This window comes from Suillus paluster, assembly GCF_016628075.1.
Source record: "Suillus paluster strain FC165 chromosome Unknown EDB91scaffold_48, whole genome shotgun sequence".
Taxonomy (NCBI): domain Eukaryota; kingdom Fungi; phylum Basidiomycota; class Agaricomycetes; order Boletales; family Suillaceae; genus Suillus; species Suillus paluster.
Window position 1 is genome coordinate 1,267 of NW_024537608.1, and position 117,903 is coordinate 119,169.

At 46.3% G+C, this 117,903-nt stretch overlaps 38 protein-coding genes across 38 annotated transcripts; 22 read left to right on the plus strand and 16 right to left on the minus strand.

Moving 5' to 3' along the window:
• The first annotated feature begins 3,371 nt into the window (after positions 1-3,371).
• EDB91DRAFT_1146790 (uncharacterized protein) lies at positions 3,372-6,461 on the plus strand. The gene is made up of 5 exons (XM_041319258.1): positions 3,372-3,798; positions 3,855-3,932; positions 5,534-5,728; positions 5,896-5,949; positions 6,011-6,461. The coding sequence occupies exons 1-5, from the start codon at positions 3,394-3,396 to the stop codon at positions 6,389-6,391; spliced, it is 1,113 nt and encodes a 370-aa protein (XP_041174707.1). The 5' UTR covers positions 3,372-3,393; the 3' UTR covers positions 6,392-6,461.
• A 3,372-nt stretch (positions 6,462-9,833) lies between these two features.
• EDB91DRAFT_1084038 (uncharacterized protein) lies at positions 9,834-11,282 on the minus strand (the record flags this gene model as incomplete). Its single annotated transcript, XM_041315698.1, has 8 exons — positions 9,834-9,954; positions 10,011-10,165; positions 10,218-10,409; positions 10,458-10,596; positions 10,647-10,837; positions 10,901-11,009; positions 11,062-11,190; positions 11,236-11,282. The coding sequence occupies 8 exons, from the start codon at positions 11,280-11,282 to the stop codon at positions 9,834-9,836; spliced, it is 1,083 nt and encodes a 360-aa protein (XP_041174708.1).
• A 464-nt stretch (positions 11,283-11,746) lies between these two features.
• On the plus strand, positions 11,747-12,982 carry EDB91DRAFT_1084039 (uncharacterized protein; the record flags this gene model as incomplete). Its single annotated transcript, XM_041315699.1, has 5 exons — positions 11,747-11,801; positions 11,826-11,975; positions 12,236-12,437; positions 12,497-12,613; positions 12,805-12,982. 5 exons carry the CDS (start codon positions 11,747-11,749, stop codon positions 12,980-12,982), a joined length of 702 nt encoding a protein of 233 aa, XP_041174709.1.
• Positions 12,983-19,729: 6,747 nt separating this feature from the next.
• EDB91DRAFT_1056968 (uncharacterized protein) lies at positions 19,730-20,512 on the plus strand (the record flags this gene model as incomplete). The annotated part of the gene is made up of 2 exons (XM_041314042.1): positions 19,730-20,094; positions 20,143-20,512. Coding segments are annotated over 2 exons (735 nt in total), but the record flags the coding sequence as incomplete, so codon positions are not given.
• Positions 20,513-20,627: 115 nt separating this feature from the next.
• Positions 20,628-20,786, plus strand: EDB91DRAFT_1037205 (uncharacterized protein; the record flags this gene model as incomplete). Its single annotated transcript, XM_041312828.1, has 1 exon — positions 20,628-20,786. A coding segment is annotated over one exon (159 nt), but the record flags the coding sequence as incomplete, so codon positions are not given.
• A 470-nt stretch (positions 20,787-21,256) lies between these two features.
• Positions 21,257-21,747, plus strand: EDB91DRAFT_1040477 (uncharacterized protein; the record flags this gene model as incomplete). The annotated part of the gene is made up of 3 exons (XM_041312875.1): positions 21,257-21,388; positions 21,438-21,654; positions 21,701-21,747. Coding segments are annotated over 3 exons (396 nt in total), but the record flags the coding sequence as incomplete, so codon positions are not given.
• A 2,503-nt stretch (positions 21,748-24,250) lies between these two features.
• Positions 24,251-24,871, minus strand: EDB91DRAFT_1250891 (uncharacterized protein; the record flags this gene model as incomplete). Its single annotated transcript, XM_041323279.1, has 2 exons — positions 24,251-24,619; positions 24,716-24,871. The coding sequence occupies 2 exons, from the start codon at positions 24,869-24,871 to the stop codon at positions 24,251-24,253; spliced, it is 525 nt and encodes a 174-aa protein (XP_041174713.1).
• A 1,919-nt stretch (positions 24,872-26,790) lies between these two features.
• Positions 26,791-28,139, plus strand: EDB91DRAFT_1250892 (uncharacterized protein; the record flags this gene model as incomplete). Its single annotated transcript, XM_041323280.1, has 4 exons — positions 26,791-26,931; positions 26,991-27,510; positions 27,560-27,962; positions 28,016-28,139. 4 exons carry the CDS (start codon positions 26,791-26,793, stop codon positions 28,137-28,139), a joined length of 1,188 nt encoding a protein of 395 aa, XP_041174714.1.
• A 1,070-nt stretch (positions 28,140-29,209) lies between these two features.
• On the minus strand, positions 29,210-30,675 carry EDB91DRAFT_1084043 (uncharacterized protein; the record flags this gene model as incomplete). Its single annotated transcript, XM_041315700.1, has 8 exons — positions 29,210-29,330; positions 29,487-29,554; positions 29,689-29,748; positions 29,814-29,861; positions 29,940-30,158; positions 30,230-30,308; positions 30,511-30,579; positions 30,629-30,675. The coding sequence occupies 8 exons, from the start codon at positions 30,673-30,675 to the stop codon at positions 29,210-29,212; spliced, it is 711 nt and encodes a 236-aa protein (XP_041174715.1).
• A 1,214-nt stretch (positions 30,676-31,889) lies between these two features.
• EDB91DRAFT_1250893 (uncharacterized protein) lies at positions 31,890-33,094 on the plus strand (the record flags this gene model as incomplete). Its single annotated transcript, XM_041323281.1, has 5 exons — positions 31,890-32,201; positions 32,259-32,366; positions 32,416-32,723; positions 32,763-33,000; positions 33,056-33,094. 5 exons carry the CDS (start codon positions 31,890-31,892, stop codon positions 33,092-33,094), a joined length of 1,005 nt encoding a protein of 334 aa, XP_041174716.1.
• A 1,409-nt stretch (positions 33,095-34,503) lies between these two features.
• On the minus strand, positions 34,504-35,504 carry EDB91DRAFT_1250894 (uncharacterized protein; the record flags this gene model as incomplete). The annotated part of the gene is made up of 4 exons (XM_041323282.1): positions 34,504-35,020; positions 35,051-35,058; positions 35,118-35,330; positions 35,385-35,504. 4 exons carry the CDS (start codon positions 35,502-35,504, stop codon positions 34,504-34,506), a joined length of 858 nt encoding a protein of 285 aa, XP_041174717.1.
• A 2,004-nt stretch (positions 35,505-37,508) lies between these two features.
• Positions 37,509-39,844, minus strand: EDB91DRAFT_1084046 (uncharacterized protein; the record flags this gene model as incomplete). The annotated part of the gene is made up of 8 exons (XM_041315701.1): positions 37,509-37,718; positions 37,798-38,390; positions 38,439-38,607; positions 38,676-38,773; positions 38,885-39,104; positions 39,156-39,236; positions 39,297-39,442; positions 39,487-39,844. 8 exons carry the CDS (start codon positions 39,842-39,844, stop codon positions 37,509-37,511), a joined length of 1,875 nt encoding a protein of 624 aa, XP_041174718.1.
• Positions 39,845-40,227: 383 nt separating this feature from the next.
• EDB91DRAFT_1084047 (uncharacterized protein) lies at positions 40,228-41,124 on the plus strand (the record flags this gene model as incomplete). Its single annotated transcript, XM_041315702.1, has 5 exons — positions 40,228-40,324; positions 40,378-40,461; positions 40,512-40,667; positions 40,718-40,828; positions 40,880-41,124. The coding sequence occupies 5 exons, from the start codon at positions 40,228-40,230 to the stop codon at positions 41,122-41,124; spliced, it is 693 nt and encodes a 230-aa protein (XP_041174719.1).
• A 743-nt stretch (positions 41,125-41,867) lies between these two features.
• EDB91DRAFT_1084048 (uncharacterized protein) lies at positions 41,868-43,507 on the minus strand (the record flags this gene model as incomplete). The annotated part of the gene is made up of 5 exons (XM_041315703.1): positions 41,868-42,355; positions 42,408-42,581; positions 42,637-42,740; positions 42,796-43,214; positions 43,280-43,507. The coding sequence occupies 5 exons, from the start codon at positions 43,505-43,507 to the stop codon at positions 41,868-41,870; spliced, it is 1,413 nt and encodes a 470-aa protein (XP_041174720.1).
• Positions 43,508-44,176: 669 nt separating this feature from the next.
• Positions 44,177-44,353, plus strand: EDB91DRAFT_1012526 (uncharacterized protein; the record flags this gene model as incomplete). Its single annotated transcript, XM_041312440.1, has 1 exon — positions 44,177-44,353. A coding segment is annotated over one exon (177 nt), but the record flags the coding sequence as incomplete, so codon positions are not given.
• A 159-nt stretch (positions 44,354-44,512) lies between these two features.
• Positions 44,513-45,138, plus strand: EDB91DRAFT_1031141 (uncharacterized protein; the record flags this gene model as incomplete). The annotated part of the gene is made up of 3 exons (XM_041312721.1): positions 44,513-44,719; positions 44,776-44,954; positions 45,006-45,138. Coding segments are annotated over 3 exons (519 nt in total), but the record flags the coding sequence as incomplete, so codon positions are not given.
• A 308-nt stretch (positions 45,139-45,446) lies between these two features.
• EDB91DRAFT_1084050 (uncharacterized protein) lies at positions 45,447-47,914 on the minus strand (the record flags this gene model as incomplete). Its single annotated transcript, XM_041315704.1, has 10 exons — positions 45,447-45,659; positions 45,710-46,022; positions 46,115-46,183; positions 46,272-46,468; positions 46,530-46,859; positions 46,926-47,280; positions 47,325-47,365; positions 47,439-47,554; positions 47,612-47,717; positions 47,747-47,914. 10 exons carry the CDS (start codon positions 47,912-47,914, stop codon positions 45,447-45,449), a joined length of 1,908 nt encoding a protein of 635 aa, XP_041174723.1.
• Positions 47,915-54,397: 6,483 nt separating this feature from the next.
• EDB91DRAFT_1250903 (uncharacterized protein) lies at positions 54,398-54,958 on the plus strand (the record flags this gene model as incomplete). The annotated part of the gene is made up of 4 exons (XM_041323283.1): positions 54,398-54,457; positions 54,511-54,599; positions 54,652-54,721; positions 54,788-54,958. 4 exons carry the CDS (start codon positions 54,398-54,400, stop codon positions 54,956-54,958), a joined length of 390 nt encoding a protein of 129 aa, XP_041174724.1.
• Positions 54,959-56,325: 1,367 nt separating this feature from the next.
• Positions 56,326-56,652, plus strand: EDB91DRAFT_1056971 (uncharacterized protein; the record flags this gene model as incomplete). Its single annotated transcript, XM_041314043.1, has 2 exons — positions 56,326-56,454; positions 56,503-56,652. The coding sequence occupies 2 exons, from the start codon at positions 56,326-56,328 to the stop codon at positions 56,650-56,652; spliced, it is 279 nt and encodes a 92-aa protein (XP_041174725.1).
• A 159-nt stretch (positions 56,653-56,811) lies between these two features.
• Positions 56,812-61,275, plus strand: EDB91DRAFT_1238421 (uncharacterized protein; the record flags this gene model as incomplete). Its single annotated transcript, XM_041321707.1, has 13 exons — positions 56,812-57,083; positions 57,778-57,782; positions 58,195-58,639; positions 58,672-58,714; positions 58,764-58,965; positions 59,012-59,067; positions 59,099-59,244; positions 59,295-59,424; positions 59,476-59,651; positions 59,699-59,795; positions 59,845-59,937; positions 59,973-60,305; positions 60,601-61,275. 13 exons carry the CDS (start codon positions 56,812-56,814, stop codon positions 61,273-61,275), a joined length of 2,673 nt encoding a protein of 890 aa, XP_041174726.1.
• Positions 61,276-61,631: 356 nt separating this feature from the next.
• On the minus strand, positions 61,632-62,414 carry EDB91DRAFT_1296928 (uncharacterized protein; the record flags this gene model as incomplete). Its single annotated transcript, XM_041324930.1, has 2 exons — positions 61,632-62,355; positions 62,402-62,414. The coding sequence occupies 2 exons, from the start codon at positions 62,412-62,414 to the stop codon at positions 61,823-61,825; spliced, it is 546 nt and encodes a 181-aa protein (XP_041174727.1). The 3' UTR covers positions 61,632-61,822.
• Positions 62,415-62,586: 172 nt separating this feature from the next.
• Positions 62,587-63,927, plus strand: EDB91DRAFT_1084053 (uncharacterized protein; the record flags this gene model as incomplete). Its single annotated transcript, XM_041315705.1, has 7 exons — positions 62,587-62,765; positions 62,810-63,000; positions 63,127-63,138; positions 63,195-63,242; positions 63,300-63,451; positions 63,496-63,754; positions 63,800-63,927. 7 exons carry the CDS (start codon positions 62,587-62,589, stop codon positions 63,925-63,927), a joined length of 969 nt encoding a protein of 322 aa, XP_041174728.1.
• A 708-nt stretch (positions 63,928-64,635) lies between these two features.
• Positions 64,636-65,121, minus strand: EDB91DRAFT_1056897 (uncharacterized protein; the record flags this gene model as incomplete). Its single annotated transcript, XM_041314037.1, has 1 exon — positions 64,636-65,121. A coding segment is annotated over one exon (486 nt), but the record flags the coding sequence as incomplete, so codon positions are not given.
• Positions 65,122-73,168: 8,047 nt separating this feature from the next.
• EDB91DRAFT_1084055 (uncharacterized protein) lies at positions 73,169-76,294 on the plus strand (the record flags this gene model as incomplete). The annotated part of the gene is made up of 14 exons (XM_041315706.1): positions 73,169-73,245; positions 73,858-73,947; positions 74,065-74,088; positions 74,299-74,314; positions 74,348-74,430; positions 74,483-74,533; positions 74,596-74,685; positions 74,769-74,786; positions 74,853-74,976; positions 75,024-75,193; positions 75,285-75,429; positions 75,474-75,608; positions 75,657-75,802; positions 75,853-76,294. The coding sequence occupies 14 exons, from the start codon at positions 73,169-73,171 to the stop codon at positions 76,292-76,294; spliced, it is 1,611 nt and encodes a 536-aa protein (XP_041174730.1).
• A 2,764-nt stretch (positions 76,295-79,058) lies between these two features.
• On the plus strand, positions 79,059-79,840 carry EDB91DRAFT_1084056 (uncharacterized protein; the record flags this gene model as incomplete). Its single annotated transcript, XM_041315707.1, has 4 exons — positions 79,059-79,121; positions 79,351-79,489; positions 79,606-79,681; positions 79,732-79,840. 4 exons carry the CDS (start codon positions 79,059-79,061, stop codon positions 79,838-79,840), a joined length of 387 nt encoding a protein of 128 aa, XP_041174731.1.
• A 470-nt stretch (positions 79,841-80,310) lies between these two features.
• Positions 80,311-80,984, minus strand: EDB91DRAFT_1084057 (uncharacterized protein; the record flags this gene model as incomplete). The annotated part of the gene is made up of 3 exons (XM_041315708.1): positions 80,311-80,383; positions 80,491-80,666; positions 80,778-80,984. 3 exons carry the CDS (start codon positions 80,982-80,984, stop codon positions 80,311-80,313), a joined length of 456 nt encoding a protein of 151 aa, XP_041174732.1.
• Positions 80,985-81,262: 278 nt separating this feature from the next.
• EDB91DRAFT_1084058 (uncharacterized protein) lies at positions 81,263-82,818 on the minus strand (the record flags this gene model as incomplete). The annotated part of the gene is made up of 7 exons (XM_041315709.1): positions 81,263-81,394; positions 81,455-81,607; positions 81,655-82,148; positions 82,217-82,331; positions 82,380-82,472; positions 82,525-82,694; positions 82,752-82,818. 7 exons carry the CDS (start codon positions 82,816-82,818, stop codon positions 81,263-81,265), a joined length of 1,224 nt encoding a protein of 407 aa, XP_041174733.1.
• Positions 82,819-83,160: 342 nt separating this feature from the next.
• Positions 83,161-86,092, plus strand: EDB91DRAFT_1238423 (uncharacterized protein; the record flags this gene model as incomplete). Its single annotated transcript, XM_041321708.1, has 6 exons — positions 83,161-83,183; positions 83,289-83,598; positions 83,786-83,971; positions 84,022-85,351; positions 85,412-85,699; positions 85,752-86,092. 6 exons carry the CDS (start codon positions 83,161-83,163, stop codon positions 86,090-86,092), a joined length of 2,478 nt encoding a protein of 825 aa, XP_041174734.1.
• A 2,572-nt stretch (positions 86,093-88,664) lies between these two features.
• On the plus strand, positions 88,665-89,615 carry EDB91DRAFT_1146803 (uncharacterized protein). Its single transcript, XM_041319259.1, has one exon. It carries the CDS (start codon positions 88,909-88,911, stop codon positions 89,383-89,385), a length of 477 nt encoding a protein of 158 aa, XP_041174735.1. The 5' UTR covers positions 88,665-88,908; the 3' UTR covers positions 89,386-89,615.
• A 147-nt stretch (positions 89,616-89,762) lies between these two features.
• Positions 89,763-90,240, plus strand: EDB91DRAFT_1146805 (uncharacterized protein). The gene has a single exon (XM_041319260.1). The coding sequence runs from the start codon at positions 89,889-89,891 to the stop codon at positions 90,207-90,209; it is 321 nt and encodes a 106-aa protein (XP_041174736.1). The 5' UTR covers positions 89,763-89,888; the 3' UTR covers positions 90,210-90,240.
• A 315-nt stretch (positions 90,241-90,555) lies between these two features.
• Positions 90,556-91,744, minus strand: EDB91DRAFT_1250915 (serine carboxypeptidase S28-domain-containing protein; the record flags this gene model as incomplete). The annotated part of the gene is made up of 5 exons (XM_041323284.1): positions 90,556-90,817; positions 90,935-90,991; positions 91,043-91,337; positions 91,394-91,438; positions 91,495-91,744. The coding sequence occupies 5 exons, from the start codon at positions 91,742-91,744 to the stop codon at positions 90,556-90,558; spliced, it is 909 nt and encodes a 302-aa protein (XP_041174737.1).
• Positions 91,745-92,134: 390 nt separating this feature from the next.
• Positions 92,135-93,127, minus strand: EDB91DRAFT_1084062 (uncharacterized protein; the record flags this gene model as incomplete). Its single annotated transcript, XM_041315710.1, has 6 exons — positions 92,135-92,386; positions 92,563-92,636; positions 92,701-92,783; positions 92,912-93,001; positions 93,024-93,091; positions 93,122-93,127. The coding sequence occupies 6 exons, from the start codon at positions 93,125-93,127 to the stop codon at positions 92,135-92,137; spliced, it is 573 nt and encodes a 190-aa protein (XP_041174738.1).
• Positions 93,128-97,885: 4,758 nt separating this feature from the next.
• On the minus strand, positions 97,886-99,013 carry EDB91DRAFT_588800 (uncharacterized protein). Its single transcript, XM_041327797.1, has one exon. The coding sequence runs from the start codon at positions 98,665-98,667 to the stop codon at positions 97,993-97,995; it is 675 nt and encodes a 224-aa protein (XP_041174739.1). The 5' UTR covers positions 98,668-99,013; the 3' UTR covers positions 97,886-97,992.
• An 895-nt stretch (positions 99,014-99,908) lies between these two features.
• On the minus strand, positions 99,909-100,826 carry EDB91DRAFT_1146844 (uncharacterized protein). The gene is made up of 4 exons (XM_041319261.1): positions 100,584-100,826; positions 100,323-100,533; positions 100,224-100,266; positions 99,909-100,149 (listed from the first exon to the last, which is right to left on the minus strand). Exons 2-4 carry the CDS (start codon positions 100,431-100,433, stop codon positions 99,995-99,997), a joined length of 309 nt encoding a protein of 102 aa, XP_041174740.1. The 5' UTR covers positions 100,434-100,533; positions 100,584-100,826; the 3' UTR covers positions 99,909-99,994.
• Positions 100,805-101,285, plus strand: EDB91DRAFT_1084065 (uncharacterized protein; the record flags this gene model as incomplete). Its single annotated transcript, XM_041315711.1, has 3 exons — positions 100,805-100,954; positions 101,067-101,084; positions 101,118-101,285. The coding sequence occupies 3 exons, from the start codon at positions 100,805-100,807 to the stop codon at positions 101,283-101,285; spliced, it is 336 nt and encodes a 111-aa protein (XP_041174741.1).
• Positions 101,286-103,156: 1,871 nt separating this feature from the next.
• Positions 103,157-105,709, plus strand: EDB91DRAFT_1056903 (Endonuclease/exonuclease/phosphatase; the record flags this gene model as incomplete). Its single annotated transcript, XM_041314038.1, has 4 exons — positions 103,157-104,360; positions 104,420-104,901; positions 104,954-105,172; positions 105,227-105,709. The coding sequence occupies 4 exons, from the start codon at positions 103,157-103,159 to the stop codon at positions 105,707-105,709; spliced, it is 2,388 nt and encodes a 795-aa protein (XP_041174742.1).
• Positions 105,710-107,099: 1,390 nt separating this feature from the next.
• On the plus strand, positions 107,100-107,548 carry EDB91DRAFT_1146849 (uncharacterized protein; the record flags this gene model as incomplete). Its single annotated transcript, XM_041319262.1, has 3 exons — positions 107,100-107,194; positions 107,251-107,434; positions 107,489-107,548. Coding segments are annotated over 2 exons (279 nt in total), but the record flags the coding sequence as incomplete, so codon positions are not given.
• Positions 107,549-110,968: 3,420 nt separating this feature from the next.
• On the minus strand, positions 110,969-111,902 carry EDB91DRAFT_1250918 (uncharacterized protein; the record flags this gene model as incomplete). Its single annotated transcript, XM_041323285.1, has 3 exons — positions 110,969-111,573; positions 111,622-111,640; positions 111,693-111,902. The coding sequence occupies 3 exons, from the start codon at positions 111,900-111,902 to the stop codon at positions 110,969-110,971; spliced, it is 834 nt and encodes a 277-aa protein (XP_041174744.1).
• Between the last annotated feature and the right edge of the window lie 6,001 nt (positions 111,903-117,903).

Below are 117,903 nucleotides of genomic sequence, written 5' to 3' on the forward strand. Positions count from 1 at the left end.
GTGGGATGCAGCCACGGGGAAGCCATTGGGTGAGCCCTTGCGGGGACACACAGATTCGGTTTTGTCAGTCTCGTTCTCGCCGGATGGCACTCGCATTCTGTCTGGTTCAAGGGATCAGACTGTCCGGCTGTGGGATGCAGCCACGGGGCAGCCATTGGGTGAGCCCTTGCGGGGACACACAGATTCGGTTTCGTCAGTCTCGTTCTCGCCGGATGGCACTCGCATCCTGTCTGGTTCTTGGGATCAGACTGTCCGGCTGTGGGATGCAGCCACGGGGAAGCCATTGGGTGAGCCCTTGCGGGGACACACAGATTCGGTTTTTTCAGTCTCGTTCTCGCCGGATGGCACTCGCATCCTCTCTGGTTCTTCGGATCACACTGTCCGGCTGTGGGATGCAGCCACGGGGCAGCCATTGGGTGAGCCCTTGTGGGGACACACAGATTCGGTTTTGTCAGTCTCGTTCTCGCCGGATGGCACTCGCATCCTCTCTGGTTCTTCGGATCACACTGTCCGGCTGTGGGATGCAGCCACGGGGCAGCCATTGGGTGAGCCTTTGCGGGGATACACATATTCGGTTTCGTCGGTCTCGTTCTCGCCGGATGGCACTCGCATCCTGTCTGGTTCGGACGATCACACTGTCCGGCTGTGGCATGCTGTGGCTGGGCAGCCATTGCAGGAGTACCCTGAGACCACCTTATTCCCTCTGGATAGCAGTTTTACCATGCCTCGTGCACCCAATATGTGGAACAATCACTCCATTTGCTTCTCATCCAGTTTGAACCATGCACTACACAACCCTGCTGAGCTACTCGAGGGCACCTTCCATCATTATTCTAATTCAACCCCTTTCTTGCTGGGTGTTGATGGATGGGTGGTCGGGCCTGATCATCGGCTTCTTTTCTGGGCACCTCCCGCTTCCCGAGAGCCATTTTATAATCCTTGGACTTCATTGGTAATTCCGCGAGGAAGTGTAGAGCTTGATTTGAGCCGCATGACACATGGGAGACACTGGTCTACTTGCTACAACGCGTGAGTGCCTAGCCTTTCTTCTGTCCCTCGCAGTTGCTAAATCAAGATGTCTAGCCGTACTTGACGCAATGATTTTATTGTAGCAGTTGGTTCATGGAGATGTCAGATAGTCGTGCATGAAGCACGTCATTGAGTTTATTTTATGGCGATCTTAGCCACTAAAAGCTGTCACTGAGATGTATTAATGTAGGCGATCAGGCTAGGTTACAAATAGCTACAGGTGTACAGGTGCTTCGTTGTTCTTAATCCTGTGATTGAAACCATCAGCATCAAGATTCAAGATCATGCGAGTATCTTGTAGCCCTCGTCTTTCGTGTGATGAAGTCGCATCATTAATTGTCTAGCATTGATACTAGTACGAGACTATGACACTCCAACACAAACTTTATGTGATAAATTGCACGATACTTGGTTTTTTGACTTACAGAAACGAGAAGGGGGGGATGTAGTAGTCACTGTCATCATTGATGTCCGTCTTAGCAGAGCTGCCTCGACGAGCTTCTTGACATCGTAGGTCTTTTTCACGTGGTGTGGAAGCAGCCATCGACACTATGGTGGATGGATATGAAGCAGGGGTGCGGCTGCTGAGAATAGGCCGTAGGGATTTGTGAGAGTAGGCACATGTTCTGTAGCTATTGGTCGAGTGTCTGTTGCATGCGACAATGTGTCCGTAGGGGTTCCAAGCAGACATGGGGTGTGAAGTTTGATGTGAAGTATAGCTTGTGCCCCATCATTGGACTTCGAGACATGCTAGGCGAGATCTTGTCGAAGCTGGGAGGATGATGAAGCTGTATCGTAAGTTCTCGAAAAGGTTGAACACTGCCGGCTCGAGGCCGGGCGAGTCGAGCAGTAGCATCAAAGTCTTCAACGAGTAAGGAATAAAGAAGTATGGATGAAGCGCGGACCTCTGTTTCCACCATGCCGCTTTCAAGTGATAGTTGAACCAGCGGCGTAAATTTGGTCTGGTGTCAGCTGTAGGCAATTGTCGATAGTCTCGCCATCCTCGCATAACCGGTACAGCTCAGGGTGGATTTGATATTGACCTGGATGAGCAGACCCCGTCTGATTATCTGCCAAATAAGCACCAGGATCGAATGCTCTCGTCCCTCCGCGATATCAGGCGAATCAGTATTGACCGGAGCATCCGATACCCTTGGCAGATACGATGACAATATTGTTGTTCTAGAACGCGTTCAATGGTTTTCATATGTTTGATTTGTTCATCAGACACGTATCGAGATCAGACCGTCCCTGCCTTCATCGAAGAGCTGCATCATTGAGGTAAAAATTGGAAAAAGGTTGCTGATGTCAGGGTCGTTTTTGATGACCTGTAACGAGTCAAGAAGACGTAGAGAGGTATGAAAGGAACTCACCGAGTTGATAAAGTTTGCATTGCTCAATTCACGGATCGTTGATACGTTACGGTCCCGGACCAGGCGCTGTGTAAGGAAATCAATCGAACCGTTTTCCTCTAAAATGTCTACCCGAACCTCGCCGGTACCAAAAGGGACTGGCCGTTGAAAGTAGTACTTTGGAGCTAGGCGTTGCAACTGTACTTATCTCACATCAGTAAATCACGAGTTGTCTTTTAAACCACTTATATCCCACTTTTTGCGCTACATATTGAAGGAAGCAGCACGAAGTCAAAAAAGTAGAACCTACTTTTTTCCGTAGATCTCGTTACTCATATCCCGCTCATTCTCGGCTTTTTCGCACTTATTTTTTTGGGATGCGTTGAAAAAAGAACAATAGTGGGCATTAACATCAGAGAACCGGTGAGCAGATGATAAGGTTATTTAAAGCAATATATTGTAGAGCATCGCAACAATCTTCGTATATCTGTTGACCGCTCAGACATGCATCAGCAAAACCTTCGATTCCCTTTATGTACTTAAATGACTTAATAAGCACAAATAAGCAGGAGCGCTGGATAAGTAAACAGCGACTTATTCAGACCAGTCGATCTCTGATTTTCTTCTTAATCTCACTTATCCCTCTGGCAGTAAGTAGAAAAAGTGATTATTGCATCCAAACAGTAGGATAAGCAAAGTAATGAAATGCCACAAAATAATCAATTCATAGGATCCAGAAAACACGTGAATATCAAATATTGTTAGATGAAGCGGTAGAAATTACGAATGAGCAATAGGGTACGGTTGAAAAGTCACTTTTTTTCAACAGCTGTTGAAAATACCTGTTAATAACTGTTAATAACGCTGTTGAAAAGTCATCGTGTCCGAAGGCCTGTTGAAAATTGTGAATAAGTCCAGGGCATGTGGGAACATTTTGAATGAACTTCTGAGGCTCGAAAAAGTTCAACCGGACCACCCTCTCACCGCCAACCTTATTTTTGACGCCCTAGCTATGTCATTCCCTGCACCCGAATCTCTCACCCCTGCCGAGTTTCAGGGTATACTTGAATACTTGCGGATATTGCTACAAAATCTGCCAACTGCCTTGCCCGTTGGTTCTGCTTTCACATCAAAATACCTCGCATTCCTGTCATTCACGATTGACGCTGAGCTGCTAGATCGTACCGGAAGCGAAATAGGGGCCTTAAATGAACAATTCAAACAGATTTTCGGATGGCAAACACGAACAACGGGATCTGGAATTGTGGCAATCGAGGAGCGAGGAGAACCTATTTGTGCAGTGGTTGATGTGCTTGAAAACTTTCATGTCAGATACCCTACAGATAATGTTATTAAGAAGTGGGCAGTTGACATTGGTATTGGAGTACAAGAAGTCTACAGTCAACACAACATCGAGGTACAGTTGCGGTGGTAATTGAACGAAATGAATGCCGTCACCTGACATTTTCACAGCTCCCACCACAGAGCACGGCTACAAAGCAACAAAAGCAGACATTGTTAGACTCTGTGTTGAGCATATCCAACACTGCAGTCAATAATCCCCAGACTGTTGTTGAATCATCCACAAGTTCGAGAGGCCGTCCTGTCCATGCTCTAATGCAAAAGCTCATCATCAAGACCACCATCATGTCCGAAGATGGCAAACCAAAGGTTTCCTGGAAGTGCATTTCATGTGACCATTCACGAAAAGGGTCACCACAGGAGAGTCGTGTCCTGAAGCATTCTGCAACCTGTAAGCAGCTTCCTGTACACCTTCAGAATGAAGCTATCACTGCTTCGAAGGACACATCACTCGGGGCACAAATTATCGAACTCAAAGACTGCAACACAACACCTAACAATGGGGACGACTCAGTACAGCCCCATATGGATGAGCCACCTGCAAAACGGCCCAAAAACCAGGTGACCCTGAATGTTTTACCATATCGTGATGTGGGGCGAAAGAAGCGAGAGGAGGAACGCAAACTTTTCCAACACAAGGCTGATCATATCATCTTGCATCTCATTTGTGCATGTGGTTTGGTTCCGACAATTGTTGATTCCGACGAGTGGAAGGAATTGATGGTGCATCTGAACCCACATTATCACGCTACATCCTGCAACACATTCACTGATAATTATATACCAAAAGAGGCCGTCTTCGTTCGCCAACAGCAGCTCAAGGAGTTGAGAAAGCATGACAACCTGACACTCACCTTTGATGGCACGAGCACACGGAAACCACAGTCCCTCTATACCGTGCATGCAACCACCCCAGACCGGACAACACATTTCTTGGATGGTCACAAGGACTCTACTACCAGTCATACTTCTGCATGGGTGAAAGAGAAGATGCTCGAGGCCAGTATCTTCACTACTACATGTACACTTGAACTAATGCTCCAGTTTTTCTACAGACTATCTATGAGGTCGGAGAGGACAAGTGGGCTGCTATTTGCTCAGATAGCACCGCAGTTACCAAAAATGCTCGACGTGACATCGTTGGCACAATTCCGACGATGTTAGACTTATGTGATGCCTGTCATCACTTGCATAATACCATCAAGAACGTTACCCAATTACCAGAGTTCGAAGAGGTGCGTGAAAACTTCGAGTCGTTTGAACTTTGATTAAGATCCATGAATTTTCTAGATGTTATCACTTCTGAAACCTATCATCAAACATTTTAGTAAATCCACGATATCTGCCGCACACCTCCGAAAGGAGCGTCGGGCTGATGACAATGACGAGACAGTGAATGCCCTTCAAAAGATTGGAAAAACAAGGTTTGGAACTCACTGGTCAGCTGCGGCATCACTCGAGCAGTGCCTCCCGAATATACGAACCCTTGTAGAGAAGAAGGTTGTGAAATTCACGGTAAGTACTTTCAGTGCAATCTCATGCGTGGCCTGATTCAGCAGAGTCTAGAACCGTAAAGTGAAGGACATGTTCCTGAACCGTCGTGCATTCTGGACTTTGGAGCAAGATCTGGGTATTTATGTCACGCTCGTGGGACCATTCATCCGCTCGCTGTGGTCCCTTGAGGCATCCCATGCGAATGCATCAGACGTCTTCATTTTTTGGCTTACCTTCATGTGAAAGAGTTTCTCAAGCCCATGCTGCATGCAATGGTGGAGCGCAGCGAAGCTCAGTCTGATCACGAACTCAACGACCCAATCTCGCTGCTTGTGCAGGAGATTGGAGCAGCTGGTGTTGTTGACGAGTTCAGATGTCAACTTCAAGCTTATTTTCACAACGAGTGGCCATTCAATGCCCCCCTTCAAGACGGAAACACTCTCGCATGGTGGAATACACTTCTAACTCATCCCCATGCTCGTGTCCTTGCTGTAAGTCCGAGTTTGTGTACTTCCGAAGTTGTGCTGTTGGGCTAACTTGCTCGTTGTTTGATAGGCTTCTCGCAGTCAAAAATTTTTCAGTACTTATTAACTCCATGCCGGATGAACGGACAGGCTCGAATTTGACATGGCTCAACTCGGCAATACGTGCTAACTAGAATGCTCAAACTCTCGTTGACATGATTCAGATCGGACAGTGGTATGGTAACAAGGTGCATAATAATTAGCATGCACAGCATCATGATGGGTAATTAATACATGACTGTGCTATAGGCTGAAAAATCGAGACCACGAAAGGAACCCTACCGGCCAACAGTCAAGTTCCGCGACATCGACAAAGACCTCCTTCGTGCTGTTACCACAGGAGTCAAGCCAGCGACTAACGACGTGACACCACCTGCTGTGGACACTGGACATGACAGTGACGACTCAGAAGACCTGCTGGATGATGTCGAGGATGGCCTTGTAGGCACTTGCAGAGATGACGAGGTACCAGAGGATGATTTTCTGCAGGTGGATGAAGATATTCACCTCGGCTCTCCTTTACTGCGTGATTTGATCTCTACGGTACCTGTCGTTGGCTCGCAGAATGTTCGGGTGGCTCAGGACAGGGTGCCGGTGTCGAACAAGAGGGCAGCCAACTGGAATTTCTAATTTTTCACAATTTTTCACTGCGAAAACTTTATTCACGCTGTTGATAAATCATTTTCAACTAGTTAATAACTGAAAGTTGAAAAGTGTTTTAAACACCTGTTGATAAATGGTCCGAGGCGGTCTGTTTATAAACAGCTGTTGAAAAGTCGTGACGATTTTTCAACCGTACCCTAATGAGCAAATACTTCAAGATGATGGCGGCGAGGACCAATATGAAGGCAGGGGTAAAAATGGAATAAATGTGTTGACATAGTATGGGCGGGTCATGATACAGCATTCTGTCGAGATATAAAAAAAAGGAAGTCAGTGATATTGCCAAAAGTGGGGGGAGAAAAAATGTTACAAATGAGGTCGTGTATTGTAGGTGTACTGCATAGTAAGCGCGACGCGTGGTAGGGTAAGCGTGGTATCGAAATGACGAGGCGAACGAGGGCGTTCCAACGCATCCGGAATCGAGGGAAACGGTGCAGATACGGGTGAGATATGAGCAAAGCATGGTACTGAGCTCCAAAAGGGGGAACTGACTTGGGGGACTGAAGGAGGCCCACTGGGCCAAATGCGATGCGTGAGGGTTTGAATTAAATTCTACTGATGAGGGGAGTATGGTCGAGCGACATCCTAAGGTGTAGCATGCAGCACCCTTGCTATTGACTGGGTTCTGGCGACCTGTGGGGACTGGAATGGTGGTGAGTGACACAAACGGCACCAAGTGAAAACACGCGGGGGAAGGTACAGACATGCAGACACATTACATTCACATATGACTTTCTTGTCGAGGCCATAAGCGATGGCGACAGCAGTGGGTCCCGCCCTTGTTGAAAACAGTAAACAGTATAAGGGCGAGAGTTAGAAGTTGGGACTTAGCTGAAAATTTGCTCGAACTAGAGAGCGTGTGAAAAATGCGAGGTCACCGTGGCCCAGATTGTGTTCGTCTGGGACACTGTGGGCCATTGGGGAGAACTGTCACAGTTGGTGTTCACGCTGTGAGTGCTGGAAACAAAATTGTAGTTTACTGATTTATATCACTACCTGCCACAAGTCAATTGGGTCAATCATCGAACATACACTCATGTCAAGCAGGACATGAAATCGCTTGGACAATACATCTGCAACAAGATGGGCAGAATGCATCTATTGGATTTATGCTCGCAGATACTCACTGCTCAGCGCCGATGGTCGAAAGTATACTCGTTAAATATTATACTACAAAAATATCTTATCACACTTAAATTCACTTTTGCATCTTATACTACACCATTTGTTTGAATCGTTTTTGTAACAAGTGGTATCAGTAGGATAAGTAACATCAGAGGTTTCCTTGTTTTACTTAGCGACTTTTTTCAGACGAATAATACAAACAAGACCGAAAAGGAAATGTGAGATTTTGCTGATGTGGGAATATTTGGCATTGTCGAGGTAAGACAAATTTAACAACACACTAGCCTAGTAGAATTATTTGATTGGTGACCTTTTTCATTTAGATGGATCCAAGAAAAAATGAGCGGGCACATGTTCATTAAATTAAATATGGACCGACGCTGCGAGGGTCAAGGAAGGAGGTTGCAATGGGCCAAAGTGAAAGACGTTTTAGCGACGTCCCCAGTGATGCAGATACATATTATTTAGTCTTCGCACAATATATTTTTGCTAGCTCAGGATGAATAGGACATGCATGTCACTTGATCGAGGGTAAAAGGTATGAGTTTGTGTTGCAACAAGGCCGTAACAGCAGAGTTGTACATATTGCACGCATATTGGTCGACCGTCACTCAAATAAATATATTTCACGCAGCACCAACAATGTTCCAATAGCTATTAGAGCAGGTATTACTTCTCAATGAACAGATTGACCGTCTTGATTGATTATTGGTTGCCCATCACTTGGAGTAGTACATTCCATGGAGGATAAACAGAGTTCCAAAATGCATTAGATCACATATTACTACTTGATGGAGGTCGGGTTGCAAAGAAACAGTAATAGCAGAGTTGTATATATCAAATTTTTATTGAACACAGGCCTACATTGGATCATTTCTTCGGGAAAAATCCAAAGCATACAATTTTGATGGAGTTCAAAGAGTTCACAATCGTAACAATATTTCTAAAGGATCTGAAACTTGGTGTGGCGCTGCAAGCATACATATTACTAGTGCTAAATTGTAATCTCACGCAATTATTGCCATCTTCACAATTTAAACCCTTCTGGCCTCCCAAGCCCGAAAATTCTGAAGATCTTGTAGACTACTTAGCTACCTCATGGGTGCCTCAAAGCACGCGGGCACCAATTTATACCTTGCTTCAAATCTTCGTGCAACCTTCAGTGAATATCCCATAACTTGACATTTGTATTTACTTGCAACACGTTCCAAATAGGTCATAGCGTTGGGCAGATGCTGTGCCTTTATGATGTAGTGCCTTGGCTCGAGAGTTCATATCATTGAGTCATGCTTCACCTTGGTACCTTACTTACCATTCAACGAGCATTATGTCCTGCTTGGATTTTTCATGCCAAAGTTCCTGTTTGGTGCCATTGAGTATTTGTGACGGCTTACCAGTGTGAAACTAATAAAACACAGAGATCATGAAGATCGTGATCTCCTTCCTGGATTAAGCCTATCAATAACAAAAAGAGGTATTTAAATTTTCATGCCAAAGGTACCTTTTGACACCATTGAGTATGTGTGACTGCTTACCAGCGCGAAATAAAAAAAACACAGAGAACACGAAGGTCGTGATCTCATTCCTGGATTAAACCTATCAAAAACAAAAAGAGGCATTTACATACTAGAGCTTGAATGGCGCTCTGGAGGTCAGTCATGATTATAGCAGCCTATCAGCGCGCAACTGGAAAGCGTCCTGCATGAAATTTTCACGCCAAAGTTACTGTTTGGTACCATTGAGTATTTGTGACAGCTTACCAGCGCAAAACAAAAAAATGCAGAGATCACGAAGGTCATGATCTCATTCCTGGATTAAGCCTATCAAAAACAAGCAGAGGGATTTACATACTAGAGCTTGAATGGTGCTCTGGAGGTCAGTCATGATTATAACAGCCTATCAGCGCGTAACTGGAAAACACAACCATTTTGCTCTAGCATCACAGGACCTGTTCACTTGTAATTCTCATCAATCAGTGAACCGGTGAACAGATTCTTCACACATATACAAAATTATCAAAGAAGGCCTTGGGTGAAGTGAGAAGCATTGGCGGACATTTCTTGTTATATAACAGTCGTCTGCAAAATAAATGGTGTTCCGAAATTTGTCAATCACGAGTAGCGTTGTTCTTGGTCTGAATTACATATACAGAGTTATTTAAAGCAATATATTGTAGAGCGTCACAACAATATCTCATGCACGAAATCCAGGCAAAAGGATTAAAGAAAAGGTTAATATTATAATACGGAGAGTGAGACAAATAAGCAACATTATCAAACAACTACTAGTCGGAATCTAATTCGGTGTCTTCCATCTGCTGTCTCTGGGTAGTGAGAGTATTGACAGACATGTGAGATGTAACCTCTGGCGTCAAGTCCTGCCAATGATTTCTTCCGAAAAATTTTCTGCACAGGGAGTTAGCGATCAGAGTGAGTCAATGACGTTGATGACTTTGACTTACCTGGTCCACCACTCAAGAAGTGTGTTAACCCGGGCTCGCGCAGCTGGACCTGGGGTGTCTTCAAAGAAATCTACGATGTTGTTCCAGAAGATATGATAGTCGAAGTCTCCGTCCACTGTGTGCCAGGAGGTGAGGTTGGAAAGTGCAAATAGAATCTGTAGAGTTCATTTAACTACACAAGTAATAGAGACAAGGGTTGATGCTTACTTGGCAAGCTGCATACATGATTGCGCGAGGAGTCACCTTCCTCATACCTATGATAGAGGCAACACATGTCTTCACTTTAGCCTGATCGGATCGTCTCCGGGCGCGCCGGTTGTTCTCAATAATGTCGGCACCCTCACCCTCACCATCCACTTCATTGGCAGATGAGGGAGATGTAAAGATGGCTTTTAACCCCTGCAATGCGATGAGCTATGGATCAGTTAGAAAATTCAGGCCACTCACCATAACCAGCAGCCTCGACTTGAAAAGACCGCGCTCCAGATGCTTGGCGTCAGCTTCATAGTTCTCATACATGAATGACAGCCATGAATTCTCGGAAATGATAAAAGCGATCGTACGGTCATGAATGCCAGCCTTAACGCTGGAAGAAATATCAACATCAAGTAAGTGACGACTCGGATCATGACATACACTGGGTCCTCCCAGCGCCATTCTGCTGGGCAGAGCAGTTTACCACATGCATCGCTCGCGAAACCTCGATGGTGCTTGTCGTCGGTCCTTATGAGCGGAGTTGGACAGTACTCAATATTTACCCAAGAAGCAATGAGGTCTTTGAGAGTTCCCATGTCGTCGCCACAAGCTGAGTCCGCACCTTGCTTGAGCTACATTGAAATGAGCGAAATGAGTGAAATGAGTGAGACGTGTGACAAAATGTTTTCAAGAACCTGTCTTAGCATGTCCTCTGTATCTTCGTGGTCGAGACATGCCAGCTTGTCGTGAACCCAAGGCAGTGCCTTGGTGAGTTCAATGTAGCCATGTTGAAGGTGGTCTTGTCTGTTCACTTTGTTAAACAAGCATAGCAACTCGTACGACCATAGACACTTACTCTGGAGTGGCGTCGCTGCCACTTTCTTCACAATGTCGGTCATTTTTGGCAATAAGATCCTCTATGGGAGTGTAAAGGTCAACCATATGATGGATTGCCCGTCCCTGTGACACATAATAAATTGTCTTCCTACAATGAATCATTAGTTCTGGCTAACATCAAACACATGCACACCTTTTCTTTGTTGCCTTGTCCTGCTTCAACATTTCAACCTCCGACATGAGGGAGGTGATCTGTCGTTTCGCCCTGGCACAAGGGGAAGTCGGGACACGCAAGGAGACATTCGGAGGCTGGGGACTGCCCAGGGTGTGCACAGATTCCGAAATACCGGATAAGCTTGACAAATGAGCAAAGATTTTGGGAGGAGAGGTGCAGAGAGGGTGTAGAAAAGTGAATGTGAGGGTGAAAGAGCCTACGAAGATGTCTTATATGCCTGTGGTCTACGTCATTGACTCATCTGAAAGTAACCTAGCCTAGTCTACGTCAATCACTCGTCTGAAAGCAGCCTAGCAGCAATTAGCTCACATTCTAAAGTCTCTTTTTGGGTAGTCCTGGGAACTGCTGTTTGCTAATTACAAAAGGGTTCTTTCCACTGAGCATTTCTGGGCCGTTCCCTGAGGATAGTCACACGCCCGCTAGGGTGACCAAGCCTGAAGGATCCTGGAGTGGATTCCATTGGGCAACAATGTTTCTGGCCATCGGCATGATTGCTGCGACAACAATGACTACATACACTGTGCGTGAGTGATGATGGAATTGAAAAGCGGGAGTAGACATATGTTCCAAGCTGAATGTTTTCTTGAGCAATGAATCTTTTACGTTCCTCGAGAGCCTTGGCTTCATGTGCAAGCCCGTCAAGATCGTTCATGCGTCCGTGGTGTCATTGGAACCTGAGACGATGCAAGTCCCATCTGGTGAGAACAAATTTCACCTGTAAATGTATGAATAAGTGTCAAGTCAGAAGTGCGCATGAATCTTTACCCATATGGTGAACGAAGATGGTTACGTCCCAAAGGGTTTGGTCCTGGAAGTTTTGCATGAGCCTATCCAACACGTTGTTGTACCATTGAATTGTGTCATTTGTTTCTGAAAGGACGTTTTTTGCGAGTCTTTCCCCCTATGATGATGCAGGAATCAGAATGAGCAAAATGAATAACTTGTTGATGACTCACAGAAGTTCTTCTTGTCCGAATAATCCCTGATAAAATGGGCACATTCAAGGGTTTGCTGAGAGATCTGTCCCTGAATAGGGCTCATCGATGGAATCTGACTGAGGATCTCGTCTTGAATCATGAAGCTGTAAACTTGACCCAGTTTCTGGAGAAGGTCAAGTACTGCTTTGTCACGATCCGCTTGAGCAAGCACAATCTACAAAGGTAACCCCTGAGCAGGACACTGGAATGGCAGCGAAACCAAACATACCTTTGCTGCACAGGACAACATGCCAAGTGCCATTGATGTACCTGCGGAACAGGATTAATTCAGTCCGGAACGAGAGGAGGAACCCATACCTCCGCGATCTTGCCAATAACATCGTCGAATATCTTGAGGGGTAACATGTTCAGGCAGCTGCAAAGTCAATTGAGAAGGCTCGCCCAACGAACCATGCTAGCATCATGGTTGGCTGTCAGAATCATGCCCAAGGAACATCTCCCACATGCCCACCAGTGTTTGTGAGATGCCACCTGTAGCTGGAAATGGTGACTAGGTCAAAATCAGGATCATTTGTGAAATAAGTCGCAGGTTATGCCGTACCTCCGGTACTATGCGAGTAGGATCAGAAGTGATGCAATTTCACGAGGCTGAAGAGATGCGCGAGAAAGGTAAGACAGGAAGATATGAGCAGTATTCACCGTCACGGTTCTGCCAGTCACATCATCAGCCTCAACAGAATTTGTCAGCTAGAAAGCTCAGGCTGTGAGAGGATCAGTCGAGAGTGACTGTGACATCTACTGTTTAACTGGTAAGATAGGATGTATTGGATTCTAGCAAGGAGAGATAGGTAAGAAGTAAGGACAGAATAAATGAGAGTCAGGGGATAATATAATCTCAAAAAGAGAGGTCATCAGACACTTCCTCAATCATTTCCACGTCAAACTCATCATCAAGATCATCATCATCTTCCGTGTCAAGTTCATCTTCCCCAATTCCATCACGTTCGTTGTCTGAAACCTCCTCACCAACTTGGTCGACATCAATCTGTTCATCATCGTCATCTTCTTTGTGGCCCTCGCCATCGGTCTTGCCTTGGTCAACGTCCATACCTTCCAAGTTCACTGGTGCTGTTGACTGGAGGCCAGAACAGTCTCTAACCATCCTCCGCAAAGCTACTGGGTGGCCTACACCTAAGTGCGTATAACGCAAGAACATGTTGCGATCAACAAAACTAGCTCGAACATATCAGAATCATTAAGCCACAAGAAGACATGCTGCACTTACATACCGACATAAAACACTTCCCAGTTGTCTAGTTTGCCCTTGGCACATCCTAACGATTTTCCATGGCGAAGTGAAGTTACACCGCGCTCAGAAGTGAATGCGGGGATCAAATGGGCTCCTTGAATCACTTGCCCAGGATCAAGAAATCCGAATGCGTTGTGATCCGACTCCTCCACAAACACCACTTTGGGAAGGCTGAGCGCGCTGTATGCCTGACCGATAGCCCGACAATATTAATGGCGCGAACCACCTGACGTGGAGGACCTCGAGGCGTTGTTTATGGACTGGACCATCACCTTGGAGCCATGTGTCCATGTGATAAATACCCAGTACACGAGCGTACCAGTATGGGTGGGAAGGTGAGGTTTCTCCTGAAAGCACCATAACATCAGCATGTGTTCTGGGGCTGATGGTGTCGTATTCGCGCCTCATATCGTAAGCAGTATAGTGTACCTGCATCGTCTGGACTGAGTAAACCGTATTGTTGAGAATTATGACTGAGTTATGTTCCTCATGTGTGAATATATGGTCACAATGACTAACATCCAACTTCTTCAACCTATACAAAATGTGGTCCTTAAGTCTCAGGATGAAGTTCTGAAAACCGTCATGAGCAAACTGGCAGCCAACTGGACCAAAGTACTAGCGTTACCTTAATAGCAGCATCACCATCGTGTTCCCGGAGTAATGCAAACAAAGAGACTGGATCATTTTGACTGATTGCTGATAAAATGATGATCATTGGATATCGATGGAGCAGGAGAGTCAGCCGGTGATGGGATATTTGAGTAGATACCTGCTGCTTCTGCGACTCGCCAGTAGTACATGGCGCTTCCATTCGTGCTTCGCTAGCTGTGCAGGAGTGTCCACCTTGCTAGTGAGTGGTTAAAATGCTTTCAAGGCTCTGTGCACCAGCTCCCCCTAGCCAATGACATATCTTCAGAATTATCCTTGAGGGAAGAGACAATGCTTACAATCTGAGTGGTAAAAGAATCCGTCAGTACCAAAGAGCTTGATGGTTCGCACATAATCTCCCATGGCGTGAAACTTGTATGTGCTCAAATTGAACTTTTTCACCCTTGGTCCGCTTGGTTCTGAAGAAACGCCATTAGGTCCATGCTGCGCAAACCTTTGTTGGCGAGCTGCCTTCTCCTTCGGTAATTCCACTGTGTCAAAAGCAGCGCAGGTAAAGTTGCGGAACTTCCGTAACTGCTTAGAGAGCGTTTTGAATGTTTCCTCAAGGAAACCCAGGGTCATCTCTGAATGAATTCTTAACTTGGTGAGTGCGTGCCACTGAGCGAACCTGTATAAAAGAGACTGTATGATCTGATCATGACTAGCGGGAAACAGCCCTTCGAACACAGGTATCGCACACTGAAGTGAGGCCAGTCAGCAAACTAGATAAAGAATAGTCAATGAAAGTGCGAAAAAACCTGCAAGATGTCTTCGAGGTCTCGTGCCGCCAGTCTCTTCATCTCGGATGTGTTGTTTGCAAACATCCGAATTACCCCATTACCAAAAGTTGGAACCAGACAAAATCTATGATTGGATAAAGTTTGTTAGTGACTTGTCACGGTTGCTATGTAAACTCTGCCCACCTTGCGTCTAGAGTTGCAATCACCTGGTTTCCCCCTGGAAGCACAAATAGGATCCTGACGAGGTGAGTGAATAGCGCCTTCCAGGTACCCAGCTTGCACTCATGCATAAAGTCCACTACCAGCATACAAAATGGGTCAAGGCCCAATGCTCCCAGCTTCTCGACAAATGTGTTCTGCGAATCACTTGTCTGAGCTGGTATGTGAGAGCAACAGACAATTCACGCTTACCAGAATAGGCACCCATGAGCCTTCTCCCAGCGTCTCATCGACCTTCACACCATCCATGGTGTTACCCCCATTGTAGATATATCCTTGTGCCTTAACAATGTTAGCTGAGACATAGATTCAAAGATTGGTTATATGGTTCTTCATGTCTATCAGGAGATTGAGAGAAGAAAACATATTTTTCGGTGTGAGACAACGGGGACATGGGCATGAGCCCATGTCCTTGATAGTGGCAATTAAAACCCTAAAAGTCGTTGAGTAATTTGCCCATCTTTACGGACAAAATGCACTTTTCAGGGTAATCGGCTGAGTACGTGAATATACGCGGAAATATTCTCCACAACACACCATCGGCACATTTCAACACGATACCATGGCGGTATGTGCGAATAAATTCTTGATCTAGTAAGATATCCCAGCATGCATGAAACAATTCATGTCGACAGTGTGTCTGTAGGGCAGCCATGCTGCTTTTGGACATGCAAGGCGAGCTGATCAGCACATCTTTGATCCTATCAGGCAGCTGATGGGCAATTGTGGGACAGATCCTTACAGGTATGGTAGGAGAACTCACCGACGGTAAAAATCCCACAAGGTGACATGCGCCGGACTTTGGCGCCGAGCGAGCGTACTTTGTTAGATTACCGAAGTACATATACAGGGGCCACACCTTTGCCGTTCCGAAGTTTGCCATATGCGTGGCATCCGAGAAAAACATGAGACCAGCGACCACATGTTCCAGTTTACATCCAGGTTCCCTCGGGAGCTTTTGCAGGTCGTCTTGGGCATCCAGCCAAGAGTCAGAAGTATATAACTCATTGAACACTCACTCTTGATGGTTGTCCAACGGATCCTTCCACATGACGCCTGAAAGGCGACAGGTGAAATGCACTCGCTTGGATGCCTGTGAAAGCTGACTGAATTACCTCAACCAGGGGGCAGAAATGGAATCCAGGAACGGAAAAGGGTCTCGCCTCATCCTCCTTTGATTTCATAGGAATCTTGATAGTGACACTGGCCTCAATCCAGTCATCTGGAAACTCGATCTTGCTCTTGCTAGGGTCATTGTCCAATTCTCGCAAACTGCTCCTCACTGAAAAGCCCTCCAAGTGCTTTAAGTCAAAATCATCCGCCAGCATCACTTCTTTGACGAGACGGGCAACTTCAGTCTCGGATTTCTTGTTGCTGCCGGAATTCATCCAAGCCATGAGCCGATAGACTGTCATATTAGGGAAAGGATATGGAGGTGGGAGAATGCCTGAATCAGCCTCTTGCGGAGCTGTGGGACACGTAGTTGAAAGTAGCGAGGACAGGATAGATCTATCTGGCTCGAAGGATGGGCGACGAGGGTATAGTTGGCAAAGTCCAAGAGAGTTGAAGGTGGTCTGAAATGTATCTCGTAATGTCAATAGAACTCTCCAGAGTCTAGATTGAGGTGGGTCTGGGTTTCGAGAAGGCGAAACATCGGTATTTTCCAAGTTATTAGTATCCTTGTCAGAAAGAGGAATGTCCTCTAAATATCTAGGTATTTGTCCCAGAGGGTGCAAAGGTTCTTCTGATGAGCGAAAAGCAGAACAAGTAAGTTATCAGTCGACTTGAGTGACTGAGGGGCATGTGACATACCTAAAACATTATCGAGTGCGTTGTCAGTCAGTATCAAATTGCTGCTGCTCCGAGTCTGACTTGGGTTGCTGGCTGTGCTCAGGACCTGCTGAGCCAATATTAGGCATGCTAGTCTCAATCCCGTACCTGCTTGACTGGTCTGCCAGGGCACTGAGCGATGGGTTTTAAGCGGACGCTCCCCACATGAGGCTGAATGGGCAATATGTTCTAGAAACACAATTGAGTTATCATCATGATAGCTTTGACTTGCCGTCCGAATCATATGCAAAAAGACTGCTCACTAAAGATCTGCCTGAGCCTCGCTTTGTTGCTGCTGGCAACTGGTCGTGCCAGAGTTATAGCTGCCTCTTTTGCCCTCTCGCGTCTTTTATGGCTGCTCATGATGCTGGACACCTGGTAGGATTTGCATGTTGCACGGTGCCTACTAAGTCCTCGACTGTCACTAGCTGCGTTCTCCCACATGCAGCCTGGAGCAGTGCAAGATATCATCATATAATAAATGAAGAGCAAAAGAAGAACAACTTGAAGCCATGGAAGTTTTTTGCACATTCGTCGGACCAGTGCCACCAGCTCAGTGCTCAGTCAGTGACCCGGGTGTGCAGCAGGCTGACTGAATGATTGGCCCAGAGTGGGTACCCACGTGACTGGTAGTAGCTCTTAACTTGGAAGCAAGGACTTGAGTCAAAGTTGTAAAGCACCCGGGATTGGTTGCACTGTGGGAAGTAAAAACAAGTGTATAGAATACTGAAAGTCAATGTTGAGAATACTGACTTTCAGGGTTTTGGATCTTATGACCGCAGTCCATGTCGGAACTAGAAGATAGGCTGTGCAAGAATTCAGTACCTAGAACCCTGAAAGTGACATTTTCCAGTGTCAAAGACACTGAGATGGGATTGACAGCACACTGAATAGCACCGAGTAAAACACTGACATTGTGATGTTCGCGGTACTGAAGATAACTGGCTCAAAATACTGAGCATTCCACTCTGAGACACTGCTTTTCGTTGATGTGCAAAACCATGAATTTGACAGAGGCGAGACACAATTGTATTTATATGTACTAAGAGAATTCCACTAAGAACACAGAAGACAATAACAGAGTTTGTACGCAGAATCAGTGTGGCATATGTCAATGAAGTCCAGACAAAGTCAGAGAGCGGGACTTATGACGGAGTCCATGGCGACATTATGACAGACAGGTCTGAGTCACGTCAATTAGATAGAGCTTTATGGTGTTGGTTGGGGTTCAGTCCGGTTCAGAGGAGGTTCGGGTGAGAACCGAGAACCGAACTTGGGTCCAGTTCTACCAGAGATGACGAACGCAAGCCAAACCAAAAATCCGCAATGATTGAGCTGTAGTGTTGCCCAGACCAGGAAGAAGGGTAGTGGGAGCGAGCAATAGTGGGGGGCATTTAGAGGGAGGCAGGAGGTGTTGAGTGATGAACCAGTGGGATCCATTCAGGAACTAGCGAGAGATGAAAGCAGGTGTTGAGAGGCAGTGGGAGATGACAGACATTTGCGACTGCACTTAATTTCTAATGAGAGCGGGTGTTCTCGTGATGGCTTGAGCCTGACTTGTGAATTGTAATTCGTAAGTGCAGCTGTTGGCAAAATGAGTCTTACCCACAATGTTCGGTCTCCTTCGTTCGATTAGCATTGGATTGAGACATGCATACTACCGCAGGATCAATGACAAAAAAATCATACCTATTGCACAAGACAGCGGACACAGATACTGTCGAGGCAAACATATAGATGCACAAGTACACAACGATGAGCGAAGTTGTCAGCGTGTATAAATGAAAAGAGACTTGCCTAGATTGCTCAAACAAGCGCAAATGAATATAAATGAGTGCAGATGAACGCAATCACAATCACCAGGTGCAAGCAAGTGCAGATGAGCGGGGACAATTGCAGACGAATGCAAATGTCATCAAACACACAGAGACAGGTGCAGACATGCACAAGCACACAAGAATGAGTGCAATAATTTTATTTATGCAGCGTGTGATTGAGTGACTATATGTGCACCGTGGGTGACTATATGTGCATCATTAGCGACTATATGCGCATCATTAGAGACTATATGCGCACCACGAGTGACTATATGCATCAACACCTCATAACACGCACTGTGGCTCACGTCGTTCATTTCTCAGAGGGCTGCTCGGGCTTGGGGAACTTGGGGTGAGGCTAGGGTTGGACAGGGGTATGGGTAACCCCTGGGGGTTGTGGGTAGGGGTATCAAGGGGTATGGGTATGGGTTGGGGCCTCGTGACCCCCTGACCCCTGGATTATTGGTGGGTACCTGACTATACAGCACATTACTACATTGGGATGGCAAACCTTAAACCTTATCTCTAAATAGATCATATCACTGATTCACACTTCGGCTTTCGAACTAGCTTCTGAACAAAACTTCTCATGTTACCTAAAAGAATCAAGAAGCCCACTGAAAAGGTGTTGGCTATGGCCACCGAACGCCCACTCAAACGAAAGGCCACTTCGGATCAGTCTCCTAATACCACCATAGCACAAAAACGAAGCAAAGTGACAGAGATTGATCAAACTAACAAGAGTCCAACACCAACTACCTATCAAGCCACTGTATGGACCGAAGAAGAAGAAGAAGACGCGGCATACACTGATGCCATCGTGATCAACTCCGATACTGAAAATGACGAGGCAAAGCAGAGTTCGGTAGAGAGTGCTTCAGAGTCCTCTGATGCGGAGCTAGGTCAATTGCTATACTATCCAATCAGCACAAATACTAAACGGCTATAGAGAGACTAATGAAAGAGTGGTCCTCACCTATATATGCCTTCTTTCAACCGATACCGACTATCGAGTATCATGATCAGCGTCATTGTCATGTTTTCAAGTGCGCAGCCCATGGCTGTAATCACCGTGTTCGTCATTATCTCGACAAAAAAGACGTGAAGTCTACAGGGAACATGCGCAAACATGTAAAGAGCTGCTGGGGTCAGCCAGCATTACAAGCTGCAATGGACTGTGGAAATACCACGGCAGCACGAGATGGACCCATCAAAAGTCTACTTGAAACAGGGTCAATCAAGACATCATTTGATCACAAAGGTAAAGGGAAAGTGACTTACTCACATCGTCAACACACACGCACAGAGACTCGGTACGTGCACCCAGTTGAATCTCTGAGACGCCGCTAAATTGATGGTAGTGCCGAAATCATCCGATGGGTCTCGGAGAGTCTGTGCTCCTTCGAAATAGTAAAGGACCGAGGTTTCAGCGCACTTATGAAAACAGGGCGTCCAGAATATTACTTACCATCACCGAAAACCGTTGCGCGTGATGTCAGACAGGTGTTCGTTCGAATGCGTGCACGCATTGCACAAATGCTACAGGACTACCCCGGAGAATTGAACTTTGCGACTGACGCATGGACGTCGCCGAATCATAGGGCGTTTGTCGCTGTTTCCGTGCATCTTGAACACGAAGGTAAAGCACTGTCAATGATACTCGACATAGTTGAGGTGGCGAAGGTAAATAGAATGAACGAGGGCACGCACCATATTGCTGACTATTGGTAGTCACATACAGGCGCCAATTTAGCGCAGGCATTCGCAAATATTCTAGAGGAATTTGGTATATCAGACAAGGTGCGAGGAACTCAATATCGCAAGGAAAAAACTCACCAGGTCCATCAAGATATTGATTGTTGCTGCGGACAATGCGTCGTCCAACGACACGCTCGTTGCAGAGCTTGCAACGATCCTACCAAAGTTTGGTGGAGAGACGAACTGGTCGAGGTGTTTCCTCCACATAGTCAATCTTGTTGCAAAGTCATTGCTCCGAGAGTTTGACGCATCGAAAAAAAAGAGGAATCAGTCATCTGATGATGCGGAGGAAGAAGAGGGTGGTAGCGAAGACGGTAGGGAAGACGATAACGAAGATGAAGAGGAGGGAGGACTCACTGAGGATACCATGGATCTTGAGGAATCGCAGACATGAGTCGATGACTCCAACAAAAGTGTTGAGGATGATGATGATGTCGAGGGATGGGTGGATGAGGTTGCGCTGCTGAGTCCAAAGGAGTGCAAAAAGCTAGCGCGCAGTATTCGCCCAATCAGAATTGCATTGATCAAGGTGATAAGATAGTTACTCACCTTACATCCCCTACTGACACCCCCCAACAGCTCCGCAAACTCGCTTTCAAAATCCTTCACTCCACCACTATACTCTTGCCTGCATGGAAGGCCATCATTGGAGATCTAAAACTGGCGGTCAGGATCATGCCGCGTGATGTATCCACGCGCTGGAATTCCACTTATGATATGTTGACTTTTGCCTTGGAGTACCGGAAAGGTCTTGACATGATGACGGACCAACGGAGACTGGGACTTGGTGAGTATGAGTTGACACCACATGAGTGGACACTTGTTAAGCAGTTGCGCGATGTGCTCAAGGTGAGTGACATGTCACATACATCACACTCAATACTAACTTAGTAATCAGATCCTCAAGGATGCCACATTATACTTTTCCCGTTCAACACCAAACCTGCCGATGGTGATCCCAGCCATGGATCACATCGACAGTGTTTTTGCAAGCAGCATGCTCAAGATGCACCAGTTTGACCCTGCAATTCGCGCGGGCCTTGGACTGGCAAAACGGACGCTCAATCGATACTACTCACTGACTGATGCATCGAAGGCTTACCGTATTGCGATGGGTGAGTACTACTGTTTTCTTTTTCCTTTTCACTAATTATGTTGTAGTTCTCCATCCCTCCCACAAGCTAGCCTATTTCCGGGCTGCAGGATGGCAACAAGAATGGATCGACACTGCTGAAGAACTTGTACGTTCTGAATTCAAGCACACCTATGCTTCTGGTTCAACAGCCGAGGAGTCCCCTACTAATTCTTCAACTGAAGACATCAATGAGGTGCATACTTACGTTTGTCGTTCTCTGCACCTCGTGTACCTCGTGTACTTACATTTGTTGTTCTCAGGATGACGAGGCAAGCAACATCTTCGATCGCCTACCAACGCTTGCCCGTGTCAAGACACTTGCCAGTGCCGACGAACTCGAAACGTACCTCAACACTGATGTTGAGGACGTTGGAGATGCGATTGCCTGGTGGTACGGACACTGCAAGACTTACCCCCGCTTATCTCGGATGGCGCTGGATTATTTAACTATTCCGGGTACATTTTCATGTTTTTTGTTTTATTTTTGCTTTAACACGCCTCCACAGCAACATCCGTTGATGTTGAACGGATTTTCAGCCGAGGCCGCTTGCTTCTATCTCACGTTCGAAACCGTCTTTCTGCACAGACCACCCGAGCTCTCCTTTGCGTAGGATTATGGAGCCAACTAGGATTAGTCAAGGACACGGACATCAATTCTGTGGCGAGCCTCCCAGACGTGGATGGGGAAGATGAGGAACTCGACGACAGATGGGATAGCATTACTCTTCGTTAGTTTTTTACTACTACATTGTTATTACAGCGAGCTATATACTTGATGGGTATGTGTATACCCGCGGTACCCATTACCCGCGGATGACCCTTGTATTGACCCGCACCCCTAAGGACCCTTGGGTAGGTGGGTATAGGTAGTTGACGGGTGCGGGTGTGGGTTGAGGTTGTCGCACCCGCAGGTTTACCCCTGTTGAACCCTAGGTGAGGCAGAGTGATCTTGAGCTCGAGCACGGGAGCATGCTGGTAATTCTTGAAGGACCCCGTGCTAACAAGAGTAGCAGCAAAAGAGAGAGTAAACAGAGTCAACAAAACATGCACCCTCCTGTATCGTCTATGGCCACAGAGTACACAGCGCTTGTGACATTCAATGAAACAAATATCACAACACATACTCACATTGATTCTGTACATGGCTGATGCAGTCATAGCAAGTCTCCCCAACTTCTTCTGCGCATCCTTATCATGGGTCGTGGTTGAGGGAGACATAAGTATGAATATTGGGGCAAATCTTCTGTTGATGTGTTGTTTGTAACAGTCACGTGACACCGACAAATTGTATTCTACTAAGTCTCAGTGTGATTATTGATACCTCACTAGTTCAATCCATCTTAGATTTCCTCCTCTCAAAAGTGAGGCTGGTGGGTCCAGCAGGATCATAGACATTATCTCCCACCTGGTGTGAAGACAGCATTATTGAAGATCTTGAAAAGTTGCAGTCACATGACACAATGACAATGCAAGGTCCTCACAAAGTGGGGTGATGTGCGGGACGCAAAGTGGTTTGCGGAAGAGGTGGTGAATGTCTGGGGCCAGGTTTGTCTTAGTACTCTCAAACATCAAAGCTCTTGAATAAAATCATTTACCGATGCCATTTTCAACGTAGTCGGCGCATATGTCATACACTAAACAATCTTTGAGTTAACAGAGAAAATACAACTTGTTCATGATGCGATCTTTACCAGATGTGCATGCCCCAACAACAGCTACCTTTTTCCCTGCATGGTCAGTAGCAAAGTTGTGTTTGCTAGCATGTAATATCCGTCCCTCGAACTCGTCCTACATACGCACTTAGCTTTGACTTGAGAGCCCTACATTTGTGAACGAACATACCTGCCTTGGGATATCTGGAATTTGTCCTGTGCCACTGCCCAAGTCCGAGGCAAACACAACGTGATTGACTTCAAAAGACTGCTCCTGTCCATCCGCGCATTATACGAAGGGCCAGGGGAGTAACAGGATGCCCATTGACAAGAATTGAGTTGGGCCAGTGGGTAGTAGAGCATGGCAATGGAAACACAGTGACTCTCCAAGAACCTAGCCCTACCACTGCGGGACTCGCCAAACCACGGTCAAGCCATTGTACAGCCAGAGCCAAGGAGAACAGTGAGTTTCAAAGTGTTAGACACTGAAAAAGCCTTGGAGTCGAGATGGATGAATTGGGAACAGTAACTGTTGCATGTCTGAGCGGCCGGTCAGCAGATATACGAAGATTGTTGCAATGCTCTGCAATATATTGCTTTAAATAACCTTCTCATCTTTTCACTGGTTCTCTGATGTCATGTCCGCTACTAGTCTGCAGCACACACCATGTACTTCTGCAGTTCGTGTTTTCGCTCAAGTACTAGCTTCATCATTCATCAAGGATACATGTGTTTGATAATCTATAGGCTATAGTTCTGGCGGATACAAGAAATGAATGCATGATGGTCACATCTGCCAGATAATGATGGTGCGCATTTACAACAATCCAAAGGTCACCGCTGACAATGAACAACTCCTGCCTTGTCACGTCATGTCAGTAAGTATTACAACAAAAAACAGCCCAGGAAATTCGGAATTGCACCTCAGCCATCAGACTCGAAGTCGTCGGATGTCAAATCAACATCTTCCTCTGGCAGACACGACTTAACACCCTCAATGTGATTCAGGGTTAAGTCGGCAACAGCTAATGACCTGGAATTGTGACTGTGTGCACCCACATCGAAGTCCTTGGCAACTTCGAAATCCTCCCAGCTACATCCAACCAAGAAACTCTGGAGAACGGCAGCTTCTTTAGCGCTGATGGTATATCTTTCAAGTTCTTCTTGGACGATCATTTCAAGAAGTGCCTGGTATTGGTCCTTTGCCTCAACCGCCCATGCCGTTCCCAGAACTGCCATGCGCTTGGATTCACAATCAGCTTCCTTTACAGCGACAGCTTGAGTGATAGTCTTCTTAGACAAGCAGTTTCAGGCTATCCATGAGGATATCTTTGCCCTGGTGTTGGACTTGTCAATTTCTATGAAACAGTGTACGTCAGGATAACATACCACTTTGATGTCCGCCAGACTCATATCATTGTCACCAGATTCGAGACACCTTCGAAAAAAGCGGAGCTCTAATGCATTAGGCACGAAACCATGTGGTTTCGCATAAGGCCTGAACTTTCTTTGCACACGCCCTGCAAGGGCAGGCAGGCGCTTCATTAAGTTGGAAGGAGGGCGTGGAAATGCAAAGAGCTCATGTTCTGAATCAGGGGAGGTGTCACTGGATGGTGGTGATTGTCGACGATTGCCAGGGCATATGGGACATGCTACTGTATGGCTGCGTCTCTTCTTGTCACGGTGTAGGGAGTATCCCTATGCTAGGCTTGTATCCACCACTTTTCCGATGCATCAGGCATCCATCCGACACCTATCCATTCCATCTGATACCCATCCGCTTTTTGGATGACATGCGGATACCTTCGGATCTCCCCCTATAGCTCGTGCATCCGCCATATCTGTCCTGTCCACATCCATTCTACCTCATTGGTACGTACTCACACGCATTTTCTTGTTACTGACTGAACACAAACATATCCTCTCACACTCCACTATTTTCCGGATAGCTTATGGCACGGTCTAGACTCGCTACCTATATCTCTATGTTCCTTGAAAATACTGTACCCTATAAGCATGGAGGTTTTCAAAAAATACTTACTTCATGTAACTTCCTCCCACTTTTCCTGCACCTTACCAGAAGATCGCTTTGACCTATATACCCACTATCCATCCAACCTTTAATGTACTTCCTTCAACTTTGATTCGCATCCCATCCCATCCGCAAGTGCCATCCGCTCCATCTGACAAATCTGTACGTTTTGCATCCTATCTGTTTCATCCGCTTTTGCGGATCTTTCATCCTATAGGTTCGCTTTAGACAGAGACTAGTGTTTCCCCAGTAGCAATCCCCTTAAGGGTCGAACATGCTTGTTTCCAAGTGAGGCAGCAGGCAGCAAAGACCCAACTGTGTAGTTGATCGAATTCTCTCCTGCTGCACTTGTTGTACCCACAACGGGCCCGTGCAGGGTCAGGCAGAGAGCTGGGTGGAGTCTGAACGATAATTTGAGGAGACTCATCACTGCTATCGGGATCATAACTAGACTTTCCTGACCGAGCTTGGAGGAGTGGTGAGATGGGTGTGTACAGTACCAGCCTGACTGCTACTGCATCATAGTATGACTTGACCGGGACTGAGAGGACGTTCACTGGTGAAGTTATGAACATCAAGTCAGTGGGGATTGAAAGACAGTAGAGAACTTTCCTTGTCTAGTGTAGTAGTGCCGCATATTAACACAATATTAATATCAACCATGGTGGATTGGTCATGCAGGGGAAAATCCGAAGTCAGAGTCTTCAGGTAACTTTGCGCCGCCATCTATCACGTGTGGAACTCGCCCAGATCACCTCAAGTTGAAAATGTCCTACTGCCACGACCGTACTGAGTCAACTCTGAGTCAGGTGTGATTCATTTGAATTGCGGATAGGATTATCATATCAGGCTTCAGCCCGAGTGACTCAAAGGAATTCGAAGTTGTTTCAGGTTCAAACTTCGCACTGCTGGCAGCCTTCATCTGACTTTCTGAGTCAGTGGCGGGGGGCTGGCATCAGTAAACCAGTGAGACTTAGATATTAGTAGATTTTGTAGTATTTTGTAAGCCCAATGCTTCTTTCCTGTACATTACGATACAAAGTAATATATAGCAATCTAAAGCAATCTAATCACGCCAATTCATGCTCGGTTCAGACTTAGATATTGCTTTACATTACTTTATATTACTTTGCATGTCACCATGGTACTCAAGTAACCTGTACCGTGACCCGGTCGCCATACTGAGCAAACTCTGAGTTGGCTTATATTAGGATTGGAATTGTTTCAGGTTCAAACTTCGTGCCGCTGCCTGATCACACTTGTGCAGGACTCGCCATACCTTCTTTTGTTTCGACAGATGGATAACGAGTGTTATGCTGTAACACTCGTTATTCATCTGTCGAATCGTTTTCCACCAGCGAATCCTCCCATCTAATGGATCACCACAACACAGTATGATCACAACGGTGTGCCTCACCAGGGGCCTGCGATCATGTTGGATACTCAGCCTTCCCAGCCCGCTCCCCAAGATACTAATGGTTCAGACCAGTCACTGCGGTGGTGGGACAACTTCAACAATCCAGAGCCCCAGACGCTCCGGACAATGACTCCTTCTGAGGATATGGTCATTATGGTAGGCTAGTACCAAAGCCAATCCTATTATCAGTGACTTACATATACTTGTACCAACAGCATGAACACCCTGATCAGCCATTTGACTGGGTGCGGCATAACACCTTTGATTTTGATAATCCTGTAATCGAGGGGGGACCGCCACTACTAGGTTCCCAGTCCATGCTCAATGAGGCTTACTATTCCCAACTCTCTTCTCCCCAGGTTCATCATGCACCCTACACCATCTCACAATGGCGTCATCACCGTGATATATTCTCTCATGCTGTAGAACAAGGTGAGGGGTCATCTCAAAGCGCAGCATTTGATAACCCGCCTCCTGTGCCGGGTGTGCCGCCCCCCACACTGGTAACACCATCTCCCACGCCACCTCCTGTGCCATCTCCTGTGCTATCTTCTGTGCCAGCCGCTCAACCGGTGCCTTCAATTATGTTTGGTCTTGCCGATTTAGGTGATGTGAAGGCAAAGGCATTGCTTCAGATGAAGAGGAGTATCTTTGACAGCTCCTTCCTGCCAAGTGACAACTCGGATGTAGAAAGGATGGCAAGGGCATGTATTACAGCCCAGGTGTCCCACAGCAGTAAGTCTCTGAACTTCACCGTAGACCGTCCGTTGCTCATCGAGCACAGTTGAACTTACCGCCTGGGCCACCATGAAAGCTGGCAAAAAAGAGATTGTCAAACTGTGCACCGCTCTCACCACACTTAGAAAAAACATACAATTTCTCACACGCAGCGCCATGCTCTGGGGATATGGTTTACACTGGTTAATGCACATGGAGAGCAAACAGGAAGTGAAAAAGTTTGTCAAGAGTCTCATTCAAGATGATTTCTTCCTTAGAGGTGTCATCAATCCCCATCATTTGTTCTCGTTTCTCGTCGATGACCGCTCATGTTACTTTATTCAGGTCAATGGAACAAATGTTGATATTCCTTTTGGGAATGTAGCAATATTGTATTACATCCAGCAGCTACTCTTCCACGATAGGCAATACAAACACCACATTGGCATGAAACAGAATCTCCGACCGCTGTTACTTATACAGCCATTTTGTTCAAGTGGGCGTTAACTGAAATGTCCTCCAGAGAATTCAAAGATCTAGATTTTAAACTTACCGAAGCTACTACGGAGCATGTCGCTATGGAAATGCTATTCAACACACTATCGGATGAACAGCATTGTGCCCTCACTGCAAGTGTTTATATTTAAGGTGAGCATCCCAGGTGGGCAAATAATATCATATCACTAATAAGGTATAATATCAAAGGAATGAAGGGTCTGCCAGAGGAAGTGCAAATGAAATGTACAATATAAAATAGTCATCTAGACTGCAGCTCAGTTGTGCTCCTGCAGTGCCCGTTGAAAGTCCTAAGTACAGACAAAAAAATAAACAAACAACAAATAAATAAACAACAAATAAATAAACAACAAATAGACAGACAAACAAACAACAATAAATAATTTATTTTCAATGTTCAACATTTCAACCCGAATCAACTGTGTTCAACTTTAGGTTCAAGTGCACTATCCTCTTCTCAGGTTGTATCTGTCCCGTTGTTTTTTGCATTGCATGTTGGTCATCACCAACTGCATGCCAAACCTTCGGGGGGGTACATCTCATGAACATCACCATTGTCGACTGCACTGCTCTGCACCCTCTCGCTCCAGACGTTGTATCTGTCCTGTTGTTTTTTTGCATTGTATGTTGGTCATTGCCGACTGCATGTCAAACCTTCGGGCGGGTACATCACATGATTGCATTGCATGCCAGTTATCATCGACTGCCCAGCGCGTCCTATATCATTCTCCCGCAGTTTTTCACATTGGATGTTGGCCATCACGGGTCCATTTGGTCTAGCATCACTCACTGTGTTTTGCCCTTGAATTGACAAAGTTTGGCCTCGAACTAAGCAGTCTGAACATTTCTTCGTCTCTCTATAGCTACTTCGCTAGCATCTATCAACTCAAACCCGTTGACTACATGAGCTTCCTATCTTGTAAATAGCTGACTCCTCCTTGAAATACATGACCAGTTTCATCAAAACGTGGCCCAGATAGCTGCACCATGTGACCACCTGTATTGTACTGATAAGGACAGACATCAGAGAGGCCAATCTGCACTTCTGGGCAAGGGTTTCTTGCAAAATCGTGTAAGTCCCTCACTTGAACTCTTACTACCAACATTCCTGAACGCTCAATGGCGAGAAATGAGGTAAGTCTTGTATAATGAAATTTTTGACGTTGTTCTGATTGTTTTCTAGTCTACCAATAAAAGCACACTATCTAATCGCCGCGAGGTGCTTTGTAAATGCGGGGCATGCATAACGAAGGATCTGAACGGCCAGATCATCTCGATGGTGACTTCTCAGCAACACCAGCGCAACCAAGCCATCAACCAGTCTATGTTGGCTCAGCGTGCATGTGGAACATCAACGTGAGGGGGATCTCGCGCTCCCACTAGAGCAGCTATCTTCCAGTGTGGGCGTGGTCTCTTGCGGCCACCAGTCTCAGCTCCTGCAGTCCGTGTAGTGCCTTCCACTTCCACTGGTCAAGCACCTGTCGACTGGCCAAGCATCGGGAACCACTGGACCATCTTGAGCATGCTGCAGTCCCCCTAGAAATCTCTGGTCATTTGAGTAAGTTCCGAACTTCATTTGTAAGCGATTTTTGATGATTGTCTCAGTGATAATACAGAGGACTTTTCCATGGACATAGATGCCAGCATGAACTCTTCAAACTTGCGATAAAATACACTAACCTGCATTTCATTCCATGTCACATCTGCGGCCTTGCTGAAGATTTTGATGTTTGTCGCATCCTGCACGTTGCTGGCAAAATCCAGTGTGTAATATATCTCATCTGTATCTGGGTTTCTTTGTTCACCCTCCTGACAGTAAGGGCCATTTGTCCTTCGTCTTCATACCACAAATCCTATGGAAGGTTGTTGTAATGTGGGTCTACAGGGTGTCACCTTTTATCCGTTCCAACAATCCTTCACAGTGTACTCACTTTTAAATATTTTCTAGCATGTTGTCCGGTCTTTGATAGCAAATTCTTCGACTTCGTGATATCTTCACGGGTCCTGTCTTCATCATTCATGGCCTCTTTGTCATCAGACTGGGCTGCAGCTCTCTGATACACACCCCGACGTCTTGCAATAGCAGCACCACCTCTTCCGAAAGCTCTGGTTGGTCTTGTACTGACGACTGGGTTGGATCGTACGAGAGCCTTCAAGTGCATTCGAGCCTGGCACGGTCTTCAAGCTGATCTTCTCGGATGCTCCGCAGAAGTTCACTAACATGCGAGTCATCCATTTCCGGTGGATCAGAAGTCCGGTTCACACTGCTTGATAACGGGCGAGAAAGACTATCCTCTGAACTTTGTGATGATGAATGTTGAGAGCACGAGTGTCTGTGCGATCATCTCCTGTTCCTTTCTCATGGAAGAGGGGATCTAGAATGGGTGTCCTGTCGACTGTTTTCGGCTATGCTCATCAGTACGTGAGCGTGTGTGTTCGCAAGGTCAGTTTCTGCATTGTACAGGTGAGTCTATGTGCATATATGCACCATTCTTGACATACCAACTCCTTTCAGCACCTCTCCTCGGCTGCCCTTTCTGGTTCCTCACTCTTGACTGTGCTGTGTTGTCCCTGTGCGACAATGTACATCAATTGAAACTGTCGAAGGAATGTTACTTACTGTTCCACAGTATTCCTTGGTATGGCTTTGCTCCCCATTGGAGGCATAGGTGCATGGGGTCCATCACGATTCGCATCATGGACTCTGCACTGTACAGTCCGTGACAACCCATTCAAATTTGGCCTGGAAAAGCAGGGTCAATCTGTGATTCATGTGGTGGGACATCAGGTTGGGTGCGTGCAGCGGTGTCCCTCCATATTTGAACCTGTGCTGATTCGGGGATTTGGATCCAGGCTTGGGGATTGAATCCCTGGTGGGCACGGGAGGCCAAACATACTTGGATGAAGGATATTGAGTGAGGAGGAGCAACAATATCAGTGGACGCAGTCGAAGGTGCACATATGTGATACTGTAGCACTGTGGTTGATCTATCAATATGTCATATATATTAATATATTCTGATTTTGGTGAATATGGTACCCATAGCCCAGATCATACCTAAGATGAGGCTGCATAGTCACGGCTAGTGATGGTACAACAAATTCATAGAGATGAACCAAGGCAGATGCTGAATATACAATGTGCACGCATGTAGTTATATCTTGAACTACATGACCAAGGCACAGCCTGATTGAATTTTGAGCATGTCAGCTTGCCAGGATCATAAAGTTCATAGGTACAGGCATAGCCATATATATGTAACTAATGTGTGAGGTGCACAGATTCTCAGTGGGTTTATCTTAACATAGCTTGACCGTGTTCTCTCATCTGTTCAACCCATATCTACTCAGCGACTACACCCAGTGACTGACAAAAAAATTTCATTTCAAATCTAAATTATATCATGTTCAAGTTCTCGCTGACTGTACATTAAACATTGTTTCCAGTTGTCTTCGAGCTGGGGATTAGTCCTTCCTAGATTATGTAGGCCTATCAATAACAAAAGGATATTTAAAATTTCACACTAGAGCTTGAATGATGCTCAGAGTGCTGCATGACAATCATAAGCTACTAGGGGGGATGTTTTCTTCATCCCTGTTACCACAGGCCTGTGCTTTCTTCTTCCCTTTAGCCTGCCTTCTCTCCTTTGCAAGTTCCACCTTTGTGTGAGATTTAGAAATACAGCTTTGAAAGGTATATGCAGAGCCCTCCGACATCCCGACTTTCTCTTCATAGAATCTAAGAGCCTGTACAGCAACAGATTATATGATGGATTATTTGTACAATTGTTCGCACAGATTATTCCCGCGGTGTGAGCTCCAGTGTGACCTTTGTGTGACATACAGTGTGACTCCAGTGCTGAACCTTCTTGCCGTCAGATATGGCTCGCTCACAAAAGCTAAAATCAGCGGCAGCGACTGGAAAAACTCATTTGGCAGTGCAAGAAAATGCACCAGCTGAAATCTCAACAACCTGTTTGACTTGGACCCATTGGACCAAAGATCACACCTCAAGCCTGATCAAGTTTCTGGCTTCACATAGATCAGAGGCTGGTGATGGAATGAACTTCAAGATTGGAGTCTTTCAAGCTGTGACTGCTCATTTCCTTGAGCCCCCCAAAGGAGTTCCGAAGGAAGGATGGGTGCCACCTGTTGCAAGAGATTCTCGTGCTTGCAAGAACAAGTGGGCTGCAGTACGTGCACCTATTCTTTTCTTGATGCAACTCACACATTTTCAGATATGAAAAAAGCACAAGATCATTCTTGATATCAAGGCTCAGTCTGGCTTTTCTTGGGACAACGAGCTTGGTGCTGGCATTGACAGTACATCAGAGGCAGTATGGGCTGCATATGTCAAGGTGTGATTTTTTTCTCGTGGTATACTATGTATCTCATTTTTGATTCAAGAAGCGCCCTGATGCTGCACCATTTTGCAACAGGGGATGGCCACACTTTGACGAAATCAATGATCTTTTGTCCACCACTGCTTCGAAAGGAACTCATGCATTTCACGCAGCACTGGAGGAGTCCCGCGAGCAGTCACCTGATCTTGATTTTCTGAATGAAGAGGGTCTTCTGCAGCCTGAGCCTGAGCATGCCAAGAATTTGTCTCAAGATGTTCAGGACACTCTAGATGAGAGTGGGGATGACGAAGACTTTATCCCTTGGGAAAAAACTCCACCCCGTCAAAGTCACACTCCGGCTCCCCTTCTGAAGTGAAAATTTGACAGCATCTCCACTTCTACTTCCACCAGTTCGACTTCGGGTCCAGCATCAAAGAGGCATCGTGCGAGTGGTGCCGCAGCACTGTTTGCTATTGCTGACCAGTTTTCGGACTTCACTGATGCATTTCACTCAAGTTCTCAAGCCCAGCCATCTTCTCTCACTCCATCACCAATTCAAAGGCAATGTGCCATGCAGCATGCCCAGAATGTTGAGACCCATCTCACTGGTGATGAAATGGCTGCTCTCATTGAAGCCTTCCAGACTGATGTCAGTGCTGCGGATGCATATATGGTAATGCGAGATGACAATGCTCGTCACTCAGTTCATCAACCGAAAAATCACGCAGATCAATAGTCGATAATTTTTTTTTACTTCTACGAGGATATATTAGGTTGACCTCTACTGCCTTCTACCTGCTCGTCTACCTGCTCGTTGATGTTCCCACAGGAATAATTGGTAGTCTCGCCACATTGTGTTTCCTATCTCTTCTCTTTGTTCCTTTGCTGCTTCTCGTTCTTCAAAATTTCCTGGTCCTTCTGCTAGATCTCCCCTATCATTCTCGAACTCCGAGATATCAATACTACCATCATCAAATTCACGTATTTCATCTGGGTCATGAATCTGGATAAGTTTGTGTACAGCACAGAGTGCAGGGGGGATACGAGCTTGGAAGGTCATGCTATATTCTGGTGGGTTTGTGAGTATTGGAAATCATCTCTTGAGTACACCAAAAATCCATTCAACAACATTTCGTGCCTGTGCATGTCGTAGATTGTACAATTCATACGAATTTTTTGGTCTAGCAGAAGATGTTGGTTTGTGAACAGATTCAAGGACTTGAAAATACAAACCTCACAGCAGCTCGACCCCACTCTGCAAGATGGTAGCGAACATTTCAGTGAGGCACAAGCAGTGCTTCACATATACCAAACCCTGCATCAGCAAGATAATATCTCCCTTTTGGAACAAACAGATCCATCAACCGAGCTTCATTGAACAACATGGCATCTGATACTGATCCATCCCAACCACTGAGGATATACTGGAATCGAAGATCAAAAGAACAGCATGCCAGGCAGTTTTGACTGACTCCTCCTTTTCGGTTACGTGCAAGATGCCTCTCATCTGCAGAGGGGCAGCAGTTGATGTGAGTGCCATCAATTGCCCCAAGAGCTCCTGCAAAGTATGGAAAAAACTTGGGGTTCTTGCGAATTTCATGTGGAATAGGAGAATCTTCTTTTGGCAAAAACACATATCTCTTGTAGAAAGGCGAAGACGAGAGAGCAAGAAGAATTCGTTTGAAGTACCTGATTTTTTCTGAGTCAAGCAGACAAGCATCAAAAAAAAAAACAGTACTTTGTGATCATGGTGTGTGAGTGTTGAAACCTCTCAGCAACATGTCGACTTTTGAGGCCCGTGACACAGGTATACAAAAAAATTGCTGTTTGTTCTTCAAGTGTGACAAATTTTGAGTCATCCAACCCAGAGTCCCGTAGTTCTTGAACAAGTGCAAGAAATACATGTTTCCGCATCCCAAGTTCATTTTTGATCCTTTCTGGGTGTCCATTGAGAAGTTCCTGGACCCATGCGAAGCCAGACAATATAGAAGTATGATATGGCTCTTTGTCAAGGTATGGAGTAATATAGGCTACAGCAATTGTAATAATTAGCTGTGCAATCATTGCTGCAACAGTCCGCAAGAGATGGAGCCTTTGTGGCAGGTCCTTTGGACGAGACATGGTATGATGTCAGCGCAATTTTGCCCCTACGTTAGGGTTTGGGTGAGTGACATCTAGGTGATGGCGGAAAGCACCGAAAAGTCACGCCAGGTTGTGTGGGAATAATCTGTACAAATAATCCAAAGCGATAATCTGTGTAATAATCTGTCGCTGTACAGGCCCTAACACTGAAATGAGCTGCAGTGGGCAAATAAAAAATGCTGTGGTCCTTCAGTTTATTGGCATATTGGGGAAAGTTCATCACAGGGTAGCGAGAATGGACGGTCCTAAGGACATCCTCAATACATTGCGGAGGTTCGTCGTCGTCGGACTCTTCATCGCTCTTCATATAGAGCGCAAAAGTCCTCTTGAGCAGTTGGGGAGCCATATAGCCCTTTTCTTGTTCTCTCACAAGCATTCCGTCAGAGATTGTGTCATTAGTGGGAGGTGGGAGGTGGATATGATTATGGATGATGGGTGGTATGATTTTGGTGGGCACCCTCTGGAGCGATGACGTAGTTCGCTCCTTACGTGTCTTTTGAATTTCATTGAAATGACTCGGAGATGTCCTGGGTAAAGTGACAAAGTCTGGATCTCACGTTTCGTGCTAAAATCCATGAGCATTATGTAGTATCCTCGCAGGCTGCAAATAAGTATTTCACATACCAAATATTTAGCCCACTCCTGTAGGTCCCGGGTGCACAACAGATAGTGTGGAGCGTCGGGCTGGGATGCATTGACCCAGCAGAATGTGTCCTCTCTGAGCTTTGGATGGTTGGGGCAGCGCAACTTGCTTGTGACTGTTTCTAGCTCCTTTGTATACCTGCCCACAGAAGATGTACCTGCCTGTCGTTGTGCTTGCTTCTCTTTCTGTACAGCCTGCAAGTTGATGTCACATCAGTGCAGACGGCTTGCAATCATCAAAGCACGTACAGTATTGACAATTTCAATGGCAACTTTCTTTATTTTTCTGCCAGATCCCTGTTCTGTCCTCACAGCTTTGAAAGCACTATCAATGTCATGCGTTGTTAAAAGCCGATGAGGTGGGTCCATGCGGCGAGCAGTAGACAAACACCAGCCCAAGTGCTGTTATGTCTTTGAGACATCCATTGTAGCCTTGATGGAGTCGAGTATGTCTATGCGGGAATCTGACTCGGAGTGAGAGCGGTCCACATAAGTGGTTGATTGGTTTCTATCCAGAGTGTGGAGAGGAACTCTGAACTCGACTAGTGTGACACGGTGACATGATCAGCATCTCGTCAGCTCAGATATACACATTTAACTTACTTTTCTCAAACTGGGCCTGGCACCATTGTCCGGTAAATTCTTCTAATGGCAGCTGTTCAGTCATTCCCTCATAAAAATGCTGAACCGCGCACATGCGGTTGATCTCCTTGTCCTCGACACTGGGTAGTTCTAGATGAGCACCGAGGAGCCCCTTCAGTGACAAACTCCATATTATACGAGGCAACTGATGTGCATAATATCCCATATAACACGGGCCAGCGGACCATGGGCCGATGATGAAGATATCTTTGATGTTAACGGATGGGCCGGGAGGGATATTATTACCGATGAATATGGGTGGGCCCATCTAGGTAATATGTAGAGTAGGATGGACATGTATATTATAGACAGGTGGGCTGAAGAGAGATGTATATTATATAGATGGGTGGGCCGATGTAGTGGTATTATTATATAAACAGGTGGGCCGGAGGAGCAGTTTATTATATATGATATAGACGGGTGGGCCGATGTAGGGTATATTACATAGACTGGTGGGCCGAGGTAGTAGTATATTATATAGATGGGTGGGCCGGAGGAGCAGTTTATTATATATGATATAGACGGGTGGGCTGAGGTAGTAGTATATTATATAGACAGGTGGGCCAGCATAGGGTATATTACATAGACAGGTGGGCCGAGGTAGTAGTATATTGTGTAGACGGGTGGGCCAACTTAGGGGTATATCATGTAGATGGGTGGGCCGAGGTAATTGTTATCATATAAACGGGTGGGCCAAGAGAGCGATTTATTAGATATTATATAGACGGGTGGGCCGAGGTAGTTGGATATCACATATATGGGTGGGCCCAGATACATATCATATAGACCTATAGGCCGAGGTGGTAGTATATTATATAGATGTATGGGCCGAGGTAGTAGTATATTATATAGACGGGTGGGCCGAGATGGTTGATATCATATAGACGGGTGGGCCCAGAAGAATGAGTGTTATAAACATCAGTGGGCTGAGATAGTTGGATAACATACTAATCAGTGTGCTGATGTAGGCACCAGTACATACCCACTGTATGAGTGCATACACCTATCATCAACCACTGAAATGAGAAACATGAAAGCCTGAATACAACATTTCGTAAATTAGACAAATCATCAAGTACCTAATACTGAGTACCAAGTTCCAGGTAACTAATCCCGATGTCCGGGTAACTGACACCGATGTCCGGGTAACTGACACCGATGTCCGGGTAACATCCATCGACATCCGGGTAACTGATATTGACATCCGGGTAACTGATATTGAGTTCCAGGGATGTCTTAAATTGGACAAATGACCGAGTTCCGAGTTCCGGGCACCGAGGTCCAGGCATCAAGTTCCGAGGTCCGGGCATTGAGTTCCAGGCAGCGAGTTCCAAGTTCCCGGCATCGAGTGCCAAGTACCGAGTTCCAAGTTCCCGGCATCGAGTTCCGAGTTCCTGGCATCGAGTGCCAAGTACCGAGTTCCAAGGTCCGGGCATCGAGCTCCGAGTTCCGGGCACCAAGTTGTATTTTGGTGCTTGATGACCGGAACTCGGTGCCCGGAACTCAGAGCTCGATGCCTGGACCTCGGAACTCGGTACTTGGCACTCAATGCCGGGAACTCGGAACTCAATGCCTGGAACTCGGTGCCCAGAACTCGGAACTCGATGCCCAGACCTCGGAACTCGGTACTTGGCACTCAATGCTGGGAACTCGGAACTCAATGCCTGGAACTCAATGCCCGGACCTTGGAACTCAATGTCTGGACCTCAGTGCCCGGAACTCGGAACTCAGTCATTTGTCCAATTTAAGACATCCCCGGAACTCAATATCAGTTACCCGGATGTCAATATCAGTTACCCGGACATCGATGGATGTTACCCGGAACTCGATACCAGTTGCCCGGACGTCGTTGGATGTTACCCAGATATCAATATCAGTTACCCGGACATCGGCATGAGTTACCCAGACGTCAGTATTAGTTACCCGGAACTCGATTTCATTCTTTGGGTATAGCAGAGGTACAATGCATTTGAAGAACATTTACAGAAATCTAACTACCAAATTATGTAGACATTTCAACCTCGCCCAGATGACCCTCATCATCACCTTCACCTTCAACCTTGACCAGATGACCCTCATCACCACCTTCAACTTCAACCTTCACCTCAACATCCATCTCATCACCAGAGTCGTATTCTGGGACAAGGTTGTGTGGATCATCCGGCACCAAAATTGCTCCGGCAGTTGAGGGAGTAGGTGATGGGTCCGGGGCTGGTTGAACTTGGCTCGGCTCAAATGAAAGACCCTCGATGGCAGAGCGATCCTCAATTTTCGAGGGTGTGGGCTCCACTGCAATCGAAATATCAATGAGAGGAGGGAGTGCGGATTGGGAGGGTGACGTTGTTCCAGCGACGGATTGATCAAGCAACAAAGACGTTGCAATTGCCGGAGTGGTGGGAAGGGGAAATGAGGGATGGGGTTCCATGGTTTGGCGTCGAAGGCTCTCATGGAGCCTGCTGAGGGTATCGATACGGCTGCCCTGCTCGGCAACAAGATCCTCGAGAGCCTTGATGCGTTCGGCACTATCGCGAATACTTCTTGCCATGGAATGGAGGTCCGGCATAGGGACGTCGAGAGCCACACGAGGCATGCAGGCACTCGAAGATGCAATTGCTACAAAGGAATAAGATAAGATGATGATGAGAAATTCGAAAGACTTACGAGCTGGTGCAGGTGAGGGTGTAGGTGGTGGGGCGGGTGCCTTGACAGCAGTTATTGTCTTGCTGCGACTGCGCGTCTTAGGCACGGTCGCAGCAGACCCACTGGCAGTTCCGGCAGCACCAGCACCGGTAGCTCCGGCTACACCACGAGATTGGCTGCGGGTCCAGGCCTTTGGTTGGGAGGTGGATGGAGCTTTGGAAGGTGTCCGGGACCTGGCCTTCCGGGTGGTCGACTTACCCTCACGACTGTTTTGGTGGACTTCCAAGGGTGACGGAAAAACACTTTACCTTCTTTGTGTTGCAGAAAACACAGGAGAGAAGGCCTTTCCCAGTCCTCTTGTCAAACCGGGTTGTGCAGGGCAACTCCGCATTGTTGCAAGCCCAGCATGGGTTGTTCTGTTTGTTCAGTTAGTTGAAGGACGCCCAATAAATTTTCAAAGTACTCACCAGGTCCGGGAATGAGAATGTCATCTGTATCAATGACAGTTGGCGCCACGTCCGGGGTGACCGCAGGGGTATTGGACGCCGAGTCCGAGTGCTCGACGACCTCCGGAGGGCTTCCAGCAGGGCCATCGATGACAGTTGGTGCCACCAGCGGGGTGACCACAGGGGTGTTGGACGTCGAGTCCGTCTGCCCGGCGACGTCCGCACGCCTTCCGGCAATTACCTGACGATGTTACAGATGACCAGGAGTGATGCGGGCATAAATTAGACATACCTTCGCAGGGCCGAAAGGTCTCTTCTTGGGGATCCAGGGGCGAGACTGAGGTGAGACGATGAAGTAAGACGACCGGCCCTCCTTGGGCAGCCGGCTGCAAAATAATGAGTGACAACGAAAACAACAAACGGAATGACATACCTTGTCCACAGGTTCGTCCTCGGACTCCACAAACTCGGCTGACTTCACAACCCGAGCTGACTTTGCCCTCTTGCGACTCTTCATCGCGGATTTCGGCGGTTGGGAGGAGGGTCCCAAAATCAGGGGCGATTTCCTCTTCCTACTCCCTGTCCGCCTCAGGTTCCGGGTCAGCATCTAACGCCTGCCTTACCCTTACCCTTATCCTTACGCTTCTCCCGGGACTCGTCGATAGTGCCGGACGATGGGCTGGCAATGCTGCCAGCGACGGCAGGTGGGGAGGGAAGGTCGACCGCGACAGTGTCAGGGGATTTGGGGGCATCGACCGGAAGATCGAATGTCCGGTCGCCTAAAGCCTCCCATGCAGAGACCTTGTGGCGCCAGCTGTGCCTCTGGAGGCGAAGATCATTATGGCCGATGCTGTGCCAGTTGGGCGAATCCTGGGGGGACAACTGCCGAACGCGAAGTAACTCCTTGGAGCAGGACAAGACTATGCCCGGAATGCAAGGTGAAGCCTCATGGTCCCGGACGGCCTTAGCCTGCCCGGACATTAGAGAAAACAAAAAGAAAAAAAGGAAAAACCACATACCACCAGTTCAGTGACTTGTGCTTTCAGAGCCAAGTGGCTGTTGCCAGGGTGGGAGGAGCCGAGCCGCGCGGACAATGTCAACAATCTGCCTAGTGATTGCCTTAAGTTCGGCAAAAGAGGTTTCAGCTGCAGTGGACATGTTGAATGATGAGAAAGATGTGTAAATCTTTGAATCAGATGTGAAATTGATGAAGTTTCAGAGGGAAAACAGGCAGTTGAACGGCCATGTAAAACTTTGTTGATTTGTTTGGCTTTGTTTGGCAATGGTTCAACTTTCGGAAGTTGCCGGACTTCAGTTGAACTTCAAGTATACAATCAATTATCGGTACTTCCGTCCCTCACAAGATGAATTCACATCCAACAGTCAGATTTAACGATCCTCCGGCGACCGAGTATTATTCAATGGACGTAGATGATTCAACACAGTCCGGGACATCAACAGGTAAGATCTATTTGTACTATCCCTTATCTATGTTTTTATCTTACATGCCATAGATGATTTATACCTTGGGCCGGATGATGACATAGAAGATGATTCCGTGTCGTCCAGTGGTCCGGGAGTGTTGGCTGCAATCCCCGGTACATTTATCACTTGGATATTACCATGCATGCTCACTAAACTCATACAGATCAATTACCTCCGGCTCAATACGATCAACCGGTTCAGTACATCGACCTGGACTTGTACCTTGGGCCTGATGAGGATCTGATTGATTGTGATGATGAGCTGGGCTCTGTCTATGCACGGTGTGAGTCTCCGGTCGCATCTGAAGTTTCAATGTCATGTAAGTAAATTCTACACATTTTTCGATCGAAACTTAATTTATCTCGCAAGCGAATGAGAGACCAGCCGAATGCGATCCAGCACATCCGGAGGTCACAAATGAAGATTTGCATGTGATGGTTCGTGAGTTCCGGCCAATAGGGTCATTCGAACACTCCGAATGTGAGTATTGGTATACTACTATATCTATCATTTTTCTTATTTTCATTTCAGTGCAATCCCTTCAAGATAGACTCAGCAGCTACAAACAAGTTAATGGAGGTCTTCCGGCCCCTTCCATACCACTACTCATCAAGGCCGAGCGACCATTTCGAATCACTTGGGCGGATACATCTGACAAGCTCCAGAGGGCTGATGCTGAGCTACAGAGGCTGAGAAGAGCTGAACAGGCAAGCATCGAAATGCTCAAGGTGGTAGATTCCATGATTCGTCAGTGTGAAGAACGAAACCAAAACTAAACTTCTGAATTTTCGATACCATCACATGTAAAGTACCAACTCAGTACAATACCGAATCTTCAATAACATAGTCACATCACATGTAAATTACTGGAACACAGAGGTATTACATTACTGCCATGTAGAATAAGTAATCTATCAAGAGTTCCGGGTATCAATTTCCAGGCATAGAGTACCCAACACCAAATATCGTGTTCTGGGTATTGAGGTCCGGGCATCGAGTGCCGAGTTCCGAGTTCCGAGTTCTGGGTAACAAATACCGAGTTCCCTGAATCAAGTACCTGCCCGGACCTCAATGCCTGGACCTCGGTAATCGATACACGGAACTCGGTATTTGGACCCGGAACTCGGTATTCTCTGCCTGGATCAAGAGTTCCGGGTATCAAGTTCCAGGCATAGAGTACCCAACACCGAATATCGCAGTTCTGGGTATTGAGGTCCAGGGAATTGAGGTCCGGGCATCGAGTGCCGAGTTCCGAGTTCTGAGTTCCGGGTAACAAATACCGAGTTCCCTGAATCAAGTACCTGCCCAGACCTCAATGCCTGGACCTCGGTAATTGATACCCGGAACTCAGGTATTTGGACCCTGGAACTCGGTATTCTTTGCCCGGAACTCGGTACATGGTCATTTGTTCAAATTACTCGGTGAACCACAGAATCTTTGACCACATTAACATCACATGTAAATTGAATACCGATTGAATAACATTGATAGTGACATATGAGACAATGGTACATGTACATTACTTTTTGCCCCTTGCTCTAGTAACTCTGTCAGATGGTTGTTGCACTGACTTACTCTGAGTTGTTCTCGCTGGTGCCTCAATCGCATCTTTCTTCCTCCGGAAGCTCTTCGGGGCTGGCAGTGGAACTTCATGTTCAACATCGCCAGGGCCCTCAGCCTCACTCTCGGATTCGGTTGATGAATCCCGAGGTCTCCGGATCATCACCCTCTTACGCTTCAGACGAGGAGGTGATTTCTCGGATACAATGGAATCTACCATGTCGCCTTCTTTGTTCCTCCATGCCTTGAACAGGAACATCGGACCTTCACCCGTTTTCTGACGAGCATACCAGAAATTGAGCAAGGCGGTGGTATCCCAATTTTGCAACTTGGAAGGCTCCTTCAAGTTTACATCCTCCGGAAGATATTGTCTGGCCACAAAGTCATCCTGACTTTGTACGATGGCACTCCACGGCACGACGGCCTTGTCAATCCCAGAACAGATCCCTGTACCCTACATTAAAGAGATTCTCTTAGGAAGTTACAAAGCCAGACTCACTATAGTGCTTTGTAAGAAAAGCCCTCACTATGGCCTTCTTCTCCTCCAGTTTTGTTTCCGTGATGTCCGGAAGCAACGGCATCCCATCCCCGTCCAATTCCAGATCGAACACCGGTTTCTTCATTCTTTTTCGTCCTCCCTTCACCTGTCGCCCTCCATCCCATGCCTCGCCACCTATGATCCCGACGATCAATGAAATCATTCTCATCTCCACAGCGGGAACACTCACTGAACTGTTCCTGCGCATACTCCTGCCAAACCGGCTCTATGTCCTCCCAGTCCTTAGTCTTCATGAAGCTGTCCCCATCCCCTAATGCCTCGTTGTCATCGTGCCTATGTGAAATAAGTTGAGACCAAATATCTGCGATGACGGATAAAATTCACTGACATCCCGAACAGCACCTCTCCGCGTTCATTCTTCCAAGCCGACAACACAAACACTCTCATCCCGCATTGTCTCCACATCTCGTTCGAAAAGTGCTCCATATATACAGGTCCCTTCTTACGGGTGACTTGCGCCTGTGTCTCAGGAGGAGGAAAGTTGTTGGACCATTCTTCGGCGGTTTCTTTCACCTTCTCCAACTCATCCTCGGACAAATCGGCCATGACCTTCTTCACCACAGCTTGATAATGCTTGAACATGTCTTGACCTCCTGGCTTTGCCCCGAACTCGTCCTCGATCCTCTTTAGCACTTCCTCTCTGTTCTGCTGATAGATCACCTGCCTAGGCGTCCATTTCCTCCCATACTTAATCATGTCCTTCCTTTCCTTCTTTTTCTTGTTGTTGAACAACCAAGTTTTATACATCTAAGAGGCAGAGGAAGAATCAGACATGAAAAATCGAGTTTTTCAACACAACAAGGATGTATCACCTGCTTCCTCTTTTTCCATTGTCCTTGGTCGACCTTAGGAGCAAATAACCTGGCCGCTCGAGCTATGGCATTGAAAACTCCCCGTTTCTCGCTCCTTTTTGCAGAAGTCCACTCAGGAAGGTAGTTCTTCAGCTCTGAAATTTCGTTTTCCGTGAGCTTCTGTGACTGTGGTTGATGCGTTCTGTGTCTTCTAGAAGTCAACTGAGTGGAATGACCTGATCTTGCCATGGTGAATAAGATTGCAGAATGGGCTGAGGATAAGCAAAGTGGAAGGAATAATGGTCGCGAGTTCAACTTTGATCAAAGCCTAACAGTTGGTTAATCTACCTATAATGGATGCAACGCCATTCATGGAAATGAATTGGTAATGAGCCAACCAAACTGCATAATATGATGATGGAATAACAATTCAGTTTGACCTTCCTGAGCTAATGCTTTCCTTGCAACATTAAAAAATAAAATGAAGATAGGTCGTTGCACCCCATTGCAGAAATCCCACAGGGTAGAAGCAAGGGGCAGCAAAGGTAGGAAGACATGGGTCAAGGTCCCACTTGCCAGCACGAGTCGACATGCCTACAGGTCCATGCCTAACTCTCCCCCAGAATCACCGACACTTGAACCTGTTCAGGCCCCACCTCCTTGGGAAGACTTTCCTGAAGATACTTACTGAGCAAGACCAAGGGTCATTTGAGCCCTTGCAACTCCCAAAAACAATGGCAAGTTCATGTAAAATGTTGGAATGTCTTTCGAACGAAAGCTAAGTATTAAAAAATGCAGAGTCAGAACGACTACCTCAGGCAATGGCTGCCAAGGCAGGAATAATATCTCCATCACCTCCTGGATCGAGAAGCTCTGCCAGAAGATAGGAGATGCATCATCTGCAATCAGGATGGGGTCTTCAAATGTCAAGATTGTCTTGGGGAGCCTCTCTATTGCACAGGCTGTTGCCGGAGTCAACATTGTTGCAATCCTTTCCACTGGATCAGTCAATGGAATGGTCAATTCTTCGAGCAAAGTTGTCTGGCTCATGTTGGACTCGTCATACACCTCGGTCATGATGGCAAGCCGTGTCCGGTAGTCACAGATAGGTGGGATTTGTTTGACGAAGATGAACAAGAAGACCACTTTGAACCTGAAGATCTACCTTCTGTGTTGGGACCCGAGTTCCAGCCCAAGGAAAATACAATGGTCATTGTTGACAAGTCAGGAGTCCATCGCCTCGAGGTTTGATGCTGTGATTGTCCCAATGCCATGAGTCCAGACATTCAAATGTTTCGACATGGCTTTTTCCCTGCATCATTTAACAAGCTGAAGACCATGTTCACCTTCAGAGTGCTAGATGATTTTCTGTTGGACAACCTTGAATGTGGCACCTCAGCGATGAAATATTACAGCAAGCTTCGGCAAATGACCTCGAGCGTGTTTCCCCACCTCGTTCCGGTAATACCATATCTACATCATCTGAAGCACATTATATTGACAAAGCACATTGCAAGGACCGATACAGAGAGCTTATGAGAGTCGCTCGACAGTGGAGGCAGTTAAAGTCTATGAAATGGCATGGCTTTGGGCATAGTTCCGACAACCCGAATGCCGGAGATCTCGCATTATTCTGCCCGGCATGTCCTCAGCCCGGGATGAACATATCCTTGTCAGGGGATGAATCACTTGATGAGTGAGTCTCTTTCGTTACCAAATCTACGTCAGCGATATTAAAAACTCCAAGCTGGAAATACACCCGGTCATTTGTGATGGACGGAAATTTCAAAGCCGAACACCTGCATCCCATCAAGCCATATGATGAAGTATGGCTCTCCCATGGGTTGGGGTTTATGGTGGGAAAGGAAAGGTATCTGTCAAGGACTCATCAGTTCTCTGATGAAAAGTTGACTAAATCAAAAAAAAGGTAGTCCAGGAGTGTGAAACAGTGGTCCAGAAAAATGAATAAAGTCCTCCAAAAGTGTGTATATTAGTAGATATAAACAACAGCTTGAATTGGGGCGGGGGTGTATGGTGTGTAGTGTATCAGTGTCTGGTAAGCGCAGAGAGCATAGGATAGTGCATGAAGACGAACATAGCCAATATTCTGCCGGTGTCGATGTGTCAATAGTAGAGTACAAAACAAGAAAAAAATACATACAAAGCAGGGCGCGCCCACCCTTGGGTTTCAGCTCCTCAGCAGGAGCATTCTTGAGCTTTTGGGCTGCTTCACGGCGCTGGTGCACCAAGGCAATGACATCCATTGTATACTTCGGCCCCCGCCTCTTGATGGACTATCCACAGTTGGCCTCCGAAAATGCTGGAAGGCCAGTGCTATCTTTGCCGCTGGATTTATTGCACTTGATGGGGGCTTTGCGACAAAGTTGAAAGCATGTTCAAGCTATGAAAATGAATGGTTAATTTAAGTTAGAATATTTAGGTGGGACCTACCGAGGCGGCACATGCAGCAATTACAGCCTGCATGCCCTTCAATTGCAGATCGTCTGTGTTGAGCGCAGGTACATCAAGGAAACCAGAAATCGGATTAATGTGACAACCGTCGATCATTTCCAACATAAATGCAGACTGGTAGATCTGGTTTGGGTCACGAGCCTCCGGATCTTCGTAAAGGAAGGCCCACTCCTCGAGGAGGCTCGCTGCCAGTGTTTTCTCAAAGTCGGTGTCATTGTCGTCTTCATCCTCATCGTCTTTGGAGGTAGCCAGAAAATTTGCAACAAGGGCCATGGACATGAATCCAAAATTACTGCGCCAGGAGCTAATGCGCTGATTGACCTTTTGTTGGAGATGACTTGCGGTTAGAGATATTTTCAAGGTGGACATAGAAGCAAGACTAACCAGACCAATAATGGGGCCTTTTGGTTGGACGTTATGATGAGTTCCTGGATAAGCGACATTGAAAATGGCCTGGAGCACTGGAAGTAAGTTCTCGGTCTCCATGGATTAGAAGTTGGGCTGAGCACCTGCCCACAGCAAAACAGTGGGCATAAAAGACCTTCGCCATATGCCATCCACCAACATAATCGGGGGGAGATCAGTTTTTCGCCATTGGGTTCCCCCTTTTGGCCTCGTCATGGTATCAGCAGACATCAAATCTGGCTCAGATAACGTTGGAATGCTCATAATCTGGGAGGTGGGTTCTAACTTGGCTTTCTTGGGTGGGTTCGGGTTCCTGTGGACCGTTACACTAGTCTAGTATCAAGCGCCTCAGTATCAATACAATTAGATATTAAACTTGACGAAAAAAGCCTACCTTTGAAGTGATGCGCAGCGCTGGCTTAGGAGACGGCTCAACCTCGGGAGACATGACATCAGCGTCATCAAGCAACATGGCATCAAAAGATGTGTTTGAATTATACTCGTCAGTGGCATCCAAGTCTTCAGATGAGCCGATAAGATTGACTGAATCAATTGGCCTCTTCGTGGAACTGACGGTATGAGTTGACCAAGCCTGTTCTAGAGCGAATTGTACAATGTTAGCTTGTTGAGTGAACGGCAACAAATTGAACGGCATCAACACTGGTACTTCGGGAGTTTCATCCTCCGAAGATTCAGTGATCTCTCCAGTGATTGCTACAACACTCTAAAAGAAATAAATGTGTATCAAATCATGTCAGACCTCAATTTATCAATGTCATTGAACACTTACCTGCATCCCCCCCTTTCCCTTGAGAGACGACAAGCGCTCTTTGAAATAGTCATCTTTGTCGTCATCATCCTTGTCAGCAACTTCACTGGGGTCTTCATCTCCACCTTCATCCTTATCGTCATCCGATGTGAGAGCTTGTGAAGTCTCAGAGGAGTCCGTCAAGGAAAGAGGAGGATCTTTCGCAAGCGAGACTGTGGTTGCAACAGTTTGGCTTGTCCTTGTTGATGAAATACCGAAAGAGTCGCCAGAAACAGTTTCAACTTGAATGCTGGGAGCAGAGGAGGGGATTGCGGCTGGTTTTGACTCAGGTTCGAGGTGAGTGCCCAAGTAAGGGTCATGAAATGAAGCGTGGACTCTGTGAGCATCAATATCATGGTGGTGAGAAGACAAAATACTGACGGGTTAAGATTTCCTTTCTTGTCAGCTATCAGGTGCCTTCTCTTGAGATTGATTGCGATCAAGAATTCGTCTCGTTGCAGCACTGATCACATCACGCGATATGGTAGGGTTGACCTTCTTCTTTTTCTTTATCTTCACCGCTTCATTCACAACCTCCTCATTTCCAATCACCTTATCGCTACCTGCACCCACACCCACACCACCAACTTCATTATCCTTGGTGTGATGACCTGCATCTCAAACTTTGACTGCTGGAGGTACCAGAGAATTCTCTGAGGTGAGCTCACTAGTTGCACCTTGCACGCTTGCCTTTGTCTTCACTGGTTTAGCCCACAACTTTACTGGTTTTGGCCTCTTGGTCGCCTGAGTTGCCTGCTCCACCTCCATGGCAGCCTCAATGCGTGCGATCCAATTGATTCCACATGCTGCAGAGCAGCTTCCTTGATGGCCTGTGCTTCCAGGGCGTCCTGTTTGTCCTGTGCAATTTGAGCTTTGGTATGTCGCTTCTTTTGACCTTCGAGAAGCACAAGTCCAGGGTGCTGAGTCGGATTTTTAGTGCGTGTACAATGGGGAGAGATGGGAGGTGCCATGGTGGATACAAAAGGCAGGAAATAGCAGAAGAGAGCTGGCAAAGGAAGGTGAGAGTTGCAAGCTGCAAAATTTGTAGTGCTAACACAGACAAACAACCCTGGATCCCTACTCAATACCCATTCACACCAATTTCCAAGTCCGCCTAGTACACTTAAGCACAACGACGGCAGACTGCCAGTGCTGGTACCAGCAATTCTTCTTTCCAGAGGCTTCCACCTCAGACGGCCAGAGGATTATGTCCCAGACCAGGCCCACAAGAAAGCCACCCGCACCCATCACCAAAATTACCGAATCCAGACATCACATGACATGTTGACTTTTCTGACACCGCCAATTATATATGCGCGTCATATTCGACATTTGAAATATCATAGCGACACAATGACATCAAACATACTATCTGTCAAACATAGCTCATCCAGTAGAGTAGCTGTCAGATACATATCAGATAGATCCAATGTATTATATAGAGTAATTCTAAACATATATGACGAAAATCGGATGAAAGCTAAGTAAAGTACCTAAAGGGCACCATAGCCTTCCTCCATAAGTATATTGTCATTGAGTTCCTCACCATCCTCAGCTATGATCTCGTCCTCTTCATCGTCCCTTAGTATATAATCCTCGTCCGAATGCAATTCATCCTCCGGGTCATCATCTAAGTCTTCATCCACCTCGCTGTCGTCATCAGATGCATCGGAGATAGCAGGCTTCATCGGCTTCCATTTCTATCTCTTCCTTGGTTTCATCATCTGAGTCTTCGGGAACATGTCCCTCGCGCTGCAAAAAGTCGTCCCACTCTTGCATTCCCTTGTGGCCAACAGTGCCCCCTCGAAACCTCATAAACATATCCCTATCTACGAACCTAAGTACCATGTGTATAGTTAGTACGTAGACTATGAAAAAAAAAACATACATATTCACATAATACAACACCCAATCCAGGTCTGCTTAGCCCTTCAGGTCAGCCAAAAGCAAAACCTGGAATGATGTGCACGCCCCTTATGACGCACTCCGGATCAAGAAATCCATATGTGTCCGGGTTTTCGTCCTCGAAAAATTCGAGGCGCTGGAGTCTCTTGGCAGTGAAGCCAGCTGGACTTGTGTCATGCTTGAACCATCTAACGAACAGAAAATCCATTCAGTTTCAGGCCAGGCACCGTACTGAATCAGGGGTTTCAGTGATATTCCACATTCATGTGGAATATTTTGATCAGCTGGGCATACCAGTAAGGATGAGATTGTTCTTCCTCGTGTGACATAACCATGAGGTCAGCACGAGTGCAGGGGTTAATGGAATCTTGCTCGCATCGGAGATCATATGTGGTGTAGTTGATCCAAACAATGCTATGTTCGAATAATTTGTTGTCCATGATCAGAATAGAGTTCTGCTCGGCATCAGTGAAGTTGTTCTCATCACCTTCAGTATGCAAGACCTTGAGCACGTGTGTATAAGTGGTCTTTGAGGCAGGGAAGAAAATTCTATACAACTGTATTAGATATACCCAAAAAAAAATTAAAAATACATACCTTGACTGCCAGATCATCACGGAGCTCACCTAACCATGCCAAGAGGTCGTAAGTCATACGAGCAGATTTGGCGATGTGGTAATGTTCTGATGGTGATGTCTGCACCCACCGACGTAAATTATTGCCTATGCTGGGCAGCAAACTGTGCGCGAGCATTGATGACCTTCGTACATAGACGTTCAATCGCGTCTTGATTCGCAATGCTTGCAGTCATGGTAGCTTTCGTTTTAGCAGTGCGCGGTGTGGGTACAACAAGTGCAGCGGAGAGAAGTCAATCTACTACACAGTTGGGTCTTTGCTGCCTGCTGCCTCGCTTGGAAACAAGCACGTTCGACCCTTAAGGGGATTGCTACTGGGGAAACACTAGTCTCTGTCTAAAGCGACCCTATAGGATGAAGGATCCAGCAAAAGCGGATGAAACAGATAGGATGCAAAACGTACATGATTCGTCGGATGGAGTGGATGGCACTTGCGGATCGGACTGGGATGCGAATCAAAGTCAAAGGGAGTTCATTAAAGGTTAGATGGATAGTGGGTATAGGTCAAAGCGATCTTCTGGTAGGGTGCAGGAAAAGTGGGAGGAAGTTACATCCAGTAAGTATTTTTCGAAACCCTCCATGCTTATAGGGTACAGTATTTTCAAGGAACATAGATATATAGGTAGCGAGTCTAGACCGTGCCATAAGCTATCCGAAAAATACTGGAGTGTGAGAGGATATGTCTGTGTTCAGTCAGTAACAAGAAAATGTGTGTGAGTACGTACCAATGAGGTAGAATGGACGTGGACAGGACAGGATGTGGTGGATGTACAAGCTATAGGGGGAGATCCGAAGCTATCCGCCTGTCATCCGAAAAGCGGATGTGTATCGGATGGAATGGATAGGTGTCAGATGGATGTCGGATGGATGCCTGATGCATCGGAGAAGTAGTGGATACGAGCCTAGCGTAGGGATACTCCCTACAGCGGGTAGCGTCTTTTAAGACGTCGATGCTCTAGTTCACCCTATAATAAAATTAAATACATGATCAATGATGAAATTAAATAACTCACCAGCTGGGTGGTATAATTATCTGTTGTCCCCCTGATCCTGATTGTGTTAGGGTAATCACCAAGGGCGTGGAATTTATAAGTATAGATATTCAAATTTTTTACCTTTGGGCGCAGTGTGCCTCCTTTTGATGCGCCCTGCTTGGCAGCCAGAGCAGCCAGCCAACGCCCCCGAGTGGCGTGTTCTTGAGGTAATTCTGTTGTGATGTAAGTTTCACATGTCGTCCATGTTGAAACTTGCGCACAGACTTGCCGAGGACGACTGTTGCTGAGTCAAAAAATCTAGCGTGTCCTCAGTGTGCAGACGGAGCTTGGCGTAAGCTTGCCATGTGGCGAGGTTGAACAAAAGGTCCAGGATTATACTATTGTTGTCCGGATCTAACAGTAGATCCTCAAAGACTAGGATGGCGCACTGAAATTAAATTTGAAATCAATTAGTATTAAAAGAAGTTCACAAAGATCATAGATACTCACCTGCAATAAATCTTCGAAGTCTCATGCTGCAAGATGTTTCATTGCAGAGGTGTTCCTGTGGAAGCACCGGATTGTTCCTCTCCCGAATGTCGAAACACGATGGTACCTGTTGTAGATAGTCCTGTAGTCAGTAATGATTAATATGTAAAAAACACTGTACCTCCAATTCAGATCCTTTACTACATTACCTCCAGCTGCATGTGCAATGCGCATCAAATGTGTGAAGATGGCCTTCCACACACCGAGCTCAAATTCATGCAGCATGTCCACCACAAGCATCAAGAAAAAATTGAATCCGAAGGTGAAAAGGCAATCAGAAAATGTGTTCCAGATTTCATTAGCCACAATTTGAATATAGCATATGATTGAGTACTTACACATGTAGGCATGATGGACTCGGAATTAAGGATGGATTTGACCCGCTTACCATCAACTGGTGCACCACGTTGGAAGATCAACTTCCGTGCATGATCAATCTTCTTACGATGGGCTAGATCGTCGATGCACTGAAGGGCCAAGCAATCATGCATGTCGCCCTCTGTTCCCATCTCGGATACATCTGCCTTCTTGATCAGGCAGCGTGGGCACAGGCATTCACCAAGGAATTTAATTCCAGTGAGTAAGATCCTGATACAACATCAATTCAAGAAGTGCAAGAACCAAATGAAAAACTTACTTTTCAGGATAATCTGCCAAATAATTGAAAAAACGCGGAAATACTCTGCGAGTGATTCCATCTCCACAACAAATCACGATCCCATGCTCATAAGCATGCATGAAGTCTTTGTTGAGAAGAAGCCTCCAGATTGCTTGCATAAGCTCACGCTTACAATGTGTGTAAACCTCTGACGAAGACACCTCCTCAAAGAAAGCAAAATACGAATCTTGAAAATTATCTGGAAGCTTAATATTTTGTCAATAGAATTTCATTAATTTAAGCAATTTGAAAACAACTTACTGTAGGAATGTACACGACGTGATGACATGCAGAAGCTGTAGGCTTCCTGCATGTATATTTAGATTCATTTCTGAAAAAAAATAGAATGGCCAGAGGGAGGTGTCACCAAAATTCGAAAGGTGTGTCGAGTCGGAATACATCATAAGCGATGTGACCACACGTTCAAGATTGTCGTCTGGTTGGCGAGGAAGGGAGTTGACCTCAATGTAGGCATCCATCATCGCAGGTGAAGTATATGCCTCTGAATATACTTTGATGGTCTGTTCTTCGGAGACTTTCCACATATACCTGAAATGGCCTTCATATGGAACATCGTCGCCGTGCCGTCTTCAAATACCTCTGTTATGATATCGATCAATGATCGATGGTGCACACCTTTAATTTCGAGCTCAGGGGCATCACCTTCTGATGGCCATTTCATTCTTTCTTTAGGGAGGCGGATGTAGACTGACGACTCTTTCCATCCATTCCTCACACTAAAAGGATTGGAATGGTCCTCAAGGTACTGTGCAATGAACCTCTTCTCTCAGGTAGGATTGAAAATTTTGACTGTCACTTCGATCATAAGCATCATTGTCGAGGAAAGTGGTGAGTCGCTGCATAGCAGCATCAGAAATTAGATTGGAGCTGGAGTACTGCCAACACATCAGCAGGCCAGCGGTTGGACTACTGAATGCGGAGTAGAGATTGTCGGGAGTGATGGAAATAGGGAGGGGGGGGGGGCCAGTGTGAAGACGAGGAGTATTGTTGGGACCCTTGCCGGTCTCGGGTTGCAACGTTGGTGTGTTCGCATAGGCTATTGAGGGGGGACCGCGGAAACAGAGTGGGACAAGTTGGATAGACTCGGTATAATCCCATTGTGTCTGGCTCTGTCTCAAATGATATTAGTTCATTACCAATCTGATCCACCTCATCAGGCATGATCTCATCAGCCCAAGCTACCTCCAGTATGTCATCACCAGGAACGAAGTCGGCATATCATCTGGGCATGCAAATAATGCGTCCAAAATGGTTAGAACACAGGGGAGCTGCGCTAGGCTCAGGTAATGGCGGGGAATGTGGGCGGGATCCCTCTGATCGTCCAGCCATACCATCATCCTGAATTATATTTCAAAATTCAGTTCAGAACTGGAATAAACAATGAATAGATACCTGAATGTCCCAGTTTCCAGTGTCCATGTCTCCCACATCTTCAAGGGGATCGGCTTCTTCAGTCAGCTTCATCTAAGACATCTCGGCGGTCCCATTGGTTGATTTTCCTCTTCTTGTTCCTTCGGCTCTTCTCAGCGCGCCGGTGAGATTTGCTGACCTGTGCACTAAATTCATGGTGAGTATCGCACAAAGCCTCAGTGTGTGCTCAAGCGCCTCTGGCTGTTGAAGGCCTTCCCACAACCAAGGCAGATAAGTTCATCCATCGAGAGAAGAGGGAGCGGGGGGCTTCAGACATAAAATGGGAGAAGGGGCTATTTATTTCAGTCTATCTACAATACAAGCACTACTAAATCTATGCAAGGTTATATCAATGCCTGAATATTCAGTGTGAATCACCTGAACACACCTCATGACGGAAGTTGTTCAATGTCCGCATCACATCCTACATAGGGTAGACTTACATAGGGTAGACTACCCCAACAGGAGAGTGATTTCACTTAAAAACCTACACCTGATCTCTGCAAATCAAAGTGGGATGCGCGGTAGGGCAAGCAACTCACCTAATCCCTTATCCAGGGAGATATCATTTTGGCCCATGGAAATAACAAAACCTGTTCGTGAAGTCTGGGCTGGTCAACAGGAATGGGAGCACTAATCTGCAACTGATAGACGCGAAGCGGGTCGAGGCGTGAAACGACCCTCAATAGGAAAAAGTTAGCTGAGATTGTAAGGCTGTCAGTACTTGCCTCCAGCTCTCCGAGACCTGAAATTGACAACTCACTGTGAACCCACTGAGGGTCTATGCTCATTCAGCCTTCCAAAAATAATGGGACCTTCCAACGTGGTGCCAGCAAAGACCAGATCTGCTTGAACTGCTACTGAGAGTGGTGTGCATGGGAGGCTGGAATTGGAAGGCGTCAGATGAGCGAAAAAAGAAACAATGTAAATAAGGAGACGTGGTGGAAAGGGAAGTGGTCCTCCACTACTTAGCCTTGGGGCAAACGGCCAAACCAGGCTAAGTAGGAACACGTGTTGTTGGTGTCGCATGATCATGATCGAGTTAATTTGGTCGATATCAAATTGAACCTCCACCGGAATCTTGCATCATGCGACTTTTCAAAGTCAGCTGGCACTTTCCGGAAGTAAACAATGTCTCAATAACGCGTCAATCTTTGCTTATCTCTTATACCAACACCTTTAATTCTAAACACTTGACACGTCACAAATTGTAATGCTCATCACTAATACTGAAGACCTCCTCGACCTGGCCAACAGGGCATCGTTTTCCATGACAATTTTGTTGTGTTGGAGGTCGACAATATGCTGTCTGGATGGCCGACTTACACCCTCAATTTTATGCCAGAACGCCCAGGCCCATTGGTATGTGTTTTGAATATATTTGAATTTCTCATTACTGACATCATTGACACTAGAAAATTATACTACGGTTGAAGGATGCTGTAGAGTTCAGGGTGATCGAAGATAAAGATAGTGATGACGAAGCCAGTGGACAAGCCAAGAGGTGATTTTTTTCGCGTCTCATTAACTTATACTAACATAATCCAACTTTCTAGTGACTTACAGTCCGTTACTGAGGAGGATCCAGACACTACGATGGTCTGTGAGCCAACACTGGCAGCCCAAGTATGTTTTTTTTTTTGATTTGTTTGTGACATTGACTCAGCTACTATGGTACTTACAGGGACTCAGACATGCCTCAGTGCATCAGCGCAAAGCCTGTCGTGCTGCACAGTTGTCCCCAAGGATCCTCCCAGTATTGTCCATACATGGAAGAAATTCCAGGACAAGCACAGTGATATGTGGCCTCCCCTGCCGTGGGTTCAGGGAGAGCTGTACCACAATGCGGATCACTCAAATTGATGCACTCATGACCTTACCCACAGCTGTAGAAGCCTTGAAGCTCGGATTAATTGGACTTAATCTGTACATGCATTCTTTTACAGCTCTCTTTTGCACATTGTCAGTTCTTTCATTGCTGTTCGCGCTCATTGTTATGTACTAATAGCAACAAAAATTACTCAAATTGTAACTGTAGAACTAAGTTTGTATTTCTTGTCGCGCATATAGTCATTGTTGAGTCCTCGCATTTGAATTATTAATTAATCGACAAATAAACATTAACAATGTGCGTCAAACATCACTGATCTTATCTTTCTATCACCTACCATCATGGCGCGTTGCAAACGGTCTGACTCGATTTCCTCTGATTCATCGGTATCCTCACATAGCTCTAACTCCTCAGTATCATCGGTGACCCCTGTACCTCTGAAGAAGGTCTCAAAGAAGGCCACAAAGTCAAAGAAAAGGCGCCATTCGCCAGATGGCAATGAGAAAAGTGCTTCTAGGTCAGTCAATTCATTGTAGATATTCTGATCACCATTAACTGTGACAACTCAATATAGGAACAAAGAGTCTGATATTGATCCTCATGAAGAGTTTCTTGCCGCTGCGTGCTGCATCACGCATTGTATTGATTTGTTTTGCAAGACCAAACAACTCATCAATGTAGGTTTAGCTCTGCAGCAGCACGATGCTGCAGAGAACAGAGAATTATCAGAAGATGAAGATGCTCGGGTTTGTCATGACAAGCGACTCTCAAAGATGTAAGTCAGTCTTGTATTTTAACGTGCACTGATTTTGTATTGCCACTCCATAGGTCATCTAAGGTTCAAGAGCGATATAAAAGGAACTTCGCTCGGCTGCTTCAACTCACTCCAGGCTTAAAACCTCTACTTGATGACCCTCGCAAAGCCTCAGAACTCAACACTATCATCAAGAAGGTAAGTACATGCACATATATGCGCACATTATGTACTTAATAAATATTCAGATGGATGCTACTATCTCGGCTACTCGCTCTGACGATGCATCACGCCTGAAGAGCCAAATTGGTCATTACGCGGCCTTCAACATCAAGGATCATCCAATCCATCCAGCTATCTATGACAGAAGCGGTTCACGGAGGATGCTGACAAGTGAATTTTGTTTTTTACAAAGTTTGCCCCATGCTATTCTAACATTTTGCAGGGCACTTAATGATATACAGTGCGGCAAGGTTAGCTTAACCGCATCTACACTTCCGGCATTTCTATGGGCCAGAGACCCACCAGGTAAAGACTATGATGACAACAACATGTTCAAAGGCATGTTTGATGGCTACTTATTGGAGCGGGTAGGCGTGTTTTTTTGCATGTTGTTTTATATTGATATTCTTTTTTTATTAGACTATGCGGCACATTTTTACAAGTCCCTCAAGCGCATATGGAGGGGAGACACGCGCAACACGCACCTGCAATGCCGCTTTACACAACATGACCATGGTAGAAGCGGCACATATTGCCTATGGTTGCTTACAGGTTTGATTACTTCAAACTTAACATGCTGAGTCGCTCAATTTTATTCAGGTTCATTTTGGTATCAGCGCCAAGAATTCCTGGTCCAAAATCAACGGTGCCTTCAGCTACTGGGAATTCTACAACAATATCATCGAGTTGATTGAAGATTCACCTGATCCGGAGTGGAAAGAAGACCTCCTCAAGGCTTGGAATGTGTAAGTTTTTGTTATATTCTCAAGGTTCACGCTAACCCTTATTTATCTAAGGAAAATATTCAAGAATGAGGAGGGCCATGAAAGCAACAGTACTACGGATGACAATAAAACCCACGGCTCTCACGAAGGCAGTGATAACGACTTGGCAAGAGTCCATGCTCAAATGGCAGCACATTGTGCAGCAAAGGCGGCTCCAGCACATCCCCCTTCTCCCCCACCTTCTGTTTCACCACCTCCCCCTCCTCACAAGTCAATGCCAGCTCGTCCCTCTGAGCCAACGTCTTCTTGTGAACCAACTCCAGTGCTGCCTGCTACTCCCAGGCCAGTTCCTACTCAGCAAGCCAGTTCCTGCTCCCAGACGAGTTTCTCCTCGCAAGCTTCCAGCTCCATCTGCACCAGCACCTGCCCCTCGTCACAAATCAATGCCAGCTCCTTGTGAACCAACTCCAGCGCCTTCTGCCCCTAGACGAGTTTCTCCTCACAAGCTTCCAGCTCCATCTGCACCAGCACCTGCGCGTGCTGAGTCGCCCTCCTCCAGTGATCTAACAGGGTCCTTGGAGTCAGACGAGGAGTCTAGAACCCGTCCAGATCAAACGTAAATGCAAGGCTAAGAAGGGGAGCACCAAAGTCTCTAAACCGAAGCGTGGCAAGGCTGCCCCATCTGCAGAAGCCAAGCCACGGAGAAGTTCAAGGAAGTAGCTGTCCCCTGCCTCATGTATCATCAGCACGTTCTCCTCATTCGCATTGCTCGCAGACCCCCATGTGTACTTTCATTTTCTTCGCTGTCATTTTCTACTGTGTTGTACTACTGACCTACTCATAGATCACTCGTTTCCCCATTCTGTTGTCTGCTCTCGATTACCTGCATTCAGCATACATAGGCTTGGAACTGTTGTACCTCACTGCTTTGTACTACTACTAATTCAATGCATTACATGGTTATATCCGAATGCAATTGCAATGTCTGATGAATCTGAACGAAATTCAAATGCATTATGTACATAGCAATGTTTGATATATCGGTACACTAGCCTAATGCCTGACTATAGTCATATAGCAGTCACCATGTAGGAATTGAGTTTCCTAACATTGCCTTACATTGAGACCTTGCACCGGATACATGTGGCAGGTATGGTAGCTCCGACATGGCCATATATAGCCATGTCTGAGTTGTGTAATTTTGGTGATGCCGCGAGCCTCTTTGCATTCCTTGCATGAAGCCAGGGTGCGACTGTTGGTTTAAGAATCAGTCAGGGCACACACAGCATATGAATGCAAAACACCCTGTGCTTCCACGAGCACCCGCATCGGCCCTGTCCACCCAGGCCTCATTCGCGGAGTCCTGGGCTGCCTGACACCATGGATTCGGGTGATGGTGGTGCCATGGACTTTGATGATGCTGGCAACATGAACGATCCCACACAACCAACAGTTGAATATTTTGGTGCTGGTGACCGACTATATAGAAACTATCACCCTTTTTTGTCTGGTACATTTTTTGTCCTGTTAAAACCTTCTCAAGTACTATCTGATTCATGACTACAAGCTCACCCCTGTGATCCGGAAGGCAACTTCCTTCCACCAGGAACTCCGCCTCCACCACTCACTGACAAGACAACACATGACTGGACTCCCTACAAGAGCTGGGTAGAGTTCAAGCTTGCCGACTACTTATTCACGCGGAATCAAACTCCTGCGCATTCAATCGACCATTTGTGCGATATATGGGCAGCTTCATTGATGCAAGCTGGCAGCAAAGCAACTCTCTTTTCAGATCACCGCAATGTCTACAAGACAGTCGATAATACTCCTCTCGGTGATGTGAGATGGCAGTCGTTTACCATCAAATACACCGGCGAAATTCCAGAGGAAGGTGCCACACTGTGGATGGCAGATAGTCACGAAGTCTGGTTCCGTGACCCCCACGAAGTTGTTCGCAACATGCTTGCTAACCCAGACTTTGCTGCGGAGATGGACCTCAGACCTGTACCGTGAGTTTGCAATGGAAAACGACGAGTACCAGTGGAAGGACTTTATGTCCAGGCGATTGGGCTTATAACCAAGCAGTACGTGTTCTTTTTTTTCAATGTTTACGGGTTTGATGTGCATCTGCAGGACATGATATCCGAGGATGCTGACACTCATGGCTCAACATTCGTGCCTGTGATTCTCGGGAGCGACAAAACAACTGTATCAGATGCAACGGGACAAAACGACTACTACCCCCTCTACGCGTCTATTGGGAATGTTCAAAACAATGTGTGCTGTGCTCACCAAAATGCCGTTGCTGTCATAGGGTTTCTCGCGATGCCGAAAAGTAAGTGTTCATTAACTCTGTCTTATTGTCCTTACATCTCGAAAAGCAACCAAACAGCATGCCGAGACAGATGGTTCTTTCCGGAGGTTTCACCTGCCAGCTGTTTCACTCGTCACTCTCATTTATCCTCAAGAACCTGAGGCCGGCCATGACAAAGCCGGAGGTTGTGTGTTTCAGGGATGGACACTATCGCCGTGTCATCTATGGACTTGGGCCTTATATCGCAGACTACGAGGAGCAAGTAGTACTTGCATGCATAGTTCGAAGGTGGTGTGCTAAGTGAGTGTATCCTCTGATCGTCCATTGTGTTTGTTCTGATAGTAAATTAGGTGTCTTTCACGTCGCAAGAACCTCAATGAGACCAGTCTCCCTCGCTCAAGACTTCACGTTGACACACTAATCGAGGAGTGCAACTTCGATACATTGCGGGTACAGTATGGTATAGTTAGCGTCCTCGTGGTACTTCAATCATTCATTTCTAGCTATACTTACTAATTGACTCATTTGCAGCCATTTATGAACGATTTTCCCCATGCCAACATCCACGAACTACTTGCACCCGATCTCCTCCATCAAATCATCAAGGGGGCATTCAAAGATCATTTAGTTGAATGGGTCGAAAAGTATCTCATACGGGTGCACAGAAAGACACAAGCTAACATTATTCTAGACGATATTGACCGACAGTATGTTTAATTTACCATAAATTTAATTTATTCTTAGCTCGTCATAGGATCGCAGCAGTTCCTCCATTTCCTGGCCTCCGTCGATTTCCACAAGGGTGCCACTTCAAACAATGGACCGGGGATGACTCAAAGGCCCTCATGAAGGTATTGTATATTTTTCTCCTTCGAACATTACACTACTAACAATGTCAAGGTATACTTGCCAGCAATCGAGGGTTACGTCCCTGAAGATGTTGTGCGCACGTTTAGTGCCTTCCTCAAATTTTGTTACCTTGTCCGCCACAACGTAATCACAGGAGACCTTGCTCGAGGCAATCCAAGATGCCCTTACCCGTTTTCACCGGCATCGTGAAATTTTCAAGACTACCGGAACCATTCCTAACATTTTCGCTTCCCCAACAACACTCGATGTCCCACTACATCCATCTCATTCGATCCTTTGGTGCTCCGAACAGCTTGTGCTCTTCGATCATGGAATCAAAGCACATCAAAGCAGTCAAGGAGCCTTGGAGGCGATCTAGCCAGTATAACGCGCTGGGTCAGATGCTGCTGATTAATCAGCATCTAGACAAGTTGGCAGCATCACACATGGATTTCCGCACTCCGTGGAATGCTCTCAGGCACTTGCTTGTCATCTGTTCTCAGCAGCACTCGGTACGTGTTTCATTTCTACTACCTCGTTTACTATCTAATTGTGTCTTCATTGCTAGAACCATCAGCAAATGTGCCTGCGCAGGCTGTGCAACCTCTGCCCACTAGTGCCAAAGGGCACAATCCAAGCCAACAAGAGCTGCCCACTGTGCACCAAACTGCCAGCATACTCGATGTTGATGTTGCTGCTGACTCTGAGGACATCGAAGCACCGACTTCAATCCTTGCACATGTGCAACTGGCATGAACATCCCGTAAGTCTTATTCATTCACATATTTTCAATATACTAATACAAAGTACTATCAAACAGAAGGGAAAAAACACGCCCAGACCATTCCTGCACTAGCCGACGAGCTCATCATTCCAGACTTAGCTGATCTCGTTCAGGATTTCCTGATCAAGCAGCTATATCCGGAACTGGACCCCTGCACAAGTCCCAAAAATATTATGGACTGCCCTCGTTACGAAGGACAGATACGAGTATACAATTCCACAGTGTCGACATTCTTTGCACTGAGCGACTTAAGTGGCATTGGCGGGATGAAACACGAGTACATTCGCGTGTCCCCCAATTGGAGACAAGGGTATGCACGCAAAGACTGCGTGTTCATTATTACTGACCCAAATGCTCACAGAATGCTGGGTATGGATGTTGCCCGGGTACTTACCTTTTTTTCTTTTCGGCTCAGAGATAGATATTATCCGTGCGCAGTCGTCCGCTGGTTCAATCGAGTTGACGACACACCAGACAACGAGACTGGCTTGTGGATGGTGGAGCCATCCTCTATTGAGAATTGCGCACACTTTGCAGTGATTCACATTGAGTCAATTTTTCGTTCTGCACATCTTATTCCTGTGTACGGTACTGAACCACTCCCCTCAGTCATTAAATTTCACCACACCCTCGATATATTCACCCTCTTCTATGTGAACAAATACACCGATCATCATGCATTCGAAATCACTTCTTAATATGTCACTTTTTCTATGTCACTTAGCTTTATTTTATGGTGCATACTGTTTTCCAACTTCTCACTTTTTTCGAACTTTTCTATATTCAATCACACAAAGTTTGCAAGTCCAAAAGATAAGTGTGAAAAGGGGACAAAAAGCAAATGGTCTCTTATTAAATTGTAGAAAAAGGCTGAAAAGCGAACTCGTGATTTACTGATGTCATCTACTGTGACAGAGTGCTATCATGAAAGATGCGATGAGCGCACTGGGGTAGCAAGTCGGACGACGACCAGTTACTATGTAGGTTGCTTTCCCTGGGTGGTGAAGCCTGTTAGTGGTGCGGGTCTTGAGCTTGATGTCAGATACAGTAGACTATCTCATAATGCATAACGTCAGGAACACAAAATCCTTATGCATTATGAGATTTATGCATTAGCACATATGTCACACATTGTGACAAATTGTGACATAGTGTGACTCCGCTCATGTATCTAAAGGACTAATGAAATAAGAGTCTATCATAGTTTGTGTTCCATGAAGAAGCTCGTCACAGTCGCAAGTGAGCTCAAAAAAGACGGATTTGCTTCAACAACTCTAGTGGAAGTGTGGGGTCAGCATTTCCAAACTGCAGGCAGGCTCCTTCGAGCCACTGACACAGCCCAAGGGTTTCAGCATGAGAAAACTCTGGTTCAGCCTGAGTGTCCTCGTCTTCGTCGGATTCCACCTCAATCACCTTGTTGACTTTCTCGGCTATCTCCTGTTTTACTGCAGCAACAATGGCCTTATCCCCACCTTCAAATGCAAGGGAATCTCCAACTTCCTGTTCTTCGACTGGTTTGAGAAACTCGTCTAAAGATGGTGGTTCACCAAAAATGCGATTGCGAGTCTTCAAGTCCTGAAGAGAGGTGGTAATTTCATCCTCAAGGGTTGTCAGTTGAGTGAGAGGAGGCCAGCGTGCGGGAATTTTAATTTTAAGGCCAGTGCGGCGGCAAGCAGCTTGTGCGAGCTCTTCAACTTCACTTGTGGCCTTGAAGGCAGGCCTCCAGTCGGTATCAATGTAATGATTGCTGAGGATCTTCTTTACTCGTTCCTCTGCTTCTGGCAATAGGGGAGTTCAAAGTTGATTTTGGAGGCCGATTTGGACGTCGATTTCGCATTTTGAAAATGAAATCAGCTTTGGTGGATTTGAGATAGATTTCGGCTGGTCAAGCAGCAACGTGAGTCGGACTTTCAAACACGCATAACGTGACTTACACACACCTTGTTTACCGCACGACCGTCGACGTGACTTAAGGTACTAATCTTGTTTACTCTTTTCAACTTTGCACTATGGCAAAATCCAAGCAGTTGACAACTCAAAAGTCCGTCAAACACGTTGTTCCGAAAGTCCGCAAGAAGAAGGCCAATGGTGATCCCACAGGAGATGTTGAAGACTTGGACTCGGACAAAGAAAACAACAATTGCATCGGCATGTCGGGTGATATGAAGAAGCCCCGTGTTATGATCCAGTATGTGTGTTCTTGATTTTATGGTTTGTGCTGACGTGTTTTAGTTGGTCTAAGCCAGACAATCACCACCTTACGGATCAACTGCTTACCCTAATCGAAGACTCGCCATTATGGAAGGCCGTGTTTGGCTTTGACAAGGGTACTTCTGGCTCGGCCGTCGCAACAGGCAAAGGCAAGAGCACCCTGAAGCACTGTGCCGACATTGCTGTTGCTCTCTTTATTGACTATGTGGCCGGTGTGCAGTGGATTTTTGATGACATCAATGTGCTTCAAGGCATCATCAAAAATAGAATTGGCTCATATGTTGCTTGTACACATTTGTATCACTGACAGCTGATCAATGACACATCTATTGTTACAGGTTACGAAGCTCGTATGCTGACATTCGTGCTCAATTGGGTGAAACGGGACACGGTCTTGTTGTCTCAGGATGTGAAGATGAACTAATCGATGGCAGCCCAGCTGCAAATGTCTATGGTAAGATCATATGATGTACATATGGGCGGGACGCGGGACTCATTTGTTTACTTACAGATGTGATAAAAACCAAATTTCCTTGGTATTGTCGCATGCATGAACTCATGGGCTCAAGCCCTGTCGTCAGTCGAAAGGCTGTGTCTAACAGCAAATCTTCTATTGACCTGACCGTCTTGGACCACAACTCCCAAGATACTTTCGAGGACGAGGTATGTGATTAATATAATTATAGACAAATCTAATTTTTATCCAGTATGAACATGTTCCATCAGTATTCGATGAGGACGATGATCCCCTTCAAAGTCCCCTTACTTCAAGTTCTCCGACCCCTGCTACTCCTCTTAGGGCTACAATCATTCTTCCGTCAAAATGTCTCGCTGATACACCTACCCACACCAAGTCAGCATCAAAGAAGCGCAAATCCGTACACGATATGGTCAGAGAGGTTGCTGATGCTGAGCGTGAGGCCCGTCTCGTCATGAACAAGATCAATGCTAAGGAGCGAACTGCACGTGAGCAAATTAAGCGTAGGTCTGCTCATGACACTGCCCTTCCAGTCGAGCGCATGCGGGTGGAGCAAGCTGCTGCTCAGCGAGCACATGAGCTGGTGATGATTGAGAAGCAGATCGAGCTAGAGAGGATTCGAGCTGGTATTCATGTACCTATTGACCTGCAGCTTCATTGAGTATACATTTACTTACTATATAGATATTCGAATAAGCTCTTCTTTAACTCTGCTCGCTTCAGTTTACCTTCTAATAGTGTGATATCTCTGGAATATTCTCTCCCTTCTTCCTCTGCATTTGCCCTTTGCTCGATGGCCTCTTGTAGCTCAGCATCTCAACGAGTCTCCTCAGCCAAGATCTGTAGTCCATGACGGAAAAATTGGTCTTGTGATATATTGACTCCCTTTTGATGTCCCAAGCTGAATGCATGAAGGTGAATGCAAGTGATGATCCATAAAGATGCATATTGAATATGAGTCTCAGTATCGAGGCGAACACGGAGGCCCCGAAGTGATTCCCATGTGCCCTTGAGGTAGCCCATGGCATGCTCTGAATGAATACGAATTTTTGAGACATGATAGTTAAAAGTGGAGTTCTCCTCAATGTCACTCTCAGGTCTGTGCTACAATATCAACAAGAAATTAATTTTATACTGATCACTAACCACTTACTTTTTGTATGGCGCCTGACACCAGGAATGGAGTGGGTATGCTGTGTCTGCAAAAATCCACTCTCCTTCATCAAGCAACACATCATGTTCCTTGAACACGCGTGTTTCAGAGAATGCAGTTGCATCATGCTGGCTACCAGGGAGGCCAACTGAATAATCAATGATGCGCAAGTCAGGAGTCGGAACAATCTACTGCCAATATTAGATATTTGCACTGTCAAGGTATCAGAGATGCAAATACCTGCACATTAAGAGAATAATTAGACTTCCGGTCATACCAAGTGTTCCCATAAAAAGCAGGTCGAGCATATAGTGGAACCAATGTGCCATCAACCATCACCCAACCATCCCGCCAAGCAGGACAGGAGTTCTCCTCCACCCATCTCTTTGCCTCCTCTTTCTCATCTGATGTTGGCCAGTAAAGGGCAGAGTGGCGAAAGCGGTCACTGCAGATGGCCTTCATAACACGCTGCGTGATGAGGCGAACAGTGCCATAACCAACACCAGCCCACAGAGCTACTAATTGAGTGCTGATTGCATTGCCATAATGGCCAAAACGATATAAAGCAATTGCTACCTGCGCTTCAATAGGCATCTGTGGGACATTGGTCTGGCTATGGAACACTGGGTCATCCTGCAGGGCAGAGACGAGCACATCAAAGCAATCAGGGGTTACCCGAACATAGGCTCTGAAAATCTCAGGTCATGTAAATTTCCACTCCACAAGGAGAAGGTGCAAATTTTCGCCAGTCTTGACAATTGGCTCCCTGTCTACAAGGTATCTCCGAGAGTATAATGAGCCTACCACGCCAAGTAAAACATCACTGGTTGTGGGCATCAGCCAGTCGTCATCTGACTCCGAGCTGTCAGAGCTTCCTGAAGAACTCGAATCAGAACTAGAAGAGGTAGGATTGACAAGGACTTGGGATTCTGCTACAAGTGCTGCAAGATATGCCTCAAGCATGGATTCCGCAGCTTGTTGGCATTCAGTCCGAAAGGGCATGATGTTTTTACAAAGGTTTTTGATGCATTCTACCACAAATGTTGAACAATGATAAATTAAACTCCGACATGGCAAAGTGAAAACGGTGGTGTCAAATCTGTTGAAATCAGGTCAAAATTGAGGGATGTCAAAGTTGAAATCGGATTTCAATGTTTTTGAGCATCCAAATACAAGTCCAAATCAACGTCCAAATCACATCCAAATTGGCCTCCAAAATCAACTTTGAACTCCCCTAATGACATTTCAGTCGTTGCGAAATCTCGAATAACGCACCAAGCAGCCATGTCTGCATGTGGCAAAGAACCTGGTAATTGAATTGGAGTGGATGGGTCTCTGTATAGCGATTAAATGAGAATGATAACACGAATAAGAAATAAAAACACTCACAGCTGAATCTGGGTATGATCCCAGCAATGCTTGATTGTTGTCAATGAGATATCTCGCCATGCAGCACAAGCCATCATCATCCCTTCGAGGAGATCAATTTTGTAAATGTCACATTCGCCCGCTTCATCGAGATTAATTGCACGTGCACAGAAATTGTGGCGGTACAGTGCCTTAAAGCAGCAGATAATTCCCGCATCGTAAGGCTGCACAAATGATGTCATATTTGGCTTGAAAAATTCAAGCTGCACATTTGTTGGCTCATAGGATATTGTGTGCCCAGAGAAATTGTCCACAAAGAGACAAACATGCCGATTCTTGCTGCACATCTTGAAATCAATTTTTTAACCCATCTGTCAGTCCAGTCAGCTCATATTGATACTAAACAAGCCAAAAATATGTCTCACTCTTCAAAGAGGACCACTGTCATCCAGGCCTTCTGATTATTGCGGTAATAGAAGCCTCGCTGATTGGGTGATTTATTCTTGAAGCATTGTGGCTTCTTGGATTTCCCGATGTAGATTGCATCAAACTTCTCGCTCCCATCAGCATTGCATGCAAGCCCAACAGTTATGTGGAATTTTTCTTTCTTCTTCCCACTCATTTGCTTCGTTGCAAGACCACGATCAGGTGGAGCACTAGATATGATAAGTATTGTTGTAAGTCAAGTTTACTAGGCACAAAGAACACTTACAAAGGAAACAAACTTGTTTCATCAAAGTTCCACCGATCTCGGGGAGCAAATTTAGACAAGATCTTGGCACATCGTTTACGTTCAAGGTCAACAGCATCAAGATCAACTGATCCTGCTTCCCCATGCCGTCAATGCTCCTGCATTTTGTAAGCCTTACAAAATGGTGTCAACCACCCATCTCCTGAAAGCTGTTCCTCCTCTGGCACTCCAAACAGTTCTTCAAATTTCCGCCGCTTTTCCTTCAGCATTGGTCCATTGACCTGCTCGCCCTTTTCTTCCATGTGCCTAACCCACAAAAATAGTGCCCTGTCGACATCAGGTCTTGTGACGGTGCGTGGTCTCTTTGATGACAAAGTGTTTGGATTGTCATTGATGCGTGCTTCCAAAGTCGAACATTCCTTCAATTTATGCGACAAAGTTGACTGCGTGAAAATTAAAGCCCCTGATTGAAGACTCTTGAAGTGGTTCACAATGTCACATTGTGGCATTGCTCGGTGCGCATCAACATATGCAAAAACAGTCAACCAGTCACTGAGAGTGAGGTTTGGGTGTGTAGTGCGAGCTGCAGCTGCTGGTTGTGCAGAGGTGGCTGGGGTGTCTTTGACTTTTGGTTTTTTTGGCTGTCTCTGGTAGGGTGGAGGTCTGTCTCATGGTTTTCGTTTATGTGCAGACATTGTAGATATGTTGAATGAGGTGGGATGAATTGTACATTGTCCGACAGTCCAAATACACTAAGAATTATTTGAACCGAACATGACCCTTGATGCTTGAAGCTTATCCAACCAGCCAAAAGTACTATCTCATAATGCATAATGGCGCCGAAAGTCTATGCATTATGATTCAATTTCTCACTGCCCCACAATGGGACCGGCCCAAACGTTATGCATTATGTGATAGTCTACTGTATATATATAGTCCTGTCCACTCATCAAGGACAAAGAGCCGCTAACACGGAGTGGCTCTTTCTCCACAAGATGTTATTCAGCAATGCCGGACGATAACCTAGCATGACGCGGCAAAAGAGCAGTAAGTTTAAGCTAGATGCGCGTCAATTGACCAGAAGTTTCAATTGTTCCAGCAAGTTGGATATCTCCACTGCGAATGCCGCGGTCATCAGCAAAACTCCCCAAATGTCACAACACGTGACATAGCCTGATTAGGGATTATCAAAATGTTCGAGTATTATGACGCATGTATGCATGCGTCATATCAACATTACACATTATAAACACCTCACCACCCTCACATGATCCTTAGCGCAGTTGAGACACGGTGGTAGCGATCTTATATTGTAGTTATAATGTTGTAGTACTGTTATATGTGCCTCCCAATAATGAGCTCCACTAAGTAAGATTTATATGATGAATTGATAGCAGATCAGAACAAACATGATATTAAATCACAAAGTGCCGTAGCCTTCCGCTATCAGAAAATGATTGTCTAAATCTTCTCCCTCGTCCGCTTCTATCCGATTGGGATCATCTTCCAGTTCCTCTTCCTCTTCGTCATATCCGTCCTCCTCAATCTCTCCCTCTCCCTCAGCATCTCCATCTCCCTCCCCAGCTTCATTCTCCTCTTCTTCAGCCTCTTCATTCACATACACCCCATCACTTTGCAGGAACTCATCCCATTCGCAGGATATAGCATGACTGATACCTCCCCCTCGGTATCGCATGAACATATCTTGATCTACGAACCTAGAAATAGACCAGTGAATTGATTAGAAGTAGATAGGTACAAAAAACTCACATGTTTACATAGAAATACCACCAATCTTGATTAAGATCTGCCTCGTGTCGAACAAATGAATCAGGAAGAAACTCATTAGTCTTGCCTGATGCAAATGCTGGGATGAGATGGACACCTCAAATGATGACGTCAGGATCCAGAAAACCGAAGGCGCTGGGATCCTCGCCTCTGAGAAAACCGATGCGATGTAATTGTTTTGCGGACCAACCGGATTGGTAACTCGTGTCGCGTCCAAACCACCGCACAAACAAAAATTCCATTCAGTGCGGTTCTTCCATAGAAGCGTCATTTTGGTCACAAACATCCACATGGAAGATCCGGATGATCTGTGCATACCAATATGGGTGCCATGCATCATCGGTTTCGTGTGACAGGACCATAACATTGGCATGAGTATGCGGGTTCAGTGAATCTTGTTCTCGCCATAAGTCGTATGTAGTGTAGTTGATCCGGAGGATGCTGTGCTCGAAAATTTTGTTGTTAGCAATGATTAGCTGGGCGCATTCTTCATCAGTGAATTCAAGCTCATCTCCAGTGTACTCGATCCCTGCGAAGATGTCCAAGAAGATGATCTTTGATTTTCGGAATAAAGTCCTGTCCCTCCCATCAGATGAAATAACTCTAAAAGGTTAAAAAAAAGACGTACCACTACTGCTAGATCATCTTCTTGTAGTTCACTGAGCCATCCTGTGAGATCAAACGAAGTTTTTGCATATTTGGAAATATGGTAGTGATCGGATGGAGACGTGCGTTCACGTTGGCGGCGCTGTGATCCGGCATCACCTTCTCTTGATGCTAATGTAGCTCGCGCCTTGACGATCTTACCCATGAGTTGTTCCCAGGGTTTCTATCCTTGTCATACTTGACACTGTGTTCTTCTTCCCTTAGGGGGTTTTCGAATACCAACAGCTTCACGTGCCGATGCTGAAGTTCACCCTAGTTGATTAAAAATAGTATGATCAGTATGTATCTACACATGAATTCAAATTAAAACTTACTGGCTGCAGTGCTGAAGCTATCAGTAGTACCAAATTGTCGGATCGTGTTGGGGTAATCTCCCAGTGCGTGATATTTGTAAGTGCTGAGATTAAGCTTCTTGCGCTTCGGACCCGATAGAACTTCCTTGGCCTTGCCTTTCAGGTCTGCTTCTGGAAGCTTGGAAGCTAAGGCAGCTTCCCATTCGTCCATGTGTTGCATACTCGTGAGGTAGTTCGGTTGTATGGTAGCGCTTACATGTAGTTCGAGCAAATCTTTGTACCATCTGGCCCAGAACAGCCGTGGCAGTGTCGAAAAATTTCAGTGTGTCCTTGGTGTGCATTCGCAATTTTGCAAACCCATGCCAAGTTGCTAGGTCGAATAAAAGATCCAGGACCATAGTATTGTCTGTGTCATCATCAGGCAGTGCCAGTAATCCCTCAAAGGTGGGAATTGCACACTATACATACACACGATCATCAGTAACCATATTGGGCAAGTTGAAACTGACACTTACCTGCAGAAGATCCTCGAAATCTCTCGCAACTAAACGTTTCATTGATGACACATTTGAGTTGAACTTTCTTATCGTCCCTCTACCAAAGGTCGGCATAGTGCAGTATCTATTAAGATCTATTAGTAGATGTAATGAAAAAATTAAAATACACACCTTCTATTGAGTTCCTGGATGACATCACCACCAGCTGCATGCAAAATGCGCATCAAATGGGTGAACTTCGCCTTCCACACACCAAGTTCGAATTCGTGAAGTTCATCGACCACAAACATTCAAAATTGATTGAATCCGTGAGGTGACAACTTGACAGAGAATGAATTCTATATATCAAATATCATTAGTTATGTAGGAAGTCAATCAAATGTTAAAAAATTGCTCGAGTGGGCACCTGTCACGAATTCCCAACACGAATCATTTTTCATTTCTCAGTTTTCCTTCGGCTATGTCCCAAACCCGAACCGGTCACGTGACACCACTACCTTTCACATTATCACATCATCACCATGTCACAACTTCACCCCTTCACATTTCACCAGTCACATCTCCGATCGAATCCCCTACGCCCAGGGCTAGAACCATATGTCTTCCTATCACTTAATCTCCGTCTCTGACATCATCGCTTATATATCACGACGTCATACTATGTCATGCGCAGTATCGTACGATTCTTTCTCATTGGTTGATTATTTACAGACTCAGATATCTCCGACTCAATGTTATGCATGTAGGTAGGGTAGTTAGCGTAGTTTCTCTTTAGACTTAACCTCTTTGTTCCTACCCAGTGTAGACTCAGACGTTTACCTCTCAATCTATCTGATTCTCTCATCCTTGACGAGTCCTAGTGGTTGTGTGATACCTTTTGCCATTAGGTGAAACATTGATCATAACAGCACCAGAGACTTGTCATTGAGAATATTCTTGATGCAAGTGCCATCAACAGGCACACCCAGTTGAAAAATGAGTGCCCGTGCATCATCGACTTCTCGGTGGTGTATCCTGTCGTCCTTCTGCATGCGCCTGATCCAATGTTTCATATCTAACCTCAATCCCATCAAAGGAACCTTGTTCTTCTTCGTGAGACAGCACGGACAAAGGCACTGCCCCAGATTTTTGATCCCTGTAAGAATAACTCTGAGAAGCATTAGTACTGCATCTGAGAATGAATTAATGTACCCACTTCTCAGGATAGTTGGCTGAGTATGTAAAAAAATGAGGGAACACTCTACGAGTGACACCATCACTACATTTAATTACTATACCATACTCGTAAGCATGCATAAACTTCTCGTCTAGAAGTAGAGCCCATATGGCCTGCATCAGCTCACGCTTACAGTGCGTGTAGACCTGGCTTGTGCAAGGCTCGCCAAAAATACCCATATATTGATCTTGTAGATCTTCGGGCAACTGAAGATCGGTTTAGAGTTAGATGTATATATAGATATTAATGAAGAACTTACTGTTGGAATGTAGGCGACATGATGACACACAGAGGCAGTCGGTTTGCCTTGAGTATACTTTGACTGGTTGCCAAAATAGAGGTAGAATGGCCAGAGTGATGCGTCGCCAAAATTCGCCAGATGTGTTGCATCAGACCAGAACATGAGTGATGCAACAGTGCGCTTGAGGTCATCACCTGCTTCATGAGGCAGATCGTTGATCTCCTGGTAGGTTTTGACCATTTCAGGGCTAGAGTATGCTTCTGAGAAGACCTCAATGTCCCGTCCATCCGGAGATTTCCAGAACTCACGATAGGGTGTCATGTTGTAAGTTTTTGCGACGTCATCCTGGAAAACGGACTCGATGATATCAGTGATCGATTGATGATGCATGCCAGGAATTTCGAGTTCTGGGGCCTCGGCCTCGGCGTCCCACTTCTCACCCTCTTTAGGTAGCCTGATCTTGATGGCAGATTGGCGCCAGCCATATTCCTGGCAGAATGGATTAGACTTCTTCTCCAGGTAGGCGTCGATATTTTTGGATTCCCGGGTATGGGAAAATGAATTGGCATCACTATTATTAAATGGCGGATCACCAACGAAGCCAGTGAGCTGCTGTAACTCTGCAACTGACTGCTGGCCGGTTCCAGAGTAATGGTAAGCCATAAGGAGGCCAGAGGTTGGGTTGGAGAAGGCTGCGTAGAGGTCGTCCTGTTCGATTACCTTGGACGACAATCCTTCGGTGATGCGACTCAGGTCCAGAACCCGATCACCTCCAGCGAGTGTAGTAGCATCAGTAACATTCTCAAGGGAATTTTCGTGGGGGGGTACACTGGGCCAGGTAGGGTAAATTCGATAGAGACCTGCTTCATTAGGCTCTGTCTCGAAGGGGATGAAAGGAGGGAAGTTGTTGTGATCTGACCGCAGCAGGGAAGGTGTTCGAGGACTAGGTTGATCCACGTGTTGATCCGCGACGACATCATTGTGATGTCCGCATTGCTGACGGGTGGAGGGCGGCATATGCGCAAGGTGAGTCGCTGACCCCGGCAAGAAGTCTGCAAAGCGGGTGGGCATTTGGATTCTCCGTCCAGAGCACTGGGAGACAATAGGTGGGGGTGAGGGAGACGGTGCGCGACACATTTCAATCTAGATGTGTAGTTAGCACAATTCCGCTTTAGAAATCAAATTAATACATACATCATTGTCAATGAAGTTGTCATCCTGATCGACAGACATGAAATCTTGAATCTTGGGTTGATCTGGAATGACGACATCTTCAGGAACGTGCATGTGGGATTGATCACGACATGCCCGCTTGTCTTTTCGCTTCTTCTTCTTGGACTTGCTTTTGCAGGTGAAAAGCTGATCAGTAAACGAAAGATTGAGTGCGCATTGGCTCACATGTGCTGACAGCTGTTTGCATGAGCCGAATGCTGTGCTGCAAGCTATGCAGCAGAGGTCATCAACCATGGATTAAATGAATGCGCAGAAGGGGGGGACACGTCCTCACGAGGTCTCACTATTTGCAGAATTGATGTATCATATTTAAACGGTCCATCTACTGAGAATTTACATTAATTTAACGACTGAAATGAAGCATTAATCCTGCTACACAATGTAAAATACTTGATGGGAACGTACCTTAAACATTCTCTGTGCTCGATCGCACTAATGAGAGTCGCCAGAACTCCACATTGGAGTATCCTGTGAATCCTCGCCAGGATATTTACCCCCGAGGAGGTGGGATCTCGCAGATCTCAGGATAAGGAGTCCTAGTAAAGGCAGAAACTTGAGTGGTATGTTTGGAAGATTTGCGACTCACCTATTAGACATTGATACATACGATTGAAAGTAAGGTCATACGATCGAAAATAATGTGATATCATGATCGAGACATCTGGGAATATCAAATTCAACATCCGCTGGGATATTCCGTGATATGAAGTCCTCGCCAAGTCTGTGGCTATGTTTATCAACATTCATATCAATACCATGGCTAACGTACTTACTGCCCCCGATGCCTGGACCTCTGTCATTAACGGAAGATATGGATCTATGATCGAAAATAAGTACATATGATCGAATGTAATGTGATGTGATCATATGTTGATATCTGTCATGAATTCCAAATATGAACCATTTTTCATTCCTTGGTTTTCCTTCGGCTACTTCTAGTTACCGAACCGGTCACGTGACTTCAATTCCCGTCACTTCTCCAATTGGCTCCCCTACTCCACGAGCTAGAACAATCTCGCTTCTCAAAGAAGAACCGGTCAGATCTTGGGTTTCTGGTTAGTTGCTGTCTTACTCATCTGCTTATATATCATGATGTCATGCTCAGTCATCTGCAGTATCATACAACTCTTTTCTCATTGGCTGATTTCTTTCAGACTCAGATATCTCCTATTCAATGTTATGTATATAAGTAGGTTAGTTAGCGTAAGTACTCCTTAGACTTAACCTCTTCGTTTCTACACTTGTAGTAGACTTAGACGTTCACGCTCAATCCTATCTTGTTATCATCATCTGTGACTGAGTCCTAGTGGTTGTGATCTGATCTTTACCATTCGGTGAATGTTAGTCATAACAATATCAGATTCAATCTCCGCCAGAATCTTGCAGTCATGTCAAGAACGATGACCTCTAACTAACTCAATCATCACTCAATTAATTCTGACCAGGTGCTTTGGTAACCCTCACCCAGATCCCAAAAATCCCACTGCGCCATGGGATTACTATGTCAAGAAAAGGGAGGAGGACCAGGAGGATATGTGAGTAGACAGTGGCCTCCAGGTAATTTTTCCTTCTTGTCCTGTACTACTATACCATGCACTGTACTTAGTATTTTATTTGCTCAATTGTACATTACATGACATTTGTACACCTAGTTTAGGGTTGAGAATGCAAGTTTGGTGTGCTTATGTGTGTGTGAGCCAATCATGAGCCTGGACTAAAAATGGAATTAATCGAGAAAATTGATATCCGGTATCAATTCATTATAACAAACAAACATTAATAACACGTCATTGATCTAATCTGAATCTTTCTCTCTCCAACATCATGGCTCACCGCAAACACTCTAATTCAATTTTGTCTTCTGGATCTAATACTACATCTCCAAGTTCTGAAGAATCTGATGTAAGTACCCGCCCCAGCACACCACTGCCCCAGGTATCCAGCAAACGTGGAAAAAATGCGGCAGATGTGTCCACTAAATCATTGGATAAGGACAGACATAAGTCCAAAAAAGCCAGGTAGGTGACACTGTAATATCAGTTGTTCCAATCAGAACTCACATGCATATAGGGGACATAGTAACCCAGTAACAATTGAAAAGAAGATCGAAACGACAAAAAGGTGAGTTTTCTGTGCAGCCAAACTTCATTTGTTGACAAGATTCTAGAAGATTGTGAAATAAGGTCCTTACGCCGCGGGAGCAGTGCATACACATTGCACATTGGATCCCATGTGGCCTCGATATGTTCTGCGATCTCAAGCAGGCGATCCAGGTGAGTCTACTTTTGGAACAAGAAGCTGCTGAGGCCAAGGACGGAGATGAAATGGAAGAAGAACACATCAAGGCTGCCTGCAGGAAGATTCTGGACACCTGGTAAGTCCAATTGAGTGCATATATGCGCACTCTGACCTCATTCTTGCATACTCACACAATTTTCAGTGATACTCTCACTTGTGCACAGTACATGCGCACATTCAAATACATCAATGAACATGCGCCTTACCTTGGGACTCTAATCAGTAGGAGGAAAAAATGCGATGAGCTCGCACAACTCATTGGCAAGGTACGCATTTTTTTTTACATCAATTGCAACTAACTATGTATTTGCAGATGCAAAATATGATTAATCATATGCGCTCTGAGGACACAAGTCGCCTCAAGTCTTGCATGGGCTCATACGCCGCTCCAAACCCGGACAAAGAGCTTATCCATCCGCCCATCACTGACGACAGCAAGAGCTGCGCTCAAATGGGGTTTAATCACGCCCAGCTGGGCAAATTGTCCTGCTAAGTATCTGGTCGAATACACCAAGGATCCGCATGGGTATGTTTTTTTTAAAAAAGTTATCTGTACTAACAGTTATATCTACAGGATGAAGAACAAGTTTGATAGCGCGTCATTAAAGGTGACCACTGCCTTATGGCCCGCCTTTCTCTATCCAGGCAACACTGCAGGCGAAGATTTTGACCCGGAAGACATTATTGAAGGGCTTTTTCGTGGATATCTTTTGGAGCGGGTAGGTTTTGTTCTTATTATATTGGGCAATACTAATACATACAGGTTACTAAACTCATCTTCACCTCTCCGTCATCTGCACTCAAGGCCAGCGTCTCGAGCGGAACTTGTGCTTGCAATGCAAAGCTCCATGGGATGAAAGAAGTCAGGGCAGAGCATATTGCATATGTGGCGGTCCAGGTAAGTTTTTCTTTTGCAGATTTAACTTACTCAGTCTGTATTTTACAGGCTCGCTTTGCTATTAGCTCGCTTGAGAAATGGAAAGACCATGACGGTCTTTTCTATTACACTGACTTCTATACTAGGATTGTAAATCTTATTTGGGGGAGGAAGGACAAGGGGTGGGTCAACTCCCTGCTAGGACATTATAACGAGTAAGTGAATTTTTGCGCTATGTATTTATTTAAATTGTTCATTGATATAGGAAACTGTTTGGCAATGAAAACGGTGCCAAGCCTTGTCATTCTCTGAACATAGAGTGTTCCAAGGACAACGATATAATTGCCATGGAACGGCAACTCGCCGCACATGCTTCCAGATCCTTGGACACACCATCTGCACCGTCTTCGGCACTTGATAATCAACAAGAGTCACGTGGCAAGTCCATCCCTCCCCCTGATAAATCACCCACTCCAGATCCTCCGATAGCCACCTCGTCTCCTCAAGAGTTGGCGCGCTTCCCTACCCCTGATCCTCCTGTTGACTTGCACAAGGCGCAAGAAGTCTTACCTGCACGCTCTTCTACTCCCAATCCTCCTGATAACTCACACAAGCGCAAGCAAGCCTCCACATCAGCCATTTTCGATGACAAGAGCCCTCTGACTGAAGAAGATGAAGAGATCACTCAACCTACTGAGTGCAAATGAAAGAATGCTGCTGTTCCACCCAAGAAGGCTCTGAAACGCAAGGCAAGGAAATAGTTATTCAAGGTGAGTCACAACTGTCTCATAGTCTGTTCAATACTTATAACCTTCGCTCGCTTGTATTAGGATTCACTCTACCATATCATTTTTACCGTCTCCATTCGCATTCACATCACCTGGCTCATCTGCCCATGTACTACTCTGATGAACTCTACAGTACTCTCATGGACCCGCATGTCTCATTTTTTCGTTGCAGTCTTCAATGACATCACTCATATGCTTTTTTCGTGATATCATGTTCAGGCGATCGGTACGCAGTTACCACTATGACATTAGATTATATTCTACCATACCACATGTATTAGTATAGCTCAATGATAGGTGGTTATTATGGGATATCATTGTGATCTGATGTTATAACTAAATATAAGATGATGCAATCATACAGCACTCTGGAACATGGCAGCCAGTACAGTGGCTCAAAAAACTGTCCACATGTTTGTGCTATTTTCACCATTTACATTATTGTATATGAATGGACAGGTAGACAGGGGATATGTCAGTGGGGTACTCTGTAGTACTCCTTTGGGGCATGAATTTGAGCCCTTGCCCGTGGGAATTTATGGTAATGTGGTGGCACTATAAGCCTTACAAAATGATGACTCATGTGGACAGTTTTTTGACCCTAGATTAAAATTATATAAATCATTTGTTATGACACCATAAAGTCATGCCACTATTAAATAAATTATGAAGTGGTGTCATTATGACATTATTAAACCTATCTCTAAGTATATAATGAAGTGTGTCCCATATATCATAGTCATAATCACCATGAAAACCATCTCCTCTGCTCAAAGGGATAATATCCTTTCTCTGTCTACTACTGGCCTCTCTACTTGTCAAATAGCCTCTAGAACTGGTTTATGTAAGTCTACTGTAGCCAACCTCATCAAAGAATGTCACCCAGACAAGGAAAACTCCAGTGGAGGTCGTCCATCCAAACTCACCTCTACTGATAGGAGGGTCATTATCCAACATATCACCACAGGAAAGGCTGATAATGGAGGATATCCATATACTGCTCAGCATCCATCCTCCCCTCAACTTCTGCAAGCAATCCCACACCATTCCACCCCATACATCCCCATACCATTAAAGAACCTCCTCCAAACTTGAGAGTTCCATTAATCTCTCTGTCTGTAAGAGGGCCCCCCTTCTTTTTCCACACATGTACCTTCCCATCTGACCCAATTCTATTGATTTTAGTCTCATCTGACCTTATGACCTGCTTCCAGTCCTCTACAGTCCAGTTTTGATGGGCTAGGGCAAAGGCTAGTCTTCTCTTCCTATGAGTGATGGAAAGAAGAGGCTTTTTCTTCTTTGTTACAGCCCTAAGATTGGCTTCCTTAAGGACATTCCTCACTGTTTGTGAAGAAACTGGAGTAGGAATGATGGAATTGATATAATGAGTGACTTGGACGGCATTATCAGCCTTTCCTGTGGTGATATGTTGGATAATGACCCTCCTATCAGTAGAGGTGAGTTTGGATGGACGACCTCCACTGGAGTTTTCCTTGTCTGGGTGACATTCTTTGATGAGGTTGGCTACAGTAGACTTACATAAACCAGTTCTAGAGGCTATTTGACAAGTAGAGAGGCCAGTAGTAGACAGAGAAAGGATATTATCCCTTTGAGCAGAGGAGATGGTTTTCATGGTGATTATGACTATGATATATGGGACACACTTCATTATATACTTAGAGATAGGTTTAATAATGTCATAATGACACCACTTCATAATTTATTTAATAGTGGCATGACTTTATGGTGTCATAACAAATGATTTATATAATTTTAATCTAGGGTCAAAAAACTGTCCACATGAGTCATCATTTTGTAAGGCTTATAGTGCCACCACATTACCATAAATTCCCACGGGCAAGGGCTCAAATTCATGCCCCAAAGGAGTACTACAGAGTACCCCACTGGCATATCCCCTGTCTACCTGTCCATTCATATACAATAATGTAAATAGTGAAAATAGCACAAACATGTGGACAGTTTTTTGAGCCACTGTATATCACACGGTCTGGAACGTGGCTGTGACCATATCACAAAAATCGATTTGGTATATTTGTATGTATTCTAGGCTCTATTATAGATACTAGTCACAGTCGTTACAGTGTGTTACAGTGGCTACACGTGTATATATGTCTATATATACGTTGGGGAGTTTTGCTGATGGTGGATCAGGACATCAATATTTGTCAAATTTGTCATATGAGTTGCGTCTCATGACAACTGGCTGAGCAGACTATAATGTCATTTTAATGCACAAGAACAGGCTAAGTGGCAGATACTTCTAATGCAACACATTACCTTCGCACAGCCACTCACAGGGTCACATGTTCGCATTTTCAACCACCTACTGTGGGAACTTCTCCACAACACCCAAAACATAGCTGGGCCATTTTAGGTATTCTCTCAAATATCAACCTTTCCCACACCCTCCCCATCAATCCCTGGCTCACCACTACACCACAATTAGATATAGCCTCTAGTTTAGTATAGGTTATATATGCACCTCCTGCCCACTTTCAAGACTATTTCTTTTTTCATCCCAAAGTTCCACCTTCCTGCTCATATCAAGGAGTGTCAAACCTCATTCTCATTCAATTTCAAGTGTGGGGTTGGTCGGACTAATGGAGAAGCACCCGAGCATGGCTGGGCCAATATCAACCCCGTTGCTTCAAGTACTAAATAGATGGGTCCTGGTGCATGGCGAGACACCCTTGACAACTACTTTGGAGACTCAAATTGGAAAAAGGTAGTTAAACTTGGTTCATACATTTTCATTGAAATCATACTTTATTGCAACTGGATACCTTAACCTCAACTACTCCAACACTCGATTGTGCAGAGTCGTCTTGATAATACATCGACCCCTTACTATGCTGAGGCAGTTTTGGTCTTGAAGAGTGTATTTGGGCTGACCTCCTTTATTATCAGGTCATACTATGCTTCACAAGATGAAGGATGCATTACCGGAGTGACAGGATCATCACAAAGCCCTTGACAACCTTGAAGAAGGTTTGAGAGGTGAATATAGTGCCACTCTCGCCCAGTGGAGAGAACAGGTGGAGGCTTGGGAGCATGACCCTGCAAAGCCAAATCCTCTCGAACAAAGGGTGGAAAGTATGTATGGATCATCATCAGTCACTGTGTGCTGATCTTTCTGTGCATTGTAACTATCACTATGGCTTCTGTGTGACTGGAACTGGCTAGGGATGACCAGAATGATATTCAAACAGGGACTTGCCTTGTGCTACATGAGGACTGTACTCCTAGTGTATTGATCAGTACCGGCTTAGAACTTGAGGAACAACAGTAAGTCCCCCAAGCGCTGCATATGAGATCTTGGACTTACTTTTTTCTAGATGGCAAATGAAAGCTGACAGAGCCGGCCTTGGAGTCCATGCATCAGACAATCAAGAAGGGAAGATACTTCAGCAGAATAACACTCTGCAATGCAAGATCGACACCTAGACTAAATTACAGGAACTATACATGCCGTCGCTCGCTGCACTACGTGTCAGCGAGAGTTCAGTATCTGGTGGCATAGCTGCTGCAGTAGCTACACCAGAAACCATCACACTCTGGCTACCATCCCAAATCAGCAGGACAGCACCTTGCATCAGTAAAAAGTGGGGCTGCAGGGTAGTACTACATAGCCTATGTTGTGTGAGTAGTTGGGTAGCTACCCCCCCTCCCACTCTCAAACACCTGGTAGCGTGGTGTTGTCACAATATAGCTTGCAATAGTGCTTGGTGGCTGCTGAGTCCAGTACCTGCATTGCAGAAGTAGGTTAATGTAGTACTCTATAGGACCAACCATATGTGTGGTCGTCGGCAGTATAAGTCTATAGTTGACAGTAATTCCACACAGTCACTCAAACCATTTGCAAAACTGTCAAAATAGCATGCATTGGCAATACTATGATATAGTGATGTACCCTACTACTCATCTTCGTCATCATCACTCGATACACCCCTGCATTCGTTGTACTCCTTGATCGCAGCCTCAAATGCACTACAAGCCATGGTGCAGCCAATTTCATGACCAAGTGGGTCAGCCTTTGATTAAATGCTGAAGAATGAAGGTAAGATAAATTAATAAGGCCAAGCATGAAGACATACCGGCCATTATCATGCAGACGTGACAACAGCTTGGGTAACAGGCCTTGAGCCTTGGTGTGTTCGTCAAAGTCCATGAGGTTGTTGAGATGTTCGTTGAGCACGTCCTGATACTCATCCACAGTGAACATCTTGTTCGTTTGAGCTCCACTGCTCCACTCGTCGATGCAACTTTCAATCTGACGGCAATCAGCACTCAATCCCCATGGCCAAAAAAAACGGTACCGCAGTCAAAAGCAATGCAAAGCCAACCTCTGGGAATGGTTTGTAGAACTCGGGATATAGCACACCTTCTGACAAAACCAGATGATATTCCACATCCATCCGACCCATCCTAAACCCATCCGCGGGTATCTGTCACTCGCATGTGTGGTCGGATGCAAGTGCATGCGCTTGGATACATAATAAGGTGCATCAGATTGTTTCGGAATGTTTCGGGTGTACATGTAATAGTGAGTGCGTTCAATACAAGTCATGGACTCATAGGCGATATGCATGGTCGGTTAGCAAGCGGGTTTTTGCCCATATATTAGAGGTGCTTTGGTACATACTTTCCCTCAGTCATTTCTATCACCTCCTTTGGCAGCGGCTGAGGTATGTCTTCACTTACATTCATTTATACCACAGTGTAGCTAATCTAGAGTAGTGCGGATCCCATCCGCTTTACTTAGGTGAATACAGTCGTTTCTATTGCCTCCTTTGGCAGCGGCTGAGTGCGGATGCCATCCACTTTACTTAGGTGTATCCGCAGACCCGATCTGCATTGCTTAGGGTACTAACAGATCACATCCGCTTCACTCAAAGTTTTGTCACCTTTGTCTTTCTTGTCGCGGAACCATATGGTGTTGACCCCCTTCTGGATAATCTTGGCACCGTATAAGCCTTTGTTACCATTTGGGGAGCAAGTCTAGAAAGACCGTGTTGAGCAAACACACATGGCAAGGTAATAGGTACTTGCCTTATAAACGAAGGCAAAATCCTTCTTGAGTTCCCGTGCGAGCATGATATTGCGATCAATGACAGATTGCTTGGTGCTCGTCTCAAACCCGTACTCATCTGCGACATATGGCCGGACTTTAGTCTTGACTTTGCCATGAAGGTGGGAACCTTGCGAAGTGATCTAGGTAGCACATTAGAGATAGAATATTCGCGATCAAAATCACTGACCATTTTTAAAATCTCTGCATCATAAGCAACTTGAGTATGTAACCTCTTGCATGCTTCTTTCCATGCTAACTTGGCCCACATCACCTCCTGCATATGGTCAGGCATAGGACCCTCCATGCAGAGACGGCCACAATAGAGGGCCCATGCAACACCAAAGATGGTGCAAACAAATGGTTCGTAATTGGCAGCCTTTGGCCGCCCCTTACTTTCCTGGATCTTGACAGCCTTCCACACTGGCCCATTGTTGTTGTCATCACCGTCAGATGCTCTGCGGCAATATTTGCCCACACATTCGATGCTGGGGGATGGAGACCTACTACCTTCATCACCAATATAGTTGTTGTTGTTGTCAGCTACGAGCGAGTCATTACCCTGGTCCCCATCCATGTTGAAGTCGACCAAGCCTTCAATAGCTTCGTCGAATAGGGCCTCGTCCATTGGGCTAGGAGAGCGAGTCATAGTATTGTTGAGGCCCAAACTAGGGTGGGGACCACCTGCAAGTGAGTAGACATAGTAGGCTGCTATTAAATTCGGCACAATTTAAATAAATACAGGTACTCACCTCGAGACAATGCAGCAACTGGACTCATTGCTTGTTTTGCCAGCACAGCCTCATGCAGTCGCAACAGCTCAGCCGCTTTTTCTGGTGTCAATGTGTTGAGACGCGGAGTCATGTTCTAGTATTACTAGTCAATGAAAAAGCACAGTGTCATAAATAGCCATACCAATGTGACCCGGTGTGGCGCGAGCAGCACTGTACTGTTCCGTGCAACCAAGTCTGGGCCCCTGGCAGGTGTTGACACAGTTTGACTTGAAAACTAATAGCGCCAGAGTGATTAAAATCAACTACTGAATGTAAACCTAACAAACCCCAGGATCGTTACCCAACGTCACTGCAGAGACTTGAGTGCGTCCAGTATTATTCTGGTAAGCTTCGCGTTCGGCAGCCTTGCTTGCCTTCTGACAAGCCTTCTCTTGATGTTCCTGGGCCTTATTGACCTGCTGGTGCTGGCGATTTTCTTTGTCCTTGTGAGTCTCAGCTTCGAATGAAGATCAAATTAATATGACATGAAAAAAATGGTAATATGATGACTTACAGATATACTGAGCTCTCTTAGTAGGATGGTGATCACGGCGGACCGCTGGACGTTCAACTGCTGACATTCTGTTGGAGAAGATGGAGTGTATCAGAAATGATGGGGGGGGGGAAGAAAGATCAACAAAGTTGACGACACAATCACGATTAAAGATCATCAATGTTGATGACACGATAATGATTATTTGCTAGCATCGTGCACCGATATTGCCCAACAGTTGTGACGGCGACAGTTGTGACGTCTACATAGAATCTACCTAAGTGCCTTCACTCAGAACTTCGAGTCTTGAAAAATGTCATACACCAAGCAGAAACTGCGCTGTAATTTCTGTCTCAAAGAGCTGAGCAGACACAAAGATGTAACCTTACACATTCAAAACACTCCGAAATGTCGCCAACAATAGGACCTCATGGTTTCGCATCAAATCACCAGGTGTTCTGAACAGGTTGGCAGCCAATCTAGCACATCAGATACATTAACACCCCCAGACTATGAATATGACATACCCGAAGATGTCGACTACGAATTTCCACTCAGATCAAGATACGAGCCCGAGGACACAGAGTCTCTGACAGATTCTGGCCCCCAATCCAAATGTGCGAGAGTGGAGGAGGTAGCTGACGAAGAAGAGCCAACACGATTTATCAAGGTCTTCCTGTGCCCAGTTGCAGATGTTTTGGGGGTCGGACAGACTGTGTTTGAAGAAATTTGGCAGGCTCAGGTTGACATTGGTCTGGAGGAAAATCCATGGGCACTTTTTGATGGTGAAGATGAGTGGGGCCTTGCCGAATGGCTTTCGAAGAGAGTCAACAAGACTGCCACTGATGAATTCCTTAAACTTGCCATTGTAAGTCTCCGCCATGTCTTGCCATCTTCTGTCACCGACCAAACCACCTACCTAGACGAAAAATCACACTCAGCCAAGCTTTACGAGCAACTATACATTCCAAAAGAAACTCAATAAACTACCTACAGGCCCTGGATGGACCTGAAAAATAGTCACGTCAACAGGAGATTGAGTGGGTGGAGATCAGAAGCCATTAACGGAACAACACGAACTTTGGCAGCGCAACCCTGTGGAGTGTGTGCGTGATTTGATTGGTAATCCTGCATTCAAGGATTACCTTTCATATGTTCCCGAGAAAGTTTATGCTGATGCGCAAGGGAAGATGCAGGTATATGATGAGATGTGGACCGGTGATTGGTGGTGGAACATGCAGGTAAGCGAGGCAAATGTGTGAGATTGAATGTTAACTAATTGTGACATTAGGAACACCTACCTTCAGGTGCCGTTGTTGCTCTGGTAATACTCACATCTGACAAAACAAATCTTACCCAATTTTGTGGCGATAAAGCTGCATGGCCAATATATTTGACCATCGGAAATATCAAAAAGGACATTCGCCGTCAGCCTTCTAAGCATGCAACAGTGCTGATAGGATACTTACCAATTTCGAAGATGCTGCATTTCAAGGATGATGAAGGTTGGCAGATTGGTCGTTATCGTCTGTTTCATAACTGCATGCAGTTGGTGACAAAGCCACTTGTTGATGCCAGCCGTCACAGAGTGGATATGATCTGTGCCGATGGGAATATCCGACGTATTCATCCTATTCTCACAGCGTATATTGCAGATCACCCTGAGCAATGCCTGATTGCCTGCTGTAAAGAAAACCACTGCCCTCGTTGTGTTGTAGGAACAAAACATCGAGGAGACCACTTTGACTCACCTCTTCGAGATGTCAATGAGACTCGAGCCACTCTCGAACGCCATAAAAACGGCGAAGACCCTCACCTTTTTGAAGATCATGGTCTTCGCACAATACATTTTCCATTCTGGGCACATCTTCCACACACCGACATTTTCTTGTGTATCACTCCGAATATTCTACACCAGTTACACAAGGGTGTTTTCAAAGACCACATTGTGAGCTGGTGTTCTACCATCATCTCTGATGCAGAGTTCAACGCACATTTTCAAGCCATGTCCGATTTTCACGGTCTCCGTCACTTCAAATGGGGAATTTCGACTGTCTCTCAGTGTTCTTGCACGGAGCATAAAGAGATGCAATGCGTTGTCTTAGGCATCATTGCTGGTGCTGTTGAACCCCATGTGTTCCGGGCTGCGCGTGCTGTTCTCAACTTCATTTACTATGCTCAATACCAAGCTCACATGGACACGACTCTCGCACGGATGCAGGAAGCACTGGATGTGTTTCACATGAACAAAGCCGTCTTTGTCGAGCTCGGGCTTTGTCAACACTTCAACATACCCAAGGTTCACTCAATGCGCCACTATGTGCAGTCCATCCGAGCATTGGGCAGCGCAGATGGTTTCAACTCGGAGAGCCCTGAATGCTTGCATATTGACTATGCGAAGGATGCTTACCAGGCAAGCAGCAAAGTAGATTATATTGCGCAAATGACTCATTGGCTCAAACTTCAAGAAGCCGTCTTTCGACACAGCATATTCCTCAATTGGGTCGCATCGAAAAGTGGACTCGGCAGATCTCTCGCCTTAGATTTGCTTGAAGATGAGGATGAGGAACCAACATTCGCGGATTCAGACATCACCCCATCAGGTCTACTGGCATCGCATGGTTAGCGTGTTGCCAAGAGCTGCCTGTTTCTCGCCGTCTCCATGTCTCGTTTGCAAACAGATTTTGGTGCTGTTGACTTCATCCCCACGCTTCAAACATTTCTCACCCATCACTTTCCCCATTCCTCTATTTCTGCAAGCCAGTATGACCGTTTTGACTTATTTAAATCAGTTTTACTTCTGCTCCCTCAGCGAGACCACATTAGTGACCTCAAGCGGCTGAATCGAATTCACACTCATCCAGCTATTCCCAATCGCGATCGCCACAAGCCACCTTCACCTGCACACTTTGATGTGGCATTTGTGGTTGAGGATCACCAGCTAAGGGAGTGTGGTACAGGCTTGGATGGTATGTCAATCACTCTCGTTGTTGGCCCATGATGTTGAGACCTTGGCCACAGGCTTGTGGCTCGCACAAATACGTGCAATTTTCAAATTACCCTGTCACTACGGCAAATTTCCTCATCCGTTGGTGTATGTCAAATGGTTTCGACCTCTGCATGATCCAGAACCTGCGACCAACCTCTATCAACTTGCGCGTTCGACTCGTAACCAACGGTGTTTCGCATCTGTCATCAGTGTTCAAGACCTTCTGCAAGCAGCGCACCTGATGGCCAGGTTTGGATCGAGTAAGGTAGATGTATCGTGGATCAATGGTGATGTTCTGGAGCTCGCTGACGAGTTTTATGTTAATCCTTATATTAATTTTCACATTTTTGATACTATAGAGCGCTTGTACTAGCGCAAGTGTTGCATCACGCACAGCTGTTGTTCATATAGTTGCATTGCTATACATAGCCCCTTCACATCGACAGACTAGACTACCTACAGCTATGGAACACGAGGGTATGTCTACTGCTGCGCAGATGTTACATGACTGTCTACCTCGAGCTATCAAGTCTCCCAGGCACGACGTAGCGTTGGCATGGCACTACGAGCCAAATTGCTTTTTCCAGATGTGTGACACCCACCTCCAAACCATTGAATGGAAGCTCTGGTATGCACAAGCTCACGATGCATTCCATTCCCTACATTCAAACTTGCATGCTCAGACTGCAATCCTCAAGTATAAAGATCGCAACCTTCATGGTCAAGGTGTGAATACAAGGGCACAGAATACACTCAAAGCTGTTGAAGCAAGGCTTGAGGCCACTGCCAGCACATACAGTGGCTCAAAAAACTGTCCGCATGTTTTCACATTTTTCACTATCTATGATATTGTGTGAGAATGTACAAACACATCAAGGACATGCTGGTACCATATTGTAGTACTACTTCAGGGCTTCCAATTGAGCCCTATGGCGTGGGAATTGGTCGAGATATGGTGGAGATATGAGGCTTACAAAATGATGACTCATGCGGACAGTTTTTTGACTCAAGTATTTTACAGTGATAATCAGGTATTCTAGTACATTGTGTAACCTCCCTTGGCTTTAATTACTGCCTCTATCCTTCTAGGCATACTCTCAATCAATTTCTGGCAATATTCTGCTGTAATCCTTGCCCATTCCACTGCTACTCTCTCCCATAGCTCCTATACTCCTTTAGGGGGGGTTTCATAGGCTTGAAGCATCTTCTTGAGTATTCCCCAGAGATGTTCAATGACATTGACATCAGGGGACTGTGCTGTTCAGTCAAGAACATTGATATTATGTTCTTTAAACCATTGTCTGGCTCTCCTAGATGTGTGCTTGGGATCATTATCCTGTTGGAAAATGATGTCTTCTTCATCAATCCCTGAGTCAGCTATGCTAGGCAGCAAGTGGTCATTTAGAATGTCCACATACTGCTCAGCATCCATCCTCCCCTCAACTTCAGCGGGCATACCCACACCATTCCATCTCATACAGCCCCATACCATTAGAGAACCTCCTCCAAATCTGACAGCCTCACTAACCTCTCTGTCTGTTAGAAAATCCCTCTTCTTTTTCCATACATATACCTTCCCATCTGACCCAATCCTATTGATTTTGGTCTCATCTGAACATATAACATGCTTCCAGTCCTCTACAGTCCAGTTTTGATGGGCCAAGCCAAAGGTAGTCTTTTCAGCCTATGTTTAATAGAGATAAGAGGCATTTCTTCTTTGTTACTGCCTTGAGATGAGCTGCCTTGAGAACATTCCTCACAGTTTGTGAAGAGACAGTGGTGGTGATGGTGGAATTGGTATGATGGGTGGCTTGGAGGGCATTATTAGCCTTTCCTGTAGTGATATGTTGGATGATAGCCCCCTTATTAGCAGAGGTGGACGTCCTCCACAAGAGTTTTCCTTGTCCAGGTGGCTTTCTTTGATACACTTGGCTGCAGTAGACTTGCATACTTCAGTTCTAGAGGAAATTTGATGAGCAGAGAGGCCAGCATAGGACAAAGAGAAGATATTATCCCTTTGAGTAGAGGAGACGGCTTTCATGGTAATTATGACCATGACACATGAGACATTCTGGTTTATATAGTTAGATATAGTTTTAAGAGTATGCCTAGAAGGATAGAGGCAGTAATTAAAGCCAAGGTAGGTCACACAATGTACTAGAATACCTGATTATCACTGTAAAATACTTGAGTCAAAAAACTGTCCGCATGAGTCATCATTTTGTAAGCCTCATATCTCCACCATATCTCGACCAATTCCCACGCCATAGGGCTCAATTGGAAGCCCTGAAGTAGTACTACAATATGGTACCAGCATGTCCTTGATGTGTTTGTACATTCTCACACAATATCATAGATAGTGAAAAATGTGAAAACATGTGGACAGTTTTTTGAGCCACTGTATGAGTGTGCCCATAAGGCTCTCGTAGTTCTTGCACCACTGCTGAATCAGACTGGGTGGCACTCCTCACTGTGGCCACTAAACCGAACCGATATTCGCTCGATGACTGATCTATTATGGGTGGAATCAGAGGGCATCAGCAAAATCTCACATTTCCTTTTCGGTCTTGTTTGTATTATTCATCTGAAAAAAGTCGCTAAGTAAAACAAGGAAACCTCTGATGTTACTTATCCTACTGATACCACTTGTTACAAAAACGATTCAAACAAATGGTGTAGTATAAGATGCAAAAGTGAATTTAAGTGTGATAAGATATTTTTGTAGTATAATATTTAACGAGTATACTGTCGACCATCGGCGCTGAGCAGTGAGTATCTGCGAGCATAAATCCAATAGATGCATTCTGCCCGTCTTGTTGCGGATGTATTGTCCAAGCGATTTCATGTCCTGCTTGACATGAGTGTATGTTCGATGATTGACCCAATTGACTTGTGACAGGTAGTGATATAAATCAGTAAACTACAATTTTGTTTCCAGCACTCACAGCGTGAACACCAACTGTGACAGTTCTCCCCAATGGCCCACAGTGTCCCAGACGAACACAATCTGGGCCACGGCGACCTCGCATTTTTCACACGCTCTCTAGTTCGAGCAAATTTTCAGCTAAGTCCCAACTTCTAACTCTCACCCTTATACCGTTCACTGTTTTCAACAAGGGCGGGACCCACTGCTGTCGCCATCGCTTATGGCCTCGACAAGAAAGTCATATGCGAATGTAATGTGTCTGCATGTCTGTACCTACCCCCGCGTGTTTTCACTTGGTGCCGTTTGTGTCACTCACCACCATTCCAGTCCCCACAGGTCGCCAGAACCCAGTCAATAGCAAGGGTGCTGCATGCTACACCTTAGGACGTCGCTCGACCATACTCCCCTCATCAGTAGAATTTAATTCAAACCCTCACGCATCGCATTTGGCCCAGTGGGCCTCCTTCAGTCCCCCAAGTCAGTTCCCCCTTTTGGAGCTCAGTACCATGCTTTGCTCATATCTCGCCTGTATCTGCGCCGTTTCCCTCGATTCCGGATGCGTTGGAACGCCCTCGTTCGCCTCGTCATTTCGATACCACGCTTACCCTACCGCGCGTCGCACTTACTGTGCAGTACACCTGCAATACACGACCTCATTTGTAACATTTTTTCTCCCCCCACTTTTGGCAATATCACTGACTTCCTTTTTTTTTATATCTCGACAGAATGCTGTATCATGACCCGCCCATACTATGTCAACACATTTATTCCATTTTTACCCCCGCCTTCGTATTGGTCCTCGCCGCCATCATCTTGAAGTATTTGCTCATTCGTAATTTCTACCGCTTCATCTAACAATATTTGATATTCACGTGTTTTCTGGATCCTATGAATTGATTATTTTGCGGCATTTCATTACTTTGCTTATCCTACTGTTTGGATGCAATAATCACTTTTTCTACTTACTGCCAAAGGGATAAGTGAGATTAAGAAGAAAATCAGAGATCGACTGGTCTGAATAAGTCGCTGTTTACTTATCCAGCGCTCCTGCTTATTTGTGCTTATTAAGTCATTTAAGTACATAAAGGGAATCGAAGGTTTTGCTGATGGGGGACAAGAAAACTATCTTGGATCTGGAATATGCGAGGAGCTGTACCTGACGAGATGGACAATGACAATGCTTTGGAAGGCGAGTACTTTTTTTCTGTTTTGGAGGCTTCCTAAGGTTTGCGGTTAATTAGATATGCGAATCAAATGGTGCAAAGCCAGGGCACAGGCAATGCGCTGGGCTGAAGAGGTGGAGCTGCTGAAGGGAGAGATGCGGAGGATCCTACAATTTTTCGAATGGCATGCGCAATGCTGGGACGAGCGAGGGCTAGAAGATACCTTACACAACATGGATGATGATGATGAGCGCGAGGGACTGATAGCATATGCCAAACGTCAAGCTTCGTTATGTCGAAGGCTCGCTGAGTCCTTCAGCACTAGTTGGACTGACACCTTGGCACTGGCGGACATATTCAACGACTCACTCGTCACTCAGCAAGACATGGACATCGATTGATTAGTACCCATAGTACATGCATACGTAGCAAGATCCAATATAAATTTGTGCTAGCATTAGCTGTCTCATTCAAACGAGTAGTAGGTGTATGCAAATGTGGGAGGGCCAACGGGGAGGCAAGAACAAGCGGGCGAACAGGCGGGTAAGATGCATCAGTAAAATGGGCAAGCGGAGCACTATGCATCAGCGGGAGGGAGCTGATGCATTAGCGAGGAGAAATGGTAGTATAATTGCAGCAATGATGCATCACGGGTGCGCTACAGTTACCCTGTTTCATGCATCAGCATGCCACGAACCTGTGAACGAAGAGGATGCTCATCGCACTCTGAACGCAAGATAAACTAAACTAAATGTTGCTCGGATCAGAAGACGTGCGGGCCATGCCCAAAGATGAAGACTGAACAAGGGATAAGGTCAACTCACGTGCAGAGGCGAAATCGTCTACGTGTACGACACCGCCAAGACCAAATGCTTCCTTGAGCGTCTGGATTCCAGCGGTGTCATTCACCGCGTACATCCAATCCAAGTAGGCAATCACTGACTCTACATCGGAAGAACAATTTCGTGGCATGTAGTTGCGAATCGGGGTAAAATAGTTATAATAGTCACTGTTTGTAAGAGACGGAATGACCACATTGTATGCGGGTCAACGGTGTTTTATGGAAGGAGAAGCGTTTCATCACGTTAATGGGAGATGGGAGGTGATTGCAATAGAACTGACATACGTGATTGTCTCCACGACGGCAGAAGATGCGTATCCAGCCCAGAAAATTCCCGGTTTGCTTTAAGTCAATCACCATGCTGACACAACAGGGGTCAATGTTGATACTCACTTGACCATCGTCCAGCTGGTGAGGGCTCCCGAGTAGCTTCCTCCAATCAGTACCCATGGCGTCTGACCTGGCTTCACAGCATCACCTCCAGACATCGGAAGGTCGGCGGTGGCGGCGAAATACACGAGATCATCAATGGCCTGTTGGATGGTAAGGAGAGCGAGGGATTGTGACGTGAGGTTGTCGTGTGGATTGGAATCGCCAAAGAAACGGTGTTCAACAAGGATGGCTGCACCTTTCTGATGTTGAGCAATGAGACCATTGATGGAGCCGTTGGTAACATAGATTTGGTAATCTGAAAATCAAGTACTTGAGAGAGAAAGGAAACGATGTAAGTATGATGAAACTAACCATCTGCGTCAGTTTCTCCAGGTGTCATCAATATGATGGGACCACCTTCAACGCATCGTGTTAATGTCACTTGAAACTGCACCTCAATCATCAGGACATACCGGGCTCATAAAACTCCCAGTTCATCCAATATCGCTGTTGGAAGGTTCCGAGGCCTGGATCATTGTGGTCGATGAGCTGGTCGAAGTAATAGACGGTCTTGATGGGTGGGAGTGTTGTGCCATTCGGGGAGGTGACAGGACGTTCGGGCACTGAGATTCTTGGGAGAGAAGGCCTGCCACGGAGCATAGCATTAGAGATCGCCGCTCGGGCGACACCTGCAAGTAGGAGCGTCGCAATGGCCCACATCATGTCGAGCTTTGATCGCAAGGATGGAACTTACACAACATGATCATGGTGGAGGAAAGGCTTTATATGTAGCCATAACATCGAGTTGCCGATTATGCGCGTGCTACATGCTTGGCATGAGGATATACATCAATTGGACGGAGCTGCAGGGTAATGATTCGGGTTGCTCAACGGCCTAATGTGCCCAGCTTGAAGTCGGTGAAAGAATCGTTACGTGTGGATTTACTACTGGTGCTCAGCGATCAGCGGCCGCATTCAAAGTTGCAGCTCGCACGACTGCGATGATTGTTGAAAATTTTGGCAATATAATTATGCCTGCCGACGGATATTTGGAAGTTCGCCGCTTGAATCAAGCGGAAATGCCAACGTGCCCTGGGAATCATCTTACAGCGGTCAAGTGGAGAAAAACTGCACGTGCCAGAATACTTCACGGATGACCAGGATTGTACCGTAGTCTCCCAAAAGGTGGTATAGTTGCCCACCTCGCCACTTCTGTACTGCAGAAGAGAGGCAGTGATGTGGGAAGAGCGCGCGATTTCCCTCCTCAACGTCTTGTCGATGTGTTGATAAGTTTGCTGGCTGAAGTGTGGTAATCGCGCTTGAGCTCCCGGCTGTCATAATTACACGTTTTGTGACCTTAGGTCGCTGGATTCACAGCTAAGAACACTTACTTATGTCAAAGTAAGCCGATCCTGTTCCAAGAAAAGACCGTTGCCACCGAAAAAGGTGCACGTCAACGGTAGCAGTTTAAGGATGTGACAAAGTTGTTGTTGGACTTGAAGGAGGTTAGCTGTGAATGGTGTTAGGACACAGGAGCGCACCCACAAATTTGTTATTGATCCGAACCCAAAGATAGCGACACCGATGAAGGGTATCGTAAAGTGTGAACCTTGGCCTGGGTAGACCATAGCCATACCAACTAATGTAGCTCAGATCAGTAACAACAGCGTCCATCTCACAATAGTCCCATGTACTGGAACCAACAAGTAGCCGAATATCAGAGTAGGAACGCGCATCCCTTTCCTCCAATCTCTGTAGGGAGCTAGACGTAAAAAAGGGCTTCGGGTGATGCGGTCAAGGTAGAAGGCAGTCTTGACGTACGTACGTATATCACGGAACATGGTAGCAAATACGAATTCAACCCAATTTTTCAATGTACGCCAGACTTACCCGGTTCCGATGCTGAAGTGGTACACTTCCGAAAAGAGATCTGGGCGCAAGTTTTTGATATTCGTCGCTGTCCTGCTGGGCGAATATGATCTTACCAGGGAATGTAGCAAACCTCAAGTAGAAGATTCTTAGTGTTACAGTGCTACTGCTGACCGTACATTCTAGATAGATGACACTTAGCTGCGTGATCCCAAATTGAATTGAACTTACAAACATGTATGTATAAGCTCAGGATGAAGCATAGGAAAATCCAGGTCAAGAGTATGATATGACAGATCGCCTCCCGAGATTGATTCATAAGTAAGCCCATTGGTTCTGGTGGTGTGCGTGAGGACATGATGTCTTGCTTCCATTTCGAGATCCGGGGTCTCAAAACAGGATCATAACTGGTGTGATAGCGGGACCTTGTCAGATGGACCTGAGATCTGAAGTCGAATCGAGGTGGCACGATGTGAAACGCACCTATCAAGGGTTCATCATCATAGAAGTGCCATAGTTGAGGCGTCGAGGCACGATCGTGTAATCTTAGAATGAAGCATATAAAACTCTGGGTCGAAAGTATGATCGGTCGCTTGTTCCATAAATAAGCCCATTGGTTCATCTGGTGAGCGGTCTTGTGTGGTGAGGACAGGATGTCCTGCGGCGGCTACTTCGAGATCAACGAAGCCTGATGACTGGTGCATATGATTCTAAGACCGGTATATAAATGGCACAATAGCGGCACCTTGCCAGATGGATCTGAACTTGAATCAAGGTGGTACGTTGTGAAACGCATCTATCAAGGGTCCAGCATTGTAAAGTGCCACAGCCGAGGCACAATTACATTCCGAGAAGAGGTTCGGAAAGACACCTTCGCCGCATGTTACAGAACACTCCCCGCCTAATTCTTTAACGAAGTTTCGATAGCAGGACCTCGCCAGATGTAATTTGAACTCGAGTCAAGGTAGCAGACTGTGAAACGCACCTATCAAGGGTCCAAGGCTGTATAGTGTCATCGTCGAAGCACGTTCACGTCCAGGCCGCTATCAACACCTCCGCCACACGCTATGGGAGCACTCCCTGCCAAACAAGTTTTGCAGAGAGTAAGCGAAGTTGCGAGCGCAGTGGTTCCATGACGTACCCAGACACGGAAAACCGATGAAATGTGTTTATCTCTAACCCACATCAGTCATCGTGCTGCTGTCGTTTCTGCATATCGTATCATCAACAGTACGCGAGAGTCGGAGTCGGAGTCCATCATCTGACCTCCTCTGAACTGTTACTCGATGGTGACAGGTAGTGCTCTTGGCCAGTCGCAGAGAAAATAATTTTGGACGGGAGATTCCGTGGTCCTGGCTGAGTGGCTGTAGTCCGTCCCTTAGAAGGTTGTCCCTTGCAATTGGAATTCATGTCCGGTTCAACATAATATTGCGGTGCAGACAGGAAAACATTTCCTGAGACGATTTCAGTCAAAGATACTGTTGCGGAATTTGCAACACTAGCTAGATAATCGAGACTGCCGGTGGGGGAATTGGTTTCTAAGTAATGATGAATGCTAACTACTTTTGCCATCATGTTTAGACTCCAATAATTGCTACATCTTCGACAGATATCTGAACCCAGGCTGTTGCATACGCCAATCTTTCGGTGAGTTTGCTTGCCGCATTCAGTGCTTTCATGGGCAAGCAGTGGCTTGGGCACTGCAAAGGAAGCCGCTATGGCCATAGCTCACCTGATGATGCGGCAGGAGACGCGGAAAGAAGAGGGATGGGCTGAATATCTTGCATTTCGAGGGTACATTCAACCGTGATTAACATGCGGACGGTATTCTCGACATTGCCTACAAGGTGCATCTCTTTTATCACTACTTACTAGGTACTGGGTCATATGAATGGGCAAGAAAACCGGTGTATTTGACCCGACATCGAAGTTTGTGCGCGTGTACGTACAGGTCGTCTACTCTACACCGAGTTTCATGACTACCTCAGGAAATTGAATCTGGGTTACTGACGACGACGACAGTGACAACGACGAATTAATCCTGACGGCGGACATAGAAGTGGAGAAGATACTGCACCAACTCCTTCTATCAAAAGCCTCAAGAGTAGATTCGAACAACTTGCGCAGGAGACAGGACCCTAACCTCATTCCCGCCATGACAAGACTAGTTCTAGTTCACCGCGGAATGCCTCAGAGTTGAGTCCAGGCCAAAATCGTGCACCGCCACCGCTTCCGTCCCGCTCTGCCAAGAAGGCAAGTCAATCACCTGCTGTCTCTCCAATCGAGTCTGGACCTACTCCCTCTATCAAAAGTCTCAGGAGTAGGTTCGAACAACTCGCGCAGCATGTTGCAGCTCGAGGTTTGAGTCGACAATCAGTTGATATACCTTCAAGGTGATCCCACTGATGAGTCGCGGAGTCGCGGACTACTTATCTGAGTTTTCGGAGGACGGATGTAGTATATAAGTATGTACAAAGGCAAGAACCGAATAATGTAATCGGATCCTCTTATTGTTACTCGTCTCTCGCTCGTAGCTCTCTTAACAAGACAGGAGAACGCCGGCGCGGCACCCAAACCTCAGGCCTCATTCCCCCCATGGCCCATGACCCAAGGGAGAATTTCTGGAACGACACAACAGTGACACGGACACTATCTTGTTCTTTTTATAGTTTTATGTTGTGAAAATCTTTGTCGTGTACATGCTAAAAGCGAACAATTCAGTCTGGACACCTAATATTTCATCATATCCATGGGGACACATATCTTAGGGACCCGAGCGACACGACCAACGCCCTCTTAACCCAGCTAGTTCAGATCGAATTGGGCAATACTTTGCACCTGGGCCAACGCCAGCAGCACCAACGTTGACTTGGTCACCATCCTCGATAGACATCTGGACCCAGGCTGTTGCATTCACCAGTCTTTCGGGTATTCTTGACATTGCCTACAAGATGCATCTCTATCATCACTACTTACTAGGTACTGGGTCGTATTAAATTTCGTACGCTTGCAGTCCACATGTTCTGAGTTGTTTTTTTCTGCCGACCCTAGAATGGTTCTGCCTATACTCTCTCCCAGAAGTTCCCCAGGCGCAACCATTCTGATAGAATTGTCGGCAGTACTTTCGCAGAAAAAAACTATTTTCTAGGACATAAAAGCAAGCCGCCTTTCTACTGCCAGTATCAGATCCATTGTTCGAGATTCCCCTTGACGCATCATATTACCTAGCATAAACTATGCGTTTCTCATTCCTCCTCGCTTTTGTTCTTCCGTTGACAACATCTACACCTCTCAGTGAACGTCATCGCTGCGTAGGTCCCATACGAGGTTTGCAAAATCGGACAGGAATGCTGTTTCCATTTCACTTGTGAGAGGGATGTGAGTAGGAGTCGTTTCATTCAACCCTATGACTCACCCCTTGCGACTTATACCAACAGCCTTTCTTTAACGACGTGCCGTACTGCCAGTAACCCTCTCAGACTGAGTATGTCGCGACAGTGAGTTGTGTTTCTGCTTTCGCGTTGGTACAGTGGTTGATCACATGATATGCAGTTCGTTGCGGAGTTGATCAATATGCTTACTTTTGTACAATTTACCTGCTGCCTTGATCAGGCTCTTGAATAACATGAAAACCTCCCGCATGAATTCTGTGCTATTGATCAAAGACACTGATGCACTCGACTCGCGTACGTTGCATCAGTAAACCAGTGAGCCACCGATATTCCCATATTTTGTAAGCCGAAATTCTCTTTCCTATACATGACGTTATAAAACAATATTTTTCCTGATGTGGTTCAGGTTGGATTGGGCAATATACTTTTGCACCTGACACAATCCGGCACAATGCCAGCAGCACTGGCGTCGACTTTGTCGCCATCCTCGACAGACATCTGGACCCAGGCTGTTGCATACGCCACTCTTTCGGTAAGTCTGCTTGCCCGCATTCGGTGCTGTCATGGCAAGCAGTGGTTTCGTCACTACTAAGCAAGTCGCTATGGCCCATGGCCGCCTACCTGAAGATCGCGAAAGACGCAGACAGAAGATGGATACTGAATGTTCGGCATTTCGAGGGCACATTCAAACCGTGATTAACATGTAGACGGTATTCTCTGCATGGCCCACAAAGTGCATCTCTTTCATCACTACTTACTAGGTACTAGGTGTATCAAAGTTCATACGCTTGCAGCGCACATCATCCGTATTGTTTATTCCGCCGACCCTACACTGGTTCTGCCTATACTCTCTCCCTGAAGTCCCCCAGGCGCAACTATTCTCACTTAACTGCCGAGTACTCGCAATGAATATATTTTGCAGGACATAAAAGCAAGCCGTTTTCCTAAAGCTACTGCCAGTATCAGTATCAGTCGAGATCCCCCTTGACACATCCAATACTACCTAGCATAAACCATGCGTTTCTCATTCCTCCTCGCTGTTGTTGCTGCGTTGACAACATCTATGTCTGTTAGTGCAAATTTATGCATATTTTCATACGAGCCTTGCAGCGGCCCCTTGGCGCCCGACTTAGTGTGCTGCAAAGGTCTCGCTTGTAAGAAGAATGCGAGTACGAGTCGTTCCATCCAACGCCATTGACTCACCCTTTGCGTTTTATACCAACAGCCTGTGGATTCTACTGACACCACCAGGTACTGCCAGTGACCCTCTCAGACTGAGTATGTCGCGACAGTGAGTCATGTTTCTGCTTTCGCGTTGGTACAGTGGTTGATCGTACGATATGCAGTTCGTTACAGAGTTTATCAATATGCTTACTTGTATACAAATTTCCCTGCTGCCTCGACCAGATTCTTGAATAACATTAAAAAACTCGGGAAGTGTCGACTTTGTTGGCACCAACCTTGCTTGCCTTCGGCGGGTGAATTTTACAGCTGAATGTTTGATCCCCCTGAAGCTCTTTCCAATATGTTGATCATATTGGTAATTGCAGCTCAGGCATAAAAATAACTCGGTGGCTCAAGTGAAAGAAATGGGCGTGAACTCGCAAGAGCAGACTGCGCTCGAACACGGCGCTTATATTCACCCCAAATATGTCCTGTATCGGACGAATACCATGCACGTACCATACCTGCGCTACTCTGGAGAACAATCTAGATTCCACTGCTATCCACAGACGCGGGAATAAAATGCCTACATTGTCTGATGAGAAAGTGCCCGAGAGTGGGGGTGAGACACCCATATAAAAACGGGTATAATGTTGTGGCCAAAGCCCCTCGTCGTCTGAAAATAATCGCTCCGCAGCCGAGCCAAAGACCTCCATGATAGGAGTAGTTTCCCGGAGCTGCGCACGACGGATAGCCGCAAAGGCCGGGAAATGCGATGAGCGCTTTCAATAGCCTCGAAATGACACAGGCTTGGTGAATCACCGAAACGGCGATGCCATATGTACCCTCACGCGTGTCAAACTGCGAAGAACGGGCATAAAGCTGCACGACAGCAGAGAATGAACTAGAAGTCCGTGTATACGGGGATTCGGCAGGAGATGGCTGTCGTAAAGTGCTAGTGTTAGAGTTTGTGCAGGGCAATAGTCCGGAAGTAGTCAGCACGTTCCAAAGCACGTAATACACAAGTTGAAACGTTGGACTCGATGTAGGCATGCGTATCATAATTATCATTGAGAGCGTGACTAACGGAGCTGGCGTCGGGGGCAACAGTGTGCGCTGCGCTGCGGTGGCCGAAGTGTCCGCGTGCGCGTTGTTGCCATACCTGTATGTGCGGGTGTCTAGCGCACTCGCGGCGTAGCTGAAGAGGAGTCGCAAAGCCATCGGTAAAGTGAACGGGCGTGTGTAGCTGCCCACGTATGAGGTAGCGCTGTGGGTAGGACATCGTATAGAACATGCACAATATTTCTGTGATCAGTGTATACTGGATGAAAACGGCGAGACATAAGCACTGAGCCTATGATACCCAATAGAAGGGTGGATGCAGATCTGCGATAGAGGTCAGGCGACACTACGAAGGACTGCGCTGGGCTTGCGACCGCGCTGGTGATGAAGCGTTGGTCAAACAGCGCAGACGCAGCTGGCAGCATTTAGGCGTCAGATGCCACGAGTGTTGTAAAACTGCGTGGTAAGGCTGGCGTATTTTGGAAGACGCCACAAGCAAGCAAAGTCTCTTGTGCTGCAGACTGACGCAGATGGTGCGGCTGCATGAGAGAAAAATGCAAGAGTGCTGATGAAGCAGACAGGTCAGTATGTGACAAGGTAGATAATAATGCTAGGAAATCGTCAGTCGGTGTAAGAGGACCGACGAGAAGGACTGCAGGAACGTGATCGTGGGGCTTGAAATGAATGAGGGAGTTAGAGAAGCTTCAATCCATTCCCCAAAAGGATGAAGGTCGGTGTATCCTCGGCGGTGCAAGGTCTCCACGCATGAATGATACAGTTGTGTTTGGAGATTCCCGCAGTTGTTCAAGACATGGACGAGGGTTAGCTTTCCTTCGAGTAGGTAGCATTAATCAGTGGGAATCATGGTAATTCCCAGGCGACGGAAAATGTGATGTGCAACAATTCAAGCCTGTGGTAAGTATGAACGTGCGGAAGAGAAAGAAGACCGAGGGGGTACTTGCATCATTCAGGGAGCAAGTCCAGTCAGTGAGCGTGATGCGTGCCATTAATGTTCGGAAAGCGGAGACATGATGATTAAGGTGCATCAGCAAATCACTTTGCCTCTGTAAGCTCTGTACAGCTCTGTACAGAAGGCACCAAGCTGTGGCCAGCCATTTTTTGGTGGTGGGAAAAAAAAGTGTTTTGCTGATGTGTAGCCCAGTACTGGCAGGGGCGACGTTCAACCTCGTAAGACAGGGGGAATCACTCCGTGAGTGAAACTGAAACTGAAAGTCAAGATAGTCATGCCCAAGACGTACAACACGATGATCCAACCGCTGCGCTTGCGCTTTAGTGATTACCAGCAAGAGAAATCGGGATATTAGGGGAACTGCCGCTTCTTCACGTGATCACATACTGATGCGGTGCCTGCAAGCAAAATAACCGATAACCTCCCGCGTGAATTCTGTGGCATTGAATATGAAAGGCACTCGTCAGTTTACTCGATTTACGTCCGTTTTTACTTTACATGAAAAAACCGGCGTATTCAGCCCGACATCGGATCGCTGAGATTGAAGAAGGGACTAGTGTTGAGGACGCCATACGTATCGTGTTCTTTGTATGATTCCATGTTGTGAGAATCCCTTTCCTGTCCTAAAAGTCCAGTCTGGTCTCTTTTCCGCGGTGAACACTGAACACCTGGTTCGTCATATATCAATGGGACAAAATCTCGTAGGGACCTGAACGACACGACTACTAACGCCCTCTTCACCCAGCCGGTTCGGATCGGATTGGGCAATACTTTGTACTTGGCACAAGGTCAGCAGCATTGACGTTGACTTGGTCACTATCCTCTTACAGACATCTGGACCCAGGTTGTTGCAGTGCGGCCATATGCCAGTCTTTCGGTGAATCTGCCTGCCAGATTCAGTGCTGTCGTGGGCAAGCAGCGGCTTGGTCACTACAAAGCAAACCGCTATGGCCATGGCTCACCCCAAGACGCAGACAGAAGATGAATGGGGTGAATGTTTGACATTTCGAGGGCACATTCAACCATGATTAACATGGATCGACATTACCTACAAGGTGCATCTCTTTCATTACTGACTAGGTACTGGGAGTTCTTACGCTTGCAGTTCACATGTTCTGGATAGTTTATCCGCCGACCTTACTGTGGTTCCGCCTATACTTTTTCCCTGAAGTTCGACATGCGAAATCATTCTGATGATGGAACTGCTGGCAGCTGAGTACCTCGCATCGTTTTCTAGGACATAAAAGCAAGCCGTCTTCGTACTGGCAGTATCAGAGCTATTATTCGAGATCCCCCCTTGACACATCATATCACCTAGCGTAAACCATGCGTTTCTCATTCCTCCTCGCTGTTGTTGCTGCGTTGACAACATCCATGTCTGTCAGTGCGACACGGTGCACAGGTCTCTACGGGGCCTGCAGCGGCCCCATTCGGGCGCCCCTACCATGCTGCTCAGGTTTCACTTGTAAGAAGAGTGTGAGCATGAGTCGTTTGTTACTCAACTCCATGACTCACCCCTCGCGCCTTGTACCTACAGCCTAACGATCTCACCGATAACTACAAATACTGTCTGCTATAACCTTTTCAGACACAGCATGTCGCGACAGTGAGTTGTGTTTCTGCTTTCGCGTTGGTACAGTGGTTGATTGCACGATATGCAGTTCGTCGTGGAGTTGATCAATATGATTACTTCTATACAAATTTCCCTGCTGCCTCGACCAGACTCTTGAATAACCTTTCTGTGGCATCGATAAACGTACAGGTCCTTGAAGATGATATTGCTGAGAAGGAAGAAGGGACTACTTAGTGTCGAGGACACTTGAATTTCACCATTAATATTCCGCTGGACACGGTGTGGTCACACTGCTCTTCCTGAACCATTTGATGAGCGCGAATAAACAGAGCAACGTCTAAACTTGGTCTAAACATCATATATTTACGACCTTCGCGGAGAAAGAAGTTTGGACGGGATATTCCGTAGGAGTTGCACCCGTACCATGTCCTTGAAAATGATAGAGTCTCTGTCTTAGATCTAGCTCGAGGATTGGCTTGGGTTGTCCTTTGCAATTGGAATCCATGCTCGGTCCAACGTCTTATTGCGGTGCAGACGGATCTTGATGACTTGGAGGTAATTTCAGCTGCTGCGGAATTTGTAACACTAGATAGTCGAGACTAGTTTCTAAAGTCTAACATGATTTGAACACAATCACATCAGACTTAAAACTTTAGTAACTGCTGGTAGAATAGAAGACATGGATCAATTAAAATTGGGTGATGATTCACTGGCGGCTAAAAATGGCACTTTGCTCTATGCCGAGTTTCATGTGGGACCTCGGGAAATCGAACAACCTGGGTTACTGACAACGACGACGACGACGACGACGACAACGACGAACTAGTCCTAACGGCGGACATAGAAGTGGAGAAGATTCATTTCAGGTTGTCATGGCCGAGGATACTGCACCTACTCCTTCTATCAAAAGCCTCAAGAGTATATTTGAACAACTTGCACAGGAGACAGGACCCAAACCTCATTCCCGCCATGACCAGACCAGTTCTAGTTCGCTGCGGAATGCCTCAGATTCGAGTCCAGGCCAAAAGCGTGCACCACCACCGCCTCCACCATCCCGCTCTGCCAAGAAAGCAAATCAATCACCTGCTGTTTCTCCATTATTGAGACCAGTACCAGTGCCAGCAGCACTTAGGTCTAGCCCGGAACCTCCACAAGACAGGGAGGAAGACGCTCCTCGTGGTGGCGGGGTGGCTTCATTGAGGGAACGTTTCGCGTAAGTGATCCGTGTTCATCATAATAATACTAGAAGCCCTATACCAATTATCCTGTGTCTACGCGTGTTCTGCATTCAGTTCCGCAGCCGCATCTCCTACCCGTCCTACGCCCAAACTTGCTTCGCGGTCCTTTTTAATGGCACATAGCGAACCTAATGTCCTAGACTCCGTTCTTCCCCGCCATACAAAGCCTGTCTCTTTGGAAGATACTTCCTCTGACGAATTCCTTGACGCACACGAAAATACAATGCCTGGCGTAGCTTCTCTTAGAAATCGTTTCTCGTGAGTGCCTCGAACAAGTTCTGCTTTGCGTTCATGCTGACAAGTCGTTCTAGTACATTAATCCATCATACACCCCAATCGACACCTAAACCTCTTCCCCGTAATGACCATCTCACATCCCACTCGGAACCCAACATTCTCGCACCCAATCCACCAATGACTCTTCGCCGTCCACCACCTCCTCCACCACCTCACAGATCTGCTCTCTTTGACTGCGGCGACGATTTACTCGAGCGTCCAAGCTCCTACTCCTCCTCAAGACACAGTCCATTCTCTGATGACGAATCCGAGTCTTCCGAAATGTCACTCCCACCTGCAATTCTACCCCTTACCATTCATACGATTCGTTCGCGCGGGCACTCGGACAGTTCAAGCGATAGCGCAGGCAGCGTCTCCCCCACACACACCAAATCCCCTTCACGACCAAGTCTAACAGTGCCCCCTCCTCCACCTCCACGACGGTCTGGCAACTCCCGAGTCAGTCGCGACTCTTCAGCCAGCTCAACTCCCACCCCCAGCAGTCCTCCTCCCCTCCCCTCGCGTCGTCCAGGCCACGAAGATATCCCAGATACACTATCACTCCCTCCCTCCATACCCGCACGTTGCAGCATGAACATAGGCGCTCCTTCACCAACAGACATCATATCTGACCGCAAACCTCTCGGAAGCGGCAAGCTCCCACCTCCGCCAACACGAACTATCGCACCAGGCGATAAACTCCCTCCTGCTCGACGTGCGCACAGCCCATCATCCGATGAGGATTCCGGTCCTGAAGAATGCGACCACCTGCACATGCTTCCAGACGCAAGCCGTGCCTCCCGTCGTCCACCCACAGTACGAACCCCCAAGATCCACGTCCCAGCATATGCAGCACATGTCCTAGTCGCAGGTCCACGCGTGCTCGTAGCTACTCACCACCACCTGCGCTGCTTCGACTTTGCCCAATTCGCCGACGTCCCTATGTGGGTTCGAGACACGAAAGACATGGGCGTACGCGATGCAAAAGTCACCGCACTCGAATTTCGAGCTGGGAGTAGAGCTGGGGTAGTATGGGCCGGGACTAAAGATGGTCGATTGCTAGAGGTGGATATGGATTCTGGAGAAGTGACCCCTTTGAAGCTCGGTTCGCATGCGGGCATGGTGACGCATATCTTCCGACACGGGAATGCGATGGTTACTGTGGATGATAGCGGCAAAGTGCTGGTGTTCAAGCCTACCGCTGGTTCGGATGGCCCGGGCCTCAAACACGTATACCGCATCGCTGATAAACAAGAATTCGTCAAGTTAATCGGTGGGCTCCTCTGGACGAGCGTGCGCAGCGACACCAGCGGCTCTGGACCTCCCATAATCCGGATCTACGACGTGTTCAACGAAGGCAGCACCGCACGCACCGCAAGCGTACCCCCAAGCACCACCCACCACGTCGGAGCAGTAACAAGCGGCACACTCCTCCAATCACGCAGAGGATACGCCTACCTCGGCCACGAAGGCGGGTTCATCAGCATCTGGAACCTATCCTCCGGCCCCGAATGCACAGACGTAGTCAAAGTGAGCTCATCAGACGTTCTAAGCCTCGAGGGCGTCGGATCGCGTTTATGGGCAGGCGGACGAACGGGGGTGATATGCGCGTATGATGTAATGAGTCGTCCGTGGGTGGTGACGAATGCGTGGCATGCGCATGCGGGATTACCTGTGATGAGGATATTTGTGGATCCGTGGTCGATTGAGAGGGAGGAGAAGTTGAATGTGGTGAGTGTTGGGAGGGATGAGCAGATGAGGGTTTGGGATGGGTTGTTGGGGGTTGACTGGATTGGTGCGTGGGCTGCGTTTTTGGTTTTGTTTTTTGTTGGTGGGGCTGATGGGTTAATGTAGGGAATGAGCTGTTGAAGCGCGAACGTGCGTTTAGCTCCTTCCGCACGATCAACGTTCTTGTCGTTTCATGGAATGTGGACGCTACTAAGCCAGACGCACTCACTGACGACCTTGCAAACCTCACCTTCCTTAACGACGCTCTCAAATCCGTCTCACCCGCACCAGACATCATCTCATTTGGATTCCAAGAGCTCATCGACCTCGAGAGCCGCAAGATGGCTGCAAAGACTGTACTCCTAGGTGGAAAGAAAAAGGGTGAGGAGGGCAAGATATCAGAGAAGGTGACTTCCAGTTACAAGCGGTGGCATGATCGCCTCGTTCGGGAGGTGGCGGCGCTTTCGGAGAAGTATACAGTGATACATACGGAGAGTCTCGTTGGGCTGTTCACATGCATGTTTGTGAAGAACTCGGAGAAGGACTCGTTGAAGGATGTAGCTATATCGACGATCAAGCGGGGTATGGGGGGCAGGTATGGCAATAAGGTCCGTCGTGTTGTGGAGTTTGGAGTGCGTGTGCTGAAGTTATGTTGTGTAGGGAGGAATTGTTGCGCGGTTCGTGATCGGTGATTCATCGATCTGTTTCATCAATTGCCATCTTGCGGCTGGGCAGCATCATGTCCGACAGCGGAATGCAGATGTGACTGCGATGTTGGAGGAAAAATCCGTTTTTCCACCTTCGCATGCTGTCGAAGAGTCTCATGCGTATGTTGGTGGGGGAGATGGTTCTATGGTTCTAGACCATGAGATCGTCTTTGTGCGTTCCAAATTCTCTTTCTCAAAACGTATCCTAATTGTCTTGTTTACATAGCTCAACGGCGACCTAAACTACCGCATCGACCAACGCCGTGACGCCGTCATATCCGCCATCCAAAGTGGTGATCTTGAATCCCTACACACGCACGACCAACTCCTCAAAGAAATGAAACACAACCGCGGTTTCCGCCTCCGCTTCTTCCACGAAGGACCTCTCACCTTCATCCCCACGTACAAATACGACCGCCGTTCCTCACAATTCGACACCTCGGAGAAAAAGAGGGTGCCTGCGTGGTGCGATCGCGTGCTGTGGCGCAGCAGAGACCCGGAGCGAGTGAAGCAGCTTCATTATAAGAGGTATGAAGCGAATGTGAGCGATCATCGACCTGTGAGCGCTGCGTTTGAGATGACTGTCAAGAGTGTGAGGGGGGATGCGGTTGCGAGGGAGAGGGGAGTTGTTAGGGAGTTGTGGTTTGGGACACAGGTGGAGTTGTTGGCTAGGGCGAGGGAGTTTTATGTTGAGCAGGCTTTGATATAGCGAAGCTAGTGTGATCATGATGACCTTTTGATTGATTATATGCATGGACTGAAGGACTATTTTACGTGCCGTCGTTATGTAGTCATTCACATGTAATGTGTACTGGTATTGTTAGGAGACGTTGTACTTGCATAATGTTAGATCGAGGCTCGCATTTCGACGCACATGTACCAGGACTGCCGAAGCAAGCCGACGGTCGGACTAGTACTTGGGTTTGAATTTGGTACTTATTTGTGGACCTTTTTACCCCAACCACTTACTGCCAATCCGTGACCTCATCTCATCGCTACGAGTCCTCGACGGACGATGTTCGATACTTGTAGCAAGTGAGTGGTTGATGCTGACGATGTACGTTCACCAGGTATCAATCACGGATTATGATCAAGCTGTGAAAATCGATCCATTGAGCAATGAGGTCGTACGGCGAATAGTAAATAGTTTGGCATGTAGGATTTTTACTGTACGCCGTACGATAGGGACTAGTTATACGGGCCATTATAGTGGCCGTACCCGTACGGTCGACAAGTTTTTTCCTTGTGTCGACGGTTACGGTGTACTAGGTGTTAATCCCAGCCCTTATATCACCGTTGCAAAACACACAGTATGGGTTTAATCAAGCATCGAGCCCATGTAGTGCGTTTTGCAACGCTGCATCACATCACTTATGTCCCTACCTTTTTTGACATCCTTCTGACTGTGATATGATAGCCTGACCTGCAGACGGACGAGGAGCAAAGGGATTAGGGATCGAGAAGTTGGTCCTGGGATAGGACAGGTGAGTTCATCTGTTTGCATCGTTTGATCCTCTTGGAAGCTGCCGTGGCTGCCCTTCTGTGCCGCTACTCAAGGTGTTCATCAAGCGCGGCACTGAGATTGGCGTGGTGTCAACTTTAGCATCGAGTCTCTTAAGTGACCTTGGAGGAGCCGTTATGCTCCCCGGGCCCGGGCCAACTGCGAGGCCTAGCGGATGCTCACCGAGAATCACGAAACTGCAGGCTTGTCACGTTCTGGTCGCATCACTGCCAGGTTAGTAGGTCAACGAACTACCTGAATTCACTGATAGAACTTTGTACTCTGATGTACGCGTAGGAAAATCATCTTGAGAATGGCATGGGGGAGTCGGGTTGCCGAAATCGAGAACAGTTCTCCGAATTGCAGTTTCACGACCGATCGACTTTAATTCGATCGGCTCCGAGGGCCCCTGGGTATCGACTTGCCTTCAGATACTTTCTTCAAGAAGTAAGATATCCATATGATGTTCATTTCGGTCATGAAGCGGACCCATACCCGTACCCGTGCAGATCCCTATCCACACGGTCTGCGGCCACCTCGTCAGGTTCAACTCTTCAGTTGGTCATTTGCATGACACAGCGGATGTTGTGGCGCCTGGATGCAAGCAAAACGACTCTCGATCGACACATCATTCAAACGTGTGCACGGCCGGCAGGAATTTGAATTCGAGTCGTGGGATGTTGCGCACATGAAGTGAGTTGCATGGAGTTACGGTTCAAGCCAGCTCACTAATGAACCAATTATTGTAGCTGTTATTGGCACTCGAGCTTTCACGACATCTCAACTAGCACACGCCCACGTCATCATCTTCTAGCGAATATTCGAGATTGCCAGCGCAGACACAGGCTGTACTGTTCGCTTTCAATACATCCACTGGGGAAGGGATTCAAACCATTGTCACGGTTGCCGACGCACAAAAAGGTCAAGGTTAAGGTGAGTTTATACTCTCGCATTCGAGGCACATCATAAACTGACTATCTTCATCAGGCCTAGGTATGTACTGCGTATACTTGTGTAAAGACTCAATCCATGCTTGCCGCTATGACACTACCACTCTCCTTCGTGGATTCGTACGATCGCCTGCGTCGCTTCTACCACCTGTGTCTCGCATACTATAAATGCTACATTCCTAGTCTCCGAGGTCTGATACCCAAGGACGTGGGAGCAGCCATGTTTAGTATTGCCTCCGTGGAGCCTCATCCTGACTTGCCGGGAGCATTGAAGAAGATTAAGAAGGGCGAAAACAAAGCAGCAAGTCTTCAAATCGCTTTTTCCGAGTTGTTAAATTGTTCCCCCGAAGTCCGCCAGGCGAAATCATTCATCATTCTGATGATAGAACTGCTGGCAGTTAGCTGGCAGCTGAGTGCTTGGCAAAATTTTCTAGCACATAAAAGCAAGCTGTCTTCGTACTGCCGGTACCAGAGTTATTATTCGAGATCCCCTTTGAAGCATCTGATATTAAACCATGCATTTCTCATTCCTCCTCGCTGTTGTTGCTGCGTTGGCAACATCTATGTCTGTCAGTGCGTGCGCGGGTATCGGCCAACTTTGCGCCTACCCCGGGCGGGCGACCCCAGTATGCTGCGAAGGTCTTCTTTGTGCGGTGGATGTGAGTATAAGTCGTTCGTTATTCAACACCATGACTCACCCTTGCGCCTTGTACCAACAGACTTCAGTTGATCCTACCGGCAAAGCCCGCTATTGTTTACGGTAACCATCTCAGACTGAGCATGTCGCGGCAGCACTAGTGAGTCGTGTTTCTGCTTTCGCGTTGGTACAGTGGTTGATCGCACGATATGCAGTTCGTTGTGGGGTCGACCAATATGCTTCTGTATAAATTTCCCTGCTGCCTCGACCTGACTCTCTCTTGAATAACATTAGAAAACCTCCTGCATGAATCCTGTAGCTTTGATAGAAGACACTCATCAGGGTACTCGACTTACGTGTATTTGTACATGAATGCACAAGAAAATCGGTGTATTCGGCCTGACATCGAAGTGCGTGTACGTACAGGTCCCAAGTTGAAGATTGCTCAGAAGAAGGGGCTAGTGTCGAGGACACTTGAATTTCGCCATTAATATTCCGCCGGACACGGTGTGATCACACTGCTCCTCTTGCTTTCCACCATTATCAGGGAAATCCTCCGCTACAAATTTAGGCTAAGTATGGCCTACCCAGGGTCTATCCCTTTGCCTTTGTGGCACGCGCTCCGGGCGCTCTCGGCATGACGCACATGCTGAGCAATCTCTGTCTGAACGGAGATTCTTTCCTTTTCCTAGTGCGCGCGGGCAATTAGGTCCTCGCCTCTTCTCATTTGCCTGTCGTCGCACTAGGTATGTAGATGAACTATTTTCCTATCTACCTCTTCTCACTTGCTTGTCGTCACTCTAGCTGTTCCATTTCGTCATATTTATTATTTATCGCAAATATCTGCTCATCCATGTCGGACAATGGCCGATCCTCCTCTCAAACCGAAACCTCCATCCAGAGACGAGAATCTAGCGAAAATCACATCACCCTCCTTCGAACCTGAAGTCGTCGAACGATGTCTCAAATTCATCATCGACTATCAGAAGCATAAGATTTCAAAGGCAAAAGTAGTACTTGGAGTCTAACAAGTCCTTGCTTCGGCCACAACAGAAGGAGATCCCTCTTATGATGCCGGGTTCGTGCATTATCTTGAAATCCTTGGCTTCGTCAGGGATGAGGATGAACCCGAGAAGAGCGACAGAAGTTCAGGACCGCCATGTGCGGGATGGAACCACGAATCTGAAGTTCACCAGAGGAGTAACTTTGGAAACAAATCTCGAAGTGGCAGAGCGCACAGTGAAGAGGTTGAAGGTGATAGCGAGTGGGGATATGACTCAGGGGACAGTGCAGGGATCAAGTGAGGGAAAAGATGAAAGTTGTCAGAAGACAAGCTTCAATTCTGTCCATGGCTTGAACCCTCTAAATTCTGCTCCCTCTCTCGCTCTTAAGGAGTTACTACTGCCTTACAATGCTATGAGGAACGGTCTGATGATCCCAAATTCTACCACACCAAATGTAGGTTTTAATGACGAGCGGGATGGGACGGGACACTAGTAGAAAACAATAATCTCAGTCTCTAGAAAGAACTCTGTTAGACGAGTCATGCAGTGATGCATTGGGCCTGGCTTTGAAGGGCTTGGGCCTGGAAGAAACCCAGGCCAGGCCCTTCTGGAGGGCTCAGGCCTGGCCTGGGCTTGGGCCAGGGCCTCAGATGTAAAAATGTGTAAACAGCTTTATTATGATACCCTAATGAATTCAATACTCATTCCTCAAGATCTAATTCCTCCAACAGCAAGATATTGCTGTCACTCCCATTCTCCTCTCCTTCATTAAGTTCATCCAATGCTGACTCTAGAGCTGAAGAAGGAGCAGCATCAGCAAACTACAATGTTCTGTACAGAGCTGTACAGTGCCACAGTGCTACAGCTTGGTCCCCACTGTACAGCTCTGCACAGAACCTCCCCCCACTGTACAGCTCTGTACAGAACCTCCCAGTGCCACAGCTTCAGGTAGTAAATAAACAAAAACAAATTCGCATTTTTTGACACTTTGAATTGCCAATGTCAGGAGTTGAACTGGACACCTCAGGCCTCATTGTCTCAGGATTATTTATCAAGAGCAACATACTTACCATTACACCATAGTAGGTTTATTTTACCTCACTCAAAATGATATATATACCATTTCTCAAGTCACATTACCTAGTCTCTAATGACCAAAAACTCGAAATTTCATCAAGTCTTTCTTTACTATGCTATTCCTATTGGTATTCCTAGTCCTAATAAGCAAACATCAGTCACATTACTTGTGTGCCTGAACTTTCTTGAACACACCACTTTCTAGTATTTTGCTTACAACTCATTAGGATCTTGACCAAAAAATGTTGTGAGACTATGGATAGACTATGCTTTGTATGATGGCCATGTGGATGTTTGATGGAGAGAATAAAATTAGCAGAAGAAGAGGATGAAGTGCGATACTAATTTTCGGACAAGCACACTTGCAGGATGATGAGAGGAGGTGAGTGAGAAGGCTAAGTGAGGTGTTTCACCATGAAAGCTTTGCTTTCATGGTGTGGTGGGGAAGGTCTGGCTTTGCCAGACCATGTCTGCATACACAGTTTGAAGTGAAGCATTCTGAGTCCAGCATTTGGGGTTGAAAAAGTGAAAAGCTCAGACACAGAGGGGACAGACTTTCTGAGCATGCTGAGGCCAGATCTCAGGTTGCAGGATGAAGGGGACTGCAAAGGAACGAGACCAAACCACCTTGAGAGCACGGCTCAAATACGAGTCGAGTTCCTCTTTGAGGAACCCAAACCCCACACAAAGAGAGATGGGATTGAGAGAAAAATATGTGATTGGTGCAAGGAGAAAGGACATTATACATGAGCATGAGTAATACAGACATGAAGAGAGAGCAAATAAAGTAAAGAGGAAATTAAGTGCTATTGGTAGATGCAGAGTGATGATGATGGAAATCTTGCATGACTGATTGTAAGTGAAGTAAAGCAGTGGATGATGTGATTGCTGTAGAGATGAACAAAGGCAGAATGGACTCGATCTTATGCCAATAGTCTAGGAAGGCTTGGGACTTCCATCTCCCTTGCATGGCCACAATGTCTGGAGGTACCCCTTCCAGGAGTAACTTGGTAGCACCTCCAATGCGAAAGGTGTGACCTGGCATGTGTGGGTGACCTGTGGCGACCCAGATGTCATTGCAACACTTCATGAACCAGGGTTTTGTCATGGGAGACCAAGAATTGGAATTGTTGGAGGTTTCAAAGGAGAAAAGCGGTGCATGATTGGGGATGGTGGAACTGGCACTGAGGTGGAGAAGCAAGGCAGTATGAGGGCAGGTGGCATGTGAGTGAGCAGTAATGTTGATGTCCATGCCCTCAGTATTTGTTGTCTTCGTCCATGGAATGTGGAATGTGGAGGAACGTACATTATTGGAGTCTATGGTTGTAATGGGCAAGATGGATGGTGAGATGTGTTTGATGGAATTGAAGGTATTGATGCTGGGAATGACTGAGTTCTCCAAGACTAGGACAGGGTGAGTGAAATGTATGATAGGATGAAATGGAGGCCTACCAGCAGCAGCACCAGAAGGCTATGCAGGTGATTGCAAAGACAGATGTTGAATGAGTTGGAAAGATCTAGACCATTGCGAAGTTGTGTGAGAGCCTCGAGGGTGACAGGTGGACAATGAGCACATTTGGAAGAAGGTGGTACAAGACGTGAGAGTCCTTGACGTATGTGACAGAGTAGCTCTGAGTTGGAACCGTGCCACTCAGCACCATTGATGATGTGCCAGTATGTAAGCCTGGAAAGCCAGTTGTTGACTGTGCTATTGGAGATGGATCTGGAGGCATCTGCAATGAATGTGGAGAGCAGATTGCCTGGGGCTGGCATGTGTTTGTCTTCGGGAATGCATAGATGATCGCAAAATTGGGTAAATCAAAGAAGACCTGCGCTGTAATTGCTACATGTATCGACAGTCTAAGGAGTGAAGTGCAATGAAGAACATCTTAAGGATATGTGATCCAGGTAGGAGTAATTCTAGTTCATGTTGAAAGTCTATGCCATGAGGAGTGGTCCATAAAAGAACTCGGTCACTGGCGAGAACCAGGGGACAATAGGATGAAGGGGAAATGATGGCACTGGGACGAGGTCTGCGAGGATAACGTACTTGTTTGTTAGGATGAGAGGTGGCTAGGGTGCAAATGTCGCTGGTGGAGAGACAATGATGTTCATCTGAGGATTCGTTGCTGCTGACACTACGGAGGATATCATCAAAGGTGATATTAGGAATGGACATGTTCGACAAAGGGAAGTAATTCTGTGGGAATGGGAATGCAGAATGGGAGACAAGTGATGGAGGTTGGGAGAATGCCTCAAGAGATGGGGTCAGCCTTGTTGTCCTTGGTGTTGACATATATAAGTGAAATGGAGAGATCCACCATCTGGAGAGTGGCTTCCGTTCGTCTGATGCACATGTTGACTGCAGGATTGGAGGAGCGCCCTTTGTGGAAGGCCCCAATGATACCCTCATTGTCGCTGCAAATGAGGAAATCAGAGCTTGCAATTCCGAAGGTGAAGGTGGCATAGATGGCAAATTCCACCAGTGATGGCTTCCAGCCATCTGATGTCATGTCCTGGAGGGTCATGCCATCCATCCTTGATGACCCATGCATCCCACAGACCATTCCAACAGAGTCTGATCCCAGTACTTGTTGAGGTGTCCACACAGATATTATAATCATGGGTGGGTGGTCTGGGATATAGTGGTTGTGGGATGGTTTTTGATTTGAGAAGTTTGAGCCACCAAAGGAGATCAGTGCAAACAGCTGAGCGCATGAAGTGGGGAATGAATTCACCAGGAAAGTCAGCAATCCAACAATATAGGTTGGAGAGATAAGATTGTCTGAAGGGGAAAACAAATACACAGTGGGTGAGAGTACCACTGATCTTCTCAGCATCCATTTTGAGTACCTGATGATGGGAGAATCAATTGAGGAACAGTCAAAGTCGGTGTACGTATTTGAGACATTTCTCCTCAGGTAAGCATACTGTCCGGTTGGGAAAATCGAACATGTACCTGACATAATCTCGAACATCGCCAAATTCAGCTCCTTTGAGTTTGGGCCAAGGGATGTTGATGGGACTGACATAGTCTTTGATGGAGTAGAGGTCATAGTGATAATGGTAGTGAATACCATTCGAGATGCTGGAAAAAGGACCATTGGGATCCAGGACACGAACAACGAAGAAGTTGTCGACCCATTTCCATGTGGGACCAATGTCCGCATGCGCCCAAATGTCCACTGTGACATTGGCAACTTTGCCCTGGAGACCGGCTGCAGATGTGGCACCAAAAGGAAGGTTATGATCCATATAGAAAAGATCCTTGTAACGCACCACAAGGAAACATTTGTGGTCTGGTAGGATGGGAATGGTTTGATATGCACCTTCTATATCTAGGGAGGTAGCTTGAGTGCCTGGGGGAGCTGTTGCAACCTGTGACAAGGAGATATGAGCAGGAGGCTCGAGGAGAATCAAGGAGGATTCAGGGAGAGGATAAGGCAGGGAGTCTTCATCAGAGGATGAACAATGCCAGATAATGCAAAATCCAGAAGGGATTTGAGGCATGTGGGAAGAAGTGTGAGGAATTCACAATATGCAGGATGCGTATATGTAAGGGTGGAAAGGGACCCTGGGTTGCATGGAACAAGGAAAAAAAATTTCTCTAGTGACTTGTGTCACAAGGTCATTTGATACTCGTCCCAGTGGTGGAAAGAGGGGGAAATGAAAGGAGTGGATTATTACTTATGAATGTGGCCACCTGTTTGGCTGTGCCCCATCTGGTGGGAAAATCTTTTGTGTCAATGGCATCATTGATGGAGTGACCTGCAGAACCTTTGTACGAGAGATTGCGGAAAACTCGGAATTTGGTTGGTTGGCCTGGGCCACCTTCTTTGGTGGCAACTTGGAGAGGTGATGAGCGAAAGGGTCTGATCTTCGCCTCAAGTTCTGCATGTGAGAAGGGACCACTGAAGTGATTGAGTGTGAGCTCAGTGGTGATGTAGTCTTGGATGAGCTCATTGTGTTTGTTGGCACTGGGTAGGTTGGATGGAGCATAGGTGGAGGTGAGTTGGTCAAGGTGTCCAAGAGGGAAACCCATTCAGATCTTAAGAGGAAGTTCTGGGTATGCATCAAGAAGGTTCACGTTGCGAAGCATGGTTTCAAGGTTGTCTGCGGAGTAAGGCGTGAGAATCCTTGCAAAGTCGAGATCAGAGTCATATGGGGTACGAGAGGCTTGCAAGTGGTCTAAGTATACATGTGAGGGGGCGGTTTCAGTGATGGTGGGTTCTGGGACCCAGGTCAAGAAAGGAATGAGAGATACATCAATTGGATGAGCACTTGCAGCTGCAAGCGCCATGCTTGGCAGAGCCGCATAAGGAGCAGGCATGGATCTCCCCTCCTTTGTGAACTTGTCTGGTGCAGGAGCATCATCCATTGCAGAAAATGTTGAAGTCAATGCAGTACTTGATGTCAGGAGAGGACCTGCAGATGAGTTGTTTGTTGAGGACTTTGGAGTGCAATGGCTGAACCCAATGATGACGTGTTGGATGAACAGTTGAGAAAGGTGTGACCAGTTTTGCCACAAGCAAGACAGAGGGGGGGAAGACATTCAGGGTTGGGTTTGCTGCTGTCAGTCCAAAAGGACTTGTCTGCTGGGGGGTTGTGAGTTGTGAAAGGAATCACATTGTGGGTATGGTTCATATCAGTGACCCTTAAGTTGTGTGAAGTGGTTGCTCATGGCCCTGAAATTTTTCGTCCCTCATGACATGAATCTTGATGTTGTTGAACTGTCAATTGTACTTGGCCTCATTGAAGGCCTGAGGGTCGGCTGCATAAGTAGCACATTGTTTGATGTTAAGGCGAGGATCAAGGCCCAATTTTCGGAGAAGTCCGGGTGTTCTCGAAGAGCTATGTAGTGTTCCTTCCAACGTTCACAGACTTGGGGGGAGGCATGGTTTGTTAGGAGAAGTAGGAATCAGGGTCCAGGCTTCGTGCCAATCTGGGATATTAATGGAAGATTCTGTGGGGAATTGTGATATATCTATAAGGTGACATTTTGAAGGGGGGGCATTGCGATGTGAAGAGTAATGCATAATGAATTTAAGGGACGAGGATTCTATGAAAAGATGCGTTGTTGCTTTAGTAGTGAGTAATGTGAGGGGAATATGCTGATGATGTTTGGCTAATTCTAGAATATACATATGGATACCGTAAGCGTCACAAAGGGAGATGGTGGAGGGATGTTCATTATTAACTATCAAAAATGATGGAAGGAGGGTTAGGGGAAGCGGTGCTGCTGGAGGCAACATTGATGGTGGCCATGGCTTTGTTGAAGGCCAAGAAGACAGAGCCCCATTTGGAGGGAGTAAGAATTTGGAAAGAGTTGATCATCCATAAGACATCTGCATCAGTAATTGGGGTCCTCAGGTTAGGACCGACAGGGGAGATGGTGGAAGGGGCATTAGTTATGGTAGGTGGTGGATTGGTCACTCCACCACCGGTTGAACCGGCGTTCAATGAGGTATTGGGATTAGCGGACGAGTTAGTGGGAAGGATCACGGGGGAACAGGGCATTAGGGCCTCATCACTCTCTACATTGGTGTCACCTTGGTCCCGATGCGATTTGCGCTTGAGATTACATGTGGTGATTGCACTGTTTAAGGCGACCACCTCGCTGTGCATGAGAACTGTTCTACTGGCTGGAAGGGTAATATTAACCATTTCTGAGATATGCAGAGACTGAGAAGATCATATGGAGTGATGAGAATGTTGAGTAAAACTTTGGCTGAGGGAATGGAAGATGGGGGAGTGAAGCAGAGAAGAGAATTTGGAGGATCTTTGGGGGTATGTGTATATCTATGAGAGACGTGAGGATCTATGCAAGTGTGGGATATGTCAAAAGAGCACTGGCTTACAAAGCCCCAGATCAACACTATCAATTCACAAGCTCATTGGTCATGTTGATCGACCACCTTGACAAGGGCTACAACTTTTATTTTCTTCCCAAAAGTTCCCACAGTCTACCATAGTCACTCCTTATCAATACTAACATTTAGGATCAATGTTAAGTTAATAGAAAAGACTTAGTGAAATTTTTGTTCTCAATTCTGTGAGCTTTGCGGTGTAGGGAGTATCCCTACGCTAGGCTCGTATCCACTGTTTTTCCGTCCATCCAACGTCCATCCGCATCCTATCCATTCCATCCGATACCCATCCGCTTTTCGGATGACATGCGGATACCTTCGGATCTCCTCCTATAGCTTGCACATCCGCTGCATCCGTCCTGTCCACGTCCATTCTACCTCATTGGTACGTACTCACACGCATTTTCTTGTTACTGACTGAACACAGACATATCCTCTCACACTCAAGTATTTTTCGGATAGCTTATGGCACGGTCTAGACTCGCTACCTATATCTCTATGTTCCTTGAAAATACTGTACCCTATAAGCATGGAGGTTTTCGAAAAATACTTACTTCATGTAACTTCCTCCCACTTTTCCTGCACCCTACCAGAAGATCACTTTGACCTATACCCACTATCCATCTAACCTTTAATGAACTCCCTTTGACTTTGATTCGCATCCCGTCCGATCCGCAAGTGCCATCCGCTCCATCTGACGAATCTGTACGTTTCGCATCCTATCCGTTTCATCTGCTTTTGCGGATCTTTCATCCTATAGGGTTGCTTTAGACAGAGACTAGTATTCCCCAGTAGCAATCCCCTTAAGGGTTGAATGCACTTGTTCCCAAGCGAGGCAGCAGGCAGCAAAGACCCAACTGTGTAGTAGATTGACTTCTCTCCGCTGCACTTGTTGTACCCACAGCGGGTCTGTAACAGGAATTGTGGCTCTGTGGCTCTGGGATCCTAGCAACTCTGAGGTATCTGACACACTGTGAGAATCTGTGGCTAAATCAAAACTCTGTGCAACATTTGGTGGTTTGCTGATGAAGAGATATCAACAAGTTGCAACATCAGTAAATTCACACATTCCTTGGCGCTTGCTTGCTTCAAAATTTAAATTTTATTCCCACCTTTATTTGACTTATGTACATTTATTCACTTGTGCCCTGTATTTCACAAGTACGAAAAGGAAGCACGTGACACACAAGTGCCGGAAAGGCAGCAAATTGAAGCACACAAATAAAAGAGTGTAAAAAGAACATACAATTGAAAAAGCTGAAAAAGCCTAGAGGTTAGTATAAGTAAATTACAGTATAGTACTAGTAGTATAGGGGAAATTCATTGCACTTGCTAGAGATGGGACTCACTTTCCAAAAAGGGAAGACAGTGAAGCACCCGTCTCCCTGGTATCAGCGATCAACACTATCTCAAGTGCAATGGGTCCTCAAGATCCAGTATGTTCTCCAGCCCATTGTGTTATTGGTTGATTGACCCTGAAAGTGTTTGTAGATGTTAGTAAGGTACACTGGGACCCGCAAAACAACACAGACCGGTGTGTATTGTGGGCAAGGGCGGAGGCAGCCAGTGGCTCAGGCAGAACAGGCAGAGGCTCAGGTGGAACAGGTGGAGGCCCCACTGGGGTTGTGGAAGAGAGTGAAGAGGTGGATGAGGCGCAGGAATTGAGATGGAACACTTTGCTTGAACGTAGTGTGATGCTGTTTCTGCAGACCATGATAAGTAGGATATCTCATAACTGACAAGTCACAAACTTACTGATCATTTGAAAGTGTTGTTTCAGTGACTCGGCATGCTAATGCTCGTGGTGTCAGCGGCAAGTTAATGTAGTCGACCTACAAATATTGTACCATCAGTGTATACAAATCTG

Bases quoted from the DNA above. Each gene is read 5' to 3' on its own strand.
- EDB91DRAFT_1146844 (XM_041319261.1), bottom strand. From the start codon at position 100,433: ATGGCCATAGCGGTTTGCTTTGTAGTGACCAAGCCGCTGCTTGCCCAC. The intron at 100,267-100,322 runs CTGGGTCCAGAT...AATGCTGCTGAC, and splicing joins TATGGCCGCACTGCAACAAC to CTTGTGCCAAGTACAAAGTA. The intron at 100,150-100,223 runs CTGGGTGAAGAG...TATATGACGAAC, and splicing joins CCCAATCCGATCCGAACCGG to CAGGTGTTCAGTGTTCACCG.
- EDB91DRAFT_1146805 (XM_041319260.1), top strand. From the start codon at position 89,889: ATGCGAATCAAATGGTGCAAAGCCAGGGCACAGGCAATGCGCTGGGCT.
- EDB91DRAFT_1146790 (XM_041319258.1), top strand. From the start codon at position 3,394: ATGTCATTCCCTGCACCCGAATCTCTCACCCCTGCCGAGTTTCAGGGT. The intron at 3,799-3,854 runs GTACAGTTGCGG...ACATTTTCACAG, and splicing joins ACAGTCAACACAACATCGAG to CTCCCACCACAGAGCACGGC. The intron at 5,729-5,895 runs GTAAGTCCGAGT...CGTGCTAACTAG, and splicing joins CCCATGCTCGTGTCCTTGCT to AATGCTCAAACTCTCGTTGA.
- EDB91DRAFT_1146803 (XM_041319259.1), top strand. From the start codon at position 88,909: ATGTCTGTACCTACCCCCGCGTGTTTTCACTTGGTGCCGTTTGTGTCA.
- EDB91DRAFT_588800 (XM_041327797.1), bottom strand. From the start codon at position 98,667: ATGGCTTTGCGACTCCTCTTCAGCTACGCCGCGAGTGCGCTAGACACC.